At 38.1% G+C, this 141,960-nt stretch overlaps 3 protein-coding genes, 1 long non-coding RNA gene, 1 other non-coding gene and 1 pseudogene across 6 annotated transcripts; 3 read left to right on the plus strand and 3 right to left on the minus strand.

The window, feature by feature from the left end:
• Nucleotides 1–38,197: 38,197 nt before the first annotated feature.
• On the plus strand, nt 38,198–38,303 carry LOC118488601. Its single transcript, XR_004885145.1, has one exon. It is a non-coding gene; the product is annotated as a small nucleolar RNA R71 (small nucleolar RNA).
• A 12,146-nt stretch (nt 38,304–50,449) lies between these two features.
• LOC110916382 (glycerophosphodiester phosphodiesterase GDPD1, chloroplastic-like) lies at nt 50,450–67,491 on the minus strand. Of its 2 annotated transcripts, XM_035984948.1 has the most exons (7): nt 67,420–67,491; nt 67,317–67,337; nt 67,059–67,240; nt 53,206–53,265; nt 52,930–53,016; nt 50,590–50,786; nt 50,450–50,508 (listed from the first exon to the last, which is right to left on the minus strand). In XM_035984948.1, exons 3-7 carry the CDS (start codon nt 67,080–67,082, stop codon nt 50,481–50,483), a joined length of 396 nt encoding a protein of 131 aa, XP_035840841.1. In that variant the 5' UTR covers nt 67,083–67,240; nt 67,317–67,337; nt 67,420–67,491; the 3' UTR covers nt 50,450–50,480. The 2 variants fall into 2 exon arrangements, with proteins under 2 accessions (XP_035840841.1, XP_035840842.1); XM_035984949.1 differs by lacking the exons at nt 67,059–67,240; nt 67,317–67,337; nt 67,420–67,491 and adding an exon at nt 66,451–66,764.
• Nucleotides 67,492–68,706: 1,215 nt separating this feature from the next.
• On the minus strand, nt 68,707–69,654 carry LOC110918456. The gene is made up of 4 exons (XR_002581336.2): nt 69,439–69,654; nt 69,043–69,147; nt 68,869–68,962; nt 68,707–68,771 (listed from the first exon to the last, which is right to left on the minus strand). It is a non-coding gene; the product is annotated as an uncharacterized LOC110918456 (long non-coding RNA).
• Nucleotides 69,655–87,346: 17,692 nt separating this feature from the next.
• Nucleotides 87,347–88,097, plus strand: LOC110920126 (annotated as a pseudogene).
• Nucleotides 88,098–128,750: 40,653 nt separating this feature from the next.
• Nucleotides 128,751–130,699, plus strand: LOC110918418 (two-pore potassium channel 3). Its single transcript, XM_022162739.2, has 2 exons — nt 128,751–130,243; nt 130,323–130,699. Exons 1-2 carry the CDS (start codon nt 129,090–129,092, stop codon nt 130,501–130,503), a joined length of 1,335 nt encoding a protein of 444 aa, XP_022018431.1. The 5' UTR covers nt 128,751–129,089; the 3' UTR covers nt 130,504–130,699.
• A 160-nt stretch (nt 130,700–130,859) lies between these two features.
• LOC110920125 (light-harvesting complex I LH35 proteins) lies at nt 130,860–136,954 on the minus strand. The gene is made up of 2 exons (XM_035985681.1): nt 133,677–136,954; nt 130,860–131,797 (listed from the first exon to the last, which is right to left on the minus strand). The coding sequence occupies exons 1-2, from the start codon at nt 134,477–134,479 to the stop codon at nt 130,948–130,950; spliced, it is 1,653 nt and encodes a 550-aa protein (XP_035841574.1). The 5' UTR covers nt 134,480–136,954; the 3' UTR covers nt 130,860–130,947.
• Between the last annotated feature and the right edge of the window lie 5,006 nt (nt 136,955–141,960).

Raw genomic sequence — 141,960 nt, forward strand, 5'->3', positions numbered from 1 at the left:
ACGTCCATTATCACTCCTGAATATTATTTTACTATACACGTCCATTATCACTCCTGATACATGTGTATCAGTTTTCCACACAATAATATTCCGGCAAGTCCCTCAAGTATTATATTATCCTCAAGACCATGATCTCCCATGATTACTATTATAAAAATGATCATGGTCTTGATAAGGTCAGAAGTCGGTATCCCCAACACTTTCTTCACAAGATCCGAAATAGCTACATCTCCCATGATTACTATTTTAGAATATTAGAATTAGAAAAAGATCGATAGTGATGCAATAAGTTAAAGCTTGAAAACCAAAGCTAAAGTGAAGAAAAAGTGAAGACAATTCAACAACTGTAGTCCATATAATTGTCCATCCTTGAATTGTGGGTACGCATGCCTTTATAAAAAGCTGCAGACGCAAGAAAAGGCAGCAAGCCTCAAATATTGAAATGCCACTTGTCCATTTTCTATTGGGTTTCAGAGACACTCTGCAAAAGACGCATCAAGTACTTGAGGCGTCTGTATATGGATCCTTCAGGTGGATATTTTCCTAATTGGTGTGGGTCAATGGCTATTTTCGTAATTTCCCCAAAAACAAAATAACAACCCCAACCCACCCCCACCCCCACCCACCCCGTGGAATGAAGAAGATAAAGCCATTGTTGCATCTGTTCTGGGGTCAAAAGCATCTGATTACTTGACGTGATGTCGTGGGTCACGCAAATTTAATCCCCGAACAACTATAGATAGTGGTAGTAGGGTATCGAACTCAGGGAGTATGTGGAAGATGTGCTGATTGTATAGCTTTGTATTTAAACTAATATTAGACTAACTTGCAGAAATTAAAATTCGAGAGTTTGGTTTGTTGATTTGGAAAACTAAATTAAAAACTAATTCAAATCAAGATTGGTTGTAAAACAAATTAGGGGAGAACAATGATCACCTTAGGTTTCAGTTTCTTTAAACAATTGTGTGTAATTCCAACTAGAAAGAGTTACATAGACATAACTCGTGTATAAATGATTGAAGTGATAAAAGGGGACAAAGTACTCGGATTATATAAACGCGAGGTTGTTTCCCGATGACCAATTAATCAATAACCAACCCTAACCCTTCCCGTGATATCTCGGTTGCCAACGGCACCAAGAACGTACGATTAAGACTAGAAATTGCAATATTGATTAACAAACTACAAACAATCAAACATACACCATGACATTCAAGCAACGCAAGTTGTCATTCTAGAAATGCAGAAATTAAACACACAAAGGTTCAAGAAACATTCACCTAAGATGATCACCGAAGAGTTTAGCCGGACATGGCTCGGTGAATCATCATCAACATCAAACTATTGTTCATACGAATCAAAAGCACAAACCGAATGATTGAAATTGTTCAAAACCAAGCAAGTTCTCCAAAAATCGCCCCCACTGATGTCTAGAACCGTCCAATCATGAAAGATAGTGAAAAGACACTCTAAAACCGATTTAAAAGATGGCAGTTACACTTTGAATCGCAGACTCCACCGTAAATTACGGCTCCACCGAAATTTACGGTGGACATTATTCTTTTACGGCGCGAACAACCTGTGTTACGGTGGAGGAGAAAGTGAAAACCAGGTCCACCGTAAATTACGGCAGGACCGTAATTTACGGTGATCAGCTGCCTTGTCTTCTTTGTTGTTTCTTTTGTTCCACGCTCGACCCGTTCTTCACCAAAGCCTCCAAGGTTGCGTTTACTCCATCCTTTAGCTCCTAAACTGCACCTGAAACATAAGCACCGTAGTTATCTAATTCAAGATAATTACACGATTTAGTGGAGGATTATTTGTCTTTTAACATGCTTAAGGGTTGTCCAAAGGACCACCCGTCACATCCCCACACTTAACCGTTGCTTGTCCCAAGCAACTCATCCAAATGATTTTAAAACAAGTGATCAAGTCAAACCAAGCAAAGCATGCAATTTCTTTACCAACCCCTTTCTAACACCCAAGCAATGCACCCCTCTCAAATTCTCTTCTCTCGGCTACAAATGAAAACTAGCAAAGATAAGCTAGACACACATTAGGCAAACGGGTGGTTGCACAGTCATAAGCTTGTACCTGAATCGATCATTCTCCTAAAATGGGTCAAACATGAATGCAAATCAAAGGGACTTCAAGGTTGTAACGCGGCTAGGTGTATAGGTAGGAAATGGAATATATATGAAGTAGCGAAAATTCGACCCGGTCTTTTTATTACAAACAAAAACAAACTAACAAACAAACGCACTACTAAATACAAGACAATTAAGCCCCTTTTTTTTCTTTTCATTGCTTTTCCTTTTTTTTTTTCCTTCTCTGATTTTTTTTTCCAAACAAACAACCATAGGATAACGCATTAACCATATCTACTTCCAACTAGCAAAACTACTAATACTATCACTAACACTATCCGACCGGGTCAAATTTGGGTAAATTTTAAGGAAGTAGCTAGGGGAAACAAATGATAAGCTTCACAGGCACAAAATGGGCAACTAAATGTCCAAACCCCCGCCCCTCTCACTACCATGCTCATATATATACTTATGAGGTCCAACCCCCCAAGTCCCACACTCGCTCACACCATCGACGAGGCTACCTAATGCCCTTATCCTTTCTACATTCATGTTTAGCTAAGGATTCAAATCGCATTCAAGCACAAGTTCTAATGCACCCCCACCCGTAGCCACTCTCATCAAAGACAATTATTTATGTACAAGTGTGGCTACAACTCTCACCAAGAACGAAAAAGGTATCAAGGGTTGCCGGTGCATCAACTTGGGGTTAAGTTAGGGCGTTCAAAATCTCACATCATTTCGCTTGGCTCAAAATTTTTCAAAAACCTCAAAATTTCCCCCCATCCCCACACTTGGGATACATTGACCCCAATGTATGGTTTTGGGAGGCTTTGATCACTAAACTCAATCACCATCAACAAAAGCTTGTTTTCTCAAACCCCAAATTTCTTTTTGTATTTTTCTTTTTATATATTTTTTTTTGTTTTTCTTTTTTTTTAAACACGACACCACCAACAAACACCAACCCAACAATCAACCACATGATCAAACACCACCCATCCTCCCAACCATAACCAACATAAAATCAACAAATATGTACAAACTATACACAAGAGAGAATACCACCTGATTAATAGTAGCGCGGTCCCGGAGGTCCATGTCACACCCCAACCGATGGCGGAAACATCGAGATGAGACGTACAAACTGTTCAAAGACATCATAACCCTAGTTGTGACAATAATTAAAGTTTATTTCATTGATATTCATAAGTTTCATACAATACATGGAAATGAAAAAGTACATAACATAGATTGTAAATTTAAATAGTTGATGGGTTTCTAAGCCATCCTAGCCTTTTCTTGTTTTCTTGAATCCTCAGCCTGCAGTATGCATTTAAAATACAATCAACAAATAATTGCTGGCGAGTATACAGGTTTGAATATAGCATAATAGAGTTAAATAGTTTATCAAATCTAATCCATGTGAACAACTGATATTCAATTAACTGTCATACTCGTAACGATGAAATCCACATGTCCAAACCATAGTTACGCAATTAACATAGCCTAACCCTCGAAAGGGTGGTAATAGAGTTAATAGATTAAACCTAACAATACCCGTATATACGGGAGGGGCGTTACAACCTACAGCGCTGCCATTGATAGGGGAGGCTTGCAAAGTTAATGAACATGTAGCCATAGATGTTAACATCAGCACAACATAGATAATCAATGATCAAGTAGTTTCACAATAGTATGGATAGATTGTGCAATGAAAGTGTTTATCATTGTGTTTTTGATAAGGAAATGCATACTACACCCAAACGTGTAAAAAGAAAATGGGTCAAGTATACTCACCTTAGGTTGCGTTGCGTATATTGGAAAAAGATAATAGAATCAGGGATTTTCCAAGAAGATCGTGCACAAGAGAATTACCCTATTAATTTGAGGATTTGATTAATTATTTGGGAATTTATAGAATAATTTAGATAATAAGACATAAATAATACAAAATTCCTAAAGTGTTGGAACAATAAAATAAATAGGAATTTAAATAGATAAATAATTATTTTAACAATCTAAAATAATTACCACAACATTAGTTAATAATCTTATAAACAAATAACTTGTTTATAAAGTTTCTAGTTTATAAAACAAATAAATAAATCTGAAAATAAAATAAATAAAATTTCTAGATTTTTATTAAATAAACAATAATTCTGATTTAAAGAATATAAATCCTGAAATTAATAAATATGATCAAATAATAATTAAATAGTAATTCAGAATTAATTTATAATTTAAACAACATTTAAAATAAATATTCTGAATTAATAAAAACAATATATCTGATTTTTATGATAATAATTCTGAAATACATAAATAATTCTGATTTATAGATCCTGAAAATAAATAAATAACCTGATTTTAAAATATAATTCTGAAATAAAATTCTGATAAAAAATATACAAAAATATGATTTCTAAATATTATTAAATAATAATTCTGATTTGTAAATTCTGAAATAAATAAATAGATAAAATCTGATTTTATTAAATTTCAGAAATAAATTCCGAAATAAATAAATAAATAAAATCTTATTTTATTAAATTTCAGAAATAAATTCTGAAATAAATAAATAAATAAAATCTGATTTTATTAAATTTCAGAAATAAATTCTGAAATAAATAAATAAATAAAAACTGATTTTTAATAAATCTGATTTTATAAAACTGAAATATTTAAATAAAATTCCGAAATAATAAATATGTTTTAATAAATAGATAATAATTATAAATCTGATTATTTTAATAAATAAATCTGTTTTATTAAATTTCTGATTTTAAATAAATATTTCAGATTTAAAATAATTAAATATGTTTAGTAATAATTATATTAGTATATTTGTTTTCTAAATAGATATATTTGATGATTTTTTTTTATAAAAATTTTCAGTATTATATATTAATATTTATAATATATAAACCTGATTTTATGTATTTATATCTTATAATACTGAATTATATAATAATAATAATAATAATAATAATAATAATAATAATAATAATAATAATAATAATAATAATAGTAATATAACAGTTCATACAAACGATCGGAGAAAGAAAGAAACGGATCGGATACGTTACCGGCGTTTGGCGGTGGTTGAAGGTGGAGGTGCTCGGCGGTGAAGTTCCGGCGAGGAGATGGTTCCGGCGCGGCGACGAAGTAACGAGGACTCGGACTCGGTTCACGGTTTTACTTCGGTTTCGGGTGATCGAGTGAAAGGACGAAAGGTGTACGTTTAGACGATCTTATATAGGTGTGATTGTTGTCGGTTTCAGGAAACAAAAGGTCTCAACTGTTCCGGTAACTGATCAAGTCGACGAAGAAGATATACAGTCCTTGGCGGTTTCATTAGATTTAAATTCGCGCATTTATTACATATCAAATATAATACGGGTCAATATCCATCACATGTGGACATGCAGCCCAGTTGGTAAGTTAGTTGTTTCTTAAACAAGAGGTCACAGGTTCGACTCCCGTTCCACGCGCATGAAACCCATTTTTTTCTTTTTAGTTAACAGTTAACTGAACTAACTGGGGTTTCTAACCCAGTTAGTGATTCTTTAATACAAACTAACCTAGTTAACCATGACTAGGTTATCTACCATGTTTCAAAGGATGTGCTAACCTAATTAGTTAACATTAACTAGAATTCAAAAAATAAAAATTCAGAAAAATATTTATTTATTTAATTTAATTTGTTATTTTATTTATCTAAAATATTAATAAAATAATATAAAAATCATTTTAACCCAAATTTTGATATTTTTACCGAATTAACGTATAAATTCCCAATTTTTGTACGGTTTAGGGTAATCTCTTGGCAACGATGAATTAAAGAGTCGAAATTAAGATGGAATTCCTCTGTTTTTACGTGTTTAACATAGTTTCAACGTGTTTAACATAGTTTCAACGTGTTTAACATAGTTTCATAGTTTCAATGATTCATAGTATTCAAACACAAAATATGGATAAAATCATGCAATTTCATTATGATTTCAAGTCTCGAGTACAATTTTGGAATTTGAATCAAGTACAACAAAGGTACAACTTACAAAGGTAGAAAGTACAAGTAGACTTTCCAAAAATGGAAAGTTTGAAAATACGAAATGTTACAGTCTCCCCTACTTTAGGAGATTTCGTCCTCGAAATCTAAGAGGAAGACTGTTGAAAAGATGGCATCCAAGGATTCCACAGAGGGAATAGATGAAACTTGATTGTGAATGGGAGTCATATCAAAGACATGGAATAATAGAGAATAGTGGGAGTACGGAAGTGAACGATTGTCTCTAAGTGGATGCAAGTATAAGAATGGCATAAGTATTGGATATACAAAAGTTGCGTAGTAAGAATGGAGTTTCGTCTTGGATAATCGGACATAATGCGTTTGTAAGTTGTTTAAAGTTTGCATTAGGTCCAAAAAGGTGTGCAAAACACTGAATTTCTCATGGCACGTTTCACGAAAGTTTGGTAACGTGGTGAAAACACTTATATATAGGATGTACCAGCGGTGTATCCACCATGTTTTGACCATGTTACGTCCGTTTCGTTATTCGTGTCATGTTACGTTCCATGTCTTACCATACACAGTAGTACACTCTATGGTTCTCATGCGCTTATTACTATAATCCCGTGTGCACCCGCGATTATACCAATCGTCGCATGATCCGCATAGCTTGTACTAATTTGCGTATGAATCAAGGTATACATAAATTTGAAAATAAGATTGTGTGCGTATAAAAATGTAACATGTAAGCATGTTCGCGTTCCAAATAGTATAAGACTAACGTAAACGAATCCTTCGGGTTTCGCCCGTGTACATGTGCGAATGTATAAATTTTGAGTAAAAAGCATGAGCATAGTATAAGTTTAAATTTGAACACGCACGTGAGCATAAACATAAAACGCATGCCAGGAGTGTGAGCAAAAGTATAAGCATAACGTGTATTAAAATGAGCATAAATGTGAGCACAATTTGAGCACAAACGAATGACGTGAGTATGGACAAAATTCGTATAAATGAGAGTACAACAAAAGTACGTGTATAACATAAATCGTATAAATGAGAGTATGAACACAAGTATGAGTGTGAATACGAGTATAAATATGAGTATAAACATAAGATGTATGAGTATGGTTGTAAATGTGAAAATTAAGTGTAAAACATGAATGTTTAAGTACGAATGGAATGTATGAGTATATATATATATATATATATATATATATATATATATATATATGAGTGTAAACGTGATCGTATAAGTACAAGTACAAGTATGTTGTTGCGACTATGAGTATAAATATGAGTACAAGTGTAAGCATACGAACGTATTGTGGGGAGTACGTGTGTAAATATGAGTCAAAGTATAGACACGAAACGTGTCGTGGTAGTTATGAGTATATAAATACGAGGATCATAACAGACGTGAGAATGTGTCTGAATATAAATACAAGTATAAACATAGCGGTATAAGCATATACGCAAATTGCATACGTATGAATGTGTATATGATTATAAGTAAAACGAAGGTGTATGAATATGAATTTAAGTATCACGTAAATGTATAATTGTGAGTGTGTGTATAAACGTAAAACGTATGAGTTTTGAATCGTGAGTATAACATAAATGCGTAAGTGTGAACATAAGTGAAAGCATAAAATGTATAAGTATGGACGTAGGGATTAATGATTTTGTTTATAATATAAAATTAAAATACATGAGTTTATGCGCATAAAAGGTTTAAAGTTTTGAATATGAAAGGAAAAAAAAACGAGTGACACGCGTGAGATTGTTGTGAGATATTGACTAAAACGTGTAAAATGATATACATATATAGTTGTCTGTGCAAAACGTGAAGTTAAATTAGATTGAGTTGTCAGGAATGTAGAATCTAGTTTGTGAATTGTAAAGAGAATATAAAGGAAAACATCTTTTGATTATGCGAAAGGATACTTTGGAAGTGCTATTATGGTTTTAAAGAAAAAAAAAAAAATCCTTATAAAGTTTCCTTGCCCACGTGTTTTGAATTTAATTAACGTATCAAGCGAGGTTTTGAAAAGTTCTTCGAATTAAAAAGTTTGCATCGTTTTAAGAAGTTTTTTTTTTTTTTTTTTTTTTTTTTTTTTTGTATTACTAACTTCGAAGTTTACAGATTCTAGTGAAAAGGTGTATCCTTAGGAAAAGGAATTTTGGTATATGAACCTGGTGATCGTGAAAGGTGTCCTTAATAAAATGTTTTTGTTGATCTTGAAAAGAGTTTTGATAACTGATCGGATAATATTTGTAATATTCTGTATGAAAAGTTGGTTTGATTCTCAATTGGAAATTTAGAATTCTTTAGTATAGTGATGCGAGATGAGTGCGTTTTAGTAATTACGTGGAATACGAAATTTTGTGGGCAATAGATTTATTAAACTGATTAGGGTGACAGTAGTATTTTGTGAAATTTTTGAAATCGAGGAATACGCGTTCTTGGTAACATTGAAAATTTTTGTGTATGCGAGCGATGTGAAAATAGATTATAGAATAGGAGATACGTCTAAATAAATGAAGCATTTTGAAATACATGATAAATGATTTAGGTATAAACATGATCGTGTTTACGCAATATAATCTATTAAAGAAAGTATTGGTAACGATCACCTAGGTAAGGGAATCACCCCAAATCCGTTGGTGAGGTCGTTGTAAGATGAGAAAAGAAGCGAAGTTAATCGTCAAGGTAAGGAAATCACTCCTATCTCGATGATATGTCTTCACTCGTTGTTACGAAAGTGTAATTAAAATTAAGTGAAATTATGCATGCTAATGATGTATAATCGTATGATGTATGCGCAAAAGTGAAATCCTAAAAATGGTTCAAAATTGACAAGGAAGAGTTTCATCATAAAAGATCGAAGATAATAAAGTGTACATCTGATAAAAAAGGAACTTGGATTTTCTGGGAGAGTGAGAGTACCGACGAGATGATGACATCTAGAAATTCAAAACAAGAAATGGATGAGACTTTTAATCATAATGTTTTTGTTTAGGAAAATTGACTTCATGTATGCATCACATAGCACATAGTTTCTCACATGGATCACCAAATAGTTTCACATAGTTTAACATAGTATTACACATAGAATGATGTTTCACATAGAATAATGAAATCAATATAAATTTAGTTTGTTCACGAAAGAGAGTAGTTATTAATTGTTCTGGATTGCGATAGTAACGTGCTTCGTGTTCCCAAATTTGAATTGAAGATGACGATCAAATATAAATCACATGATAATTGAGATAGCATAAAAAGAGATTTTATCAATAAATATGGAGTGTCACGGAACGTAACATAGACTATTCCAAAGTGAATCGAAGTCCTTTTCGAATTAAGGAAACGTGTTTTGGCCTAATAGACAAACACTCTCATCGAGAAGCGACTAACGATGTTTGTCCTTCCAGTTACTACACGTCCTTAATCGATTGGGTAAATCGAAACTTTGGCGAGATCGAAAATCAAGGAATGGGACTAGTTAACAAGATGCGAGTTTCACCTCTAACTTGATAACATCGTACCCTAACGTGGTTAGTACTCATCCAAGGATGAGGGTCCACTAGATTAGGAAATGGAAAACTCCCAACAAGGTTTGGATATCACTCCTAACTTGAGGGTAGATTTCGTGCAAAAATCATAGTATAGCTGAGTGAAAATCATCACCAAGTGTGGGAATCACCCCTATCTTGATGAATCATTTCGATTGTGTTATAAGAGTGTCTTCAAAGCTTCCAAGTGTGTATTGTGTTAGCCTTAGGAAAGGCTTGTATATTAGAAGTCCAAAAGAATAGAGAGAAGCAAAGAAGAAAGCAAAGGATAATGTCTTTAACAGCAAGTAAATGAGAAAGCTCTTAAACTATAGACTAGGTAAAGCAAGGCAATCCTAATTCCCTATAGTTATGGCTCTGATACCAATCTGTCACACCCCAACCGATGGCGGAAACATCGAGATGAGACGTACAAACTGTTCAAAGACATCATAACCCTAGTTGTGACAATAATTAAAGTTTATTTCATTGATATTCATAAGTTTCATACAATACATGGAAATGAAAAAGTACATAACATAGATTGTAAATTTAAATAGTTGATGGGTTTCTAAGCCATCCTAGCCTTTTCTTGTTTTCTTGAATCCTCAGCCTGCAGTATGCATTTAAAATACAATCAACAAATAATTGCTGGCGAGTATACAGGTTTGAATATAGCATAATAGAGTTAAATAGTTTATCAAATCTAATCCATGTGAACAACTGATATTCAATTAACTGTCATACTCGTAACGATGAAATCCACATGTCCAAACCATAGTTACGCAATTAACATAGCCTAACCCTCGAAAGGGTGGTAATAGAGTTAATAGATTAAACCTAACAATACCCGTATATACGGGAGGGGCGTTACAACCTACAGCGCTGCCATTGATAGGGGAGGCTTGCAAAGTTAATGAACATGTAGCCATAGATGTTAACATCAGCACAACATAGATAATCAATGATCAAGTAGTTTCACAATAGTATGGATAGATTGTGCAATGAAAGTGTTTATCATTGTGTTTTTGATAAGGAAATGCATACTACACCCAAACGTGTAAAAAGAAAATGGGTCAAGTATACTCACCTTAGGTTGCGTTGCGTATATTGGAAAAAGATAATAGAATCAGGGATTTTCCAAGAAGATCGTGCACAAGAGAATTACCCTATTAATTTGAGGATTTGATTAATTATTTGGGAATTTATAGAATAATTTAGATAATAAGACATAAATAATACAAAATTCCTAAAGTGTTGGAACAATAAAATAAATAGGAATTTAAATAGATAAATAATTATTTTAACAATCTAAAATAATTACCACAACATTAGTTAATAATCTTATAAACAAATAACTTGTTTATAAAGTTTCTAGTTTATAAAACAAATAAATAAATCTGAAAATAAAATAAATAAAATTTCTAGATTTTTATTAAATAAACAATAATTCTGATTTAAAGAATATAAATCCTGAAATTAATAAATATGATCAAATAATAATTAAATAGTAATTCAGAATTAATTTATAATTTAAACAACATTTAAAATAAATATTCTGAATTAATAAAAACAATATATCTGATTTTTATGATAATAATTCTGAAATACATAAATAATTCTGATTTATAGATCCTGAAAATAAATAAATAACCTGATTTTAAAATATAATTCTGAAATAAAATTCTGATAAAAAATATACAAAAATATGATTTCTAAATATTATTAAATAATAATTCTGATTTGTAAATTCTGAAATAAATAAATAGATAAAATCTGATTTTATTAAATTTCAGAAATAAATTCCGAAATAAATAAATAAATAAAATCTTATTTTATTAAATTTCAGAAATAAATTCTGAAATAAATAAATAAATAAAATCTGATTTTATTAAATTTCAGAAATAAATTCTGAAATAAATAAATAAATAAAAACTGATTTTTAATAAATCTGATTTTATAAAACTGAAATATTTAAATAAAATTCCGAAATAATAAATATGTTTTAATAAATAGATAATAATTATAAATCTGATTATTTTAATAAATAAATCTGTTTTATTAAATTTCTGATTTTAAATAAATATTTCAGATTTAAAATAATTAAATATGTTTAGTAATAATTATATTAGTATATTTGTTTTCTAAATAGATATATTTGATGATTTTTTTTATAAAAATTTTCAGTATTATATATTAATATTTATAATATATAAACCTGATTTTATGTATTTATATCTTATAATACTGAATTATATAATAATAATAATAATAATAATAATAATAATAATAATAATAATAATAATAATAATAATAATAATAGTAATATAACAGTTCATACAAACGATCGGAGAAAGAAAGAAACGGATCGGATACGTTACCGGCGTTTGGCGGTGGTTGAAGGTGGAGGTGCTCGGCGGTGAAGTTCCGGCGAGGAGATGGTTCCGGCGCGGCGACGAAGTAACGAGGACTCGGACTCGGTTCACGGTTTTACTTCGGTTTCGGGTGATCGAGTGAAAGGACGAAAGGTGTACGTTTAGACGATCTTATATAGGTGTGATTGTTGTCGGTTTCAGGAAACAAACGGTCTCAACTGTTCCGGTAACTGATCAAGTCGACGAAGAAGATATACAGTCCTTGGCGGTTTCATTAGATTTAAATTCGCGCATTTATTACATATCAAATATAATACGGGTCAATATCCATCACATGTGGACATGCAGCCCAGTTGGTAAGTTAGTTGTTTCTTAAACAAGAGGTCACAGGTTCGACTCCCGTTCCACGCGCATGAAACCCATTTTTTTCTTTTTAGTTAACAGTTAACTGAACTAACTGGGGTTTCTAACCCAGTTAGTGATTCTTTAATACAAACTAACCTAGTTAACCATGACTAGGTTATCTACCATGTTTCAAAGGATGTGCTAACCTAATTAGTTAACATTAACTAGAATTCAAAAAATAAAAATTCAGAAAAATATTTATTTATTTAATTTAATTTGTTATTTTATTTATCTAAAATATTAATAAAATAATATAAAAATCATTTTAACCCAAATTTTGATATTTTTACCGAATTAACGTATAAATTCCCAATTTTTGTACGGTTTAGGGTAATCTCTTGGCAACGATGAATTAAAGAGTCGAAATTAAGATGGAATTCCTCTGTTTTTACGTGTTTAACATAGTTTCAACGTGTTTAACATAGTTTCAACGTGTTTAACATAGTTTCAACGTGTTTAACATAGTTTCATAGTTTCAATGATTCATAGTATTCAAACACAAAATATGGATAAAATCATGCAATTTCATTATGATTTCAAGTCTCGAGTACAATTTTGGAATTTGAATCAAGTACAACAAAGGTACAACTTACAAAGGTAGAAAGTACAAGTAGACTTTCCAAAAATGGAAAGTTTGAAAATACGAAATGTTACAGTCCAAAGATGGATGACATCATATCATTCCACTCTCCAAATCCGAATGCGCCGCTGCTACTCCCTGCTTGTTGTTGTGCTCCCTCCTGTTGCCTTGGGTCAAGCCATTGAGAATGGTGGAGTGGTGGAGTCGGATATGAAATGCTACCATCATAAGGCGGCAACGAGGCATAGTCCACATGTTGTGGATTTTCAACAACCGGCCTTCCGGCATGCCAATCCGCATGCATCCGCCTCATTTGATCATCATGATATCTATTATTAGTATCCACCTCTCGAGAGTATGCGTGGGTACGGTTCCATGCCTCATTGCGATCGAAGCTATGTTTTAACGACCGCTCTATGCTTGCACTATTCCTCGTGTTTTGATCATACAACGTCCTCTCCGGCCCCGACCATGTATCAAAAATAGATGCCGGCGGACGTTGACTTTCGATCACCTCTTGCATTGAACCACTATAAGCCCACCTCGGCTCATAAGGTTGTTGCGCATAGTCGTAGAACATACCACCGTGACCTCCACCAAAACCCCCTAAACCAACATTTGCACCACCATGCGGTTCGTCCGCATAATCCTCGTCCCCACTCGGAACCATTTCTACATCACTCTCCGGCTCATCCGGCTCTCCCGGTAACAACTCTCTTGCATTCAACTTTAATGCCCTCCACCTTTGACCTTCAGATTTCAACTTATGATAACGTTCCGACTGAGTGTACGTCCAAACATTCCCCAACCTATCCAATGTAAACGGCTGGTGCCTTTTCGTCAAACCTCGGTCTTCAGATGTTAACGCTTTCTGTTGTTTCATCAAACCCGTAATTATGCGACAGTACGGGACGATGTCTCTTCCATATTTGTTCCGGCATATCCATAAGTGGTGCATGATAAGGTAGCGTATCGGGAAGCGTGGGGACCCATGCATCAACGAATAAAGAACGGGTATTTCTGGATACCTCACCTGTTCTTTGTCTCCCCTTCTTGGAATTACATTGAGAAGGCAGATTGTATGCAGCAATTTAGCTTCAATCTTCAAGTTCTTCCGGTATAGAATACCACTGTATCTACCGGGCAAAAACAATGCTGCCAACATGTCGTTCCATCTCACATGCTTTTCTGGTTTAAGCAATAAGTCATCAAGTGTGGGCACCATGTATTCCCTAGATGGAAGACTGTCATACTTTCCAAGCTTCTTCAGTGTATCATACGACATCTCCACCGGTACCCCATGTACCATCCCGATCAACTTCATTTGTGATGGCTTGTTGAAATTGTGACATTTTAGCGTTGCCATCCACTCTTGTATCTCCGTCATGAACAGATTACTCTTGTCTTTGTCGAAGCATTTAAGCGCCCCCTCCCAACCTAAAGCGCGAAACTTAGCAAACACCCCGAACTGACCAAATTGGGGCTCATCAACTTCTTTCTCACAAATAAACGCGGCTGCCTTGTTTTTCAACTTATTCATGCAATCATTGTAAAGTGTTGGCTGCCAAATCTCGGGTTGATCATCCAAAGACCCCGAGTTCCATACCGGCTTTTCACTCGGGTCTAACTCCATCTCTTCTTCTTCGCCTTCACTTTCGCTTTCACTAACTCTACCCATATATTGCCTCTTTCTTGGTGGTTGCTCCTTTTGTTTTCCCTTGCCTTTTGATGAAGACGAACTTGAACCCGCTTGCTCCTTTGTCCTTGCCATTTCCTACACACATGAGGCAAGCAACAAAAACAAACACCAAATTAAACACTCTCTTCAAAATCCTCCCCACACTTGCTTGTTATCATGGTTGTAGATGTTAGTGAACCAAAAGTATATCAAGAATTTTTCAAAAATTGGGCATGGTGTCTCTACAATGTAGAACATCCCAAAAGTTCACTACTTAAACCACAAATCCTACATCTACAACCACAAACCATGTTCAATAATCAATTTCATAATCATATCTTAACAACAAGCAAGTGGGCAAGAACACATAACCTAAATCACCTTACTTTTCACAATGTAGCACCAAAATATAACAAAATAAGCGTTCATACCTTGTTTAAAGATGGAAGAGTGCTTGTGAAACCAAAAACCCCAAAACCCACAAATTATCTCAAACTAGGGTTTCGAATTTGGACCCCAAAATTGCGTTTTCTCTGAAATCTCTCCTCACAATCACAAAGCTTGTGAAAAATTAGTCAAGTTAGACCAAGATTCCACTTGATTTGGACAAAAATTGAAGGTTTTATGAAAGATGGAAGGTAGAAGAAGCTATGGAGGTTTGTGGGTCTTGAGAAGAAAGAGATGATGTAAAGTGAAAGAGAATGGGTGGATGGGGGAAATTTCACGTGACCAGGTTTGTTTTATTATATTTTTTATTTTTTTTTATTTATTACGGAACCCCAATCGACCGACACAACTTTTCTGCGTACCGTAATTTACGGTCTCACCGTAAATTACGGTGAGACCTGAACATCAATAATTTCACCGTAACACAGTAGAGTTGTACCATAAAGCCTCAAGCATTCCAACCTCCACCGTAAATTACGGTATTACCGTAATTTACGGTAAACACTGAACCTCACATTTTTCACCGTAACTCAGGAGACTTTCACCGTAAAACCCAACCCATTTGAACAACCACCGTAAATTACGGCTACACCGTAATTTACGGTGAACGCTGGGCATCTTTCCTTTGTCAAAAATTGAGGTTTTATGTGAAAAAAATTTTAGATTTTTAACTTTTTCAATTTTTTATGATTTTTAATTTTTTCAAAAACTTTGTAAAAATTACCCTACCCCCTCAAAAATCCCGTGTTGTCCTCAACACAATGTAAGAGCAATTCGTGAGCCGAACATCCCCACACTTGTTTCGAACACGGACTTCGATGAACTATGGCAATTGTGCAAATATACAAACAAAACAAAACAAAACTACTATGTACACTACCACCAAACCTGGGCCTCTCATGGTTGTTCCTCATCGATCGGGCGTAAGATGTAGCCCGCTTTGTCAAGCTCCAAGTTGTTGATGTCATTTCCCTCCAAGTACGGCTTCAAGCGGTGACCGTTCACCGTTTGTTGTTTCAATGTTTGCTCGTCTTGGATGTCTACGTCACCAAATCGCCCAACTCTTCGAATAACATACGGACCCATCCATTTGCTTTTAAGCTTGCCCGCGAACATCTTCAATCGTGAGTTGTACATCCACACTTTCTGCCCCACTTCGAACGTTTTCTTGCGCAATTTCGCATCATGCACTTTCTTTAGTTTATCCTTATAAGCCGATGCACATTCGTACGCCTCATCTCGAATCTCTTCTATCTCGCTCAATTGCAACTTCCTCAACTTACCCGCCTCATCGTAATCCGCGTTGACTGTCTTGATCGCCCAATGCGCCCGATGCGCCAACTCCATTGGCAAGTGACAACCCTTACCATACACCATCCGGTAAGGTGTTGTGCCAATCGGAGTCTTGTAGGCCGTACGGTACGCCCACAAAGCATCATCCAACTTGCTCGACCAATCCTTTCTATCCGTTCTTACCGTCTTCATGAGGATCTCCTTGATTTGACGGTTGGACACTTCGACTTGTCCACTCGTTTGCGGATGGTAAGGTGTGGCTACTCGGTGGTTCACACTATACCTCTTCAATAATTTTCCGAAGTTGAAGTTCTTGAAATGTGAACCACCATCACTTATAATAACCCGCGGGATTCCAAATCGAGAGAAGATATTGGATTGAACAAATTTACAAACAACCGAATGGTCGTTCGTTCGTGTTGCAATAGCCTCAATCCACTTCGAGACATAATCCACCGCCACAAGAATATAAAGGAAGCCATTCGAATTCGGAAACGGACCCATAAAATCTATTCCCCATACATCAAATATCTCTACAACCAAGATTGGTTGTAGTGGCATCTCATCCCTCTTCGATATGCTACCCATCTTTTGGCAGTTTATACAATTCCGGGCAAACTCAATTGCATCCTTGAAAATAGTGGGCCAATAAAACCCACAAGAAAGTACCCGATAGCCTGTTTTATGCCCACTAAAATGACCCCCGCAAGCGGACGAATGGGCATGAGTTAAGATTTCCAACACTTCCGTCTCGGGCACACACCTCCGTATAACTTGATCCGGTCCGATCTTGAAAAGATCCGGCTCATCCCAAATGTATTGCCTCACTTGGACCATGAATTGTTGTCGACGCTTTTTGGTCCAATGAGTTGGAATGGCACCCGTGGCTAAATAGTTGACGTAATGAGCGTACCACGGTGCAACGAAAGTAGAAACGGCTAACAACTGCTCATCGGGAAAACTTTCATTAATCTCACTTACATCGTCGGTCCCTTCCACCGGAATCCGAGACAAATGATCCGCTACTACATTCTCGCTTCCCTTCTTATCTCGGATCTCTAGATCAAACTCTTGTAATAATAAGACCCATCGAATCAATCGCGGCTTCGCATCCTTTTTCTCCATCAAATACCGAACTGCACGATGATCCGAATAAACCACTACCTTGCTTCCCCAAATATACGAGCGAAACTTATCCAAAGCATACACCACCGCTAGTAATTCCTTCTCGGTTGTGGTGTAGTTAAGTTGCGCTTCGGATAAAGTTTTGCTTGCATAGTAAATAACCACCGGTTTCTTGTCAACCCGTTGACCCAAAACTGCACCAATAGTGGTGTCGCTTGCATCACACATTATCTCGAACGGCTTTGACCAATCAGGTGGTTGCAAGATAGGCGCCTTGACCAAGTGTTCCTTCAAAACAGTGAAAGCTTGCATACATTCGTTAGTAAAATCAAACGGGACATCTTTTAATAACAAATTGCATAAGGGTTTGGTGATAACACTAAAACCCTTAATGAAACGTCGATAAAAACCCGCGTGTCCCAAGAATGACCTTACACCCTTAACATTTTTAGGAGGTGGCAAAGATGATATTACCCGTATCTTTGCCTTATCCACCTCCATCCCCCTTTCCGAAATCACGTGTCCCAACACAATGCCCTCTTGCACCATGAAATGACTTTTCTCCCAACTTAGCACTAAATTTTTCTCAACGCACCTTTTCAAAACCTTTTGCAATTCGTTGAGACAAGCATCAAAAGTAGTGCCAAAAATGGAGAAATCATCCATAAATACTTCGAGCGACTCTCCAACCATGTCCGAGAAAATACTCATCATACATCGTTGAAAAGTTGCCGGAGCATTACACAAACCAAATGGCATTCGCCTAAAGGCAAAGGTGCCATATGGACATGTGAAGGTGGTCTTGTGTTGGTCATCCGGGTGTATGGCAATTTGATTATAACCCGAATACCCATCTAAGAAGCAATAATATTTTTGACCCGACAATTTTTCAATAATTTGGTCAATGAAAGGTAGTGGGAAATGGTCCTTAGAAGTGGCGGCATTCAGTTTTCGGTAGTCAATACACACCCGCCACCCGGTAACCGGTCGGGTGGCAATTTGTTCACCACTTTCATCCTTGACTACTTGAATGCCGGCTTTCTTAGGCACAACTTGGGTCGGAGTCACCCAAGCGCTATCCGAAATCGGATAGATGATTCCCGCATCCAACCATTTAATTACCTCCTTTTTAACTACCTCCCTTAGGTTCAGGTTCAACCGCCTTTGAGCTTCTCGTGTCGGTTTGGCATCTTCGGTCGTGATGATTTTATGCATGACAATGGATGGACTAATTCCTTTGAGGTCGGCAATCGTCCATCCAATAGCACCCTTGTTCGCTTTTAAAACCTCCATCAATGCTTGCTCTTGTGCCAACTCCAAATTAGAGGCAATAATGACCGGTAAAGTGTCATTATCCCCTAAAAATACATACTTCAAATGGCTAGGCAAGTCCTTGAGCTCCAACTTTGGTGCTTCCTCCAATGATGGTTTTGTACCCGAATCGATCTCCACCGGTAAACCCTCGAATTGATGGGTCCATGGTGGTCTACCTTCTTTCATTGCCATAGCATCTTGTGCTTCCTCTTCAACCCGTAGTGCATAAGCATGTACCTGTTCAGAAAAGTCACACAGGCAAATATCCAAACCATCCTCCTCATACTCATGCGGGTTGCATCCATCTACTATGTCTGCCATGAAACACTCATCAACACCGTTAGCATTAGAATTGTTAGTAAAAACATTCAAACGCATTTTTCGATTTCCAAACGCCATATCAACTGTACCAAATCTACAATCAATAATAGCATGTGCGGTGCTTAAAAATGGCCGACCCAAAATTATATTTTGTTGTTGTTTAGGGTCCGCCGATGAGTAATCCAAAACTAAGAAGTCCACCGGGTAATAAAACTCATCAATTTTCACAATAACATTTTGAACCATACCCCGAGGCAACTTATGAGACAAATCGGCCAAAACAACCGTCGTCTCCACCCTTGCTAATGGACCAAAGTCATATTGGTCGTATAAGCCCCCCGGTAAAATGCTAACTCCGGCTCCGAGATCTAGCAACGCCTTAGCCATTTGAAAATTACCAACTTGTACATTAATCAATGGCGTGCCCGGATCTTGGAGCTTAGGAGGAAGCTCTCCATTCAACACCGACCTTACTTGCCCGGTCAAATCCACCCGCTTAGGCACTTTCTTTTTGTTTTGCCTTTTTTGTGTACATAATTCTTTTAAGAATTTTGCATAAGCGGGGACTTGTTTTATTGCATCGAGGAGTGGGAGATTTATTTTTACTTGTTTGAACATATCCCACATCTCCTCTTTTTGAGGACCTCTCGACACAATAAAATTTTTCTTTCCCGGGTCAAGTAGGGCCGATGGAAATGGAACTTGACTCGGTTCACCCTCAACTTTTTCATTCTTTTCACCTTCACCCAAACCCGGTTTTTTAATAATTATTTCTTTTGGTTTAACCGGTGAAAGTTCATCATCACTTTCAATTCCCGTGATATCCTCAACCACCCCCTCAACCAATTCGGGTGACAAATTGGCTTTAAATTCTTTCCCACTTCTTAAAACACTAACCTGATTAATATTAACATTACCTCGTGACGAACCATGTGAAGGGTTTACCTTAGTGTCGCTTGGAAGTTGACCCTTTCCTTTCTTCAATTCCGCCACATCGGTTGCTAATTGACCCATTTGGGTTGTTAGTGATTGGATGCTTTTATCACGAACCTCATCTTTTTGCATTCGCACTTTGTCTAGTTGGTTCCGTTTTTGCATCTCCATTTGCATGCTCTTCAACATCCCCGGCAATGGCGCCAAAATTTGACGTGATGTCGTGGGTCACGCAAATTTAATCCCCGAACAACTATAGATAGTGGTAGTAGGGTATCGAACTCAGGGAGTATGTGGAAGATGTGCTGATTGTATAGCTTTGTATTTAAACTAATATTAGACTAACTTGCAGAAATTAAAATTCGAGAGTTTGGTTTGTTGATTTGGAAAACTAAATTAAAAACTAATTCAAATCAAGATTGGTTGTAAAACAAATTAGGGGAGAACAATGATCACCTTAGGTTTCAGTTTCTTTAAACAATTGTGTGTAATTCCAACTAGAAAGAGTTACATAGACATAACTCGTGTATAAATGATTGAAGTGATAAAAGGGGACAAAGTACTCGGATTATATAAACGCGAGGTTGTTTCCCGATGACCAATTAATCAATAACCAACCCTAACCCTTCCCGTGATATCTCGGTTGCCAACGGCACCAAGAACGTACGATTAAGACTAGAAATTGCAATATTGATTAACAAACTACAAACAATCAAACATACACCATGACATTCAAGCAACGCAAGTTGTCATTCTAGAAATGCAGAAATTAAACACACAAAGGTTCAAGAAACATTCACCTAAGATGATCACCGAAGAGTTTAGCCGGACATGGCTCGGTGAATCATCATCAACATCAAACTATTGTTCATACGAATCAAAAGCACAAACCGAATGATTGAAATTGTTCAAAACCAAGCAAGTTCTCCAAAAATCGCCCCCACTGATGTCTAGAACCGTCCAATCATGAAAGATAGTGAAAAGACACTCTAAAACCGATTTAAAAGATGGCAGTTACACTTTGAATCGCAGACTCCACCGTAAATTACGGCTCCACCGAAATTTACGGTGGACATTATTCTTTTACGGCGCGAACAACCTGTGTTACTGTGGAGGAGAAAGTGAAAACCGGGTCCACCGTAAATTACGGCAGGACCGTAATTTACGGTGATCAGCTGCCTTGTCTTCTTTGTTGTTTCTTTTGTTCCACGCTCGACCCGTTCTTCACCAAAGCCTCCAAGGCTGCGTTTACTCCATCCTTTAGCTCCTAAACTGCACCTGAAACATAAGCACCGTAGTTATCTAATTCAAGATAATTACACGATTTAGTGGAGGATTATTTGTCTTTTAACATGCTTAAGGGTTGTCCAAAGGACCACCCGTCACATCCCCACACTTAACCGTTGCTTGTCCCAAGCAACTCATCCAAATGATTTTAAAACAAGTGATCAAGTCAAACCAAGCAAAGCATGCAATTTCTTTACCAACCCCTTTCTAACACCCAAGCAATGCACCCCTCTCAAATTCTCTTCTCTCGGCTACAAATGAAAACTAGCAAAGATAAGCTAGACACACATTAGGCAAACGGGTGGTTGCACAGTCATAAGCTTGTACCTGAATCGATCATTCTCCTAAAATGGGTCAAACATGAATGCAAATCAAAGGGACTTCAAGGTTGTAACGCGGCTAGGTGTATAGGTAGGAAATGGAATATATATGAAGTAGCGAAAATTCGACCCGGTCTTTTTATTACAAACAAAAACAAACTAACAAACAAACGCACTACTAAATACAAGACAATTAAGCCCCTTTTTTTTCTTTTCATTGCTTTTCCTTTTTTTTTCCTTTTCTGATTTTTTTTTTCAAACAAACAACCGTAGGATAACGCATTAACCATATCTACTTCCAACTAGCAAAACTACTAATACTATCACTAACACTATCCGACCGGGTCAAATTTGGGTAAATTTTAAGGAAGTAGCTAGGGGAAACAAATGATAAGCTTCACAGGCACAAAATGGGCAACTAAATGTCCAAACCCCCGCCCCTCTCACTACCATGCTCATATATATACTTATGAGGTCCAACCCCCCAAGTCCCACACTCGCTCACACCATCGACGAGGCTACCTAATGCCCTTATCCTTTCTACATTCATGTTTAGCTAAGGATTCAAATCGCATTCAAGCACAAGTTCTAATGCACCCCCACCCGTAGCCACTCTCATCAAAGACAATTATTTATGTACAAGTGTGGCTACAACTCTCACCAAGAACGAAAAAGGTATCAAGGGTTGCCGGTGCATCAACTTGGGGTTAAGTTAGGGCGTTCAAAATCTCACATCATTTCGCTTGGCTCAAAATTTTTCAAAAACCTCAAAATTTCCCCCCATCCCCACACTTGGGATACATTGACCCCAATGTATGGTTTTGGGAGGCTTTGATCACTAAAATCAATCACCATCAACAAAAGCTTGTTTTCTCAAACCCCAAATTTCTTTTTGTATTTTTCTTTTTATATATTTTTTTGTTTTTCTTTTTTTTTTTAAACACGACACCACCAACAAACACCAACCCAACAATCAACCACATGATCAAACACCACCCATCCTCCCAACCATAACCAACATAAAATCAACAAATATGTACAAACTATACACAAGAGAGAATACCACCTGATTAATAGTAGCGCGGTCCCGGAGGTCCAAAGATGGATGACATCATATCATTCCACTCTCCAAATCCGAATGCGCCGCTGCTACTCCCTGCTTGTTGTTGTGCTCCCTCCTATTGCCTTGGGTCAAGCCATTGAGAATGGTGGAGTGGTGGAGTCGGATATGAAATGCTACCATCATAAGGCGGCAACGAGGCATAGTCCACATGTTGTGGATCTTCAACAACCGGCCTTCTGGCATGCCAATCCCAGGTTGGTAATTGGGGAGTAGGAATCGGCATCTTTCTTGAGAAATTCACTTTGGTGATATTTCGTCTTTCAAAAGATAAATTAAGGACATTAAGTTGTACTTGATTCATCTTTCCTACAAGTGATAATTTGAAAAACAAGGTGATGAAACCCCGAGTTTATGAAATGACACACAAAACTAATTTTCTGGAAAAACTATTTTGATTAAAACAAACTTAAGTGTTTTGAAATCATAATGGGAAAATAGTTTGTTGTCAGGGGGAGTTCTGATTGTTTACGTCAAGTGGATGGCGAATTGAAGTGATTCGATATCATGTTGTCAACTTTGTATAGTTTGTTTCAAATTTTCCCAGAAAATCAAAATGGAAACATATTTTGATTTTAGGGGGAGAAAAATTTTAAAAAATTTTGAAAATTTGAAAAAATCAAAAACATTGAAAAATGCAAAAATGAGTTTTGTTGTGAAAAAAGAGGAAATGATAGTACATCAGTGGACTATCATAGCACGCTAAAGATATGGAATGTTAAATGTGATAAACAATTTTATTGTGGATTTGTTAGTAAATTTTTACACATTCAGTAGATTGTTTTCGGGATATAAACATAAAACGTCAAACTTGCTTATCTCGTGGGGAACATCTCTTGGATATATGGGTAACCCTCGAAATCTCGTTTGAAAGATTCTATAAGATGTCAAACTTTCTTAGATTGTGGGTAACATTTCACGGATATATGGGTAACCCCCGAAATCTCGTTTGAAAGGTTTCTCTTTCTGAAATACTAGGGTTGTTTATACTCAGTGATATCTGGGGTATTATCCCGGGACTTCTGCTGAATGGAAGTTCTGACCTAGTCCTCGGATAATACTTGCTGCAAATGCTTGAAACACAGCATAAGCCCTCAGCAAAATGAGACAATAAAATTGATCATTCTTGTTGATTGTAAAAAGATCCTCTAAAGGGGACACAAATCATGATCTCTCTGCTGAACGGTAGTTTTGACCTGAGCTCTCATGATTTCAAATCTAACCCTTTACAGATATCATCTTAGTATACTTACCTGTAATTCTAAATATTGATATCTGGATACGGGAGTATATTCTGAAATGGGACACTCAATTAAGTTTGTAAGATTGAATATTTGAATCTGGATACGGGAGTATATTCAAGTGACGGGACACTCAAATAAGTTTAAGTATCTAAAACATTAATCTCGTATCTCGAATCAGTTAAACTTTGTGTAAAAATATAACTGACAATCTAGGTAAATTGTTTAGAGCTTACAATGTTCAAAGCTTAATGGTGTTGGTGATTTGTCTCTAAAACTGATATGATCCTCTTACACAAACTCACAAAAATATGTTTGTACATATTTCATTTCTGCATTTAATTTCTGCTATTGCATTTATGTTTCGTAGTATGAAAAATCCAAAAAGATTTTCGACAACTGATGGTGAAAAGCTGATATTCAAAAGCTCAAAGGCTAAACATGATGAACAGAAAGGTTGGTTAAATGGTTTGAAATGTTTAAAATGATTCATTAAGTTGAATCAGAATTTGGAATGTTTCAAATTTTGTTAAATTTTAAATGTGAAAGATAATTCTCAAATGTTTAGTTGATTCATTTAGTTGAATCACAATATTGTTTGTTATAATTGTGTGTTTGAGATGTGTAGGTTTCTGATTCTGTTGCTACGGAAAGCCAGGCGTCGATCCTAAAAGCACGGAAGCTTGATGAAAGGGGGAGCCTGAAGAAAGAGTCTACCGAAAGGGGGAGCAACGGAAGCTCGAAGACAGATCCACGGGGATTCTGTTCGAGAAAGATAAAGACAAGATGTCACACCCCGACCACGAAGAACACACAAATCGTGGCGGAAACATCGGGGAGTGTTGTAACAGAATCAATTGTTTAAATCGATGGTAAATGAAGTTTCGTTTTATTAATCAACATGAAAAGTTTACATTGCTTTAAACAAGAACCAAAGAATACATAACATAATTTAACTAGTTCTTGTCTCGTTTTAAGTCACTAAGGCACAGGTCCGCCCTAGTATCGTGATCAACATCCTATGGAACAGCTCCTGAAAACACATGTGAAAGTAGGTACGTCAGCATAAAAATGTCTGTGAGATACATAGGTTTTGTGAAAATGGGATTCATGACTTGAGTTTAAAGAATGTTTAATAACAGTCAGTCATGAACCTTGTAATTTGTCTTGCTTTGTAAACCATTTGAAAAACGATAACATCAATTGATACGTATAGATAAGTGCAAGGTTAAACGAGTAACCAGGTAAAATGAGTTGAATGTAATAAGTTGTTTTGTAAGACAATGTTTTATGAAAAGTATGTTATTTGTATAAAATGTTATATGTCTAAACTGAAATGATTTAGATAACGCCAAGATATGTAATATTATGCAAACATTTATATATAGGAAGTACCAGCGGCGTATCCACCATGTTTGCATCATATTACATACTCCACGTTACTCAAACCATTTACCCAAACCAATCCACCATGTAAATTGTTCATGTATAAACCAAATGTCAAGTGTTATTGTGTAAACCATGTCAAATGTTTATGTTCAAATGTAAACCACCAATGTGTATGTCAATGTCAACGTGTTTATGTTCAATGTAAATTATGTAATGTGTATCCCAAAATGTATCATGTATGGTAAGCGAAATGTATCAACTTAAACCATATGTAAACTGCACAAAACAAGTCGTTGAAGTAACACGTGGTTTAAATCAACGTTATGTTCTGTGGAAAAATGCATGCTCTATTGATATTAACATTTATGCGGTATTGTAAACTATGCATACATCCAAGCCTTGAGACTGCGGCGATAAACCCTTAAACAAATTAAAGGTTTATCTAAGTTATGTATATCGAATTCGGTCACTCCTTCCAGTCCTATCAAACCCAGGACTTCAGGAATGGGAGTTGTCAATTCCTATGGTACCACTACCTACTAACGAACGGCGTAGCTAATGTTAATGAATGTATTGTCCCATGTTAAACAAACCAAATGTTGTACCAAAATGAAGGCATGTGATGTAAATAATTGTACTAAGTATGCTAAGTAAACATACGAAGCAGAAATGTTCATGTAAATCAATGTGCCCATATGCTGAGTAAACATATGCAGCAGAAATGTTCATGTAAATCAATGTGCCCATATGCTGAGTAAACATATGCAGCAGAAATGTTCATGTAAATCAATGTGTCCATATGCTGAGTAAACATATGCAACAGAAATGTAATGTAAATCAATGTACTAAGTACGCACACAATGGGCATACATAGCATAAAATGTAATGAAATCGTGTACTATAATGTACTAACAACATAGCAGGCATATGATGTGAAAACATGGAAAGCATGAATGTAACAGATAGGCACATGTGTTTCACCCCAAAACAGTTTGGAAAACAGTAAAAGATGGGGTTCTATGTACTCACCTGAGATTGCTTTGGAGTTCTTGTATAATAACCAGATAATGCTAAAGATCACGGGATATCAAACGGCACCTAATAGGTAGCTATGTTAATATACCGGACCAAATCGGAAGGATCGGATAGTACGCGGGTTCGTAAACCAAACGAGTATGGAGACTCGTGTAATATGGTTTAACAAAGCCAACATACTAAAATGAAACTTAACCTAAGTGCTTACGGTCCATCACGACCCGTTTAGGTAGCTTATGCTACCCTAACGCGTCGTTCGCGTAGAACGCGTCTGGAACGCCTAACATCGTGACTACAAGGTATAACCTCGGAAGGTTATAGCTATGGTCACCTAATGTGTTTGGTCGGATCATAATGATCGACCAAATGGGTCGGGTTCGAAAGTATAAGCGATGGTTTAGATCGCTTACCTTACGACCCTATATAAGCACTATACTAAAAGTGACGAGCTAAGCATGTTAGAACATGCTTAACTAAGTTTAGAAAACAGGTTTGGCATCAAAACAAACGACTTTGATGCTCGCGAGTAGTTTGGTTACAAAATACGCAAGAATGCGCATTTTGGCCGAAACTACGACTCGTCACTGAGCCTAGGTAACGTGGTGATCAGTAGGTATAGTCACTACGGGCTATAACCATCGTGATCACGCTCACGTTATGAAGTTCCATGAACTTCGCATCGACCATAAGCTGGTCAATGCAGAAAGTCAACAAAACATTGACTTTCGGACTCGAAAAGCGAATAAAAGAGCGAAAGAAGACTTACGGAGGGTCCCCGAGTGCTAATCTAGATCAAATAGCTCAGGTATGAAACAATGGTTCCAACTTAGAGCCTTAAGATCAGATTGTGTGGGTTTTTGGAACAAAGGGGGGTATTTATAGGAAAAGTGGAACCGTTAGGATCGTTTATCGAATATCGTGCCGTGATCTCGTGCGTACACTTGTCGAAATGTTGTGGTAAGTCAGAAAATGCCCCTTGGCTCTTGATTGGGTGAAAGGGCATTGCCTCTTGATCGAACGAAAGGCCAACTGCATTAAATGCATACATTGAATCTGTCTGACAGTCCCTCGCGCCCCGCGTGAAAGTGCAGGCCAAACTCACGCGGGCCGCCTGGCCCCGTCTGATCTGCACATAGTTTCAGAAATTACAGTTTTGGTCCCTGTTACGTGTTTAAGCCATTTCCGACACTTCTAAGGCCCGTAAAGCCAACTTTAAGGCCCTCAAATGATGCCTAAGCATTGTGCACATGAAACATGCTCAAAAATGTTCCGGATGTTGGTTTGTTTGGTCGTACGAACGCGATGTTCGCTTAATTACGACGGAATGTGCATAAGCGCGAAAAACGATCCAAATGACGCAACGAATGGATTTTTCTCATGCCAAACACTAAGGCATAATATTAGGATGCTTACATAAATTTTTGGATGTCCGGATGTATTCAGAACGTAAGTTATGCGCGAAGGTGCAAACTTGTGCACTTTTTGACACTTTTAGTCCCTGAATGACCCAAAAGTTTGTTTTAGCATACCAAACCCCTCAAAGCCTATTTCTAAGCTATATAAAGGATATTTATGGTATGTTTAACTTATGGACATGTTCCGGAATGTTCGTACAGTTCAAATTGGCATACTTTCGCAGTTTGTCAAGTTTAGTCCCTGTAAGCGAATTAACTTGTTTTTGCCATACCAAAGCCTTCACAACTTATTTCTAAGTTATGTAAAGGTTATTTAAGGTATATTAAGTATATGTTGATGTCCCGGAGTATTTGTCGCTTTAAACTGAGTACGTTTTCGCACCAGGTTGCGTATAATTCTCCAGAGAGCGATGTAAAGTTTGAAATTGAACTAGAATTGATATGTGCAATAGATACACATATTTATACAAGATCCCAAGTATGAAATATGATATTTCATCGGCTTGGTATTTGTTTGATGGTCGCGGTGACACAGGTGTCACAGTCTCCCCTACTTTAGGAAATTTCGTCCCGAAATTTATTCGTAGGAGTCTATTTGTGACTCTGCCAAATAACCATCAGCGATATGCAAAGTAATGTCCTGTTATTTCCTTAACGGTCATTCTTCAGAAACGAAATGAACAGACGGGGTCATTTTCAATGGTTGCTTCATCAGAAGTGGAAATGAAGGATTACACAACGGATATTCATTTCCCCAACGGATAAATCTTCAGAAACGAAAATGAACTAACGGAGTCATTTTCAACGGTTGCTTCATCAGAGTTGGAAATGAAGGATTACACAACGGATATTCATTTCCTCAACGGGTAAATCTTCAGAAACGAAAATGAACTAACGGAGTCATTTTCAACGGTTGCTTCCTCAGAGCTGGAAATGAAGGATTACACAACGGATATTCATTTCCCCAACGGATAAATCGTCAGAAACGAAAATGAATTAACGGAGTCATTTTCAACGGTTGCTTCCTCAGAGCTGGAAATGAAGGATTACACAACGGATATTCATTTCCCCAACGGATAAATCGTCAGAAACGAAAATGAATTAACGGAGTCATTTTCAACGGTTGCTTCCTCAGAGCTGGAAATGAAGGATTACACAACGGATATTCATTTCCCCAACGGATAAATCGTCAGAAACGAAAATGAATTAACGGAGTCATTTTCAACGGTTGCTTCCTCAGAGTTGGAAATGAAGGATTTCACAACGGATATTCATTTCCTCAACGGGTAAATCTTCAGAAACGAAAATGAACTAACGGAGTCATTTTCAACGGTTGCTTCCTCAGAGTTGGAAATGAATAGAGTTAACTTTAGACACATGACAGAACTTGCTGTGGTTTCTGTGCACTAAATTCCATAATTATGTATGCATCCATAATTACGTAATCCCTTGCACAGTCCACACAGTTTGTTTTGTAATGTTTTGGGGAAGGATATCAAACTTGTGTCGAGGGTGACTAGACTTCCATCGGTTCCTTTTAATTAGATTGACAGGGGATCCTCTTGGTTAGGCCACCAAGGAGTCCTTTCAGCTATATCATCACATGATATCCCTAACCAGATTTTTGGATGAATCTGTTTTAGCTAGACCACTCAAGGGGTCTAATTATGAAGTAGTACTTTATAATCCGAGGGACTTAACTATAACATAGAAGTCCATTGAGGATTTTAAGTAATACCTTTGGGCATCCTACTATGAATCTCTTGTACACGGATATGTAAGATTCTACGAAGATTTGGATAACATAATTTGGATCACACAACAACACATAAGGAAACACATAAGCACATAGTCACATAATTGTTTAACTTGATTATAATTTGTTATTAACTTGTTATTGATTGAATACGGATATGGAAACCAATCGACGGGTCTCAATGTTCACTGGAATTTATCTGAGAAGATAGAAAGATCTCCCAAAATTCGATTTTTGATTTCAAGGAATCACCACATTCGAATTAAGGTATACACAATTAAGGACTTACGGGAAATCCTTTGGTACCCTATTAAGGATTTATAGTGGTACTTTGGGTATTCGTCATGTGTTGTAACCTGCGCCTTGTACTTCGTTTCCTTAGAATAAACGGGTACTTAGGAATTTCGTGGAAGACACAAGCGAGTATAGAATGGGAGAATTTTTTTGGGGGGGGTAGTTTGTTCTTCAAGGAATACGGTATCTTGATTGTCGGTATTGTAAGGGATACGTCGTTTATACATGCAACTACAGCAATACGTTGCAATGTAAATAAAAGATTTTATTTATAAACAACGATAACAACTGTTTCTTGGATCTTGACAACAAAAGAAAATAATACATAAGACGTGATTATTTCTAAACGATGTTGTCTTCTAGTCAGTCAGATGCTTATCCCTGTGCTGGATTTGCATTAGCAAGCTTTGGGCAATTTCTTTGGAAATGACCCATCTCGCCACAGTTGAAACAAGAGCCTGGTAGAAAACGACCTTGAGCAGGATTGTTGCCAGCTTGGTTTGGCGCAGCTGCAGCTGGGCAGACTCTTGCTGTGTGGCCTATGAGTCCACAAGTTTGGCATTTGCGACACTGTACATTGGCGTGATGATGGAGGCTACATTGGTTGCACAAAGGTGCAGTTCCATTGTATGGTTTTCTAGCAGGGGGTTGAGCTGGTTGGTTGGGGACGGCTTGACCATTGTGAGCGACCACGGCGAAGTTCTGAGAAGCCTTTCGCTTCTTTGACTTCTTAGGAGATTCAGTCTGTTCATCCATGGTCTTTGATTCCTCGATTGGCTTCTTGTCACCCTTTCGAAAAAGTTTATGCTTTCTGATCTGCGATTCAGTCAAGGTTGTAGATAGCTCAATGGCCTGACGGAGTGTGGTAGGGTTGCTACCAGTGACAATGTCTTGTACCGAGTCAGGCAGGCCGTCGATGTACCTTTCGATAGCCTTGTCGAGTGGGGCGACCATAGTCGGGCAAAGTAGACTCAACTCCTCAAACCTATCAGTATATGCCCTGTGTTCGCCACTATCTTGTTTCAAATCATCAAACTCCTCCAACGCTCGTTGTTCATGACGAGGACAAAACTCTCTCATCATAAGAGCTCTCAGTTCAGCCCATGTTTGTGCTAGAGCAACATCTGCACCACGGTCTCTCATTACCCCGTTCCACCATGTAAGAGCCCTCTTCTGAAACACACTCGAAGAAAACTCGACCTTGCGATTTTCCGGACACTGCACGTGGCGAAAGGTATTTCGATGCTCTCGAACCATTGGAGAAGCCCAGTTGCTCCCTCAGAACCACTAAACTTGAGTGGTTTAGCCGAGTTAAAGTTCTTGAAATTGCATGTACCATTGTTGTTGTTGTTGGCTTGGTTCCATTGAGCAAAGAGATTTGGGAATTGAGCAGCCATCTGCTGCGCAATAATTTCTGCCAGCTCGGCAGTTGCTATCTGGTGTTCGCGTCGAGGAGGCATTCTAAAAGGGGAAAAACATGAAAGGAAACAAATAAAATGGTATTGGGTAAGACTAGGATGTTACAATCACTAACCATAATCACGGTTGATGGACATTTATTTGAATCATGAAGCAAACAAACAACACCAAGGCTGAATTAAAGCAAATAGATCCTCATAGTGTATCGCGAAGACATGCTCGCCTATAAGTGGACACTCACCCCAAGAGTTCCCAGGTAAGAGTGACTGGTCCGATTATGTGGATTTTTACGAACACTCTAACCTTAGACAGAAAACCCAGGGTACAGGCATTCACTCTTCCAGTTCGCACGTGTTCACCCTATTTAGGACCCAAAACTTTGACGGGAGTTTTGAAAATTCAAAGGGGTTCAAAACCTTATAACAGAGGGTTCAAAACCTAGTAATCAATCATACTAGGACAGATGATTGGTTTTCAAAGCGGTTTTGAAATTTATGTTCTTGTTGTGGTCGTCGCCTAAGGATAGGTGACGGTATTGTTTTATGGCTAAACGCAAGTGAACTCGCGTTAGGGTCCTAGGAAGGTTATAGACTAGGTCAAAGTATTACTAATAACCTAATTCCCTATAACCATTGGCTCTGATACCATCTTTTCTGTCACACCCCGACCACGAAGAACACACAAATCGTGGCGGAAACATCGGGGAGTGTTGTAACAGAATCAATTGTTCAAATCGATGGTAAATGAAGTTTCGTTTTATTAATCAACATGAAAGTTTACATTGCTTTAAACAAGAACCAAAGAATACATAACATAATTTAACTAGTTCTTGTCTCGTTTTAAGTCACTAAGGCACAGGTCCGCCCTAGTATCGTGATCAACATCCTATGGAACAGCTCCTGAAAACACATGTGAAAGTAGGTACGTCAGCATAAAAATGCCTGTGAGATACATAGGTTTTGTGAAAATGGGATTCATGACTTGAGTTTAAAGAATGTTTAATAACAGTCAGTCATGAACCTTGTAATTTGTCTTGCTTTGTAAACCATTTGAAAAACGATAACATCAATTGATACGTATAGATAAGTGCAAGGTTAAACGAGTAACCAGGTAAAATGAGTTGAATGTAATAAGTTGTTTTGTAAGACAATGTTTTATGAAAAGTATGTTATTTGTATAAAATGTTATATGTCTAAACTGAAATGATTTAGATAACGCCAAGATATGTAATATTATGCAAACATTTATATATAGGAAGTACCAGCGGCGTATCCACCATGTTTGCATCATATTACATACTCCACGTTACTCAAACCATTTACCCAAACCAATCCACCATGTAAATTGTTCATGTATAAACCAAATGTCAAGTGTTATTGTGTAAACCATGTCAAATGTTTATGTTCAAATGTAAACCACCAATGTGTATGTCAATGTCAACGTGTTTATGTTCAATGTAAATTATGTAATGTGTATCCCAAAATGTATCATGTATGGTAAGCGAAATGTATCAACTTAAACCATATGTAAACTGCACAAAACAAGTCGTTGAAGTAACACGTGGTTTAAATCAACGTTATGTTCTGTGGAAAAATGCATGCTCTATTGATATTAACATTTATGCGGTATTGTAAACTATGCATACATCCAAGCCTTGAGACTGCGGCGATAAACCCTTAAACAAATTAAAGGTTTATCTAAGTTATGTATATCGAATTCGGTCACTCCTTCCAGTCCTATCAAACCCAGGACTTCAGGAATGGGAGTTGTCAATTCCTATGGTACCACTACCTACTAACGAACGGCGTAGCTAATGTTAATGAATGTATTGTCCCATGTTAAACAAACCAAATGTTGTACCAAAATGAAGGCATGTGATGTAAATAATTGTACTAAGTATGCTAAGTAAACATACGAAGCAGAAATGTTCATGTAAATCAATGTGCCCATATGCTGAGTAAACATATGCAGCAGACACTACTAGAAAATTGAGTTTTTGCCACCGTATTTTCGGTCGCAAAACGGTAGCAATTGCTCTATTGCCACCATTTCGCAACCGAAATTGTGGTGACAAAAACACCCGTGTCAATTGCCCAATTGTCACCAAATAGTGACCACTTTTATATTTTGCTACCCCATTTTTGCCACCAAAAAGACGGTCAAAATTATTTGTGACCGCTCATTATTTGCTACGAGGTTGCCACGGGTCCCGTTTGCATCCGAGTTGTGACGATTTTTTGCCACCATTTTGGTATCATTTAGCCATCAATATTGCCACCATTTAGCCACCACTTTCATTTGTGACTATTTCTTTTGTCACCATTTTGGTACTATTTAGCTATTGATTTTCATTGAATTTGTCACCATACTGTTTTTTTTTTTTTTTTGTCAAAATTACAATTCAATAAAATTACAAAACTATATAAAACAATCCAACAAAATTACAAAATTACAAAATCCCAATATTATATAAAACATATGTATTTCAGTTTTTCCTGATTCAAAATATAAACATTCTAATAAAAATACAAACTAAATCATTATATACCAAAATTATCCTAATATTGAAACATTCAAAACTTAGTTTACAGCCGATCTTCGAAGCATAGCTGTTATCATAGCTTCAATTTATGACATCCTATTGACTATTGAGCATAACATCTTTATCCACCTTATCCTTTTCTTTTTAGCCAATGACCTCACAATTCCATTTAAGCTTTCTTTTTCTTCATCTTTTTCCTTAACAAGCTCCTTAATAACTAAGTTCAACTTTCAATCTACAAAACAACATATGCAGCAGAAATGTTCATGTAAATCAATGTGTCCATATGCTGAGTAAACATATGCAACAGAAATGTAATGTAAATCAATGTACTAAGTACGCACACAATGGGCATACATAGCATAAAATGTAATGAAATCGTGTACTATAATGTACTAACAACATAGCAGGCATATGATGTGAAAACATGGAAAGCATGAATGTAACAGATAGGCACATGTGTTTCACCCCAAAACAGTTTGGAAAACAGTAAAAGATGGGGTTCTATGTACTCACCTGAGATTGCTTTGGAGTTCTTGTATAATAACCAGATAATGCTAAAGATCACAGGATATCAAACGGCACCTAATAGGTAGCTATGTTAATATACCGGACCAAATCGGAAGGATCGGATAGTACGCGGGTTCGTAAACCAAACGAGTATGGAGACTCGTGTAATATGGTTTAACAAAGCCTACATACTAAAATGAAACTTAACCTAAGTGCTTACGGTCCATCACGACCCGTTTAGGTAGCTTATGCTACCCTAACGCGTCGTTCGCGTAGAACGCGTCTGGAACGCCTAACATCGTGACTACAAGGTATAACCTCGGAAGGTTATAGCTATGGTCACCTAATGTGTTTGGTCGGATCATAATGATCGACCAAATGGGTCGGGTTCGAAAGTATAAGCGATGGTTTAGATCGCTTACCTTACGACCCTATATAAGCACTATACTAAAAGTGACGAGCTAAGCATGTTAGAACATGCTTAACTAAGTTTAGAAAACAGGTTTGGCATCAAAACAAACGGCTTTGATGCTCGCGAGTAGTTTGGTTACAAAATACGCAAGAATGCGCATTTTGGCCGAAACTACGACTCGTCACTGAGCCTAGGTAACGTGGTGATCAGTAGGTATAGTCACTACGGGCTATAACCATCGTGATCACGCTCACGTTATGATGTTCCATGAACTTCGCATCGACCATAAGCTGGTCAATGCAGAAAGTCAACAAAACGTTGACTTTCGGACTCGAAAAGCGAATAAAAGAGCGAAAGAAGACTTACGGAGGGTCCCCGAGTGCTAATCTAGATCAAATAGCTCAGGTATGAAACAATGGTTCCAACTTAGAGCCTTAAGATCAGATTGTGTGGGTTTTTGGAACAAAGGGGGGGTATTTATAGGAAAAGTGGAACCGTTAGGATCGTTTATCGAATATCGTGCCGCGATCTCGTGCGTACACTTGTCGAAATGTTGTGGTAAGTCAGAAAATGCCCCTTGGCTCTTGATTGGGTGAAAGGGCATTGCCTCTTGATCGAACGAAAGGCCAACTACATTAAATGCATACATTGAATCTGTCTGACAGTCCCTCCCGCCCCGCGTGAAAGTGCAGGCCAAACTCACGCGGGCCGCCTGGCCCCGTCTGATCTGCACATAGTTTCAGAAATTACAGTTTTGGTCCCTGTTGCGTGTTTAAGCCATTTCCGACACTTCTAAGGCCCGTAAAGCCAACTTTAAGGCCCTAAAATGATGCCTAAGCATTGTGGACATGAAACATGCTCAAAAATGTTCCGGATGTTGGTTTGTTTGGTCGTACGAACGCGATGTTCGCTTAATTACGACGGAATGTGCATAAGCGCGAAAAACGATCCAAATGACGCAACGAATGGATTTTTCTCATGCCAAACACTAAGGCATAATATTAGGATGCTTACATAAATTTTTGGATGTCCGGATGTATTCAGAACGTAAGTTATGCGCGAAGGTGCAAACTTGTGCACTTTTTGACACTTTTAGTCCCTGAATGACCCAAAAGTTTGTTTTAGCATACCAAACCCCTCAAAGCCTATTTCTAAGCTATATAAAGGATATTTATGGTATGTTTAACTTATGGACATGTTCCGGAATGTTCGTTACAGTTCAAATTGGCATACTTTCGCAGTTTGTCAAGTTTAGTCCCTGTAAGCGAATTAACTTGTTTTTGCCATACCAAAGCCTTCACAACTTATTTCTAAGTTATATAAAGGTTATTTAAGGTATGTTAAGTATATTTTGATGTCCCGGAGTATTTGTCGCATTAAACTGAGTACGTTTTCGCACCAGGTTGCGTATAATTCTCCAGAGAGCGATGTAAAGTTTGAAATGGAACTAGAATTGATATGTGCAATAGATACACATATTTATACAAGATCCCAAGTATGAAATATGATATTTCATCGGCTTGGTATTTGTTTGATGGTCGCGGTGACACAGGTGTCACACAAGATGCTACGAGATTGACTGCGGCAATATCCAAGGGGGAGATTGTTAGTGCATAAATGTCTATCGCCTTCGTCAATCCGAGCCGTAGCGAGAAACCGAAGAAATCAAGTCTTTATAGTGTCATATCTAGTTAAAAGGCAAGGTGGCAATCTTGTAATTAATGAAAAGTTTCATTAAAGCCTTGACCTATAAATAGGTTAGTTATGACATAAGTTGAAGACTTTTGGCTCCATTTGTAATTTTGGTGATTCAAGTCTAGAGAGAGAAAGTATACTCTCCACGTGATTTTTGCTTGTACACGTCATCTTCATCAATAAAATCACGGTTCTAGTACGTTATTGTGTGTTCGGTCACGCACGTTCACGGATTCCGCACGTCGAACGTTCGTTACGCAATCGAACGGTGTCAAAACCGGTCCTACAAATAACGCCCTTCCAGTTTGAAAATTTCCCACTTGAATGTTTATAAGAGGCGTTCCCGGATCTTGTAGCTTAGGAGGAAGATCTCCTTTCAAAACCGCGCTTACCCGCTCCGTCAAGTCAACCAATTTAGGCACTTTTTGTTGCCTCTTTTGGGTACACAATTCTTTTAAAAACTTGGTGTAAGCGGGTACCTGTTTGATTACTTCAAGTAAAGGAAGATTAATTTTAACCTGTTTAAAAACTTCCCACATTTCTTCTTTTTGAGGGCCCCGTGAAATGAAATTTTTCTTACCAGGATCTAATAAAGCCGAGGGAAATGGTTTTTGACTAGATCCCTCATCCTCATTTTTCTTTTCTTTTTCTTTATTAATTTCAGGTTTTTCAAAATTGGGTTTTTTAGAAGAAATAATGGGTGTTTCATTTTCTTCCTCACTTTCTTGACCCGTTATGTCTTCAACCACCCCATCAACCAAATCCGGTGAAGGATTGGTTTTGTACTCTTTCCCACTTCTCAAAACACTTACATGATGAATATTAACATTGTTACCTCTAGAAGTATTATGAGACGGTTTTACCTTAGTGTCGCTTGGTAATTGACCTTTATTTTTCTTCAAGTCCGCCACTTCGGTTACGAGTTAACCCATTTGGGTTGTCAAAGTTTGAATTGCTTTGTCTCGGGCCTCATCCTTTTGTATGTGTGCATCATCCATTTGATTTTCCTTTGCATCTCCGCTTGCATGCTTTTTAACATTTCCATCATCTCGTTTCCACCCGAAGACCCCCCTTGCTCTTGACCCGTTTGGTATTTCCTTTGGTACCCTTGATTATTCCCACCTCTATATCCAATTTGATTGTTGTAAGGTTTACGCGTACCAAAGTTACCTTGACTTCCTTGAAAATTCGGGTTCGCTTGATTTGAAGGGTTCCCGTACTGAAAATTTGGGTGGTTTCTCAACCCGGGGTGGTAAGTGTTGGAATTCATATTGTAGTTTCTACCACCCCCTCCTTGACCTTGCACCGCATGAACTTCTTCATATTGCCCTTCCACTCCTTGGCAATTTTCAGCCGCATGCCCTATTTCATTGCAAATAGCACAAACATTATAAATTTGGTTAGAGGTTTGTACATTACCATCGTCGACCGCATGCATTTGAGTTCGGGTAACGACCGGTCGTGCTCTCCTCGATGCTTGATCTTTTCTCTTTGAAGTAATTGCCATTTGCTCCAAAAACTCCCAATTGTCATGCTCGTAACTTGTGCCAAAAGTCCCATTTGTGATGGACATTAAATCGCGAGCATCTTCGGCACTTAACCCCTCGTGGAAAGCATTCATTAATTCCCAAAGTTCAATTCCATGGTGAGGGCAATTCTTGCTCGTCATATTGAAACGCTCAAAGGCCTCATGAAACATTTCACCTTGTTGTTGTTGAAAACTCCTCAATCCCTTCCTAGCATCATTGGTCTTTTGAGCGGTATAAAATTCATCTAGAAATATTTGTTGCATCTCCGCCCAAGTGTAAATAGATGCTGAAGGTAAAGTGTAGAACCACTTCTATGCCTTGTCCTCCAAAGAAAATTGAAACAAGACTAACTTAACATCATCGGCCGAAAATCCTTGACTCCCAAGAGTATTGCAAATCGAGTCATAGGCCTCCAAATGAAAGTAAGGTTCCTCCGTTGCTAGACCCTTATATTTCGGAAAACTTTGCAATGAATTGGTTCTCGTTTCAAAAGTTCTTCCTTGATTGTTGTGAGGAATAACTACCGGTGAAGGATTGTGAGTAATTACCGGCCTAAAATGCGCTTCAATGCCCCTCGCATGTTCTCTAAGATGCCTTCTTGGTACACCCAACCGACCCCTTGGACGAATAGGACCCATTGGCCTTTGCATAGGCCCTTGTGGTACATGAGGTTGAAGTTGTTATGGTGGCATCGGTGGGTGTTGAATCGGCCTTTGGAATTGAGGTTGTACGTTTTGTGGACGAACTTGTTTCAATGGTATAGGACGTTGCAATTGTGGTCCTTGTGGCCTTGGCCGAATATGTTGTGGTATAAGTTGTTATTGAGGCATTCCACCAACACTTGGCATTCCTTGAGTTTGGCCTTGTATGTAAGCAAATTCCCCTTGATCTTCATCACCCCCATATGCATAACCATCTTCATCATAACCCTTAAAATCTTCATAACCCTCATCATATCCATCTCCCCCTATACCCGAAGATTGCCCAAATGGAAAAGTCGAATACTAAAAACCCGACTGGTTCGATGGTCTAAAAGTGGAAGTAGTATGGATAGTGGTTGAGTTTGGTGCAATTGAATAGGTTGAAGATGATTGACCTGCACCTGGGAAGAAATGGGAAAATGGTGGAATTGTAGTAGAAGGGTTAAAAGTGAGTGTAGGTTCTTCTTGAGTGGTAATGGGTTATGTGGTGTTGGTTGGTGTAACATCATGAGGTGAAATAGGGTTGGTAGTGATGTTTAGCATGGTAGTGTTTAGTGAAGGTTGAGTGGATGATGGTATAAAAGGTGGTATAAGTTCATCCGTAGTGGGTGGTGGTGGTGGATCCATGTATCGAATTGGTGTGATTGGTGTAGTTGGTGTTGTTGGTGAACCGCTGATTCTGTTTTCTCTTAGCAAAATTATGTTTCCTCTTAGAGTTTGCTCAATTTTCGGATCAAATGCCAATGGTGAAAGCTTGTGAGAGCTCCTAGTATGCATGCACCTGTAAATACCTGCACACTAACACACCCAGCGTAAACCAGAAAAATAACAAACATAAAAAGAGCAAAAATAACACACGTTGCGCACTACTCCCCGGCAACGGCGCCAAAATTTGACGTGTTGTCGTGGTCACAATCAAATTTAATCCAAATACTACTAATAGATAGTGGTAAGTGGGTATCGAACACAGGGAGTTTGTGGAATGTGTGTTATTTAGAAGTTTATATAAGTTAACTAAAATTAAACTGATTGCAAGTAAAATAAAATTCAAGAGTTGATTTGAGTGAATTGGTTTTAGAACTAAATTTAACTAATTAAATTGCAAAGATGAAAGTTTTGGTTGTAAGAAAATCAGAGACAAATGACCATCCTAGATTTCCGGTTTCAATTGACATTCATGTTATCATTCCACTAGAAAGAACTACATAGACATAGCTCATGTGTGACTACTTGCAGTGATGAAAGGGAACTAAGTACTCAGATTCCTAGAACGTGAGGTTGTTACCCGATGATCAATCAACCCTTACCCAAGCCTAACTATACCCATGATATCTCGATTGCCAACGGCACCAAGAACGTATGGTTTCTAATTAGTTCACGTAAGAATTAACAAGTTACTAACAAACAATCACACACCATAACAAACAAACCATAAAGATAAAAATTGTTATTCTAGAAATTAGGAAATCAAACATGAAATGTCTCAAGCAAACCTTCAATCCAGGATAATCACAAAGTGTTTAGCCACTCATGGCTCGAATCAGCATTACCATACTAGTTTCAATGTTCATGAAAATCAAACACAATAAAACTAAGATTCACCAATGTTCTTCAAGCCCAAAATGTCTCCAAGTGCTCTCCAATTCGAGTTCCAACTAGTATGTAACCGAATCATATGATAAGACACCATAAATCCCCTCAAAATGACAATTAAATGCGTGAGTTACACATTGAGGACAGTCGGCGCCGTAAGCTACGGTGCCACCGTAGCTTACGGCGGTCAGCAAGTCAACGAGGGTCAAAATATCGTCATAAGCTACGGCGCTTGCCGTAGCTTACGGCAAGCAGCAGTTCCTTACGGCATCTCTCTACTATCTTACGGCGGTGTCAGTTTTGAAAGTTTTGGGCCGTAACCTACAGCAGAAGCCGTAGGCTACGGCGGCAGCTGATCCTTTTTCCTCTTGTTGACTTTTTCACTACTTGACTGCTCCATCTTGTTTCCCCAAGCTTCCAACTTTCATCTAAACTCCATAAAAGCCTCCTTTATGCATTTTAACACCTGCAACATCAAATTATATAGTGATTACCAAGTTCAAACAATTAAACGTGTAAAGCATGGGATTTTAATCTTTTTAAGGCACTTAAGGGTTGTCCTACGGACCACCCGTCAATATACATATATGTATAATTGACAATATACATATATGTATAGTTAAAAGATTAACAATATACACATGTGTATAAATCCAAGACAATTTTTTTTTAAAAAAATAAAAAATTAAATCCTTAAAGAAAAAGCTGCGATTTTTCAAAAAAAAATTGCATCTTTTTTTTTTTTTTGCATATTTTTGCTTAGAGAAAATGTGTGGTCCAAAATGCTTCTCAAGTTTCTCAATTAGCCTACTACTTCTCACATGATCCTTATCCTATATATATATATATATATATATATATATATATATATATATATATATATATATATATATATAGGGCCAGGATCATTTCAGAACCATAAATATTTACAAAACTCGCAGAACTTCTGATAAACAATCTTTTTATTTATATATTTTTATGTCTAGGAAAATTTTATCATTTATTATGTGTATTTTTACGAGTACATACATGTTAAGAGTAATTTTATCATTTTTTATATGTAATTTTATAATTACACATATGTAAACTAGTTTTTTTACATATATGTAATTAGTTATGACACATATATATAATTTTGGCGATTAAACATATGTAAACTGCTTTTAACATGTATGTAATCAAAGAAATACATATAATAGATGATAAAAAGGATCCTAAATACAAAAACTTAGATATAAAATGTTTGTTTTTTAGGAGTTCTGAAAGTTCTGTAATTATTTAGAGTTCTGAAATGAACACAACCCTATATATATATATATATATATATATACTAGTCATTTACATGCGCGATGCGGCGGGAAACATATCACTTAGGTTGGTGAGTTTAGGGCTATGTACGGGGATGTAGTTTCCGATGTGGCATGCGGCGACGATGGTGGCAGTGTAGCAGAACGTGAGGGTCGGTTGCGGCCTTCTTCAGCGGCGGAGAATCAACGGTGTGCGGCGATTGGTGGTTTCGTGATGGCGTTTGGTGGTTATTGTGTGACGGCTGGTTACCGGTTTCAGGAGAAAACAAAGAAAATTGTGGGATTCTAGTTATGTTATGTGAGGTTTTAAAGATGTGGGTAAATCAACGGTTTTGAATGATGAATCATATCATCGGTTACAATGAGGCCTTCGGCAGTGGTGAAGCTTGATGTTTTCGACGTGGGGTAACTATGTAAATAACATTTAAATAAAGAAAACACTGACATCTGCGCTATGCGGCGAGAGTGGCGATTTACAATAGGATACTCATTTACCGTAAGTTTATCAATCGTCTTGTGATATTACAGTATTGATGTGGTACCAACAATCAGTATAGAAATCCAAAAAAAATAGCATGGAAAAGTTTAAAATACACGAATCTCGTGTCAATATGGTCAAACTTTTGCTACTATGGGGCTAGCCTAACCTAGGGAGCGAATTAATTTGAATTTATCGATATAAGGAGGAGTTACATGTAGTAAAAATATGGTCAATGCTAATATTAGTGAAAAGGCTATTTTTCTGAAAATGGTTGGTCAAAATGACCCGAACCCAATGTACAAACAATCAATGCTGAATCACATGTGAAATCAAATTCAACAAAAATGACAGTTCAATCTTATATGTCTTCTGTTTCCCCTGCAATCCTCCTTCCAATCCGGTTTTTAAACCTGCAACAGCACTTGTAATTTCTTCTACTAAATCAACAATCACAACCAACTGGGGTGTCCCAGTTGGCCAGTCCCACCCTTTCTCTATCCAGAGACCCGGGTTCGACTCCAGGGAAGGTCACCAGCCTCCCACCTCTTCCATGGGAAAACGGATCGACTCGGTATAGGGTATTGTAGGATCGTATGCAGACCCGAACGAGTCGTTCAGAGGTGTTTTCGTCAAGTACAGGTGCGGAAAACATGTAAATGACGTAGGAATAGCTTGTATATCACTTTAAACTCCTTTTCTTATTGATTTGACGATGAGTACAACCTGTTTTCGATCCGGCAGCACTTCGGTACGAAAATCAGGAACCGTTACAATTGAGATCGCTCTAAGGGTATTTATAGGCGACTGGAACCGCTTATTGGACAGGCCCAATAAGCGGTCCATATACATGTCATAAAAGCGGTCCACATGTTGACACATGAGCGGTCCACATCCTTGACACATAAGCGGCCCACTATCACCATGTACCTATGAGTGGTCCAAACCCTATAAACCTATACAATCTCACTATTTCTCGTATATTGTGCCCAGATCTAACATTTAAGACTAATGACTCGATACAAGACGTAATCAGCAGATGTAGTGCACCAACAGACTCCCCCTCAGATGTTGATGGAGTCTACTATCGAGTCACACCATGCTGTATCTTCACATCTTCAGTCTTGATCAGTCTTCGAGCTTTTCTTTCTCTATCTACAGACTCCCCCTCTCGATTTACTGGTATTCACATCTTCAGTAACATCTTCAGGATCGTTGTCTGATCTACACAGGCCTTCAGATTCAAATAACCTAGCTTCTAAAAACACTTTAATTCTCTTGATCAGATCTCTTGATTCCTGCACAATCTTAACCCAGAAATAAATTTCCTAGATTTATCACATATCAACAACCTGTGCATCAACACATGACTCTCTCTCACCAATCTATGATGAACCACTTGAAGAAGGTTAAAATTAACCAAAACAGTTAGATTTACACCAACACTCCCCCTCAAATGCTGCTCATCATGTTTAGCACACGGAATTTTGAAAATTAGTTTTCCAATATCAGTTGTCGAAAATCTTTTTGACTTTTTCAAAATTTATGCTAAAACACACTAAAATCTTTTTGGATTTTTCAATATGAGAAAATAAAATGTAGAAATAAACTATTTACAATCAATATTTTTGTGAGCTCGTGCAAGAGGATCATATCAGTTTATGAGACAGATCAACAACACCATTAAGCTTGATTTCATTTTTAGTTTTAAACAATTTACCTAGATTGTCAGTATGTTTGTCCTCTTAAATTCTCAACACAAATTTCAATCGATTCGAGATACGATATTAATGTTTTAGAAACTTAAACTTAATTGTGTATCACTCCACTTGAATATACTCCTGTATCCAGATCCCAAATATTCAATCTTACAGGTGAATATACCACAGCTGATATCTGTAAAGGGGTTAGGTGCGAAACCGTGAGAGCTCAGGTCAGAACTTCCGTTCAGCAGAGAGATGACGGCTCGACTTTTGGTGGGTCCCCTTTAGAGGATCTTTTTGCATTTCAACAGCAGCGACTATCAATTTTATTGTTTCATCAGCATGCTGAGGGCGAAGCTTATGTTTCAAAGCTTTTAGCATAAAGTATTATCCGGGGACTAGGTCAGTATTTCCATACAGCAGAAGTCCCGGGATAATACCCCAGATATCACTGAGTATAAAGACCTAGTATCTCAGAATATGGGACCTTTCAAACAAGATTTCGGGGGTTACCCATATATTCAAGAATAGTTACCCACGAATTAAGCAAGTTTGTTTTAAGTTTATATCTCGTTTCAATTTACTAAATGTGCGAAAATCTACTGACACATCCGCAGTAAGATTATTTAACACTTTTTAGACTTTACATTTCTTTAGCGTGCCGTGTTAGTCCACTGATGTACTATCATTTCCTCTTTTTCGCAACAAAACTCATTTTTGAATTTTATCATGTTTTTGGCTTTTTCAAATTTTCAAATGTTTTTGAATTTTCTGAAATTTCCCTACTCCCCCTAAAATGCAAACACATTTTAAAGAAAAATTTGAAAACTTCTAGACTTTTGACCTACTAGAAACATAAAAAGTAAAACAAACTATACAAAAACTTGACAACTGACACTGAATCACATCAAATCGCCATTCACTCGGCATAAACAATCTGAACTCCCCCTATCACAAATCATTTTCTCATTTAGATTTCAAAACACTTAAGTTTGTTTTAATCAAAATGATTTTTCCGGAAAATGAATTTGTGTTGATACCAACCACTTGTAGGTCTATCAATTTTAAAAACGGGGATGTGGTTCATCATCTTGTCTGTCTTTTGTCATAAATATAGTAAATCAAGTACAATTTAATGTCCCTGATTTACCATTTGCCTTTAAGAACCTTCTGTACCACTTGTAAATATACTTCAAAGAATACACTTCAAAATTTAACCACAAATACCACTTGTGAGATCAAGACTAGCACTTGTAGATACAATAGTTACCACTTGTAGGAATGTGACCTCTACATTATCATTTTTCAACCGAAATGCCGATTCCTGCTTCGCAATTACCCACCTGGAAGCTCCGGCGTAGTCCTTCAACCTGTAAACAAAACATTCAAGCATTAAACATAATCATTCAAACTTCTCAAATACTAGAAAAAATGCCGATTCATGATCCACGATATAAACTTGGGATCTCCGGCGTAGTCCTTTGACTATTCTGGGAAGCAAACTTCCCTCCAAGTCTTCTCAGACTTGAGGACTTTCAACTCTTCAGCTGTAGGGTTGTATGTCGCCTTTTTAGTTGCGTAAAAATCTTTCACCCCTTTAGCTTTTCCACTCAACATTTTCTCAAATATCTTCTTAACATTCCCGTTGAATGTTTTCTCAACATCAAATTCCGTTTCATCATCATAAAATTGATTTGAAATTTCAATTTTTCCAATTTCCTTCATAACCTCCTCAAACTTCAATGATGGAAGAACATCATCATTTTCTGAACTTTTCTCCATAACTTGTGGCTCTTCTGGCTTTGTGGAACCAGATTCATTGCCGAATTTCACTTCACCTTTCTTCGCAACCCACACTTGGTTGTCATTTCCTTGTCTTTTGTAAAATGTTGTCTTTTTCTTTTTCTTTGAGCATTCTCCAACTTCATTTTTCGAATTCTTAAACATTTTGGATTTCTCAGCTTTTTCTTCAACTTTGTCTTTCATCTTCTGAGAAGCTCCCTGTTTTGCTTTGATATCTTTTGAACAATCCGATGCAATGTGACCAGCTTCATTGCATTTCAAACAAGTTTGAGCATTTCTCGGATGAAATACTCCAGTTCCATTCTTTCTCTTTTCAGCAAGAAACTCTTTGTTAGTTTGTCTCCAAAATGGTTTCTGCTGTTCATCTTCCGAGCTTCCACCTGTCACAAATTCAGATTTCTTTTTAGAATTTTTCATATTTTTATCATCTTCTGGTGGAATAAAGCCTAAACCTTTCTTTTTGTAGCTACGATTTTGGTTGGTTTTCTTAGGAAATCCAGAACCAGAATTGTAACTCTTTTTCTTGTTTAAACGTTGTTGAACTCTGGAAGTATACTTTTTAGGTTTTTCAAAATTTTTAAAACTTTTAACTCAGTAATATTAACCTCTATTAGTTTAAAAGTTTTGTTGATTAGATCCGTTTTAACACTTAAAATTGGAAACTCTTTGTTGTAATATAATTTGTCAGAACCATTTAAAGTATAAACAACTTCGAATGCTTCATCATTTAAATCAGCTTTTGATAACAAAAACTCTTTACTATAAGACTGTCTAACCGACGAATTTTGACTGTTGACTGACGACTTTGACCCTCCAGACTCAGATTTTGACTCTGTCTCCTCATCAGTATCCAACACCTGATCAACCACCTTTTTGATTAGAACAGACTCATGATCAGTATCGGACGAGGTAAACGTCACATCAATATTTTCTGGTAAAACGTCAGTTGTGTCGGTTTTAAGCTGTATATTGACTGCTTTTGCAAGTTGTTCCTCATTTGGTTTCCTAGGTGAATACCCATCCCAAATTGGAGGCGGACACTTGTTATAGCTAACGGTCGGTTTCTTACCACAATCTTTCTTTTCTTTCGGCTTCTCTGCTTGAAAAGCTTCCATACCTGCAACAGTTGGGTAAACACGATCAATAACATAATCAGAGGTAGAATAGCTCAACAATAACCTCCTAATCCTCTCATTTTCAATCTTTTCTTTCTCCAACTCTTGCTTCCATTTGGCACTTTCTTCAATGTAGAAATTTATAGCTTTTTGCTTCGACATTAAAGTTGCATTCATCATTGTCAGCGCCTGTTCTCTTTCTGTGTTCGTCTTTTGGAGGCCAGTTACTGTTTTGTTTAACACGTCGTACGATTCCTTCACATAATTGAGATTGAACAATAACTGTTCTTTCTTTTTCTCGTACTCAGCTATGATGTCATCTTTTGCTGCACACTCTTTGCAAGCTTCTAGACACTTCTCACAGGGCTTGATGACTTCAACAATTTTTTCAACTTCGACTGTTTTCACAACTTCTACCACTCTCTCGACTTCGATCACCTTTTCCACTTCGATCACCTTTTCTTCTTTCACAGTTTCAGTAATCTTCTCAACAACACTTTCAACATTCTGAAATTCACCTTCAGATTCAGATTGTTTATCTTTTACAGCTCGTTCCTCCGCTAGTTTCTCCATTTTTTTGCAAAATAGAAATGAAAACTATTAGGTGACAATTGAGATTTTGCAATATTTATATGTTTCTCTTCCTCATCATCACTGCTGCTTAAATCAGGTGATTGATCAAAATGTACAGACTTATCAGAATCACCATCTGATACATCAGAATCCGATGGTGTTTTGTCAAATACAACATCCTGTTCTTGAACAGTTTCATCTGAATTATCTGAAATATCCCCAGAGTGTTCTGAAATTCCATCAGTACTATCTGAACTATCATCAGACGACACAGATTTTTCATCTCCACTTGACACATTCTCTCCAATAGATCTCATCCAAGTAGCAAACAAATTTGGCTCTCGGACGATCTTTGCAATGAAAGCTTTAAAACCTCCCTTTTCATCTACGAACATATCCCAACTGAAACCCTCTGGTAGTTTCTCATCATCTTGATCGATAACTCGTTCTGCTGTGGCTTCAGATGATATGTAGTCACTCCAGCTGAAATCTACAACACATGCTCTTTTGGAATCTTCAATTTTTCTTCCGTGAGCTGTCTGAGGTTCCTGGGATTGACCAACTTGCTGATAGATAGCTTTGCGGTAATAGTCATCTTTCCCGAATGGATTCTGTGCTCCGCTAGCTTCTCTTCCTTTGCACTCCCGTTTGAAATGGCCCTTCTCCCTGCAACGAAAACAAGTAACTTTAGATTTATCAAAACCTAAAGTAGAAACATGTGCATCAAGAAAGTCATTTCTCCCGGTAATGGTTTTGAACTTCTCAGCTCGTCGAAGAACACTGGCAAGACACCATTTGATATCCATGAGTTCCATCTCTTCGGCGTCTATTTGATCGTAATCCTCTTTGGTGAGCATAGGATTTCCGATCCTACCAGCAACTAGACCTTCATAAGATAACAGAACTGAACCCAGAAGTGCCATGTGGTCTTTAGCAGTGTCTTCAGAAAAGCTTTGACCTTCTGGAAGATTGAGAGCTATGTTACACTGAATTATATATCCATTTCCGGTTTTTGTACTCTGAGATTGAAAGCTTGTGTTAGTCTCTTTCGGATTCACACTCGGAAACGATGAAAACCCGCTGCTACTCTTGTTCGAACTCTGATCAGCTTTCTCCGATGAATCACCAGCACTGAAAGCGGTTTGAATTTTCGGACTTCTTTCATTTTCAAAAACTGGAATACTACCTTTATAGTACATTTTAACATCTTGTTGACCACTAGGATTATTCATCCTCGCGATCTTTTGCTGTTCAAGATCCTGACTCTCAATTTTCTCAATAAACTGACCAATTGTAAGTTTGTCATAAACACCCGTATTTTTCAGTATCATCAAATACGTTCCCCACTCTTTCTGAGGTAACGCGTCAGCCAATTTATCAACCCATTCCTCCCGACCTTTTTCAACTCCCAACATCGATAACGAACGCACTAAATGGCAGTATCTCTCAATTAGCTTTTTAGTATCCTCTCCCGGCAAACTGCTAAACAAATCAAATTCCTTTTTAAGCAATGCCTTCTTGCTTTTGATCATACTTTCACTACCCTCGAATTTCACTTTAAGAGCATCCCAAATTGACTTTGCAGTTTTGTCGTGTTGTAGCAGAATGAATATATCTTCTTTAATCGCCTGCTGTAACAAACTGATCATCATTTTCTCTGCTCTGTACATTGCACGTTCTTGTTCTGAAAATTCAGATATCTGTTTAATGACTTGCAATTCTGTTCGAGGCAATGTGTACTTTTCCAATATGCATTCCCACGATCTGAGATGATTTGCCTGAACCCAGTTTTCAAAGCGATCTTTCCACCCGTAGTATTCTTCAATACTCATCAGTTTCGGTGGTTTCTGGGTGGTTCCCGTCTCATTTTCCAGATTCATAGCTTGAGCAATCGCGGCTGGAGTAGTCGATGTAGCAAAAGCGTTGTAAAACTCAGAATTCATGATGACTTAACACGTTTTCAAGATAACAGTCAGAAAAGCGGTCCAAAGAATGTCTTAAAAGCGATCCAAGTGAGATTTGATCACAAATGCGGTCCAAGAAATGTCGTTCGAGCGGTTCACAAGTTTACTGTTCGAGCGATTCAAAAGTGTGTTGTTCGAGCGGTTCAAGAAATATTCCGATGGTCCAAATAGGCGATCCAGGTAATTGTTCGTATGAGCAGTTCAGAAAGTGTATGAATAAGCGGTTCACACTTGTTTTTGGAACGGTCCAAGTCACTCGACCGAATAAGCGGTTCTAAACACGTACGGATAAGCGGTTCACAATAGGTCCAATAAGCGATCCAGAGTAATTCCCGAAAAACGATCCAACTTCGAACAACAATTTGACCCACAATTTCTTCGAATTTCAACCCCAAACTTTCAAGGGTTTGTCTTTATACCATCGCGCACAATCCCTGAGATTTTGAACAAGTTTCGACCGTAAAAAGTATCTGAAACTGAAAAAGAATGAGTAGAAGTCAGAATTTTCAACAATTTCCAGCTATTTCCTGTAGAACTCCTCCTCCTGAAGCTCTGATACCACTTGTAGGATCGTATGCAGACCCGAACGAGTCGTTCAGAGGTGTTTTCGTCAAGTACAGGTGCGGAAAACAAGTAAATGACGTAGGAATAGCTTGTATATCACTTTAAACTCATTTTCTTATTGATTTGACGATGAGTACAACCTGTTTTCGATCCGGCAGCACTTCGGTACGAAAATCAGGAACCGTTACAATTGAGATCGCTCTAAGGGTATTTATAGGCGACTGGAACCGCTTATTGGACAGGCCCAATAAGCGGTCCATATACATGTCATAAAAGCGGTCCACATGTTGACACATGAGCGGTCCACATCCTTGACACATAAGCGGCCCACTATCACCATGTACCTATGAGCGGTCCAAACCCTATAAACCTATACAATCTCACTATTTCTCGTATATTGTGCCCAGATCTAACATTTAAGACTAATGACTCGATACAAGACGTAATCAGCAGATGTAGTGCACCAACAGGTATTAACCCCCAGGTGGCTATGGGACTAAGCTAACTTGCGGAGTGTCACACTCCGGCGGTTGGGAGGACCGTGGAATATCCCCCCCCCCAACAATCACACCCTCTACACCCATAAGATACTAAACATGAACAGCTTCAGGGACATTACTGCATAAACAACAATGATTAATATAACTGTATCCTTAAAATGGGAAATGAACGTGGATAAAAGACGGAAAGAAAACTCACTTTTGTTTTCCATAAGTTAGGAGGGATAGATTTGATTCTTTAATTTCTCTTACTACCGAAGGGTTTCTAAATATACCCTTTACTTCTAAAACAACGCCATCTAATCCTCCCGATATGGCCAGATTCTTTGCTTCTTCTAACGAATTCATTCGAACATCGTCGTACGTCTCGTTTCCTCCGTTTGTCAAGAAGTTCACCTGTCCATTCATTTTTAGTTACAACTGTTTATGAATTTGATACGTGGTATAAGTGGAGTTACGGGCCCATAAGCAACAGATGGAAAGGTCTCAAGGAGCCTGATCATGTAACAAACTAATATTCGCTAATTTACACATATTTTAGTCCCCCGTTTTACCCCTATTTTATGCGTTTTCGGCCGTAAAACCGTCATTCGGATACTTAATTATCTACATTTTTGTTTACAGGCCTAAAACAGCATACCATACAAGATGATAGCAAAAACGAGGACTTTCCGGATAAAACGACGAAGCTGCGCAACTTCTGTTACAAAACTGACCTGGGCGTCTGGAACGGTCGTGCGACCTGATGCACGACCGTGCATATCCGACTAACCAAGAAAGGCCCGGCAATGAACGATGGTGCAACTCCGCGTGCAAGGCATTGAAGGCCAACCCGGGAACGCACGGTCGTTCCATATCTTGCACCCCGTGCGGATCCGACGATCCAACAAGATCTCGGAACTGAACGACCAAAGGACCAGGCGTGCAAGCAGACCTCGGAAAGGAACAGCCGTGCCAATTGAAGAACGGCCGTGCGTGTCCGAAGACCAGTCAACGATCTGTGACGTCACGCAGTATGGTGGACCACCACCAATAATTGCTTAAAGTGCACGGTCGTGCGATCGGAGAACGACCGTGCGACATCGAAAAAGCATAAAAACAGAACAGAACCATTCTATAGAAACTCTGGAATTTTGGAGAGCTCCACAGGCGATTTTCAGGCTCCGGAAGCATCAGCTTTAGCCCGGATTCAAGCCACATTGCCCGGTTTTGCTCGTTTACTATCCGGATTCTTAATCTTGTGCTTGTTTATGGTTTGGATTTCTAATCTTTCCAGAATTTTGTTAATGTTTCAAGCATTTAGATTAATATTTATGTATTATTGTAGCCTTTGGGCAAAAACACAACAATCCCTTGCTTGATTATAACCATTAGTATGTTAATCTATGTTTGTAATGAAATTTGGAAGTGTTTTCTATGATTATCTTTGATGATTAGTTTGCAACCTTGTTATTGATATTGATTTCTTGATTATAAGTAATTGTGTTGGATGATTGGTGCTTGGTTAGGTAAGATAGTTGAAAAATGAAGCTTATTTAATCATGTATTAGTAAACTTTTAATTTGGTTAACTAGCTTAACTTGGTTAAAATGTGGGCACCATGATACTCTAACGGGTTAGTGGTTTAATAAAATGTAATTATTGTTAATCAAGAAAGCTTGCCTTCACGGAAGGACTCTAACGGGTTAGATGGTGTTGTTATGAATTCTTGCCATGATTTGTTAGCTTAGTTAGTAGTTTCGGCCAAAATTGCTATCTTGGTGAATTTATGTGCAAGATTTGTAAAATGAACTCGGTTGTGATTTAATCTAGTTTATGCTTGTCTCGGTGGTTGCATTGTGTTTATCGGTGTTGCTTTCCTTGATTAAGTGAGGTTAGAAAACTCCTAACGGATGACTAACTTATTTTTAGGAGATTTTTGTAGACATTAATCAATCGCACGTTAAAGAACAATTTTAGGTGGTTAAAGTGTGTTTATCGTTTTAACTTTCCGAATGATTGTCACGTTAGGATTCCCGAAAGGGATACTAACTGTCTTAAATTGGAAAATTGACCGAATGCTTCTAGTGCCAAAACCGACTTAGTTGACATGCTTTGGTTGTGTATTAAGCAAGGCTATTTATATATAATTTACTATGTTTTATAAATATTTATTTATGCTTACTTTAGATTAATTAAAACCAAAACAAATTATGTTTTTACCGGTAATTTAGTGGCAAAGGTCTAGTATTATTTCTCCGCCCATTTCCGTGGATCGATACTTGGTACTGACCGATACTTTACTACATATATGACGGGGTACACTTGCCTCTTTCGTGTGTGTTTTGATGTAAAAGTAATAATCACTTTTATAAATTTAAAACCAATTCGTGTGTAATTTCATTGTAAAAATATGTATAGTCGCGCACGTACCACAAACCCAATTGTCAGCAAGGCTAGCTTGCCCCTATTTTAGTGATTTCTAGATCTGTTCTTTTTTAGTGTAAAACTCGTAAATCATTGATACCACTAATAAAACATAAAATCGTCAAATACTAACCGGGTATTGATGCTGAAGTTTCTTCATCAGCAAGGCTACATCAGGCTGGAAGCTAGAGAAAAGTACAGGTCTTTCAACTACATTGCCCTGAAATACCCAATTAATACATTAATTTCAAAGATAAAAAACACATCAAATATGATTATATGATTAAAAGAATTCAAAAGAACTAAAAAACTATATCTTTGAAAATATTTTGTGTTTTGCATATGAAAAGAACAAATAATAATAACTATAATAGATAATAAACTCGTGTAAAACATTAAACAAACTTACATTCTCTTCAGAGATGATGAAATTATCGTGGAAGATAATCGGCGTGTCATCTTTCATCACCTACAAAACGATCAGAGTTCTTGTAACCTTGTTTCACATCCAAATGCATTTTGTTTTCTAGATTATTACCATAACAAAGATCATATAGACATTATCAGGTCAAATCTGTCACACCCTGACTTTTGCGGAAGCGTGGGTTTATTTGGTGTGACTTCTTAATACCATAGCAACAATCACAACATGCTATATGATAAAATATTTGATGTTCATCCATTAAAATAATTGAAAATGCATAACATATTGTTTTGAAACAACATCAACCACATGATACGTTTACAAACATGACTTGTAAAAAAAATGAGTTCATAAGACTCGACGAAAAGCTACCAACGACACAAGGACTTGAGACAATGCAACTCGTCCAGGAAAGAGTTACACTTCCCAAACCTACGACTCCGGATGACATCCTTATTTAGTACGCAGCTAATCATGCATCACTTGCCAGATCCAACTTAATTTCCTGAAATACATGTAGTTTAAAAAGTCAACAAAAAGTTGAGCGAGTTCATGAGTAAGTCTTGTGTATATAAAACCGTTTAGTATGTCTGTAAGTAAAATTTGCCCCTGGTATGTAGCAATAAGGAAAAAGAGATCACCAATGGGTTGCAAAGCCACCGGTATGTGTGAAAAGGTGCAGGGAAACTCAAACCTAGCAAATTTGTTACCGGGCTTCCGGCTGGAAGACACAGTCACCACTATGGGCCGCCCCGGCCTCACGGGTGTGGGCTCGCTACACCCAAATAGATCTATCACTCTTGTGTCCCTTGGTCCTATAACGAGGATTAATGGCCTCAAGTGTTGTGCCCACCCTTCACATGATCTGGTAGTGTAAAACCCTCCCTAAGCTAACCATACCATGTATATAAAAGTCTGAAATAATTTGTAAACATGTATTCCACCCCCGAAGTATAAAACCGAAAACAGTAAAGGAATAGGGGGTCATGAACTCACCTTAGTGCGTCTTGACTCGAACTTAAACTCTTTCCGCTACACGACAACCTACAACGTACTAATGTCTATTAGACGAACGGGCCGTGCCTTGGCTTAGAGTTTAGTGTTTTGATTTGCGTTACTTAGGTATTATTTTGTTAAAACAATAATAATTATTTTAACTTAACTACCGTTATTAGAAAAATAGTTAGACAACTATTTCGTATCTATTTTCGCGAATATTTTACTAAGTGTTCGGATTTTCGGAAAATTTCGGCAGAGTCTCCTCTGTAAATAGAGGTGTCCATGCTTAAATAGCATATTATTTTCTTTTATATATATCCAATAGTTCATTTTCAATAACCAAACCAACATATAGACATACAAAACTTTACATACTTCATTTCAGCTTTATTACTCGAAACAGGACTGTTTTCGAGGATTTTTATAAAATAGTTACCCTTTTCTAAAAATTCTCAAATTTTTACAGAATGTTACATATGTTCCAAAGTTTACTGTGTAAAAATATCAAAGCCTAATTCGTTACCCATATTTTATAAAAAATCATTTTCTTGACTGCAATCAGATTTGTTACCTTCTGATCGCAGTTTACGGAAATATTCACTAAAAATCAACCGTAAGTCCGTTTGACGAAATTCCAGTTGGAGAGTCGTCCTGATAATGGTGTCTATCTACTGTAAAAATTTCATGAGTTGATTTTATTCAGGTTTTAGGTTATGACTCCGAAAGTAACCCACTTTTTCTGCAGTAAAAATGCAGCTTGAGCTGCTGTCCAAAAACAAGCTTTTAAAAATAGTAAACGGTCTCAAAAAATTATGATTCCAGTGCCATTTGTTTAGTTATTCCAAAACACTCATTTTAGGCTTTAGAAAATCCGTTTTTCGACTTAAAATGATCCCGTTACAGCCTGTTGAAGTTGGCTGGAAATCCAACTCAGCAAGCTGTTTAAGCTTTTGTGTGTGAAGAACAATCAACAATCGAACAAGAACCGAAGTGAGACAAGAGTATGAATGGACTTACTACTAGCACAAGGCTAGGGTTGTAATCTTAGGATGAGATGACAAGAAATGATGGTGAGAAAAGCTTGAACAAAGCTTCTTGAGAGCACTTCCTCTTGCACTTCTATGGATCAATCTTGGAGCTTGGAATGGAGTTTACTAGTGAAGGAGATGAAGATGGTGAGGGAAAATGAAGATGGAAATCAGTTGTGATGAGAGGGGGGGGGGTATGTGGGCCGATTTTTAGAGGGAGGAGAGAGAGGAGTAGTAAATCTTGAGGAATGATGATGATTTCTTGGAAAATAAAGAGCCACCCTACCCTAGGTTATGATTGGAATCCTTCTTGGCCAATCCATAATTAGGGAGATAATCACAAAATCAAAACAAAATATATTTGAAATGATGGGGCTGAATTCGGTTGGGGGGGGGGTAATATGAAAAATTTTGCTAATTAGAAGGTAGTGGGTTAGAAGGGTAAGGGTATTTACAAGCATAGTGGGTGTATGTCATGTTTGCATGGTGCATGGGGGTTTTTGTGACCATGATTAATTTAAAATAATAAAATAATATTTCTAACAATATTTTCATGTCCCGGGTAATGTCTGGTTGTTCGGTTTCGCATCGTTCCGTTAAAGCGTTTAATTGACCCGTAAAGCGTCTTTTGTGCATCTTTTTGTAACGAAATTAATTCCAACACTTAGGAAAGTGTCCAGGACCATTTAGTCAATACTCTGTATAATATGAGTGTGTCACGAACTGAATTGTTATTAAAAATGTGGAATTCTGTAATTAAATTGCGTTTTAGGCACTTTCCGACACTCAAACTATCACCTAGTGCCATAGTCTTATATTTCTCACTTCCCTACACTCCATACTGGTGTAGTGATTTATCTCTGGCCCATACTGGCCTAAAAATAGTATCTGTCTAAGTGCTGGCATTGTCAGCATGTGTCTGAGTTATCCGCTTACGGTGCTAACTGTGCTTTGTGCATCCGGTTTGTCACTAAGAGTCTGTATGAAATAATTGGAGTGACTGTATGTAAAGAATGCACATGTATGTATATAACATAAATCAGTAAGTAGTTTAAAGTGTCAGATGTAGTCAAGCACAGTCATTAAGCACATAATTAGGGTTAATTAATTTGTACAGTACCTGAAATTTTGCGGGTTGTCACATTCTCCCCCTGTTAAGAACATTTCGTCCCGAAATTTTATGTCCTACTCCTAGTTGCAGGGGTCTTGGGGAATAAATGTGGGTACTTGGCCTTCATACGATCCTCACGCTCCCACGTGAATTCTGGGCCGTGTCGTGCATTCCATCGAACTTTGACTAGCTTGACACTGCTCCGACGTGTCTTATTAATCTTCCAATCCGTAACTTCAACCGGTTCCTCCACAAAGTGGAGTGTGTCGTCAATATGAACCTCGTCAGCAGGAATGACAACTGTCTCTTGAGTCGGACTCTTCTTCAAATTTGATACATGGAATGTATCGTGAACACCATTGAGTTCAGCAGGTAGGTCCAACTTGTAGGCTACATGCCCAATCCTTTGCAAGATTCTAAAAGGACCAATGTAACGCGGATTCAACTTCCCATGCTTTCCAAAGCGTGCCACACCCTTCCAGGGTGAAACCTTTAACAAAACCATATCCCCAACTTGGAATTCCAGGGGCTTCCTCTTTGGATCCGCATAGGCTTTTTGTCTGTCGCGAGCTGCCTCGATGCGTTTTCGAATCTGAAAGATCTTGTCGGTTGTTTCCTGAACCATTTCGGGGCCAACCAGCTGTCTATCACCCGCATCAGCCCAGCATAGCGGTGATCGACACTTGCGCCCATAAAGAGCTTCAAACGGTGCTGCTCCAATGCTGGTGTGGTAGCTATTGTTGTATGAAAATTCGACCAAGGGTAAGTGTTTGTCCCAGCTACCACCCAGGTCCATTACACATGCTCTCAGCATATCTTCCAATGTTTGAATCGTTCGTTCACTCTGGCCGTCCGTTTGTGGGTGAAATGCTGTACTCAGATTCAATTGGGAACCAAAAGCTTCTTGGAAGGACTGCCAAATCCTTGATATGAAGCGTCCATCTCTATCAGAGATAATCGAGAGAGGCACTCCATGACGTGCAACAATCTCCCTCATGTATATTTCAGCAAGTTTACTTGTGTTGTCCTTTTCCCTGATCGGCAAGAAGTGCGCAGATTTTGTCAGTCGATCTACAATTACCCAAATTGTATCGTGGCCCTTTGGGGTCTTTGGCAATTTCGTTATGAAGTCCATGGAAATCTGTTCCCATTTCCATTGGGGTATTACAGGTTGTTGCAGGAGACCTGAAGGCTTCTGGTACTCGGCTTTAACCTTGGCGCACGTTAAACATCTGCCAACATATACTGCAACATCGCCTTTCATCCTAGGCCACCAATAGAAATCCTTAAGATCTTGGTACATTTTATCCGCTCCTGGATGAATCGAGTACCGTGACTTGTGAGCCTCATCGAATATAATCTTCCTCAATCCTCCAAACAGAGGAACCCAAATTCGTCTCATAAAACACAAGGTTCCTTCATTGTTTGGCACTAATTGTTTCTCCATTCCATGGAGATACTCATCCTCAATATTGCTTTCTTTCAAAGCTTCTCTCTGCGCGGCACGAATGCGCAACGAGAGATCTGTCTGGACAATCATCTCTAAAGCCCTAACCCTTATGGGCTTAATCCTTTCTTTTCGACTTAGGGCGTCAGCAACTACATTCGCCTTTCCTGGGTGATACTTGATCTCACAGTCGTAGTCGTTCAACAGTTCAACCCAGCGTCTCTGTCTCATATTAAGTTCCTTTTGATCGAAGATGTGCTGTAGACTCTTATGATCGGTGAAGATTGTACATCTTGTTCCATACAGATAGTGTCGCCAGATCTTTAATGCGAACACTACAGCGCCTAACTCCAAGTCATGCATGGTATAGTTCTTCTCGTGAACTTTCAGCTGGCGCGAAGCATAAGCTATAACCTTCTGTCGCTGCATCAACACGCAGCCTAAACCCTGACGCGAGGCGTCACAATATACCACGAAGTCGTCCGTGCCTTCGGGTAGGGATAAAAGTCGCAAAGCTTGTTCTTCAACAATTGAAACGCTTCTTCTTGCTTGTCGCTCCAATCAAACTTCTTGTCTTTCTGAGTAAGTGCGGTCAGAGGTTGAGCGATCTTAGAAAAATCCTCAATGAATCTACGATAATACCCAGCCAAACCTAAGAATTGCCGAATCTCGGTTGGCGTTTTCGGTGACTCCCAATTCTTGATTGCCTCGATCTTTGCGGGATCCACATGGATTCCACTTCCATTAACCATATGTCCAAGAAACTGGACTTCGCGTAACCAAAACTCACATTTCGAGAACTTAGCGTACAACTTCTCCTTCTTAAGCAGCTCTAGAATAGCTCTCAAGTGTTACTCGTGCTCTTCCTTCGTCTTCGAGTAGATCAAAATATCGTCAATGAATACGATTACAAACTTGTCGAGGTACGGCTTGCAGACTCTGTTCATCAAGTCCATGAAAACTGCTGGAGCGTTTGTCAACCCAAACGGCATAACCAGAAACTCGTAGTGTCCATATCGAGTTCTAAAAGCAGTTTTGGGAATACTTTCCTCTTGTATTCTCAACTGGTGATAACCTGATCTTAGATCGATCTTTGAGTAGAAACTTGAACCTTGAAGTTGATCGAACAGGTCATCGATCCTTGGCAAAGGATATCTGTTCTTGACAATCAACTTGTTGAGTTCGCGGTAGTCTATACACATGCGAAAACTACCATCCTTCTTCTTAACGAACAAAACTGGAGCTCCCCAAGGTGAGAAGCTTGATCTGATGAATCCTTTATCTAACAGCTCTTGGAGTTGCGTTGACAGTTCTTGCATCTCTGAAGGTGCAAGTCGATAGGGTGCCTTGGCAACAGGCGTGGCGCCTGGAACTAAGTCAATGTGGAACTCGACTTGTCTTGGAGGCGGCAATCCTGGCAAGTCTTCTGGAAAGACTTCGGGATATTCCCTTACGACAGGGATGTCTTCGATCTTTGGCTCAGCGGCCTCCTTATCAACGATATGTGCCAAGAAGGCAACACATCCTTTCTTCAAACACTTCCTAGCTTTCAAGCAGCTAATGATCCTTAATGGCGTATCGCGCTTCTCTCCATGAACTACTATCGTCTCTCCATCGACCATTGGAATGCGGATGGTCTTTTCGTGACAAACCACTTCGGCTTTGTTGCTAGACAGCCAATCCATCCCTATTACCACGTCGAAGCTTCCCAACACGACGGGCAGTAGATCTAGCGTAAATTCGTGTCCTCCCAGTTCTATCATGCATCACTTAATAACTTCACCCGTTTCCACTAGTTTTCCATTCGCCAATTCAATAGAGTACGGAACGTCTAACTTACTAGCAGTTAACCCTAGCATGTTCTTAAAGTCTAACGATACGAAACTATAATCGGCACCAGTATCAAAAAGCACAGATGCATAGCGTTGATTTATAGGGAACGTACCAGTGACAACATTCGGATCCTGGCGCGCTTCCCTCGCACCAATGTTAAAAACTCGGCCTTGAGCTTGATTTATCTTTGGGCATTCCCTTTTGAAGTGCCCAACGTCCCCGCAGTTGAAGCATCCTGGCCCTCGGCCATTCCCATTTCCATTTCCGTTTCGATTTCCGTTTGTTCCCCGATTACCAGCTTGATTCGGGGCATTCCCACGATTTCCGTTTCCCCCATTATTTCCTTGCGGTCTGTTTCCATTACCGCGGTTGTTGTTATTGTAACCCCTTTGGCCACCTTGGCCTAATCCAACCCAACACGTCTCCTTTGAATGACCTGTCTTCCCGCAAGATTCGCACTTTCTGAGTCGGCACGGGCCGGGATGATGGAACTGACATGTACCACACTTGGGCAGAGTGCCCATGTATCCTCTTCCTCTGTTTTCGGCACCAGTTCCAGCCCTGGCTGGTGCACTTCCTTCTTCCCTCTTGCTAACACTGCTGGTGCCCTTTTTGAAATTTGAGAACTTCCTCTTGTTCTCACTTGGCGACGATTCAACATGTGTTTCCTTCTTTTTCGGTTCAGAGATTGAAAATTTGTCCAATCTGATGGCTTCCTCTGTAAGTGCCACACTGAGATCAATGGCTTCGGTAATCGTTGGGGGTTTGGACGTCGTTACCATGCTCATGATTTGGGGTGCCAATCCCCAGATGAAACGCTCAATACGTTTAAACTCAGGCTCAACCATATACGGCACAACGCGTGACAAGTCGTGAAACCTTTGCACATATTCAGCAATCTTTGGGCCGTCCATCTTGAGGTGCCAGAACTCAGTCTCCAGTTTCTGTATCTCGGCCCGAGAACAGTATTTCTTCCTCATGAGCTCCTTCAGCTCAGTCCATGTCATAGCATACGCCGCTGCTTCCCCCAGAGTCTGTACTTGAAGGTTCCACCAAGATAGGGCACCGTCAAGAAAGAGCCCTGAGATGTACGTAACTTGGTGCTCGAGAGCACACTTGCTCATCCTTATAACAGAATCCGTCTTCTCCGTCCACCTAACGAAAGCAACAGCACCCCCAGTGCCGTCGTAGTTCAAGGGTTTACAATCCAGGAATTGCTTGTAGGTACAACCGTTGGGAGGGTTGTTGTTGCCGTTCGGAATGTTGCCGCTTGTTTCTCCTTGAGAAGCAGCATACTGCGCAATAGCGGCAGCGATGATTCCTTGTAGTTCTGACTGGTTAGTCGGCATGCGTGCGTCACGTCGAGGAGGCATTTTCTAGAGGATGTTCCATATTGGTCAGGTCATAGTAAGTATAGTAATTATACGTATACATTGTAACATTCATCATCCACATAACATCTCATGTTATAACCATAACAAATAATCAACAATGCATAAAATTAAAAGACTTGCGGTTAATGTTTCATAAACAAACCATCAATAGAGTTTCACAATTTTACCATGTGCCAAAATATATGTCTGAGTACAATAACAAATAAACCAAAAATCAAAATCGTGGTCTTCAAAAAAAAGTCTTCGTAATCATGGCTCTAGCACTGTCTTCCCACTAAGAGTAGCTGGTCTGTCGATGGTCTGAAATCCCTGTTGCCGAGTATACCCCTAAGCTGACGGTGGAGGAGGAGGTGGAAAATGAGAGAAAATCAATCGGCGCAACTGCACCAAATCCTCCTCAAGTGCGTAGGCAAAACGTAACACGAAAGCAACCTGTCGATCGAGAGGGAGGAAATGAACGTCTGAATCCTGAAACGATGGAAAGGAAGTGTGCGATGCTGAAAACTGTGTCTGACAGGGACAGTGAGGATGTGGAGCTCTCTCCAACCGCTGGACACACTGCCTCAAGGCGTCCCGCCGTAACTGCAGTGACGTGAGCGTGTCCTCCACAGAGAATCCGTCATAGAATGGATAATAAGGGTCAGCTGCAGGCATGACCTGGGGTGCTGACCATAGGGATGGTTCACCCATCGGGGCTGAAACCGGAAGTGTAATGTGTGGGGTAAATACAAACTGTGAAGTAACATGGGGTAACTGGGTCTCGAAAGGTGCAGAAAGTGACACTGGTGGAACAAAATCTAAATAAGGGACCTGCGGTAAAAACTGGCTAACCTTTGGCATGAATGGGGTGTGCCCGAAAAGCTGACTCGACGATCCCTCCCCAGGTTGGGGCGGAGGAATGTCCTGAAGGAAAGTGATAAGAAGGTCGGTACGATGGGTATCGGATGTGGACGGAGGAAACAAGGGAGCATCGAAGGGTACAGCGATAGGTGCAGGAGGGGGAGTGACTGGGACTACGTACGAAGGGTAGTCATCATCCTTAATCCATCCATTGCTGGAGTTGGCGTACCTCGGGTCCATGGGTGTAGCAATTGGTGCAAGATCGTCAAAAATCGACACGGGGTCGGGTATGGGTGCTAAATCGGGGATCTCAACAGCTGGTGGTGCAACAACGGGTGCATCAGTGACAGGAACAGGGTCAACGGCAAGAACGGGCTCGGAAGTGACTGGAGCGGGCTGATAATCAACAAGCATGGCAGGAATCGGATCATCTGGATGAGCAGGAGCCTCAGCAGGCTGCTCCATCTCCATCTCCTCATCAGCGTCCATGCGAGGAATGTAACCTAATCCCAATGGTGGGATATGAGAAGCTACAGACTCAAAAGAATCAGAAGCGGACGAATCGGACTGAACCTCCATACCAGGAAGCTCGACCATAGGAACAATAGGATCAACAACTGGGATATCAACAGGTGGAACACCGTCCTCCATCAGGGCCCCACCATCCTGGTCTCCCTCCGGGGGACCCTCGATGAGTAGGTCGATGTCATCATTAGGTAAAGCGTCGATAGGTTGTTCCTCAAAAGGAACTGCAGCGAAAGGGAGAGGGGCAGGGATGGGAACAAGAGGTAGGTCCTCTCCAGGTGGGCCGTCAGCTAAAGGTACATCATCTCCGAAGATCGGTAGGGCAAAAGGCTGAAAGTCATCTTCATCAGTGCTCGTGTAGTCTGAGGTGTAAACTCCCGAATCGGTAGCCATCTCGTCGTCAGAGGTAATAGTCCTCGGGTCACTCGCATCGGATACTCCGCTACCGGATGATGCCATGGTGTCTGTAACACATCCACAACATATGCACACAAATAAGATAAGCATGTAAACAAATAATAATGAAGTCATGTATGCATCCTAGTCTTCCCAGACTATCCCACCCAATCTCTAAGACTGAATTCCCTAGTCTCTCAGACTAACTCCCTGGCCTCTAAGACCAACCTCCCCGTCTCTAAGACTCGAATTTTCCCCAGCCTCTAAGGCTAAACATCCCAATCTCTAAGATTGAATCCCTCAGTCTCTAAGACTGAACTCCCTTAGTCTCTAAGACTGATACGAAAATTTTGAAAAGTGTATTTGTGACCTTTTTGTTCGTAAAAAGTTTGTGCCCTGGATCTGGACTTTTAGTGTATGCAAATGTAAAATCGTTTGAAAACATTTTCGTGAGAGCCCTAGTGATCATAGTCTAGACTCGAGAATGAATCCTAGTTCGCTATGATCGAGGCTCTGATACCAAGCTGTCACACCCTGACTTTTGCGGAAGCGTGGGTTTATTTGGTGTGACTTCTTAATACCATAGCAACAATCACAACATGCTATATGATAAAATATTTGATGTTCATCCATTAAAATAATTGAAAATGCATAACATATTGTTTTGAAACAACATCAACCACATGATACGTTTACAAACATGACTTGTAAAAAAAATGAGTTCATAAGACTCGACGAAAAGCTACCAACGACACAAGGACTTGAGACAATGCAACTCGTCCAGGAAAGAGTTACACTTCCCAAACCTACGACTCCGGATGACATCCTTATTTAGTACGCAGCTAATCATGCATCACTTGCCAGATCCAACTTAATTTCCTGAAATACATGTAGTTTAAAAAGTCAACAAAAAGTTGAGCGAGTTCATGAGTAAGTCTTGTGTATATAAAACCGTTTAGTATGTCTGTAAGTAAAATTTGCCCCTGGTATGTAGCAATAAGGAAAAAGAGATCACCAATGGGTTGCAAAGCCACCGGTATGTGTGAAAAGGTGCAGGGAAACTCAAACCTAGCAAATTTGTTACCGGGCTTCCGGCTGGAAGACACAGTCACCACTATGGGCCGCCCCGGCCTCACGGGTGTGGGCTCGCTACACCCAAATAGATCTATCACTCTTGTGTCCCTTGGTCCTATAACGAGGATTAATGGCCTCAAGTGTTGTGCCCACCCTTCACATGATCTAGTAGTGTAAAACCCTCCCTAAGCTAACCATACCATGTATATAAAAGTCTGAAATAATTTGTAAACATGTATTCCACCCCCGAAGTATAAAATCGAAAACAGTAAAGGAATAGGGGGTCATGAACTCACCTTAGTGCGTCTTGACTCGAACTTAAACTCTTTCCGCTACACGACAACCTACAACGTACTAATGTCTATTAGACGAACGGGCCGTGCCTTGGCTTAGAGTTTAGTGTTTAGTGTTTTGATTTGCGTTACTTAGGTATTATTTTGTTAAAACAATAATAATTATTTTAACTTAACTACCGTTATTAGAAAAATAGTTAGACAACTATTTCGTATCTATTTTCGCGAATATTTTACTAAGTGTTCGGATTTTCGGAAAATTTCGGCAGAGTCTCCTCTGTAAATAGAGGTGTCCATGCTTAAATAGCATATTATTTTCTTTTATATATATCCAATAGTTCATTTTCAATAACCAAACCAACATATAGACATACAAAACTTTACATACTTCATTTCAGCTTTATTACTCGAAACAGGACTGTTTTCGAGGATTTTTATAAAATAGTTACCCTTTTCTAAAAATTCTCAAATTTTTACAGAATGTCACATATGTTCCAAAGTTTATTGTGTAAAAATATCAAAGCCTAATTCGTTACCCATATTTTAAAAAAATCATTTTCTCGACTGCAATCAGATTTGTTACCTTCTGATCGCAGTTTACGGAAATATTCACTAAAAATCAACCGTAAGTCCGTTTGACGAAATTCCAGTTGGAGAGTCGTCCTGACAATGGTGTCTATCTACTGTAAAAATTTTATGAGTTGATTTTATTCAGGTTTTAGGTTATGACTCCGAAAGTAACCCACTTTTTCTGCAGTAAAAATGCAGCTTGAGCTGCTGTCCAAAAACAACCTTTTAAAAATAGTAAACGGTCTCGAAAAATTATGATTCCAGTGCCATTTGTTTAGTTATTCCAAAACACTCATTTTAGGCTTTAGAAAATCCGTTTTTCGACTTAAAATGATCCCGTTACAGCCTGTTGAAGTTGGCTGGAAATCCAACTCAGCAAGCTGTTTAAGCTTTTGTGTGTGAAGAACAATCAACAATCGAACAAGAATCGAAGTGAGACAAGAGTATGAATGGACTTACTACTAGCACAAGGCTAGGGTTGTAATCTTAGGATGAGATGACAAGAAATGATGGTGAGAAAAGCTTGAACAAAGCTTCTTGAGAGCACTTCCTCTTGCACTTCTATGGATCAATCTTGGAGCTTGGAATGGAGTTTACTAGTGAAGGAGATGAAGATGGTGAGGGAAAATGAAGATGGAAATCAGTTGTGATGAGAGGGGGGGGGTATGTGGGCCGATTTTTAGAGGGAGGAGAGAGAGGAGTAGTAAATCTTGAGGAATGATGATGATTTCTTGGAAAATAAAGAGCCACCCTACCCTAGGTTATGATTGGAATCCTTCTTGGCCAATCCATAATTAGGGAGATAATCACAAAATCAAAACAAAATATATTTGAAATGATGGGGCTGAATTCGGTTGGGGGGGGGGGGTAATATGAAAAATTTTGCTAATTAGAAGGTAGTGGGTTAGAAGGGTAAGGGTATTTACAAGCATAGTGGGTGTATGTCATGTTTGCATGGTGCATGGGGGTTTTTGTGACCATGATTAATTTAAAATAATAAAATAATATTTCTAACAATATTTTCATGTCCCGGGTAATGTCTGGTTGTTCGGTTTCGCATCGTTCCGTTAAAGCGTTTAATTGACCCGTAAAGCGTCTTTTGTGCATCTTTTTGTAACGAAATTAATTCCAACACTTAGGAAAGTGTCCAGGACCATTTAGTCAATACTCTGTATAATATGAGTGTGTCACGAACTGAATTGTTATTAAAAATGTGGAATTCTGTAATTAAATTGCGTTTTAGGCACTTTCCGACACTCAAACTATCACCTAGTGACATAGTCTTATATTTCTCACTTCCCTACACTCCATACTGGTGTAGTGATTTATCTCTGGCCCATACTGGCCTAAAAATAGTATCTGTCTAAGTGCTGGCATTGTCAGCATGTGTCTGAGTTATCCGCTTACGGTGCTAACTGTGCTTTGTGCATCCGGTTTGTCACTAAGAGTCTGTATGAAATAATTGGAGTGACTGTATGTAAAGAATGCACATGTATGTATATAACATAAATCAGTAAGTAGTTTAAAGTGTCAGATGTAGTCAAGCACAGTCATTAAGCACATAATTAGGGTTAATTAATTTGTACAGTACCTGAAATTTTGCGGGTTGTCACAAAATCTTGCATTTAATCAAACTCAAAATTAAAAAAAAATCAAAAATCAAAAAGTCATACGCGGCGAACATAAAACGAAAACACAACACATGTCTAAAAAAAGGTACCTGAATGTCAAATTCAATGAAATCAGGTGGATGATCAGCAACTTTATTGAACGAAAGAATTGAATTCTCTTAAAAGTTTTCATTTTGTTATCCGTTGACTGCAAGATGTTCATCTCATGACCCCGGTGACCGACCACCGTGAATTTTGGTAAACCTTTCAGTATATTACTCACATCTACTCCTGTACAATTCCAGCATAGACAACCCTGATAGTCCCAGCTCTCATTGCTCACACAGCATAAAAGATCCAAGAACATCATGAGCACAATTTCAAGACGCACCGTAGTGTAAAACCAACACAGAATTATCTGCCAATTATCAACAGAGAAATTCCCCATTTTACCCCTGTCGACAACTGAAAGATTCAGTTGTTTCGGGTTGTTCCATCAATCCTGTCTTCGAATAAAGTACCAATATTGACGCAACCTGCTCTTATAGGTCCCTTTGTTGTACATAGGCCACCTCATAAGAGCAAGATACATCAACTTATGCGGCTTCCTCCAATTCCAACCAAGGTGGACCGAGTCAATAAATGTGCACCAGAGGCTGTCCTAACCCACAACCCAACCCATCCTGCAAAATAGATATGCGTAAAGGCATAAATTTACCTGAATAATTGAACTGCCATCCATGGAAACTGAATCAATCGGCTCTACATAAATAAATCCACGTGTGTCGGCTATTGCACTTCCCGTAACCTCCAAGTGTGTTTACAGTGGCTGTACACACATGCTTTAGAACCCTTTTCATCTGATCTGGCCTTGCTGAGTAGAGAGGAACCACACTATCACTTTTTAAATTTAAACATAGATTTTATTAGTTAAAAGATAGTAATCTATGAGAGCTAATGTTTGAGTTAACTATACCATGGCAGAAGGGACTTTAGCCTGTCAAACAATAAAAGATTCGTCAACAATAATTTAAGAAACATCCAAACAAAGTTCACCAAAAGATGCACTCATAGTTTACCTGATCAAACAATAAGAAAGCCAATCCTTCAAGACTATCAGTTAACTCCCTTTTATTTGCCATTGAAACAATACAAATTGGACTCAATAATATATAGAAACCTCCCATGTACAGCAGCCCCAATGGTAGAGATCATCTAACAAATGTCCAGTTGATACCTTTTCAGAATTAAGTGCCAACTGTCATTCAAAAAAACAATTCTTTATTAGAGCAAAATTATGTATAAACTAAAGTAAAATTACTTTTTAGTTACCTGAAACAGTACAAGTACTCTTAACTCGCATCCTTTAATCGCTAGTAGCAACTTGTCAAGAACTTGCAGTTTGCCACTGATACTGATTTCAGCAGCCAGTAGATCATCAATCAAATAGATAGCCTTCATCGATCTCTGAACCTAATATGTCCGAAAAATTTTCGTTCATCGATAATTTGAGTTCTGAAGTGGAAGAGCATCTTAAATAAAACTCAACACAGCTAGTAGACGCATATTTTAATTACAACGCGATAAACCCCGTGTGAAACCCTTATACACAGCGTGTGTTTGTATTTTAGTGTGTGTTGTGTTTGATGCGTATTTGAGGAGGATGGGGGAGTATGGAACATATGCTCAGCAACCCAACCCCAATATAGAGCGCTAATGCCTAAGCGCAGCGTATAGGTTTCGGGTCATTTGGTTATGAACTCCCATGTTTCATGTTATACTCAGCAACTCACCACGTATACGCAGTGCTAAGGCCTAAGCACAGCGTATAGGTATAATATTTTTTTAAAAAAATCAGTTTTTAACTGTAGTTAATTCTCAAATTATTTACCCCGTAACTGCTAGCTCTCTTTATAACAAATAGCTTTTGAAATCAAATCTAATACCCCTAATAGCTAGCTCTCTTTACAATATAGTAACCTCAGTCAATCCCTAACCCCAAAAAAAGATTCAAAAAGATTCAGAACACAAATATATAACAGAATCATCTCCAACTGAAAAACCAAAACTTTAAAAGATACCTTTGATGTCCCACTTCTATCATAATTTATAGAATACTTATCCAGATCACCAACCTCCAAATAAAGCTCCTGCACGGATTCCATTATGTTTATTCATGTAAGAATAACCAAAAAAACTTCTATGATTTTCAACTTTCAAGACATTAACAGCTGCTAAAAACCAGTTCAAGCACTATGAAGTGTCAAATTAAAGGCCAAACCAGGTTCCAAAGGCAGAGTAGCTTTATAACTTATCAGCCATTTTAAACACTTACACATAAAAAAAAGTACACTATTATCCTTACGTTATCCAGGTTCTGTATTTGTTTCGTTGCTCCATCTGGGCCCTCACCACTGGACTTATCATATGTCTGCATATCAAGATGCGACAATTTAACAGATTAATGAATGAGATACATATGATATTATCATTACAGAAAAACTGTAATTTCATGAATATGATGTTACCTTAAGCTGATTTGTAGTTAATCCCACGTAATGGTGCTCCAACAGGAAAACAAAATCAAGTTCTGCGGTGATTTGTAGTTCCTAGATCTTCATCCTGTAATAACACAAATCATCACTTTACATATCTGAAAAATACGAAGAAACCCTAGATCTACAAAAATACAAGATACATACAGGGGTGATATGAGTTCTACAAACATATAGGATACCGGATCTACTTGTTCTTTACTCCCAAAAACGAAAAGAGGGTCACTGAAACCGGATCTGGTGATATGAGTTCTACAAAAACGAATTGAGTTAAAAAAACGAAAAGAGAGAAAGGGGTAAGAACATAAAAAAATTATGTTATCATGTTAAACTCTTCCTGCATAAAAAAATTATGGTATGGAATCAATGAAAAACTAACAAAAACCCTAAATTTATGTTAAGCTCTTCCTGCATAATAAAATCAACCAAAAAGTAACAGAAACCCTAACTGAAAATTATGTTATCATGTTAGCAATCAAACTGTAACAGAAACCCTAAACCGAATCGAAACCAAATTAACATAATATGTAAATTAGGTAATACCTCGTTATCAAGAGTGCAATCCATACCAACAGAAGTTCGAATATCCCACTCCTCATTGCTGTGATCTTCCGGTTTAGATAGTTGCGACTTCCGGTTCTCATCATCATCTTCTTCGTTGTCATGAAGCTCTTGAATATCAGACTCTAGGTCTCGATTGGAAGCGTGGGGTTCTGAAACAAGGCCTTGAAGAAAGGGGGAATATGGTTTAGGGTTGTGGAGACGGTGAATGAGTTCATTGTGACAACCGGTAATTAACGCCTCTTAATTTCGCCATTAACAAACGTTTAATGCGATAATAAATAGCGTTTAAGGCACAAATTAACTTAACTAGGCTTTTGAGATGACTAGGAACGCCCATCTAACTTTACAGTGCGCCTATGAGGATCTACGGGGAATCTGCTGAGTGTTAAACGATAACGAACTGATGCCGTACAAAATACTGCCAACGCCGACAAATACGAATTTATACGTATAATTTAAACCTATGGATTTTGTTTTGCGAAAAAAATTATGCTTTTAAACAACCCAAACCGCAAACGCGACCGAAAAACGCGGAAACAGTAACGCACCGACAATCAACGACGAAACGGAAGCACCAGACTCAAATTTCGTCTCGATATTAATATATTTTGATATATTTAGCTTCGCTTTCGAATTTTAATGTTCGCAGTTGAGAAACGGATTTAAAAACGACAAACTACGTTGCTTACGCGATTTTAACGCGACGACGATCATACGCGTCAAATATCGATATCCAATGTAAATTTTTAGGCGTTTCATCTCTTATATTATATTTTATGATGTTTTACGATAATCGAGTTCAAAAACGGGCTTTGGATTTTTATTGGGCCGCTCAAAACACGTTAACGGGCCCTGGGCCCAACCCACTTCTTAACCTAAGTATATAAGGCCCCTTATATCTCATTTCTTCACTTCTGTGGAACCCTAGACACTCATCTGCGCACACAATTCCAGCCGACACCACATCCACACTCCCACTCCCTCTGATTCGATCCGGCAGTCGGAGCATCTCCGACCGGTCGTCGCTCGTGTCTCCGGCAAGCGAGCCACACCCCCCACACGCACCCACGACACCACCTAACTCCATCATTTCTTTCTTTTTCTGCTGAGATTGTCCAACCACCACAACAGAACCACATCTTTACCCCCTACCTACATGTGAAGCAGATCAGATTCGAAGAGAAACTCGAGAGAGAGAGAACTGAGAAAATGAAGAAAGAACGACGAACGGCGAAAATCGCCGTTTTCCGGCGACGGTCCGCCGTTAGCGGCGGCGGTGGCGGTGATGACTGATGATGATGGGGGGCGATGATGGTGACGTGCCGACGACGGCGGATGGAGTGACGACAGCCGCGATTCAGCGGTGGCGGCCGCACTTCAGCGGCAGGCCACAGTTCCCCGTGGTGGTTCAGTTCAGTCCGAGTTCGGGTGATTCGGGTCAGATATGTTCAACACCGGGTAAGATGTTCGCAGATTGTTTTATGTTCGTCTTAGTGAAATCCATTTCAATCGGGTTTTAGATCTGATATTCTGTTTTCGTTAGAAGTTGTGGATAGTTCGTGTTCACAGTGGCTCGAATCAGTCAACGGGTTAATGACAGTCAACAGATTCGGTTCAGGTTCGGATTTCACACGGTTCGGGTTTCAGTTTTGGTCAACCACAGTCCACATTAGCTCCGGTTCAGTTTCGAGATGTTTGGTGCAAAATAATCACAGTGAACGGTTCGGGTTAAGGGTTGGTTCAACTCGGTTTGACTCGGTCAAACCGAGTCAACTCAGTCAACAGAAGTCAACGAAAGACCCGGTAACAAAGTTAATCGAAGCGAGTTAGTATACGTTAGTTAGATTTTATTAGTTTACGCGAACCGAGCTCGACCCGACTAACTAACGGTTTTTCATTTAGTGATTTGATTTCATATTTTGACGTTTTGATATATTCGACGTAAACTTTATATATAATGTTTGTTGAATTGTTGAGTTTTGACAAAATACGACAACTTTTTATTGTCGGGTTATTCCAAAAACAGAGGAAACTCTGTCCGATTTTCGTTAAAAAAAAAAACCCGAAATACAAACACATTTATCTCATAAAAACGATACTTACCGGAAATTAGAGTATTTCTTTAAAGAAATATAAGTTGTATTATTATTTATTTTGACGACGAGTTACGGTTAACCAAACGAAGTATCATGTTCAATAAAAACGAGTTATAAGGAAACAAAAATCTATACTTGTATAAATAAATACAGTTATTTATATATATTCCAAATTTCGATAAATCGCATAACTTCGAATACTCATCTAAAGTAAATATAATGTTTATACTTATTCTGAACGTAGGGAATTCCAAACTTTTATTTTTTTTATATATAACGGTTTATACTTATTTTAAAATGTCGACTTTAAGCTTTCTTACGAACTAAATATAGTTTTTACGTTTATTTCAAACGTTTAATATTCGGAAATATTATGAAGTAAATATAATTATTTATATTACTTTCAATTATTTAGAGTCTGAATATTATTATAAAACGACTACAAATGTTTGAATTTATTTCAAACATCAAGCTTTCGATATACAAATACATATGTATATATGTTCATTTATTTCCTTCTTACGACTACTACGACGACACGTACCACTATTCACCTACGCTTTCTATTCGCGACGATTAACCCGACTTAGCAAATATATTTATAACTATATATATTATTTCCTAAATCACTCGGAAACCAAGTCGTTCCCAAGACTTAGTTTTTATCCCGATTATAAACGGGATCAAATAACCACAGATTGGTTATTCTAAATCAAAACAATAACACCTTTATAGAATCGTTTAGTTAACGATTCGGTAGAGCTCGGACACGTAGTTTAGCTATGTTTAAACTAGAAACTGACAAGTTATTCCCTGTTAGGAATACTATAGATGCACGCTAGCGAGTTCACATTATTGGAATGACATCACGGAATCACGTTAAGCTAGCTTTGCACAGGAATGTCAAGGTGAGTTCATAACCCCCATTTTTTTTTACTGTTTTACATTTTTATAAATGTTTTCGGGGGTGGAAAGACATGCTAGTTTTTGCAAAAGAAAACACTATTTCGATTAACGAAAACACATATTTATATACCATGTTGCAAATGATTTTCAACGAACTTGAATGGTTTACGAACGATTTATACTAAACATACCGGTTTTACAAAACATGCATGATTTTCATGACTAGTGACGAGAATGTCCTAGTTACAACAACGGGACTGGGTTGGCCTGCGTACGAAAAACGAGACAACTCAGTGAGACCATGTCCCCCTTTTCTTTCAACGTTTCGGTTAACAACTTTCAGGGGGAAATACATGTCAAACTTAGGTATGATTAAGTTATGGAATGAACTCTTAGATCATGTGAGCATAGGCTGTAACTGAGGTGCCATTAATCCTTTTGAGGACCAAGGAACAAAGGTTAGATCTAATGGGTACGGGCGAGCCCCACTCACGGTCCATGGGTGACCACTTAGAGTGCTGTTGTGTCCAGCGTCGAGAGTTCGACACTTAAATTGCCTACGTGGGTTGAGTACCTCCTATGTCGTCGCATATATTAATGTCCTCGTGAAACATTAATGATCAACATGTTCATAGACGCTTTACATACCAACATACAACACTATAACGTTCATATGTTTTTAATATTCATTTGACGCAAACCCATACTACATGGATTTACAAACTTGGGTAACGTTTTCAACTTATGTACAAGTAAGAGGACGTGTTGGTCCTGCTTATAAAGATTTTTTTTTGGACACGGTCCATTCTCTCTCGTGCAATGCACAAAGATTTTCGTGGGCCAGACTCACCATTTTCATATGATATATCGAGAAAAATGATTCTATTATGTTTTCTCCACAACTTTTAAACCGGTTATCAAAAAGATTTATTTTAAATCTTTTTAAAACAAACTATGAACTCGCTCAACTTTATGTTGACTTTTTCGCATGTTCTTTCTCAGGTTGCATTTTTCAAAACTACGGAACGGTTGGAATAGGAGAACCCACGGGATTTCGAGTACTTAGCGGCGTTCAATTTCTAGAAGTCTTAGCTTATTTGCTTCCGCTGTGCAATGAAGATACCGGTCCAGTCACGCCAGCTCTGATATTTCGGGGTGTGACAGATTGGTATCAGAGCTATAGGTTTCAGCGAATTAGGTTTCTGTAGAGATACCTAGGCTCTAACCTCACTTTCCTCTGGGGAATTAGATTATTAAGACTCGAACACATACAGAACGCCTAGGACTCGAATATGGGTTCCAACCGTTGCCGAAAACAATGAGTCAACAATTTTGGTTTTAAACATACAGAAGTGTTGTGCTGATACACGGTACACGAAACCATTACACACAAAAATTAAAACTTTGAGAGTTTTGGATAACACACACTTAGGATCTTTGGAGAAACTTATGTTGAAACTCATTAAAGGTCCTCGCTTAGAAACCGTGACTAACAACTCGGGCAAACGCCATTATATTATATTGTCTATGCTATTTTAATTACCCGAGCAGGTAACCTACGTGGAACGAAACGCTATTGCGCAACTATACGTGAAACTTAAACTAAACGTCAGCGGACGTCGGAGTACATCACACATGACTTTCGAGGCAAGGCCTTGGGGAAACCACAAATGGTCACGACAACAATGATGCTAATCCCGTCAGCGGGAGAAACAACAACAAAAATGCGGTACTTTGCCACGTGATCCTGCAAATGACACGAGTCACGCTAAGGTACGTTAAAACAAGATTTCACAACAGTCGATACCTAGTCTGAAGAGACTTACAATGGTTGGCGCTGCAAAAGAAGTCACATGTCTTCGCATTCCCCCTACTTCATTCATGGCGATTATACTACGTACAGCATTATATGGTAATGTCAACTAACATACGGTTATCACGCGAAATTCCAGGTAAAGTCCATAAATCTCTTTTGTTGAAATTCTGACTTTTGCATACAGTGAGTAGATTTTCGTATTTCTACTCCCCCTAATGATCATTGCATCACGGAAATTTTCTTTCATGATAGCGAATACTCATTTTTTTGTTTCTTCACAAGTTCGTATGTTACACATGCATTGTTTGTTGCGCATGTGGTTTCACTCCAAATTGTTATTTTATCAAAGCTCAAATATTGTTTCGCTATACTTGATCTTTGCATTGTGATCTAGATGACCCGCCTTATTGCAAGGTGTTGACCCTTTGATATCGAGTCAACAAACTCTCATTTCTGTTGAGTTACGTTACATGATTTGTTCATTGTAATCATGTCGAAGTTCTCTTGTCAACACATGCATTCATTGTTGGAATGTGACTAAACCAAGTTCAATTGTTTGAACTTGCTCATAGTATATATTCGATTCAAGATTCCATATGATGGATTGAGGCCATCATATTCGAAATATTCCCAACAAGCACTTCATTTGCTTTGAACCATAACATGCTTGTTTGGTCTTCGACTTCATTGAATCGTTTCTTTGATTACGATCACCTTGTGGTGGCGTTTTTCACAAGTTTGCAGCTTGCGCTAATCTCATTACTCACCTCATGTACGGATTTAATTATTTATTTATTTATTGATATTAAATCTGCTTTGCTGGTTTATCAAGTTGAATCAGTCTTAATACAATCGTGTATTAAGATGATGGTACACAAATTCATGTCATATTTCGGTGTACCTCTTAACGATTCTTTCAGTATCGATCGAACATCTTGTGATATTCATTGCTTTCATTCTTCAATCGGAAAACGTTATTCCTCTGTTTCATTTTCAATTGAAAATCCTATGAGATTTTTTTGAAACAAATCTTCAGATTCACTTCGTTGAACTTCGCTTCTGATTCAAAACACGGTGAACTTGTTCTGTCACCACTATAATTGAATTATTTCAATCACTACGACACCTTGTGGCATCGGTATAAACTTGTAGCTTGTGCTAATCACGATCAATCGTTTCATGCGAAACTACATATGCTTTTTGTTGACAAATCGTTTAATTAACCTTAATGCAACTATGTATTAAGACAATGATAAACCTCTTTCGGTTGTATTACATTTCGGTGTATCCTTGCAACTCAATATTGTCAACACGATTTTATTCATTTAATGGTTCGATAGTTGACAAATCATTTTTATGACTCTATTTATTTGAGCTTGTTAAATTCAATTTTCAATCATACAACAACCAAAGCCAGTTCCTGTTGGTATTGTTTCAAAAATTGAATTGCATATTGTGAACGTTCATTTGGAATTCTATTGGTCGAAATTCCTCTTTTGTTGGACCTCATAAACTTGGTCGCATTGGTGATAATATCACTACGCTTCGTTCACTTGACCTCGATTTCTAGAACAAACTCAGTTGAACCGTTGGGTTCTTATTGATGAAAAATGTCCTTACATTCACGTAATCTGAATAAGTCTTGATTCGATTACACGGTCATTCACTTTGGTATTATTCGGACTTACCTAGGAACGACACAACTCTGAGAAGATAACATAGTTTAAATTTCGAGGACGAAATTTCTGCAACAGGGGGAGAATGTGACAACCGGTAATTAACGCCTCTTAATTTCGCCATTAACAAACGTTTAATGCGATAATAAATAGCGTTTAAGGCACAAATTAACTTAACTAGGCTTTTGAGATGACTAGGAACGCCCATCTAACTTTACAGTGCGCCTATGAGGATCTACGGGGAATCTGCTGAGCGTTAAACGATAACGAACTGATGCCGTACAAAATACTGCCAACGCCGACAAATACGAATTTATACGTATAATTTAAACCTATGGATTTTGTTTTGCGAAAAAAATTATGCTTTTAAACAACCCAAACCGCAAACGCGAACGAAAAACGCGGAAACAGTAACGCACCGACAATCAACGACGAAACGGAAGCACCAGACTCAAATTTCGTCTCGATATTAATATATTTTGATATATTTAGCTTCGCTTTCGAATTTTAATGTTCGCAGTTGAGAAACGGATTTAAAAACGACAAACTACGTTGCTTACGCGATTTTAACGCGACGACGATCATACGCGTCAAATATCGATATCCGATGTAAATTTTTAGGCGTTTCATCTCTTATATTATATTTTATGATGTTTTACGATAATCGAGTTCAAAAACGGGCTTTGGATTTTTATTGGGCCGCTCAAAACACGTTAACGGGCCCTGGGCCCAACCCACTTCTTAACCTAAGTATATAAGGCCCCTTATATCTCATTTCTTCACTTCTGTGGAACCCTAGACACTCATCTGCGCACACAATTCCAGCCGACACCACATCCACACTCCCACTCCCTCTGATTCGATCCGGCAGTCGAAGCATCTCCGACCGGTCGTCGCTCGTGTCTCCGGCAAGCGAGCCACACCCCCCACACGCACCCACGACACCACCTAACTCCATCATTTCTTTCTTTCTCTGCTGAGATTGTCCAACCACCACAACAGAACCACATCTTTACCCCCTACCTACATGTGAAGCAGATCAGATTCGAAGAGAAACTCGAGAGAGAGAGAACTGAGAAAATGAAGAAAGAACGACGAACGGAGAAGATCGCCGTTTTCCGGCGACGGTCCGCCGTTAGCGGCGGCGGTGGCGGTGATGACTGATGATGATGGGGGGCGATGATGGTGACGTGCCGACGACGGCGGATGGAGTGACGACAGCCGCGATTCAGCGGTGGCGGCCGCACTTCAGCGGCAGGCCACAGTTCCCCGTGGTGGTTCAGTTCAGTCCGAGTTCGGGTGATTCGGGTCAGATATGTTCAACACCGGGTAAGATGTTCGCAGATTGTTTTATGTTCGTCTTAGTGAAATCCATTTCAATCGGGTTTTAGATCTGATATTCTGTTTTCGTTAGAAGTTGTGGATAGTTCGTGTTCACAGTGGCTCGAATCAGTCAACGGGTTAATGACAGTCAACAGATTCGGTTCAGGTTCGGATTTCACACGGTTCGGGTTTCAGTTTTGGTCAACCACAGTCCACATTAGCTCCGGTTCAGTTTCGAGATGTTTGGTGCAAAATAATCACAGTGAACGGTTCGGGTTAAGGGTTGGTTCAACTCGGTTTGACTCGGTCAAACCGAGTCAACTCAGTCAACAGAAGTCAACGAAAGACCCGGTAACAAAGTTAATCGAAGCGAGTTAGTATACGTTAGTTAGATTTTATTAGTTTACGCGAACCGAGCTCGACCCGACTAACTAACGGTTTTTCATTTAGTGATTTGATTTCATATTTTGACGTTTTGATATATTCGACGTAAACTTTATATATAATGTTTGTTGAATTGTTGAGTTTTGACAAAATACGACAACTTTTTATTGTCGGGTTATTCCAAAAACAGAGGAAACTCTGTCCGATTTTCGTTAAAAAAAAAAAACCCGAAATACAAACACATTTATCTCATAAAAACGATACTTACCGGAAATTAGAGTATTTCTTTAAAGAAATATAAGGTGTATTATTATTTATTTTGACGACGAGTTACGGTTAACCAAACGAAGTATCATGTTCAATAAAAACGAGTTATAAGGAAACAAAAATCTATACTTGTATAAATAAATACAGTTATTTATATATATTCCAAATTTCGATAAATCGCATAACTTCGAATACTCATCTAAAGTAAATATAATGTTTATACTTATTTTGAACGTAGGGAATTCCAAACTTTTATTTTTTTTTATATATAACGGTTTATACTTATTTTAAAATGTCGACTTTAAGCTTTCTTACGAACTAAATATAGTTTTTACGTTTATTTCAAACGTTTAATATTCGGAAATATTATGAAGTAAATATAATTATTTATATTACTTTCAATTATTTAGAGTCTGAATATTATTATAAAACGACTACAAATGTTTGAATTTATTTCAAACATCAAGCTTTCGATATACAAATACATATGTATATATGTTCATTTATTTCCTTCTTACGACTACTACGACGACACGTACCACTATTCACCTACGCTTTCTATTCGCGACGATTAACCCGACTTAGCAAATATATTTATAACTATATATATTATTTCCTAAATCACTCGGAAACCAAGTCGTTCCCAAGACTTAGTTTTTATCCCGATTATAAACGGGATCAAATAACCACAGATTGGTTATTCTAAATCAAAACAATAACACCTTTATAGAATCGTTTAGTTAACGATTCGGTAGAGCTCGGACACGTAGTTTAGCTATGTTTAAACTAGAAACTGACAAGTTATTCCCTGTTAGGAATACTATAGATGCACGCTAGCGAGTTCACATTATTGGAATGACATCACGGAATCACGTTAAGCTAGCTTTGCACAGGAATGTCAAGGTGAGTTCATAACCCCCATTTTTTTTTACTGTTTTACATTTTTATAAATGTTTTCGGGGGTGGAAAGACATGCTAGTTTTTGCAAAAGAAAACACTATTTCGATTAACGAAAACACATATTTATATACCATGTTGCAAATGATTTTCAACGAACTTGAATGGTTTACGAACGATTTATACTAAACATACCGGTTTTACAAAACATGCATGATTTTCATGACTAGTGACGAGAATGTCCTAGTTACAACAACGGGACTGGGTTGGCCTGCGTACGAAAAACGAGACAACTCAGTGAGACCATGTCCCCCTTTTCTTTCAACGTTTCGGTTAACAACTTTCAGGGGGAAATACATGTCAAACTTAGGTATGATTAAGTTATGGAATGAACTCTTAGATCATGTGAGCATAGGCTGTAACTGAGGTGCCATTAATCCTTTTGAGGACCAAGGAACAAAGGTTAGATCTAATGGGTACGGGCGAGCCCCACTCACGGTCCATGGGTGACCACTTAGAGTGCTGTTGTGTCCAGCGTCGAGAGTTCGACACTTAAATTGCCTACGTGGGTTGAGTACCTCCTATGTCGTCGCATATATTAATGTCCTCGCGAAACATTAATGATCAACATGTTCATAGACGCTTTACATACCAACATACAACACTATAACGTTCATATGTTTTTAATATTCATTTGACGCAAACCCATACTACATGGATTTACAAACTTGGGTAACGTTTTCAACTTATGTACAAGTAAGAGGACGTGTTGGTCCTGCTTATAAAGATTTTTTTTTTGGACACGGTCCATTCTCTCTCGTGCAATGCACAAAGATTTTCGTGGGCTAGACTCACCATTTTCATATGATATATCGAGAAAAATGATTCTATTATGTTTTCTCCACAACTTTTAAACCGGTTATCAAAAAGATTTATTTTAAATCTTTTTAAAACAAACTATGAACTCGCTCAACTTTATGTTGACTTTTTCGCATGTTCTTTCTCAAGTTGCATTTTTCAAAACTACGGAACGGTTGGAATAGGAGAACCCACGGGATTTCGAGTACTTAGCGGCGTTCAATTTCTAGAAGTCTTAGCTTATTTGCTTCCGTTGTGCAATGAAGATACCGGTCCAGTCACGCCAGCTCTGATATTTCGGGGTGTGACATTCATCGGTGTCTTTTTGGAGATGGTTGTGAGGTTTGTGTTTTAGGGTTTCTCTAGGAAGAAGAAACAATAGGAACAGATCTTCTGGCGAATAATAAAAGTTTCTTGGGATGGGGATGAGTGAAGGGATTCAAAATTTGAATCCAGATCTGGCCGCCCAAAGTTTGTTTTGCCGCCCAGCTTTAGATTTTCAACACTTTGTGCTTAAATGATTGTACAATGGGCTTCAAATGGTTGTACAATGGCAAATGACCATTCTTGCCCTTCCTATATGCTTATTAAAGTAGTATATATATATATATATATATATATATATATATATATATATATATATATATATAGGGAAGGGCTAAGTGGAAAACCCCATCTTTTTTAGAAAACTATGAAAACCCAATATCAACCATTGATTATGTTTCATCTAAGTAGATCAATGGTTCTCCTATTTTTAGGTAAATATTAGTTTTTAAATAATTCTTATATTACTTTCTAGTACAACTAAAGGGCAAATTGGGTAATGAAAAAGGTACTTTTTGTGCTTTTGAACATTGAAAGTGACTTTCCAGAACCATCAAATCACCAACTCTTTCTCTTTCTCTTTCCTCCCCCACCCCACAAACGTGAAGAAGAACAAGAAGAAGATGATCTCATTTCAAAATTCAAATATCCAAGATCTGAAAGTGATCTCAACAAACACTAATCCCAGATCTTTTAGAGAGAGAATGATGGCAGGACAAAAGTTTTAGAGAGATGAATTTTTTGTTTTAGAGAGAGAAACAACAATCTTCATCATCTTCATCTATAACACCAAGAACACACATACAAGTGTGTGAGAGAGAAGAAGTTTGAAGTATGTTGTTTTAGAGAGAGAACGATGACAAGATGAATGTTTTTAGAGAGAGAAAGTTGATGTTTTAGATAGAGAAATAACAATCTTTATCACAAAGACACACGCACGAGTGTGTGTGTGAGAAGAAGGTTTGAAGATCTTCTTCGTGTTCATCGGACGGGTCTAGATCCGGAAAGTGTTCTTGAATAAATCAAAAAACTTTAGGATGACATTTTGAACGAGTTTTTTTTATTGGTTTGGTTGCTTGTTAGGGGCTTTCGATCTTAACAGTAACTGTTTTTTTGTTGGTTTGGGTTGCTTGTTTGGGTTTTTGATCTGAACAGTAAGTGTTTTTTTTTTTTTTGGGTTGCTTGATTCACAGACTCAGACCCATAACATGTGTTAAGCCCCCTGTTAGAATGTTATATAACGTGTGTTGATTTACAGAAACAGATCCATAAAAGATATTCAATTGACAAGCTGGATGGATGTAGGTGACGTTAATGCGGGGACATTGAATAAGTCACATCCTTTGGGAAAGAAATGTTCGTTCATTTATAACATGTGTTAGTGGTTCATGCTGTAACAGAACACCATGATGTAACCTGACATGTGTTCATGTATAACATGTGTTAAGCCCATGTTAGAATGATATATAACGTGTGTTAACCTTTTGTTAATTAAAAAAACAAGTAATATCTATTTTATTTTTGTTGATGTTTAAAATATCTGATAATGTGGATACTGAGCGTAAAATTTGTAAAAGTAATAAATGTACAAGTTAGTATGTAACGTGTAATATGAAACGAGCCATTTATGGTAACACATGTACCGGTAATTTTGGAATATATAATATGAAACGCGTCATTTGTTTTGCACATTTTGGAATGTATAACATGTGTTAAGCCTCTGTTAGAATCTTTTTGTAACATGACATGTATTCATGTATAAGCTAGTGGTTTACAAAACACCATGATGTGTATATACTGATCTAACATGTGTTACAATTTGTCTGTTTGGAACATGTAATTTCTTAACATCTGACAAGGGTGAAAACAGTCGACGGGGGCGATGAGTTTAATGGTGAGCTTAGTTAATATCGTAATCTTGTTGTAACCCCACTTGTATACATATGATAACATGTAAGCATCCATTATAACCCGACTAGTATTCATGTATATGAAAGTGGTTTGCAAAACACCATGATGTGCATATACTGATCGTAGCACGTGTACAAGTTAATATGGAATTATAATCTTGGTTTAACCCAACATGGTGTCATGTATAAGCTAGTGGTTTCCAAAACACCATGATTTATATATACATACTGTAACATGTGTTACACGTCTGACATGTATAACGTGTGTTAAGCCTCTATTATAACGTGTGTTAAGACTTCCAGAATGGATGCATAAACTCCAATAGTAACTTAATAACAACATAGTATACCTGATATAACGTGTGTTAAGCCTCTTTTATAACGTGTGTTAAGACTTCCAGAATGTGTTAAGTCCATACCGTTTTAACATCATGTACTAGACAAAACAATAAGAGTCTCACATTACATATTAATAGTAAACGAAAATGCATAGCACTAAGAAAATGGTGGAGCTTCCTTTGACAGTCTGCCTTAGCTTTTCAGCGGCTACCTTAGTTGCCTTAACTTTTCAGCGGCTACCTTTGATGCCTTAGCTTTTCAGCGGCTACCCTTGCTTTATTATTTGGGTCGGTCTTGAAACGATTTGTAAACATGTGGGTGTGCGTATGCCAGGGAAGTTATAAAAATGTGTTTTCATGTCACACGTAACACGTGTTACGTTGTACATGGGTTTCATGTCATGATCCTTGAGCATCTGATCCACGTTTGACGAAACCAACGGTCTCGAGAATTGGATCTTATTTCCGTTGTATCCATCACCGTCCTAATAACAAAAAGATAAGATAACCGTTAAGTCGTTAACCAGACATAAATATTAACACATTCATAGCCAGAAAATCTTTTTTTCTCAAATAACATCACAAAAACAGTTACTATTCAGATCAAAAGCCCCAAACAAAGCAACCAAACCAACAAAAAACAGTTACTATTTAGATCAAAAGCCTAAACAAGCAACCAAACCAAGCATAACTTTTTAACACAAAAATAAAAACCTGCAAATTACATAAACATTTACCCCTTTTAAGAACCATTTTAACAAAAAAAAAAATCATGTTTCATCTCTAAAACAGACATTACACAAAAACCTATTAACAACCAGGTTTTATGAATAATTTTTCGATATTTTAAGTGTAAAAAATGGAGCCAGACGTTTAATATCATCTTATAAAGTCCATACCTATATCATTTTTAAATTCAATATTTTATTGGTTCAATATTTAACTGTAAATAATAGAACTGTAAATGATAATCATCTTTCAAAAGTTCATACCTACATGCTCAAGTTATCAACTAACATAAACTCCACAAAATCAGAAAAATCCATACGAAATATCCAGAATCAAACATATATGAAAACATATGTTGCATAAAGCTAAAAGAGTGTAAAAAACTCACAAATATCAAGATCTGAAACAACATATACAAATCATATTTTATATAAACTAAAAAAGTGTAAAAAACTCACAAATATCCAGATCTATAACAACATTATGAAACATGTGGACAAACGAGATCTAAACGGGAATGGAACAAGATCTGGAAGGGGTTTTCACGTGGATCTGACTTCATATATTAACATCTTCATCATAAAACCACGTTCTTCATCAGGGATTAATCGATCTGACATCTTGTGTTGATTCTCGTGGAATAAGTAGTGGGAGTGACGCTCCATGGTTCTTTAATGGTGGACCTCGTACATGAAGATATTAAGAAGATGCAGGACATTAATGGAGATCTTATTTAAAAAGGTAAAGGAAAGAGAAATGGAGTTAGAAAGGTATTGGGAAGATAAGTGTGTAATAAATGTTGTCAAGTCATAGAAGACAAAAGGTGAAGAGATCTTTTGACTTTGGAAGGATAATGTTAATTTACCATTATGCCCTCAAAAGCAAAAAAAAAAAATATGAAGATGGCTGGGACACGTGGCCAATTGTAGGCCTTGTGATGGGTTTCCCAAGTTTTCTAAAAATATAGAGTTTTCTATGGAGCATTACCCTATATATATATATATATATATATATATATATATATATATATATATATATATATATATGAATATGAAAATGTGGCTTATCTATTAATCATGTACCGGCATATGATTTTCGGTCCTCGACTGTATTAACAGACATGTAAAACTGGTAATAAGAGATATAGTTTGTCCATGTTATTTGAAAATGATATACCACATGATATCAAATAAGTTTTGATTTTTTTTTTCAAAAAGAGTTGGTTAATTGTATTTACCAGTAAAATCTGAAGTATTTTCAAAAGACTAAGCACATCTTAATTGCAAATATGGAATAGGTTGGAGCGGGCTTGGTCTTAGATATTGGAATTTGCAACTCCACGAAAAAAACCCTATTAGTCTCAAGTGGCTTTTATTTTCGATCCACTTGTGTATATTTTCACGTACAACTTGTATAAATTTTTATTTATTAAATTCAAGGTTTTACGTTTATTACTTTACTTTTATTTCATCTTCCGCTGTCTATTGTGATAACTGATATAAATTGTCACGCATAAACCCAAGTCTGGGCCCACTAGGAAATGAGGGTGTGACAACGGGTTTGCCATAGTTTTGTGAATGTGAAAGATGGAAAAGGTTTTGTCAATGTGAATATAAAATGGAGAGAATTTTGTAGTTTGGTTATGTGGTATGGATGATTTTAAATAGAGAATGGAATAAATTTGAGTTGGATATATATATAAGTGACCAAACGGTCAAAACAAATGCCAACGGTTAAAAATTCCTCAATTAACGCGAATGTCAAGCAGGTTTGGGAGTTGGCCCCTTCAAGCCAACTCGTATGGGTGACGGTGGTGTGATGACCCGGGTTGCAACCCGTGGAAGGGTACCCGTAAGGTGCCCGACCTCCCTGATGTTGAGTGAAGAGGTATGGTCCTAAATCCTGCACCGACTATACGAGTTAGCCTCAGGTCGCGCGCGAGAACATACCCAAATTAAACCAAATTGATAACTTTCCCGACCTCGCACCGACTAAACAGATCTGTTCGAAGTCGCGCGCGAGGTCAGGGCCAAGACAAAATTCAGTTTTGACACTTATCTCCTATGGAAAAAGACTTGTATTCCTTGACCTCGCGCCAATTGCTGAAATTATACCTGGAGTCGTGCAAATATAAGAACCGTAGGTAAACATCGGACAAGTACAACGGTACAGATGGCAGAGCACTGGGCCAATAAGCTTCCAAAAGGCTATACCTGATCGTGCCTCACGATGGACAATCGTACAAGAGACAAAAAGGTACACAAGGGCGTATACGTGACACCAATCAGAGTGTGCCGACCACTGCTCCATGATCTCCACTTAGCTGCTGATGACTGTCCAGAAAACAAGGACAATCGTCAGGACACGTGGATCCATTCAGCGTGCGCCAGATACCCTCTTGCCAAGAATCACTAACGGTCGTAGCAGAGGGGACAAAGTAGATATTCCTTGTTATCGTCTGTAGGCCCAAGGCCCATCAGCCCATCTCATTCACAAACCACCTCGACTATTAGGGGCGAAGTATAGAAGGGGCCGGGGGGCGCCCGACCCCCCCCCCCCCCCCCCCGAACTTTTCGCTCATTAGTGTTATATATGTAGTTTTCGTATAGAAATTTTTTGGTATATACGTTTTCGACCCCCCCGGTTCTATAGAAATTTTTGGGTATATATGTTTTCGATCCACCCGTCATTCAGGTCAAGCTTCGCCATTGTCGGCTATAAATAGAGAACTTCACCTCCAGGTTTAAGGATCGCTCTCCTAATCTCTCACTTTATACACACACTATTATCCTCAAAACCGATACTTATTCTCACGCCGGAGGGTGGTTACAAGGAGAACCCCCCTATTCTCCTCCTAGTAACGAGCTTACGGTGTGTTGATTGTTTTGCAGGATCTCCATAGCTGTTTAGGCGAGACGAAAGAAAATTAACCTTTATTTGTCAAGGCACAAACCACAAACTAATCACCAGATTAGTTTGGTGTTTCTTCATTGAGTTTTCACCATTATTAAGGGATCCATTTTCTATGTTGATATTGACAAATGATAGATGTTTCAACCGGTAATTTTAATGTCCTATGACAAAATATTCTACGTTTAACTTATATATACTAAAGATGGGTTTTTATTATTCAAAAGAGTTAAATGCCCAGATAGTCCCTGTGGTTTGCCCCCTTTTCACCTTTAGTCCCCAACTTTCTAAAATTACAGCTATAGTCCCTAACTTTTGAAATTTCATTCTCGGATAGTCCTTAGGCCTAACATCAGTTAGTTTTATCAGTTAAGAGGATGTATCCTTACTATAAAACAAAATAACTTAACCTATTTAATAGATTTATTTATTTGTGGGACCCATTCCTTTATAAAAAATAAAGGGGAATTTACGAAAAAATGGCCAAGAATCATGTTGATTTACCAAATTGGCCACCTCATGCGTCGGAGGAGCGGCGCATCACGCGCAGGATGCGTCCTCCAAGCACGGGATGCGTCTTTTGAGCGAAAACCAATAAACAATGGACACGTGGCCACGAGATGCGTCCTTCAAGCATGGGACGCGTCCTTCTAGCACGGGATGCGTCTTTGGAGCAAAACCCAATAAAAATGGACATGTGGCCACAGGATGCATCCTTGGAGCAAGGCATCATGCACGGGATGCGTCGGGCAAGTTTCCGGTGATGTTTTCCAGCGAGTTGCAGGTTTCTGCCAAGTTTTCTGGCGAGTTTTCCTGAATATTATTTTCCGGCAAGTTTTCACTAATACACGTCCATTATCACTCCTGAATATTATTTTACTATACACGTCCATTATCACTCCTGATACATGTGTATCAGTTTTCCACACAATAATATTCCGGCAAGTCCCTCAAGTATTATATTATCCTCAAGACCATGATCTCCCATGATTACTATTATAAAAATGATCATGGTCTTGATAAGGTCAGAAGTCGGTATCCCCAACACTTTCTTCACAAGATCCGAAACAGCTACATCTCCCATGATTACTATTTTAGAATATTAGAATTAGAAAAAGATCGATAGTGATGCAATAAGTTAAAGCTTGAAAACCAAAGCTAAAGTGAAGAAAAAGTGAAGACAATTCAACAACTGTAGTCCATATAATTGTCCATCCTTGAATTGTGGGTACGCATGCCTTTATAAAAAGCTGCAGACGCAAGAAAAGGCAGCAAGCCTCAAATATTGAAATGCCACTTGTCCATTTTCTATTGGGTTTCAGAGACACTCTGCAAAGACGCATCAAGTACTTGAGGCGTCTGTATATGGATCCTTCAGGTGGATATTTTCGTAATTGGTGTGGGTCAATGGCTATTTTCGTAATTTCCCCAAAAACAAAATAACAACCCCAACCCACCCCCACCCCCACCCACCCCGTGGAATGAAGAAGATAAAGCCATTGTTGCATCTGTTCTGGGGTCAAAAGCATCTGATTACTTGATCTCTACATCAGTTTCTAACCAAAGTTTATCAACTTTAGTAACTAACGACGAGAATCTACAACAAAAACTTTCAGATCTTGTAGATAACCCAATATACGGCAAATTCAGTTGGAACTTTGCTATCTTTTGGCAAACTTTAAAGTCCAAAACAGGGGATTTGGTTCTTGGTTGGGGAGATGGATCTTTTAAAGAACTGAAAGAAGACGAAGAATTCGAAATCACTCGAAATCTTAGCTTACGGTTGAATGATCAACACCAACAAATGATTAAAAAAAAGAGTTCTTCAGAAAATCCACATTTTGTTTGGTGGATTGGATGAGGATAATTATGCTTTTGGATTAGATAGCGTGACCGATACCGAAATGTTCTCGTCCGGACGCCATTTTTGGATGTCCAAAAACTTGAATTTGACAACTGATTATTGTTTCCGGTCTCATTTGGCTAATTCCACAGGGATTCGGACCTTTGTTATGGGCCCGGTTGACGGTGGTGTGGTTGTGGTTGTGGTTAAGGTTGGCCTAACATCCGGCGCCACCATGGTCTCTTTTCTCGCCGCCACCGTGGTCGCTTCAACTAGATCTTCATCATGTTTTGCAGGTGGAATGAGAAGATATGGATGTCACACCCTGACCGATGGCGGAAACATCGGGGCGTGGCACTAGGCGAACTAGGTTGCTCAAGATATCCATAACAACTAAATGTTACTAATATTTTAAGGTCAATTGTCCCATACCAATCAACAAATATTCGACAAGTAATTATTACAAATATTCAGCGCCACCATGCTCGCATCCTAGACGCTTGTTACATACGTTAATATAAGGTCAATACACATAGTGTAAAGGTGAGTACACAAGTTTAACAGCATATAGTATAGCGAAAGCGATTTACGCATAACCAACATGTAATGTCGCAACCCCCGTCCCCTAACAACCCAAGAACGAGCGGTCGCGACCAGTTTCGTGGTATCTGTTGTTTTATCAATTTTGGCAGCGGAAATTATATCAGGACCGTAGTTAGGAAATATTTTATCAGAGTAAATACCACACTTTTATAATATCAAACACATGGGATAAAACCCAAGTTTTAAGTACACACATTTTCATAGGAATAAATCCTATTTTTATTTAATAAAAACATCTATTTATTTTAGGTAACTTTATTGCCACTTTTCCAAGCCTTTAGTGCTATCCAGCTGGCTTCTATTTGGCTTTCATATTTTGTTACCTGAAACGCGTTTAAAAACATTTTGTCAGTGGGAAATACTGGTGAGTGAATCCCAGTTTAATCAAGTTTTAATAAAAACCATTGTACAGTATTGAGGGCGGTCTCCTAATTATATTTGTTTCCAAGTCATATCAATTACCACCCACGGTACTGTCAGACCCGACTTGTGGAAATGTTACTCCTCGCAAGGCAGTAACAAATTTTGTATACAAAACCCCAACATACCGATGATAATTGAATCCTTACAGAGACTCAATAACTGCTTAATATATAATTAATCGTGTGAGGTTTTGTAAAAACAATTTGCAAAAAGGAGATTACTCACATTGTTGTCTTAGGTTTTCAGTAAGGATTTCCTGGGAATAATCTATACATTACACAATGCACACGTGTTAGTATAATAACCCATTTTAACATTAGTAATACCCTCCCCGAGACGGCATTCCAACGACTACGTCGGGCAGAACCACGACAGCCGTTACGGAACCCTAGATCAATCGGGCAGAGTATCTAATACGTATCCAGGGGTTATGATACTTACAACGGAGCAGAACTTCGTTATTTAGGGGGGTATTATGCCCGATTATAGTGCCTACTATAAGAAATTTTTAGAGAGAAAGTCGAATTTTGAACAATCAGACTGAAGGCCCGAGCTCCAGCTTTATAGGGGTTGATTCTAGGTTTGTCGCGCCCCGTGTAGCCCACAGCCAGGGCCTTCGCGGCCCGCGACTAGGTGCGTAGGGCCTAGCTCTGATTCGTCACCCTGTATAGCTTCGCCACGTGGCGGCTTCCGGAGGAGGGCGGGTGGCCAGCCCCGTCGCGGCCCGCGCCGACTAAAGACAGGGGGCGTCGCGGCCCGCGACAACCCAATTATTTTTGTTTTTATTTTATTGTTAATGTTAAATCATATTTTGGGCTCGGTTTTCACATACAGGGTGTATTCAGAGACATATAGGGATATTCTAATATATTTTAGAGAAATGTCGAAAATATATCGAGGGTGTTGGTTTAATTTAGGGTTGTTATATCCTCCCCACCTTGTTTTAGAGCTCGTCCTCGAGGTCTACTGGAACAAGTGTGGATATTTCTTTGCATTTCTGATTCAAGCTCCCATGTGTATTCTGGTCCTCTTTTGGAGTCCCACTTCACTTTGACCAGAACTAATCTCTTATGCTTGAGGTTCTTGACTTTCCTGTCTTCAATTTGTAGAGGCCTCTCTACAAATTTAAGTCGTTCATTTACCTCTATATCTTTAAGAGGTACTACCAGTGATTCGTCAGCGAAGCACTTTTTGAGATTAGATACATGAAATACATCATGTATTCATGCCATTTCCTCTGGCAATTGTAGCTGATAGGCTACAGGTCCTATTCTTCTATTAATCTTAAAAGGTCCAACATACCTGGGACTTAGCTTTCCTCTTTTGATGAATCTTACCACTCCTTTCCAAGGAGAGACTTTTAACAATACTTTATCTCCTACTTGAAATTCCAACGGTTTGCCTCGGTTATCAGCATAGCTCTTCTGTCGATCACGTGCTGCTTTCAGTCGTTCCTTGACTTGAATAATCTTGTCAGTTGTTTCTTGTACTATCTCAGGTCCAGATAGTTTCTTTTCCCCAATTTCTGCCCAACAGACTGGGGTTCGGCACTTTCGTCCATAGAGTGCTTCGAATGGTGTGGCATTGATACTTGTGTGATAACTGTTATTGTAAGAAAATTCTATTAAAGGTAAGTGATCGTCCCAATTACCTCCGAAATCAATTACACAAGCTCTAAGCATACCCTCCATTGTCTGAATTGTCCTTTCGATTTGTCCGTCCGTTTGAGGGTGATAAGCGGTTCTTAGATTCAACTTGGTTCCCATTGCCTTTTGGAAACTTGTCAAAAAATGAGAGGTAAAACGACTATCTCTGTCAGAAACAATTGATAGAGGAATTCCATGTAATGAAACTAGTTCATTTACATATAATTGAGCTAACTGTTCCATGCTGAAAGTTTCCTTCATCGGTAGAAAATGAGCTGATTTAGTTAGCCTATCTACAATCATCCAGATTGTATCATTACCTTTCCTTGTTTTGGGTAATTTGGTAACAAAATCCGTTGTTATCAATTCCCATTTCCATACTAGCATTTCTAACTGTTGCAGCAATCCTGAGGGTTTCTGATGTTCAGCTTTGACTTGTGAACAAGTTAAACACTTAGAAACATAAGCAGCTATATCCTTTTTCATTCCTATCCACCATAAATTCTTTCTTAAATCCTGATACATCTTATCACTTCCAGGATGCATCGTATATTTGGACTTATGGGCTTCTTCTAATATACGATGACGTAGATTTCCTAATTTAGGCATCCACATTCTTTTCTTATGGAATCTCCAAATTCTATCTGTTCCTTGTTCTAATTCCTTAATCATCCCTTTTAATTTTTCAGTATCATCCTTGATTACTGATTCTTGTGCTTTTCTAATTTGATCATTTAAATCTACTTGTAGATTTAATTTAAGAGAACGTACCCTTTTTGGCTTTTCATGATACTTTTGGCTTAAAGCATCAGCCACTACATTTGCCTTACTGGATATTACAATCATAATCACTAAGTATCTCCATCCAACGTCTTTGTCTCATATTTAACTCTTTTTGCCCGAAAACATACCTTAAACTTTTATGATCAGTGAATATGGTAAACTTACTACCATAAAGGTAATGTCTCCAAATCTTAAGGGCAAAAATTATGGCTCCTAATTCCAAATCAAGGGTTGAATAATTCTCTTCATGATTCTTAAGCTGTCTAGATGCGTAAGCTATAACCTTTTGGCGTTGCATCAATACACACCCATAACCTAACTTAGAAGCGTCACAATAGACTACAAAGTCTTCAGTTCCTTCTGGTAATGCTAATATAGGTGCATGGGTTAGTCTTTGCTTAAGAATTCTAAATGCTTCTTCTTGTTTTGGTCCCTATTCATATTTACAGGTTAGCTTAGTTAAGGGAATGGCTATTCTAGAAAAATCTCGAATAAATCTTCTATAATAACCGGCCAATCCTAAGAAACTTCTAACCTCGGTTGGTGATTCAGGGGTTTTCCATTTGGTAATTGCCTCGATCTTAGTTGGATCTACATGAATTCCTTCATGGTTAACTAAGTGTCCAAGAAACTGTACATGTTCTAACCAAAATTCGCACTTTGAAAATTTAGCATAAAGCTTTTCCTTTCTTAATAAACTTAGAAGTGCGTGCAAATGCTTTGCATGATCCACTTTACTTTTAGAGTAAATGAGAATATCATCTATAAAGACAATTATGAATTTATCCAAATATGGCTTACATATTCGGTTCATCATGTCGATAAATGCGGCTGGGGCATTGGTTAAACCAAATGGCATGACAGTAAATTCATAATGGCCGTACCTTGTTCTGAATGCGGTCTTAGGAATGTCCTCTTTCTGTACCTTTAATTGATGATATCTTGATCTTAAATCGATTTTTGAGAAAAATCGAGCTTGTTGAAGTTGATCGAACAGATCATCGATCCTTGGTAATGGGTACCGATTCTTAATCATGACCTTGTTCAATTCACGGTAGTCAATGCACATACGCGTCAATCCGTCCTTCTTTTTAACGAATAAAATCGGTGCTCCCCATAGCGATGAGCTTGGCTATATGAATCCTTTGTCTAACAATTCGTCTAACTGTTTCTTCAGTTCTTGCATTTCTGCGGGTGCCAAACGGTAAGGTGCTTTGGCAATTGGTGTTGTTCCTGGTAGTAGGTGAATTCTGAATTCAACTTCCCTTGGTAGTTCTTCTGGAAAGATATCTGAAAACCGAGACACTACTGGAATGTCTTTTAGTTCTTTTTCTTTAGTGTTAGTGATTATAGAAATCAAATACACTAATGATCCTTTTCTTATATAGCTTGCAGCTTTCATCACAGAGAAGAATTTCGTGGATCTAGATGGTTTATATCCTTTAATTGTAATCTTTTCACCCCTTGGTGAATTTACTTGGATTGACTTTTGATCACATAAAATACTAGTTTTATTGGCTATTAACCAATCCATTCCTAATACAATATCATATCCTACCAGATTCATTGGGTAAAGATTTGCAATAAACTTTTGATTTAAAAATCCTATTCTTACTCTCTGCAAGATTTCAGAAATCCTAACCATTTCTCCATTTGTTGTCTCTACTAGACATTCTTGTGGAAGTTTAGTTAATGATTGATTTAGAAGTTTGCAAAATGAAGTATTAATAGAACTTTGGTTCGCACCAGAGTCAAATAATACTTTAGCAAAAATATCATTAACTAAAAACGTACCGGCTATGACATCTGGAATCATTTTGGCTTCCTCTGCCGTCAGAACAAATGCTCTAGCATTTTTAGTGTTCTTGTTTCCCATGGCTGGAACTAGTTTCGGACAGTTGGGCTTGATGTGACCTTTTTCTCCACAGTTGAAGCACAGTCCATTACTGGATTTCCTCCTACAATCTTCTTCCTTATGTCCTGGCATCTTGCAGAAATTGCAGTGAGTGGAGCATTTTCCTGAATGCTTCTTCTTGCAGGCTTTGCAGTATGGTACAGAGGTAGAACCTACATTCCTACGGTTGGAATTCCCAGAACGGAATTCTTGGGTAAGACTTTGAGCTAGGTTTCTCCTCTGGTCTTCTTCTCTAGTACGGATTAATTCATCTGTCAAGGTATTTGCTAGTTCTACAGCTTCTTCTATGGTTTGAGGTCTAGCTGCCTTGACTACATGCCTAATCTCCCCGATTAATCCCCCAGATGTATCGGGAGATTAATACCGGTTCAGGTGATGCAAGGGTTAGTACTATTCTAGCATATTCAAAGAATGTGGTAGTATAACCCTTACTATCTACCCCGGTCATTCTAAGGTTCAGAAACTTATTCGCTATCTGTTCCTTTTCATTAGGAGGGAAAATTTTCCTTTCTACCATATTTTTAAATTCATCTCATTCCATGTTGTATACCATATCACTTCCAGACTGGAGGATAGTGTTCCACTATTCTAAGGCAGAGTTTTTGAATAGATTAGAAGCAAACATTATCTTATCTTCTTCAGCACACTTGCTTATCTTTAAAACAGCCTCAGTCTTTTATATCCAGCGTAGAGCTGCAACGGGTCCTTCATTGCCCGAGAATTCTATTGGTTTGCAGGACCAGAATTCTTTATAAGAACAACCATAAGGCATGATTCTTCTTCTTTTGGGAATGGGCACTTGAAGTACGGGTCCATTGTTTACGCTGTGTTCTGGTTCAGTTGGTTGCTTACTGCTATGCTTACTTTTATTATCCGCTTCCTTAACAGTTTGAATAATAAATGGTATTGCATCTATGATTCCTTGTGCCATTATGCGTTGGATGGCACTATTATCCACTTGGTTTCCATTGTTATTGTTGTTCGGATTCTCATTATTCAGATTATCGTTATTTGAGTGGTTATCACTCTGGTTTTCATTGTTCAGGTTTTCCTAGTTCACTTCGTTGTCCATCTGAATTTTAAACATTTACCACGCATTAATAATCACAAAATAATATTTAATATAGCCAATCACATGACACGCACTTTGGTCAAAAGCGTCGATCATTGCGACTTTACTCTATTTTTATATAATATGCATCTACTACAAACCAGCACTGAAATTAAAATTACAATACCGACTGAAATTTAAAATTACATTACTAGTAGTAGGCATCCGTAATTTTTTTTTCATACACATACACACATATTTTATTATTATATTATATTATTATTATAACCTTCTCCACCATCACTTCTATGGATATGGAGTCATCCAAAAATCCATATTGCGCTCGTCGTACTTCTAGACGAGTCGCTCTCCCACCTGTCTCATCCTTTCACTATTCTCTAAAATTTCCTCACCAAATGTCCTAAGTTCTTGTATGTTTTCTGCACTCATTGGGGGTGCAGGTTCTAGGACTGGGTTCGAAATCTGGGGTGCGGGATCCTGGTATGGAGGTATAGGGGCCTGGTATGGGTAAGGATTTTCTAGAATCTCCCTAATGAATACATCATTATCGTAATAGGGATCTAGAGGGTCCAACCCTGGGTAGGCTCCTAGGTTTAGCATGGGCATGTCTTCGTGTATCGGGTAACGTTGCACATAGTCCCTATTGTCATCCCACCACGGGTCATAATTTGGGTCTAAGGGGTTAGGTGTTGGTACCCTAGGTATCTCCTCCGGGTTAAAATCATGCATTTCTACTTGATTTTAAGGGTTTTCTATTTCCATTGGTTGGTCAGGAATTAGTGGTTGTGGTTGGGGTGCTAACATTTGCTCCAGGTTAGGGTCAGCTGCAGTGGTTGCTAAGATATGGAAATTAGCTAAACTCCTATTAATCATGTCCTGGGCATGGGCATCGGTTTCTCTTTTGGTTGCTGCCAGCACTTTCTGTTCTTGTAACTTTTTCATACGCTTCTTACGCTCATGTGCTCCCCGACTGAACCATCCTCTCTTTTTCTGAGGGAATGGCTCTTCAGACTGAGCCTTAAACACGAATATTCCTTCTTCCGTATCAGTAGAGTACCCTGAGAGGGCAGGCTGAGAAGAGGCACCTTCGCTTCTAGGCGAACCAGACAATTGACAGTACGCGTCAGATGGTCCTTGGTCGCTCATACTGTAAACTAACAAATAGTCAAGTAACACATAACAATAAAATACAATTATGCACGTATTCCCGTAATTTATTTCCTAACAAATTTACTTTTGGTGTTAGCAGAACACTTCTGTGGCTGAATCAGTGGCTTAGCTCTGATACCACCTTCTGTCGCAACCCCCGTCCCCTAACAACCCGGGAACGGGCAGCCGCGGCCAGTTTCGGTGGTATCTGTTGTTTTATCAATTTTGGCAGCGGAAATTACATCAGGACCATAGTTAGGAAATATTTTATCAGAGTAAATACCACACTTTTATAATACCAAACACATGGGATAAAACCCAAGTTTTAAGTACACACATTTTCATAAGAATAAATCCTTTTTTATTTAATAAAAACATCTATTTATTTTAGGTAATTTTATTGCCACTTTTCCAAGCCTTCAATGCTGTCCAGCTGGCTTCTATTTGGCTTTCACATTTTGTTACCTGAAACGCGTTTAAAAACATTTTGTCAGTGGGAAATACTGGTGAGTGAATCCCAGTTTAATCAAGTTTTAATAAAAACCATTGTACAGTATTGAGGGCCGTCTCGCAATTATATTTGTTTCCAAGTCATATCAATTACCACCCACGGTACTGTCAGACCCGACTTGTGGAAATGTTACCCCTCGCAAGGCAGTAACAAATCTTGTATACAAAACCCCAACATACCGACGGTAATTGTATCCTTACAAATACTCAATAACTGCTTAATATATAATTAATCGTGTGAGGTTTTGTAAAAACAATTTGCAAAAAGGATATTACTCACATTGTTGTCTTAGGTTTTCAGTAAGGATGTCCTGGGAATAATCTATACATTACACAATGCACATATGTTAGTATAATAACCCATTTTAACATTAGTAATACCTTCCCCGAGACGGCATTCCAACGACTACGTCGGGCAAAACCACGACAGCCGTTACGGAACCCAAGATCAATCGGGCAGAGTATCTAATACGTATCCAGGGGTTATGATACTTACAACGGAGCAGAACTTCGTTATTTAGGGGGGTATTATGCCCGAGTATAGTGCCTATGTCACGGCCCCCGACCCGGTTTTACCCGGTCCGGGAGCCGCGGGACAGAAACCCGTGGTATTGTTTATTATGGCAGCGAAAGTTTTAACAAGATCTTTTAAAACTTGAAATGCCCAATTATTTTATTTCACAATTCGGATAAAACCCATAATTTACAACAAGGTAATTTCACCGAGAAACTCCTGGTTTACAAAACATGTTTATTTATTTTATTAAGCCACTACTTCAAGCTTGCTAGTGCTCCACAGCACTTTTTCCTTAATTCACAGCAGATCACCTGAAACATGTTTTTAAAAGGTTTTATCAGCAAGAAATACTGGCGAGTCATTCAAGTTGCACAAAACGACACATTGTTATAATCTACAGTATTAAGGGAGATTACAATGCTTTTATCAATCAATTACCCCAAATCGGTATTTGTCACTCGACTGTATCTGTGACTATGGTCAGATCACCCATTGGCTAACTCGTTGTCCAATGGTGACTGGCATCGAGTAATGTATACAAAACCCCACATACCGGAAGTAATTGAAGATTATAAAAACTTAATCCCTGTAATTATAACTGGAGAATATTTAGGTTTTTATAAAACACTTCGATAAAAGTAAATGACTCACATTGCAAGTTTATACGGATAGAGGTTTACCTACTGATAAGCCTGATAACCTAATTTAAACAACAATGCACACGAACTAGGTTAGTAACTAATACAACATTTACGATAACTCACGAGATACAACCCTCACAACGAATGACAAAGTGCAATACTAAACATCCATCGAATTCACGACGAATGACAAAGTATAACCCATGTGGGTAGCACTTAAACATCCATTGGATAGTTTCAATCGATCGGACATTAAATCGTAATAGCGATCGAGTAATTACCCTGTTGGTGCGGCAGCGTTTCGTGTTCGTGTGTGTTTTGAAGTAAACAGTGTATAACTCAGTATACGAAGCGAGTTTTAACGTCGAAACAGGCAAACAGTTCAAGTCCCAAGCCCTGGCATTTATACCCGAAATTGGAGCCTCCCGCGTGTCGCGACAGGTTTTCCCGTCCCTGTCGCGTATCGCGGGGCAAACCAAAGTAGGGTAGGGTAGGGTAGGCTTGTCACTTGTATAGGCCTGATGAGTCGACGTAAATCAAAACTACGCGTTCTACAACCGTTTTTGGAAGATACTTTCAATTAGGGAATACCCCCTTGAGTTTTAGGGGCCCTGATCCTAATTCCAATGGTTCTGAAAATTTTAGGGGTTACGCAGAATTACTTGGGGGTCTCAATTAGGGTTTCCTATTGGACAAATAAAATAATAACTTAATAGTTTTGGTGAGAGTTGTTACATCCTCCCCACCTTAATAAAAATCTCGTCCTCGAGATTTACTGGAATAGATGAGGATATTTCCGCTTCATTTCTGATTCTAGTTCCCAAGTGTACTCCGGTCCTCTCTTCGAATCCAACTTAACTTTGACTAGCACTAGTCGTTTGTGTTTGAGAAATTTGACCTTTCTATCTTCTATTTGCAGTGGTTTCTCCACAAATTTTAACTTTTCATTTACCTCTATATCTTGAAGAGGTACTACCAGGGATTCGTCAGATAGACATTTCTTGAGATTGGATACATGAAACACATTATGTACTCCAGCTAACTCTTCTGGTAGTTGTAAACGATAAGCAACTGGCCCTATTCGTTGGATTACTGGGAATGGTCCTACATACCTTGGACTCAGCTTTCCCTTCTTACCGAATCGAACTATTCCTTTCCAAGGAGAAACTTTTAAGAGTACTTTGTCACCAACTTGGAATTCTAGGGGCTTACGTCGATTGTCTGCATAACTTTTCTGGCGATTTCGAGCCGTCTTTAGTCTTGATCTGTGTTATCTTGTCAGTAGTTTCTTGTACTATTTCAGGACCTGATAACTGACTCTCTCCTATTTCTGCCCAACAGACTGGAGTTCTGCACTTTCGTCCATACAGTGCTTCGAATGGGGCAGCTTCAATGCTTGCATGATAACTATTGTTATAGGAGAATTCAATTAAGGGTAGATGATCATCCCAGTTTCCACCAAAATCTATTACACATGCCCTGAGCATGTCTTCCAGGGTTTGAATTGTTCTTTCACTTTGTCCGTCTGTCTGGGGATGATAAGCTGTACTTAAATTTAATTGAGTACCCATGGCTTCTTGGAAACTTGTCCAGAGATGGGAAGTGAAACGACTATCCCTATCTGATACAATGGAGAGTTGAACTCCATGTAAGGATACTACTTCGTCTATGTATAATTTGGCTAATCTTTCCATGCTGAAAGTTTCTTTCATGGGTAGAAAATGAGCTGACTTGGTTAATCGATCCATAATTACCCAAATCGCATCATTACCTTTTCTGGTTTTGGGCAACTTAGGAACAAAATCCATTGTTATTAGTTCCCATTTCCAAACAGGCATTTCTAATTGTTGAAGTAACCCTGAAGGTTTCTGGTGTTATGCCTTAACTTGTGAACAAGTAAGACACTTAGATACATAACTAGCTATATCCTTTTTCATTCCTATCCACCAGAAATTATTTCTTAAATCTTGGTACATCTTATTATTTCTAGGGTGCATGGTATACCTACATTTATGAGCTTCTTCTAAAATCTTATTTCTTAATTCTCCTTGCTTAGGTACCCAAATTCTTTTCTTATGGAATCTCCAAATTCCATCAGCTCCTTGCTCCAATTCTTTTATTCTTCCTCATCTCCTCAGCATCATCTTTGATTGCTGTTGTTTGAACATTTTTCAGTTGTTCTATTAAATCTAATTGTAGATTTAATCTAAGAGCACGAACTCGCTTTTGCTTTTCATGATACTTACGACTTAAGGCATCTGCGACTACATTTGCTTTTCCTTCGCGATACTGAATATCACAGTCGTAATCGCTTAAAATTTCCATCCATCTTCTTTGCCTCATGTTTAGTTCTTTTTGCCCAAATATGTACCTTAAGCTTTTATGATCTGTATAGACAGTAAACTTACTTCCATACAGATAATGCCTCCAAATCTTAAGGGCAAAAATTATCGCTCCTAATTCTAAGTCGTGAGTTGTATCATTTTCTTCGTGCTTTTTCAATTGCCTTGAGGCATACGCAATTACCGTTTTGCGTTGCATTAACACACATCCTAATCCTTTCTTAGAAGCATCGCAGCAGACTTCAAAATCTTCTGATCCTTCGGGTAATGCTAAGATTGGGGCGTTTGTTAACTTTTGCTTTAAAATCTTAAAAGCCTCCTCCTGTTTGGGTCCCCATTCAAATTTTACGGTTTTACAGGTTAGCTTGGTTAATGGTACGGCTATCTTAGAAAAATCTTTAATAAATCGTCTATAGTATTCAGCTAATCCTAGAAAACTTCTAACTTCCATAGCCGATTGCGGGGCTTTCCATTTGGTGATCGCTTTGATTTTTAAGGGATCTACGTGAATACCTTTGTGATTCACCATATGACCTAAAAATTGCACCTCCTGCAGCCAAAATTCACACTTCGAGAATTTGGCGTAAAGCTTTTCCCTTCTTATCAAAGTTAAGAGTGCATGCAGGTGCTCACAATGTTCCTCCTGACTTTTGGAGTAAATAAGTATATCGTCGATGAAAACGATTACAAATTTATCCAAATACGATTTACAGATTCTATTCATCATGTCCATGAATGCTGCTGGAGCATTTGTTAGTCCGAAGGGCATGACGGTAAACTCGTAATGTCCATACCTAGTTCTGAAAGCAGTTTTAGGTATGTCTTCTTCTTGCACCTTCAGTTGATGATATTCGGAGCGCAAATCTATCTTAGAAAAATATCTAGCTCCCTGAAGTTGATCGAAAAGATCATCAATCCTAGGTAATGGGTATCTGTTCTTAATTGTAACCTTATTTAATTCCCTATAATCGATACATTCTCATTGATTCGTCTTTCTTTTTCACAAACAACACTGGTGCTCCCCAAGGGGATGAACTAGGTTGTATGAATCCCTTACTGAGCAATTCATCTAATTGCTTTTTCAGTTCTAACATCTCAGTGGGTGTTAATCGATAAGGTGCTTTAGCTACAGGTGTAGTTCCTGGAATCACATGAATTCTAAATTCTACCTCCCTATCTGGTGGTAATCCTGGTAATTCTTATGGGAATACATCGGGGTATTCTGAGATTACGGGAATTTCCTTAAATTCCTTACCCTTAGTGCTAATGATTACCGAAATCATATACACTATTCCTTGCTTCCGTTCATAATTAGCAACTTTCATTACTGAAATGGACTTCATGGGTTTTCATGGTTTATCTCCTGTAACCATAATTACTTCTCCGGTGAGCATCCGAATTTCTATAGAGTTTTTATCACAAAGGATTCTAGCATGGTTGGCTACTAACCAATCCATTCCTAACACAATATCGAATCCGGCTAAATTCATAGGTAGGAGGTTTGCAGAAAATTTATGACCTAAAAGTTCTATGTTTACTTCCTGCAAAACCATATCTATGTTAACGGAATTTCCGTCTGCCGTTTCTACTGTAAAAACTTGCCTACTTTTGGTTAAAGGTAGCTTAATAGCTTGGCAGAATGAAGTATTTATAAAACTTTGGTTCGCACCAGAGTCAAATAATACTTTGGCATACACATTGTGAACTAAGAACGTACCCGCTATGACGTCAGGAATCAGTTCGGCTTCCTGCGTGGTCAATTGAAAGGCTCTTGCGTTCTTCTTGGTATTTCCTTCTGCAGGTTTAGCCTTGTTGTCTGCTGGTTTGACCAATTTAGGGCATTCTGGTCTGAAATGCCCAGCTTCTCCACAGTTGAAGCAGACTTTTGTTTTCTTCCTGCAATTTTCTTCACGATGTCCTACAGCTTTGCAAAAGTTGCAGGTTTTGTTACACCTTCCAAAGTGCTTCTTCTTACAGTTCCTGCAAAGTGGCGGAATGGAAGATTGTCCAGTTCATCTTTTCTTGAAATTACTATTATTACCCACACGAAACCCTTGGGTAATTTTCTGAGCCAATTCCTTCTTCCTATTTTACTTCCGCGTACGTACTAGCCCGTCAGTCAGAGTGTTAGCTAGTTCTACTGCATCATCGATCATGCAGGGTCTCGCAGCCTTGACAATATCACGAATTTCGCTAATTAAACCCCAAATGTAGCGAGAGATAAGTACCGGTTCTGGCGAAGCCAGAGTAGGTACAATTCGAGCATACTCAAAGAATTTCGCAGTATACCCTCGACAGTCAACATCCACCATCCGATGGTTCAGAAACTTATTCGCCATCTGCTCTTTTTCGTATTCAGGGCAGAATTTCCTTTCCACCAGACGCTTAAATTCCTCCTAACTCATGGCATAGGCCATGTCACTTCCCTTAGCTTGCAATACCGTATTCCACCATTCTAATGCTTCTTCCTTGAAAAGGTGAGAAGCGTACATGACTTTATCTTCCTCGGCACATTTACTTATTTTGATTACTGCCTCGGTTTTCTCTAACCAACGCAGTGCCATAGTCGCCCCTTCATTGCCTGCGAACTCTACAGGTTTACAGGCAAGGAACTCTTTATAAGTGCAACCAGGTGTTGCAGCTTTCATTCTTTTGTATGTTGGGGCTTGCATCCCATTATTATTGTTACCTCCTCCATTAAAACTATTACTGGAGGTATCGTCGCGCGTGTGTTTACTAGGGTGAGCTTGTGAAGGCTCAGCAGGACTTTTTACCGCAGCGACGATGGCTGGAATAGCATTAACTATTCCCTGAGCCACGATGTTTTCTATGTCTTGCCGGTTTAGGAAGTGATCCTCGTTATTGTGTTCCGATTGATTAACTTCATTAACTGGTTCATTAACAGCGTGTTCCATCTGAATGTGTATCAATCACAAACTATTATTTAGTACCAATATTTTAGTACAATGTACAACCAGACTTTATTTAAAATAGCAAACACAACAACCTTATATATCTATTACAACTTACAACTGAAATACCGTTATCTAATTTGGCTATGACGATTATGCTCCGCATTTATTTTATTGCCTCGTATTTATTTATATAATTTCCATGGTTGATCTAGGTTTGACAGTTTATCTTAATTAAGGATCAAGATTTACTGCTGTAGTGGCTAACATATAGAGATCTGACCATTTTTCATCTATTTCGTCTTCCCACGGCAGGTTTTTGCCTGTTTCCTGAGTTTCCTTATTAACTATCACTTCTTTGGAATTGGACGTCCCTATTTCTCGTGGCTTTTTCTAATAATCCGATTTCTTTTCTTGGTAGTAAGTGGGTTCTCATACTGTGCCTTTCGAATAAATATTCCTTCATTAGTATTTACTGAATATCTTGAGGAATTTGATTGAGATAGGGTTCCCTTATCCTTTTGGGTATTATCTAGTTGACGATAAATATCCGAAAGCTTTTGCTTACCGATTCTGTAAATTAACAAGTAGTTAAATAACACGAAAAGACCAACAGAGAAACACGTAATCACACAAACATGTACAGCCAAAACTGTCGACCTTGCGACTACCCGATTTTATATATTTTTAGTAGTATGCATCTGTACACCCTGATTATCTTACAAAGTTTTATTTTTAAGCTACTTTACAGGATTTATATTTTACTATTATTATTATTATTATTATTATTATTATTATTATTATTATTATTATTATTATTATTATTATTATTATACAACTACAACCACACCACCCCCTACTATTCCGGTTAGCTGGCATCTCAGAAACGACGTTCCCTCTCGTCGTACTTCCAGGAGATCTGCTCTCCTACCTCCCGAATTCTATTTCCGGCATCCACCAGCTCCTCGCCATAGTGGCGGAGTTCAGCTAAGTTTTCATTGCTCATTGGTGGGTTCGGTGCAGGTTCCGGGTCAAACTGAGGGAAGAAAGTATTAGGGTTATTCATTAGACTCTGAAATTGCCAGTCGGCAGTCCACTATTCTTCCAGTGCTCCTGGTAGAGGTCTAGGGTGAATAATAGGGACTGGAATGGCAGGTTCTAGGTTAACAGGAAGTAGGGCTTCAGCTGGGTAGTTAAAGAGAGTTTCATCGGCAGGTTCGATGATGTCGCCAAGTGCCAATTTACGGTCCAACTCTTCTTCCCAAGACAGCATTTCCTGGTTTTGCCTGGAACTCTCCCCAGTCTCTATTCCCTTTCCCTTATACATTGGGTCTTCCTTTTTCATAGTTTTCTGTGTCGCTGGCTTTTTCCTGCGTACACGCCTCCAACCTACCCACCTATGCCTCTTTTTCACTACTTTTGGTTTATCATGTGGTTGGGCTTTGAACACCATAGGCTCCTCGACATCTGCCTGGTATCCGGTGACAGTGCCTGTGGTATCCATATCTGTGCTATCGATAGAGAAATTTTGAAGGGCTTCTGATAGTTCATTCATGCTGTTAGCACACACGAAGACGCACACAATCCTAAGTTAAAATTTTGTAAACTAAAAATTTCACAAAATCACAGAATGGCAATTAGATAATTAAGTATTTCTAAATACTTAATTGGCTTAAACTAGTGGCTCTGATACCACATTTTTCTGTCACGGCCCCGACCCGGTTTTACCCGGTCCAGGAGCCGCGGGACAGAAACCCGTGGTATTGTTTATTATGGCAGCGGAAATTTTAACAAGATCTTTTAAAACTTGAAATGCCCGATTATTTTATTTCACAATTCGGGATAAAACCCATAATTTACAATAAGGGAATTTCACCGAGAAACTCCTGGTTTACAAAACATGTTTATTTATTTTATTAAGCCACTACTTCAAGCTTGCTAGTGCTCCACAGCACTTTTTCCTTAATTCACAACAGATCACCTGAAACATGTTTTAAAAAGGTTTTATCAGCAAGAAATACTGGCGAGTCATTCAAGTTGCACAAAACGACACATTGTTATAATCTACAGTATTAAGGGAGATTACAATGCTTTTATCAACCAATTACCCCAAATCGGTATTTGTCACTCGACTGTATCTGTGACTATGGTCAGATCACCCATTGGCTAACTCGTTGTCCGATGGTGACGGGTATCAAGTAATGTATACAAAACCCCACATACCGGCAGTAGTTGAAGATTACAAAAACTTAATCCCTGTAATTATAACTAGAGAATATTTAGGTTTTTATAAAACACATCGATAAAAGTAAATGACTCACATTGCAAGTTTATACGGACAGAGGTTTGCCTACTGATAAGCCTGATAACCTAATTTAAACAACAATGCACACGAACTAGGTTAGTAACTAATACAGCATTTATGATAACTCACGAGATACAACCCTCACAACGAATGACAAAGTGCAATACTAAACATCCATCGAATTCACGACGAATGACAAAGTATAACCCTAATGTGGGTAGCACTTAAACATCCATTGGATAGTTTCAATCGATCGGACATTAAATCGTAATAGCAATCGAGTTATTACCCTGTTGGTGCGGCAGCATTTCGTGTTCGTGTGTGTTTTGAAGTAAACAGTGTATAACTCAGTATACGAAGCGAGTTTTAACGTCGAAACAGGCAAACAGTTCAAGTCCCAAGCCCCTGCATTTATACCCGAAGTTGGAGCCTCCCGCGTGTCGCGACAGGTTCACCCGTCCCTGTCGCGTATCGCGGGGCAAACCAAAGTAGGGTAGGGTAGGCTTGTCACTTGTATAGGCCTGATGAGTCGATGTAAATCGAAACTACGCGTTCTACAGCTGTTTTTTGAAGATAATTTCAATTAGGGAATACCTCCCTTGAGTTTAAGGGGCCCTGATCCTAATTCCAATGGTTCTGAAAATTTTAGGGGTTACGCAGAATTACTTGGGGGTCTCAATTAGGGTTTCCTATTGGACAAATAAAATAATAACTTATTAGTTTTGGTGAGAGTTGTTACAGCCTACTATAAGAAATTTTGAGAGAGAAAGTCGAATTTTGAACGATCAGACTGAAAGCCCGAGCTCCAGCTTTATAAAGGCTGATTCTGGGTTCGTCGCACCCCGCGTAGCCCACAGCCAGGGCCTTCGTGGCCCGCGACTAGGTGCGTAAGGCCTAGCTCTGATTCGTCACCCTGTATAGCTTCGCCACGTGTCGCCACGTGGCGGCTTCCTGAGGAGGGCGGGTGGCCAGCCCCGTCGCAGCCCGCGTCGACTAAAGACAAGGGGCGTCGCGCCCCGCGACGACCCAATTATTTTTGTTTTTATTTTATTTTTAATGTTAAATCATATTTTGGGCTCGGTTTTCACATACGGGGTGTATTTAGAGACATATAGGGATATTCTAATATATTTTAGAAGTGTCAAAAATATTTCAAGGGTGTTGGTTTAATTTAGGGTTGTTATATGTAACTCGTAGAAATGTGAAGCAAGTAAGCTATCGACAATGAAATATGCAACCGACATGACTGCGAATGTAGAGTGTGCAACACATTATCACCACTATGACCATGTGAAGTAAAACCCTTAACAACCCCTGTCCACGACAGGTGCTGAGTCCTAACTATAGTACTATCGTTGCTAAGGTGTCAGGCAACAATCACTGTGTAAACATAACATACAAGCATTCATCGAAAACACGTATAACATGCAGAGCGGTTAGCATTTAAATGTGTTTGCGTTGTGTGTCGATGTGATTTGATATAGGTAACGTATGTAACACCCAAAAGTGCGTTAAGCAAAAAGGGATCGAGTATACTCACAGTGTGTGTTTAGTAAATAAACACAATCTTGGATTGAAGGGAATGCGTGGGAGATTAGCGTGATCACATAACGATAGCGTAAGTGTTGATCAGCGTGTAAACAGTGCGTCGAGTGAGATGAGCGATCGGATGGTGGTTTGATCGGATGACCATCCGGACGGATGACCATTCAGTTGGTTGGTCATTCGATTGAGGAAGTGTATTGTAAACGGTTTGAACTTTTGAAGTTTTCGTTGTAGTATAAATAAAGTCATTTGACCGGATGGTCATCCGGACGGATGGTCGTTCAATCGGATGGCTATTGGATTGAAAAGTTGATATTCTTTGAAGTTTTGCAAAATTGACTAAGTGTTGAACTTACAGGTCACCTGGTCGAATAGTCATTCGATAGGATGGTCATCCGATCAGTCCGATCGAATGACTATTCGATCGGCGAGCTGATGTTTTGCAAATTTTGTAAAATCAGCTAAGTTGAAAAGTTTTGTGGTTTAACCGAGACGGTGTGACGACGTATTAAGCAATGAAAACCACACCAAGTCCAACTCAGTCGATCGGGTGGGAATCACCCCATTCGATCAGAATTAACTGTTCTTAACGGAGTTTCATGTTCAACCCGAGAATCTGTCGTCTCTTCGGTAGGAATCCGTTCTCAGACCGGCTCTTCACTAGAGAATGAGTAGAGAGCGCGAACGAGTCCAGATTCTAATGGTTTTGAGTGAAAAGTGAAAGATGTTGAAGAAAGGTTTGAATTAGTTGTTAAATGTTTAGATTTTGTCGAAATCAGTGTAATAACATGTAGAAATCCTTTAGATCCGAACCGTTCTTGATGAGACGGGGTCACACTTCAGTGTTCATAAGAACCCGAGGTGACGTCACCCTAGAACAGCCCAAATTAGGTGATTTCACGGTGAAAATGTAAGATTTGATGGAGAAGATGATGAGAAAGTGTGTGCTGATGATAGAAGTACAAGATTTAGAGCGAAAACTTACAAGAATCGCGAGGAATCGAGAGACTAGAGCTTGAAAGCATGCTGGTCGGATAAGGCTGTCACATAAATGAACAGTTGATGTAATAGGAGGGGTATTTATAGGTGGGAGAGAGAAACGCGGTGTAGGTTATGTGGGTCGGACGGCCGTTCGATCGAATGGTCGTTCGATCGATTGGCTAGTGCGAGTTGGTTTTCCGACTTTCGTTTCGTGCGTTGAGCGTTGCGTTTAAGCGAGTTGCGAGTAAGCGATGCGATAGTATTAAACAATAGTTGCACAAATAACATAACTAACACATAACAACATAAAAGTAAGTAAATTTGCGTTTAGAGTTTGCAATGAGATTGCGATGCGATAGAGTTGCGATTGCGTTTGCGAATAACATCCCAAAACATATACAAGGCACACACAAGTAAAGCACATAATAATACACACTCATAAAACAATACCAACAGCTGCGATTCGAGATGCGATGTGGTAGCGATGTGATAGAGTTTAGTAGAATAGCGTTTAGTTGCGTTTATCGCATTATTATTTCACATAATAATAAATCATAAACTAAAATAGCGTTAACTAACATAACATTTGTCGAATCCCAAGAGTACAAGCAATAATTAAGCAAGAAAGATAGATCTGAATAACAACCTGTAGGATCGTGCTCCGACCCGAACGAGTCGTTCAGAGGAGTTTTGATCAGATACAGGTGCGGAAAACAAGTATCTGATTTAGAAACAGCTAGCAAATCACTTTTAACACCTTTTTGTATTGATATCTGACAGATTACAGCCAAATCTCACACCGGCAGCACCTCGGTATGGAATTGCACAACTGATACATGATTTCGCTTATGAGCACCTATATATAGTGCTTGAGATTTCGCTCCAATGTACACTACCATATGAGCGAAATCACATAAGTACATTCGGGCGAAACCCCATCTAATACCCTATGAGCGAAATCAGCTTTCTAACTATATACACTCTCTTATTCTCTCGTAAAACGTGCCCTAATCTATACATTTCAATGTAAGACTCGATACAAGACGAAGTCGACAGATGTAGTGCACCAACAAACTCCCCCTCAGATGTTGACGACTCGTTCATCGAGTCTTTGACAATATCATGTCTGCACTTTTTCAGTCTTGATCAGTCTCTGGGCTTCTTTCTCTCTATCTTCATCTCTTTCTCTTTTATCACCAACAAACTTCTTCTCTTAGATATTGACATCTATAAATTCATCATCATCAACATGCACTCCCCCTCAAATATTAACTCATCCTGCATAAACTTCTATCACAAACATAAAATTTTATGATAAACATTTAAGCATATAGACACCATTTGAAGATCCTATCACAAACTAATCAAACAATTAGATACTGATGAACCACTTGGAACTATATCATTTTTCTTATCAAAATAACACACCCTCTCAAACCATTTGTTCATCATGTTTAGCACTTGGAATTTTGAAAATCAGCTTTTCAATATCAGTCGTCGAAAATTTTTTGAATTTTTTCAAAATTTATGCTAAAACACACCAAAAATCTTTTTGGATTTTTGTGAAATAACCAAAAATAAAATGCAGTAAAGAGATATTTACAGACAATATTTTTGTGAGTTTGTGTAAGAGGATCATATCAGTTTATGAGACAAATCACCAACACCGTTAAGCTTCATTTCATTTTAAGTTTTAAACAATTCACCTAGATTGTCAGTATACTAATCCACTTAAATTTTCACACAAAGTTCAATTGTTCCGAGATACTATGTTAATGTTTTAGATACTTAAACTTATCCGTGTGTCCCACTACTTGAATATACTCTCGTATCCAGATCCTAATATTCAGTCTTACAGGTGAATATACCACAGATGATATCTGTTCAGGGGTTAGGTGCGAGGGCCGTGAGAGCTCATGTCGATACTTCCGTATACGCAAAGAGATGATGGCTTCGACTTTTCGGTATGTCCCCTTTAGAGGATCTTTTAATTTCAACAGCAGCGATTATCAATTTTATTATTTCATCAGCTTGCTAAGGGCGATGCTATGTTTCAAGCATTTGCGAAAAGCATTATCCGGGGACTAGGTCAGTACTTCCATACAGCAGAAGTCCCGGGATAATACCCCAGATATCACTGAGCATAAAGACCTAGTATCTCAGAATAAGGGACCTTTCAAACAAGATTTCAGGGGTTACCTATATATCCAAGCAGTTTTGTTAACCCACAGAATAAGCAAGTTTGATTTTTAGGCTTATATCTCGTCACAATTTACTAAATGTGTAAAAACCTACCGACACATCCGCAGTGAGATTGTTTATCACATTTTATCTTTACATTTCTTTAGCATGTTGTGATAGTCTACTGATGTACTATCATTTCCTCTTTTCACAACAAAACTCATTTTTGATTTTATCATGTTTTTGGCTTTTTTTCAAATTTTCAAATGTTTTTGGATTTTCAGAAAATTTCTACTCCCCTAAAATGCAAACACATTAACTAAAATTGAAAAACAAACTGTACAGAACTATGACAACCGATATCAAATCGCATTAATTCGCCATTCACTTGGCATAAACAATCAGAACTCCCCCCATCAGCAAACTATTTTCCCATTTAGATTTTTCAAAATGATTTTTTCGGAAAATAAGTTTGGATGATTTTACCGCTTGCGGGTATATCAATAATAGGTTCGGGGATGTGGTTCATCATATTGTCTTTCAACCACTTGTAGGAAAATGCAAGTACAAATTAATGTCCTTGATTTACCATATGCAAGCATGCACAATCAAATCTTCTTACCAGTTGTAAAATAAACACAAACAACCTTTTTACCGTTTATATGATTGACATTACCGTATCCAATTCCTCAAGAAAGATGCCGATACCTACTCCTCGCTTACCAACTGGGAGCTCCGGCAAGTCAGGTTTTTAGTTGAAGAAAATATCCACCCAAGCCTGACCAGCCTTGGGTGTCGCCGAGTCACCATCACTCGGTTTCTTACCTCCTCTCTTCTTCTCATAAAATTCTTTAACCCCTTTGACTTTTCGGTCAATCATCTTTCCAAAGATATGTTTTACCTTGGGGTTAAAGACCTTCTCAGCATCAAAATCCTGTTTGTCATTATAAAATTGGTTAGAAATTTCAACTTTACCAATTTTCTTCTTATAATTTTCAGCCCGAAGTGATGGAAAATCCTCATCATTCACAGTCGGAACTGATCTTTCATCTTTTAAACTAGCTTCACTTTTTGAAACAACCTGTGGCTCATCTGACTTTGTGGAATCAGTTTCATCGCCAGAAGATAGTTCTTTTGATTTTGACCTATCTGAATCATCGCTAGAGCTTTCAGCAGCTTTCTTAACAACCCATTTCTGGTTGTCAGATTCAGCTCTCTTCTTGTAAAACTTGTTTGAACATTCACCAATTTCAAATGTAGAATTTTTAAACAATTTTGTCTATCAATTGGTGGTTCAAACTCAACCACTTTTTCTTTGAGTTTACGAGATACCCCCTGTTTTGATTGTATTGCCTTAGAACAATCTCTAGCAATATGTCCAGCAATGTTGCATTGGAAACAGGTTCTCGTATCATTCTTCTGCTCAGCCATCTTCTTCATTTCATCTTGCTTCTTTGCAAGGAACTCATTGTTTGACTGCCTCCAAAAATCTTTCTTTTCTTCTTCATCTGCTGACGTTCCTGAAACAAATGTCATTTTGGATTTAAAATCACGAACATATTTTTCATTTTTCTGTTTTTCTGTTGGAGTAAAACCAAGACCTTTCTTTTTGAAATTACCGTTATGGTTAGATTTCTTTTGAAAACCTGAACCAGAACTGTAACCCTTTTTCTTGTTTAATCTTTGTTGTACTCTTGAGGTGTGTTTTTTAGGTTTTTCAATAAGATGTAAATCTTTTATTTCAGAAATATTAATTTCTGTGAGTTTGAAAACCTTGTTTATCAGTTCAATTTTGACACCTCTTATTGGAAATTCCTCATCAGAATATAATTTGTCAGAATCATTCAAAGTGTAAGCAACTTTAAACAGTTCATCATCCAAATTAGATTTTGATAACAGGAATTTTCTATCATACACTATTTTATCCTGTTTTTCTGTTTGACCCGAAGTGCTTGACTCAGACTTTGACTCTTCTATCTCATCGTTATCTAACACATGATCCATGACTTTCTTCATCAATTGAGACTGTTGATCAGTGTCAGACGATGTATAAACGACATCAATACTTTCTGGTAGATTGACTGACGACTCTGACTCCCATTGTAAGTTTGTTGCCTTTTTGACTCTTTCATCATTTGGATTTCTAGCCAAATATCCATATTCCAGAGGGGGTGGACACTTGTTGTAACTGACACCTTGTTTCTTACCAGATGTCGTCTCTACAGTGCCTTTCTTCTTTTTAGTCTTTTTCACTGGAGTCTTTTCTTCAATCTTTTCTTCTGAAACTTTCTTTTCTGCAGTTACATCATTGTCCTCAAATGCTTTCAAGCTTTCAGCTGTCGGATAGATCCTGTCAATAACATAAGATGAACATGAGTAACTTTTTAATAAACGGTTAACTCTTTCAGTTTCAATTCTTTGAAGTTCATGTTTCTGTTCGAGATCAGCACACTTCTCGATATAGTTGTTTACAACTTTTTGCTTGACCATGAAAGCTCCCTGAAGTGTTTTCATTGCTGTAGTCTGCTCTTCACTTGTGTTGTTGTACATATTCATTGCCCTTTTCAACACATCATATGATTCTTTCAATCTGTTCATGTTGTGGATCAATGAACTGTTCTGTTTCTTTACAGCTTCACAATTTTCACAAGTTATTGGACTCTTCTTTGCAATTACTTCTTCATTAATCTCGAACTTTGGAACTTCTTTCACTTTTCTTCTCACCACCGATACTGTTTCATCGTCAATACTAACCGGTGTCTTTACCTTTTTCTTTTTCTTCTTTGCCTTCTCATCCTCACTATCGCTTTCTGCCATCATCTTCAAATGTTTTGCCATCTGTTTAGCATAGTATTCAGTACCATCATCATCACTATCTTCTTCAATTCTGGCAACAAAAGCTGTGTAAGCTGTAGCTTGATCAGGAATATAGTTATCCCAAGTGAAATTCTCCCAGCTAAAACCCTCGGGTTGCTTTTCATCATCTTGATCAATTAAACAAGCTTTTCCATCAGCTGAGACATATTTATCCCAGTTGAATGACTTCTTTTCATCCTGATTAACCACACATGCTCTCTTTCCAGAATCTTCAATTATACTTCTTCCATGTGCAGTTTGTGCTTGATGTTGATGCTGTTGAGATGGTTGTTGAGCAACTTGATGGTAGATGGCTTTTCGATAGTAATTATTGTTATTGTTGAAAGGATTCTGAGCTCCACTTGCTTCGCGGTTGGTGCACTCCCTCTTGAAGTGACCTTTCTCCCTGCAACGAAAACAAGTGACTTTAGATTTGTCAAAACCTAAAGTAGAAACATTAGCCTCACGAAGATCATCTCTCCCTGTGATCTGCTTGAATTTCTCAGCTCTCCTTAACACGCTTGCTAAACACCATTTTATGTCCATCAGTTCCATCTCTTCAGCATCTATCTGGTTGTAATCTTCCTTTGTTAGCATTGGATTCCCAATACGACCTGCAACAAAACAACTGTAAGATTCTAAAACCATTCCCAATAGAGACATGTGGTTTTTAGCAACTTCTTTAGAATAATCTTGATCATTTTCAAGATTTAAAACAATATTGCACTGAAGTTTTCTCCCATTTTTTGTTGCTGAGATGTTCGGATCAAAAGATGGAAATGATGTGAAACTTGTTTTGCTGTTTGATCCTGATGATGAACTTCCAGAAGAATTCTTGGCGTTGTAAGCAGTTTCTGTTTTTGGAGATAGACTTGTAGACTTCTCATTCACCCCTGCTTTGTAATACAACCCAATATCCTGTTCACCATCGAAATCTTTCATTCGAACAATCTTTCTTTGTTCCATTTCCTGAGCTTCCAATTTCTCAATGAATTTGCTCAAAGTTAACATGCTAAAACACTTTTTGTTCCTGAGCATCATCAGATATGTTCCCCAAGTTTCATGTGGTAACGTATCTGCAAGTTTTTCAATCAACTCTTCATTGTCTTTGTTGATGCTTAACCTCTTCATGTTCACCAACAAGTTGCAATATCTTTCAATGATCTGCTTTGTACTCTCGTTCTTCGGTCCTCTAAACAAATCAAACTCCTTTTTCAAAAGTGATTTCTTGTTCTTGACCATCTCCTGACTTCCAACAAACTTTGAACGCAATGCTTTCCAAATTGAATACGAACTCCCGTTGTGTTGCAGCAAGACCATAATATCTTCCTTCATAGCTTGTTGTAGCAGACTTAACATCATCTTCTCATTCTTATATTTCTTTTTGTCATCGGCACTCATATCTTTGATCGCAACTTCCTCTTCATCATCATTTAATGGTCTCACATATTTAGTTTCAACACACTCCCAAGCGTCTAGGTAGTTAGCTTGTACCCAGTTCTCAAAACGACCTTCCCAGCCCTTATATTCTTCTATGTTCATGAGTTTGGGTGGTTTTTGCATTGTTCCTGTTTCATTTTCGAGCATTGTGTTTTGTGCAATAGTGATCGGGGTAACCGGAGTAGCGAATGCGTTGTAAAATTCCTCGTCCATTTTTCAGATTTTTAACAAATTTCACAACTGTCCTTATGAGTGAAATGACCACTTTCCACAGGAGCGAAATCAGTATTAAACCTTTGGAGCGAAATAACAATGTTCACAACAGCGAAATCACTAATAATGTTCACAAGAGCGAAATCAAATGTCTGCAGGAGCGAAATCACTTAGACACTTGACACTGGAGCGAAATCATCCTGACACATGAGCGAAATCACTGAATAATGATTCCCAGGAGCGAAATCAGATGTACCAATAAGCGAAATCAGACTGTTATAAGCGAAATCAGAAATTGTCCGTATGAGCGAAATCTGATCGGAGGTTAATTTGGTCCATTTTTAGTCCGAATTTTAGTGTCAAACTTTCAGGGATTAGTCTATGTCCAATTCTCTACAGTCTGTAAAAATTTGAGCAGATTTTGACCGTTAAAACTCGTTCTGGTGAAGAAAGAAGGTGTAGAAGTACGAAAACTTGATGAATTCCAGCTAATCTCTGCAGAACTCCTCCTTCTGAAGCTCTGATACCACTTGTAGGATCGTGTTCCGACCCGAACGAGTCGTTCAGAGGAGTTTTGATCAGATACAGGTGCGGAAAACAAGTATCTGATTTAGAAACAGCTAGCAAATCACTTTTAACACCTTTTTGTATTGATATCTGACAGATTACAGCCAAATCTCACACCGGCAGCACTCGGTATGGAATTGCACAACTGATACATGATTTCGCTTATGAGCACCTATATATAGTGCTTGAGATTTCGCTCCAATGTACACTACCATATGAGCGAAATCACATAAGTACATTCGGGCGAAACCCCATCTAATACCCTATGAGCGAAATCAGCTTTCTAACTATATACACTCTTTTATTCTCTCGTAAAACGTGCCCTAATCTATACATTTCAATGTAAGGCTCGATACAAGACGAAGTCGACAGATGTAGTGCACCAACACAACCTGAGTTTTGCTTTGACTTTGACTTTGACTTGTACTTTGAATTTCTGAAAAGTCGGGTTGTTACAAGGGAGAAGAAAGAGAGAGGAAGGTGGGGTGGGCGTGGGGTTGTTATTTTGTTTTTTTATAAAGGAGTGGGTCCCACAAATAAATAAATATATTTAATAGGTTAAGTTATTTTGTTTTATAGTAAGGGTATTTTTTGTCATTCCATATCCTTTTAACTGAGAAAACTAACTGATGTTAGGCCTAGGGATAATCCGGGAACGAAATTGCAAAAGTTGGGGACTATAGCTGTAATTTTAGAAAGTTAGGGACTAAAGGTGAAGAAGGGCAAACCACAGGGACTATCCGAGCATTTAACTCTATTCAAAATGTAAAACATGCAAAACTGGAAACTAAACATGCTTAAAGGTAAGATCAAAATTTAGATCCTTAAATATGATTTGTAAAAACCTTCCTATCGAGTCATATGAGGATTTGCAGGTTGAGTTTATAAATGTTTTTATATTTAAATTTTCGGGTTAGTTCGTATGTTTTGTGTGTGCCAAAATACAACATAAGTCATGTTTTAACTTTTGTATGAACCTTATTATCGTGTTGACAAAATCCATGCACAAATATTTCTTACACCTCTTTACTAACGTCAAAACCTACTTATATCCGCAAGAAGCACGGGCTAAATTGCTAGTTGTTAATTACATTAAAAAAACTAGTAGAAATAACTAGGTACCAGGAAAATAAGTAATGTGATTGAATTGTAAAGTTGACTTTAAAATTATGAGAGATGAATTATGAATTCTAATTAATTGCTATATATGCATTTTCTATCTGAAATAAATAGTATTTACAACAACTAATGTATAATGTGAGTACACATTTTCCCTCTGAAACAAATAGTATTTACGTATTTATAAGATGGGTCAGGATATACTAGGAAGTTTATTTGGGTAGGAAGGTTAGGAAGTAATCTTGATCATCTATTAAATAATCAATGGCTAAGATTAAATGGATGAAATTAAACAAAAAAGAGGCGTGTGAGTTAGTTTGATGGTATTCTAGTCCATCCAATTCAATAGTTTCTGTTTCTTCCAATTCCCCATCGTTTTTAAAACGTTAATAACTTTTTCATACGACAATATTTTATAATAAAAAATGCAACATAAAAACGAGTGTTTTTTATCTTTAAAACGAGCACAATATTGCTATACTTTTGATTTTTTTCGAAAACATAGATGCGTAAAACGCAATGGATAGAATAACACACTATAACCCAGGTTCTAAAACGCAATGGGTTTCACATGGTGATGTTTCTCTTTTAACATGGTCATGCCTTTGTTTTAACATGGTCATGTTTCTGTTTTAACATGGCCATGCCTTTGTTTTAACATGGTCATGCCTTTATTCCAACATCCAGGTTCTAAAACGCAATGGATCTAAAACATAATGGGTTTCACATGGCGATGTTTCTCTTTTAACATGGCCATGCCTTTATTTTAACGTGGTCATGCCTTTGTTCCAACATCCAAGTTCTAAAACGCAATGGGGCTAAAACGTAACGGGTTTCACATGGTGATGTTTCTCCTTTAACATGGCCATGCCTTTGTTTTAACATAGTCATATTTCTGTTTTAACACGGCCATGCCTTTGTTTTAACATGGTCTCTGTTCCAACATCCAAGTTCTAAAATGCAATGAGTTTTAACATGGTCATGTTTATGTTTTAACATGGTCATGTCTTTGTTCCAACATGATCATGTTTCCCTTTTAACATGATCATGTTCTTTGATGTTCTTTTACACTCCAATTTTAAAACACAATGAAACGCAAAATCAAGATTTTACACTACAAATTCTAAAAAGCAATGGAGTTTTAACATGGCCATGTTTATGTTTTAACATGGTCATGCTTTTGCTCCAACATGACCATGCTTCTATTTGAGCATGATCATGTTCTTTGCACTACATGTTGTAAAACACAATGAAACACAAAATCAATATTTTGCATTGTAGGATTAAAAAGGAGTTTTAACATGGCTATGTTTATGTATTAACATGGTCATGTTTTGTTCCAACATGACCATGCTTCTATTTTAACATGATCATGTTCTTTGCTTGTAAAACACAATGAAACCAAAAATCAATATTTTGCACTGTAGGTTCTATGTTCTAAAAAGCAATGAAGTTTTAACATGGCCATGTTAATGTTTTAACATGGTTATGCTTTTGTTCCAACATGACCATGCTTTTATTTTAGCATGATCATGTTCTTTACACTTCAGGTTATAAGACGCAATGAAACCTAAAATCAATATTTTGCACTGCAGGTTCTAAAAAGCAATGGAGTTTTAACATAGGTTCTAAAAACAATGTAGTTTTATCATGGGTATGCCTTAGTTCCAACATGATCATGCCTCTGTCTTAAGCATGATCATGTTTTTTGCACTGCAAGTTCTAAAATGCAATGGTTATAATGTGGTCATGCATTTGTTCCAACATGATTATGCTTCTATTTTAGCATAGTCATGCCTCTGCTTTAACATCCAGAAGAACATAAATGAAAAGAACTCTAACAAAAACATAACGAGGTGAAAAATGCAATTGAGGTTTGATAACCTAAAAAGCAATGAAAATAAAAAATAACACAACTTACAAAAGAACTCCGATACACCGTGGGGAAACTTATTGCGGTGGTAGTGGGTGGTGGAGCGGTGACGGTGGATGGTGGAATGATGGTTTCGGATCTAAAAACCCAACAAGTGGTTGAAGATCGTGGTGGTGGTTTCAGATCTAGTTTCTGGCAAGATGGTGGCGATTGTAGGTGGTGGTGGAGATGGTGTTGGTTGTGATGTGGTAGTTTATGGTTTTGAAAATGGTGGATTTGAGTATACGGGGGAGAGAAATGAGTTGCAGATGCTAGGTTTTTTGAAGATGGTGAGTTTTGACTAAAATGCCCCTCCCTAAGTTTTTTTATCTTTGCCACGTGACATACTATTATTGTTTCCTATCCTTCCTACCAAAACTAAACTTCCTATTTGATTTTTTCTCCTTACAGCATAATGAATAGTATTTACAACAACTAATGTATAATGTATAACTAGGTGTTGCTCCGCCCGCGTTGCGGGGCGATAGCCGAATAATTCTTAACCAATTAAAAAAACAGTACCATAGTTTTGCTAGAAATGAAAAATTAAAAAGAGTGTTAGGCAACTCCTTAACACGATTTTAGCTTGGGGCAAAGTCATATTTTTATTTTTACTTGGGAGAAAAATCCATTTTTTCCCGAGGGTAAAATCCTAATTTTTAGCTAGGGAAAACCATATTTTTATTTTGCACTGGGGGCAAAAAAACGTAATTTTGAATTGAGGGTGATATCGTAATTTTGAACCGAGGGAAAAATCGTAAATTTTAGCTGGGGGCAAAAGCATAATTTTACTTTGAGTTGGGGGCAAAGACGTAATTTTACACTGGGGAAAACCCGTAAATTTAAAGTGGGTGTAAAATAATAAACTAAAGTAAAATCGTAATTTTGAGCCGGGGGAAAACAAATTTTATTTTGAACTGGGGCGAAAACGTAATTTTGGCTGAGGGTAAAAGCGTAATTTTTTTACCGAGGGTGAAATCGTATTTTCGGTTTAGCTGAGTGTAAAGTTATATTTTAATTTTGAACTGGGGAAAATCATAATTTTGAACCGAGGGTAAAATCATAAATTTGAGGTAGGGGAAAACCATAATTTTATTTTTAGCTGGGGGCAAAAAAGTAATTTTAAACTGAGAGTGAAATCGTAATTTTGAACCGAGAGAAAAATCGTAATTTTGAGCTGGGGGTAAAAGTGTAATTTTATTTTGAGCTAGGGGCGAAGACGTAATTTTAAATTGGGGGCAAAACCGTAATTTTAAAACGGGTGTAAAATAAAAAGCTGAGGGTAAAATCGTAATTTTTGAACCGATAGTAAAATCGTAATTTTAGCTGCTGGCAAAAGGGTTATTAGATTTTTTAGTTGGGAGAAAAGCGTAACTTTAAACTGGGGGTAAAACCGTAAATTTAAAGTGGATATAAAATAATAAAATAGTTGGTCCAATAGATGAGTGGCGGCCGCCCATTTCGACCAATGGCAGGGAAACACTATTCCCTGCGGTTGTCTTTGTATATGTTGAATAATGTAGAATAATGTGAGTACAAATATTCCAAAGTGGTTACATATGTTTGTTTTTTTATTATTTTATTTTTATATTTTTTATAATTAATTACTCTATATACATTTTCCATTTGTAATGAACATCATGCAATAATATGATGAGAGTAAAAGTGTTCTAAGTAGGTTATATATGTGTGTTTTATTTTATTTTTTTGTTTTTTTATTTATTTTATATTTATATTATTACTAATACTCTTAAAAGTCAAAGTCGGTGGAAATTCCACTGGCTTTGCTTCCCCATCTCCCCATACTTTCACAATCTTGTAATTTTAGCTTCTTGGCTTTGGTACCTTCAAAGTTTCATAAATTGGCAAATTTATTCCCTAAACTGCTACTCCATTTTACAAATAATTTGCTTTTGACAACTCAACTTTGTGGTAGTTTCCTTTCCAGCCCCAACTTTGTTATAGTTTCCTTTTTACCCCAAAACTTTATATAATTTTATCTTTACCCTTCTTAGCCCTTAAGTTTAGGAAATACAATTTTTAACCACTTAACTGTTTATAAACTTTGTAAATGCCACTTTTACCCCTTCGAGAGTTTTTAGCTTGATGATATAAATTCGAGTTAGTCGGGTCGCGTATAATACGTTATGATTGTACGATATAAATTCGATTTATTGTACGTTTTGATCCAATCGCAATAAAACTATAGTATACATTGAATTCAATCAGATACGTCAAAACGTGCGTTTTCATATCGTTAACACATCACATAACGCTTGGACTAATCCGTTCGATATTTACGAAGAACTCGCACTGCAACGAGCGCGGGTCTTATTACTAGTTATATATCTTAAAAGGGAGTGTCGGTGGCTTTTCCACACCACTTCCTCAAGTTCTAACACATTACATTTTGGGCCCAAAAATATAATCTACATTTTGGCCCTCTCGTTTTTACATTTTGCAATTCTTACGAACACTTTTATAAATTATATTTTTTTGCCCTTGCTTTTGTAATTCATATTTTGGCCCATAAACTTTTTTCTTTTTCTTACCCCTTATTTACATATTTGCATATACTTTTCGGATTTAAAATTTTGGCCAATATGCTTTATATATATCGGCTTTTTATGTATCGTGTTTTACGAATCGTGTGTAGTAAATTCTGTTTTTACGTATTGTTGTTTACGCTTTGTGTCTTGCTACACGTTTCCACCTGTCATGCGCCGCCACAATGCGTGGCGGGACTGTTACTCTTACTTTAAAAATTGCAATTTTAACCCTTAGACTACTACTTCTAGTTTTGCAAATGCCAATGCATCGTGTTTTACATTTCGTATCTACCTTTGTGTTTTACACTTTTTTTGTAATTTTCTTTTACAAATTGTGTTTTACACTTTTTTATAACTTTCTTTTACACATTGCCTTTTACAAATCAAGTGATATCATACTAGACGTTTCCACCGGTCGTGCGTCGCCGCAACACGCGACGGGCAAAATACTAGTTGAATTTGGAAAATATATTGTTTTACATTAGTAGCTTTTAAGATAAGATCAAATTTTGAGCATCTAGTTACGACATGTTTATTTTTATCTATGTTTTCATATAATATTTTTTTTGAAACCGAGTTGTTACTAGTAATGCACAAGTAATCGAAACACAAGTATACATGTTATCAAGAATATCTCACATTAAGTTAATTTTTTTAATGAAGTGACCCCTTTTATCTTTTTGATATTCTAATAATATAATTTAATGTTTTACGCCATTGCAACTTGCTTATCTTGTTATCTATGTTTCAATAAAAATTTTATTCAAAATCGAATGAGTCAAATATAATTGGTTTTTTTTTTTATTCTTTACCGAATGAGTCAAATATAATTGGTTTTTTTATTCTTTACCATGACGAAACGAAACGAACCGAACCGATATTATCCGGACAACTTTGGTAGCGGCACCTCGTTTGTATGGTTTCTGTATAAACTTCATTGAAACCGAAGTTTTATTTGCAATAAAGTGTGTTTTCTATATCGTAATATATAGCGTGTGTCCGTATCGTACTGGTACCGTGACGACATGAACTGATACCGTTCAAACAATATCGGTACCACGTTGATTCCGAACGAATAACATTGATACCAATATTGGTACTATCGAAAGCATCACAAGTATTTGTTTTATGATTTTTGATTTATCGATATCCTTTTGAGCATATTACGACTTTAATTTTTTAAGTTTTATCTTTCGGTTAACACAAAGTGTCTCTATTGCACCAACACCGTAACAAGCCAACTATTATTTACTGAATTCCTGATGCAACTCGCGAGAAAAGTCAACTAGTTAGTTACAAAAGAAAGTTTGCATATCAGAAGGTTAAAAAGCTCAAGGAAGTAATGTATCCGGTTGTAAGAAAAAAGTGATGTTATATTGAACACATCTATTTATTTTTATCAACATTTTTTTTCTCGTTCGTTTATCTTTTCGTTTTCTTTTAGTTGCTGAAAAAAAATTAACTAGAAATCAACCCATTAATTAAATGGTAATGATTTTTACCTCAACATACTCTGGAAAAAAAATATCTGATTTGTTTGTTATTCAGGATCTTAAGAATACACGGTGTGGAAAGGTTTGATGGAAGGGTGTGGAGCGACACGTGACAAATACATCAACATGGTAACGTGGAGAAAAAAAACACGGGGTAGGAAAGTGGCGTGGAAGAGAATAAAAATATTAAGAGAAAATAACATCAACCAATCAAAACAAAACTAAACTACGTCCACCAATCAAGAGCCTCCACATCACTCACACATTTCCCCCACACTAGTGGAAATTCTTAAGCCCCAAGTACAACGCTAGGCACGGGGTGGTTTTGTGGGCGTGGATTGGTAACAACGTCGTGTTTCGCCGCCCACACCGTGTGGTCTAACGTAAGAGGTTAACATAATAAAGTGTAAATTGCAATTTACGTCCTTTAAGTTTAAGCTTAAGTGCAGACATTGTTCTTTAACAAACGAGATTGCATTGGATGTACTTTATGTTATTGTTTTCTTTTTGCCCATAACTCGGTTAATTTTTTTGTTAACTTTTAACATGTGCCACTTACATGTGGGCACAATGGTCATTATGCCCTAATGTGAGTGGCACATGTTAAGAGTTAACAGAAAACATTAGTTGGTTTAGGGAAAAGTACATCGTCTAATTAGAAACAATAACATAAAAGATATCGAGTGTAATCTCGTTAGTTAAAGGATAATACCAGTAATTTGGCTCAAACTTAAAGAACGCGCAAAGCTTAAGTGCAGACATTGTTCTTAAACAAACGAGATTGCATTTGATGTCCTTTATGTTATTGTTTTCTTTTTGCTAATAACTCGGTTAATTTTTTTGTTAACTTTTTACATGTGCCACTTACATAAGGGCACAATGATCATTATGCCCTCATGTGAGTGGCACGTGTTAAGAGTTAACAGAAAACATTAGTTGGTTTAGGGAAAAGTACACCGTCTGATTAGAAACAATAACATAAAAGATATCTAGTGTAATCTCGTTAGTTAAAGGATAATACCATTAATTGGGCTTTACTTTAACAAAGTAAAATTAAAAAAAGTTTAATGTCTTTTAGACTTCCTAAATCCTTTTTTTTTGAACGTCCAACATAAGAATCGCCGGGTACTCCGTACGCGGCACCCATTGGCCGAAAGGTAGCCCGCGGCAGCCCAACCTGCACGCACGGAGCCCCTAGCCCACCATGCCACCAGTTCCGGGGAAAACCCGACCCTGCACCCGCCCGAGGGCACGACAATGCAGAACCGGTAAAACCCGGGTGGATCAGGAATCGAACTTGAGACCTTTCGGTCAAAAGTCTTCCCTCATTTCCATAACCACTAAGCTATAAGCCCAGGGTTAGACTTCCTAAATCCTAATAGTTAGCATCGCCCACAAGGCTCACAAACAACCCCTTCTTTCCTCTTGAAGCTGCACGCCCCTATTTGCACGGTTTTCTCCCCCTACCGATGCGTATGAATCCATTTACCATAACACATCAACGTTAGTGGCGAAGCTTGAAAATTTCCACCTGGGGGTCGAAAGTCACCGGACCTAAAAATTCCATATAGGTACAAAAAAAAAATTATAAAACCCGGGGGTCGAAAACGTATATACCTAAAAAAATTCTATACGAAACGTACACACATAACACTACTGAGCGAAAAGTTCGGAGGGTCGGGCGCTCCTCCGGACCCCTTGAAAGCTACGCCCCTGGTCAACGCTTTGTTGAACTATACACATCGTGTAAAAACATAGCGAACTCCTTATACATGTTTGGATCACAAGTTTATATTTCCATGCCCAAAGTTTCTAATATCTAGTACCATTTTAGTGAATAACAACTAGACAAGCTTTTAAACTATTTCGTTTCATATCTAAAAAATGAACTATTAGTTGATTCACGGCATGTTTACGGATACATGCTATAATTTTATCCCGTTGTTGAATGAATATTCATCACTTCGTATATGAAGAGGTCCATGTGTGTATGATTATGCGGATAATAAGTAGTGTATTAGTGTGTGTCACGTGTACATATGACACGAAGATCTAATGTAAAAATACCTTAATGATTAATTTGGAATAATAAATTAATACCACCTAATTGGTTCCGTGCATCCATCCACCTCCAAAATAACCTTTTTTCTCCGGTGTCGCCAAATTTTTGTACTATAAATTCTTAATAATATTCATTTCGAAGGTTTAAAAAATAAGAAGAGGCTTAATTTATAATTTACTACCTTATAACCCCGTGTATTACATGGGGTTGAATAAATATAATTTTATATATTAAATAATAAAAAGCTATATTTTTATGAATCTCGTATATTATACGGGTTAAATAAATATACTTTTATATATCAAATAATAAAAAAAGTTATATCTCTAAAAACCATGTGTATTACACAGATTAAATAAATGTAATTTTTTTATAGTAAATACTAAAAATGCCGTATCTTTAAAAAAAACCGTGTATAATCGGGTTGAATAAATCTACCAAATAATAAAAAAATTACATCCTTAAAAACCCCGTATGTTACACGTGTTGAATGGATCTAAAAAAGAGTTATATCTTTAAAATCCTAGGTAGTCTTAGTATTATTGGAATTTCCATTTGATTCATGGTTTCTGTTAGTTACTTCGAATTTCCTTGTTTATTTTCTGTCTGAGGTATGCATGTATCCCAAAAACGTGAAAGGCTGAAACCGGTAACCATATCATTTAGCTGCAGTGTGATGACAGTTTAAACCCATTTAGCTTCTTTTTTTTTGTTTATGATCTACCCAACTGTAATATGAGTTCAGCTAATATGTTTAGTTTAATTTATTTCATTACGTACAGGTCGACACATAAAAGGTTTCGTTGAAGGGCATATAGTGATGGGTACTGGTCGATACATCTTAGTTTTATATCTATTTATGAGCATTACACGGTGGAGGTGAGTAACGGTGTGAGTGGTAGTTGATGGTTTGTTTTTAAGGTTGTTTACAGAGAAAGCAGAGGGTGATGGTTTTAAGTTTAAAAAGAAATTACATTTCAGGCACTGTACTTGTGAAATTTCAAAAAAAAAAAAAAAAAAAACCCTCATCAAACGATTGGTTCTAACCCAGTTAGGAATTTGGATGAAAATGGCAAAAAGTTACAAACGTGGGGGCTATTTGGTACAAAAAAGTCATTTTTGACGAAAATGGCAAACATGCCCAAACCTCAGGGACGATTTTGACAATTAACTCTAATAATTATCCATAAGATATTAAATTAATAATATTTAGTAAGAGGATTATCTATAATATAAAATATTAAACTAAATAATATTTAGTAGGAGAGTTATCAATAATTAATTAGAAGAGATTAAACTAAAATTATAATTATCTATAAAAGATGGTCTAATATGATGACAAGTGTCTCAAAAGTGGTCTCATTTATTATATAGTATAGATTTGAAAAGTTTAAATAACCAACATTTTCATCCATGTGGCCATTGTTTCCCACCACGGAGGCACCCATCATTAATTTTAAAGTTAGCCACTCCTTCAAATCGATATTTGGAATACGAATATACGGTGTGGGCGTGGATTTGTGGTGTTTATGTCTTTTCACGTCACACCGTCATCGGTGTTTTACACGATGTTGTGGATTGGGCTTGAACATTTCTACCGGCGTTGAGTTCATTGCTTTGTCGACGTGGCGTTCTTGAGGGAGTTCAATTTTCTTTAATTGAAAATTCGGCCGTTGGCCCCAACGGCTAGTAAAAAAAATGGTATTTTTCAACTATCATTTCATTTTACATGTTAAACACCCTCTCAAAAAACCATTCGAAATGCCGGTGATTCCTTGGGTCGTACAAGAGGACACCGCGTTATGCGAATCGTGGGTCGCGGTGGTGACCAACCACGGGGCTACGTTACAAACGTCTCCGTTTTAGGATCGAGTTTACCATGAATTTTGTTTACGTAGGGGTAAGGCCATCCGAAGTGTGGATGCACTTTATTCACGTTTCCGGATGATTTATAGGGATTGTACGAGATTTGAGGTTATAGTCAACAGTGTGGACAATGACGACGGTGAGCTAAACGAAGACGACATCATCCAAATCGCTTGTATCGAGTACCATAACATGTACGGTCGTGACTTCAGACACTACGAGGCGTGGCAAATAATGCGTTTTTTAGGTTAATATTTAGTCTAAGTTATGTAATGTTTTTAATTTTTTATGTTATGTTAATGTTTTAAATATTTAAGTTATGTAATCTTTTAATTAGTATTAATTGGGGTTTATTTAAATCTAATAGATTTTATATAATTTATAAATATAAATAATAATAAAAAATGTGTGCCAAATGTTGAATAACGCCTCTCTTCCGCACCCCTTCCCCACACACCCTCTTTATTTTTCCACCACACCACTATTCTAACACACGCTGACGTGGTGTCGACATGTCGAATAACGCCCATTCTTCATGGTCCTCCACACTTTATGATCTAATAGATATTTAAGAATTTAATAAAACTAAATATGGGTTTGTTTTTATTGTTTAAACCCTACAATTACGAGTGAAAAAGGAAAGAAGTTGCCAACCGTTAGTTTTACTTCAATTTGTGTGATCTCTTTTAATACATGGGCTTATTTTTCAAGTGTGATATCAATCAAAAATAGTTTCGTGGGTGGTCGTTGAACATTTAAACCTTTACTAATAGTCATTGTAACGATGATGTTTCGTAAATTACAATCAAAAGCTAAAAATAAAAATAAAACTTTGAAGTACACTTTATATAAAATGGATATAAACACAGCATAAGTTCATTAAAACTTTTCCAACCATATGTTTTACAAAATGTACATGCTATTACGACCTTTAAAACAATAATTAGGTAATTTACTATACTATTTCCGATATATAAGGTTTGTCATGGGCGGCTCTTTAGGTGTGCGGGGAGGACTTTCGCACAAGGCTCGATTTTTCGAGGGGCACGGGGTTTTAAAACAAAAAAATCGATATATATATGTTATTTAAGAAAAATTGTACACACATAACAAATCCAATATAGAGGCCCATTATCAAAAGATTTGTATTTTTTATAATTTACCCAACTTAACAATAGGTTTATTGGGCCCAATCCAATACTAAATGATTAAAAAAAAAAAAAGAAATACGCGGCAGGAAACTGGACTGACGAACGGCATATGAGCCCATTTTTCGAGCTCGAACAGGGTACGTGAATTCTCAGAGACGCCACTGAGGTTTGTTATAAGTCTATCACTAATCTCAAACTAATATGCACAACTTGAGATAATGTCACATCAAAGAAACATAGAACGCCTGTAGATTGAATGTTTGACAAGGTTATTTCCAAATAGGCATAGGTTATATGATAAATTAAGCCGAATGCAACTCAATTCAAACGTGGCATGTTTTTACAACTCATGCTTATTTTCGTATATGAACCCAAACAAAGATATATAAAAATTGTGCTATATTTAAACATGCTGCTATTAACCAATGTATATGAAGAAACAAAGATCGGTTTCAACCCAAAGCTTCCATATGAGTAATTTTCTCTCTATAACAACTCTTCGGCGTAAGAGTAAGTATCGTTTGATTGGAAAAATCAAGTTTAGAGAGAGAGAGAGAAAGAGAGAGAGAGAGAGAGAGAGAGAGTAGGGAGCAAGTTTAGAGAGAGAGATGCTCTTCACGAATATCAATTACTCTACAATAGAATATTTACTCACATCTTGTTCTGTATTTAGTAAGAAACCATCCTTGTATGCATCCAGCTGTGCATCCGGATGCCGACTCTGACGGTTCGTGAGTTGATGATTAGTTTGATTATGTATTTTATGTAGTGTTTCTAATTTTAATTTATGTGATGTTTTTTTTATTTATAAATTTGTTTTTTTGTTTATATTATTTTTAATTTATATATTTGTTTTTTCATATGTTATTTTTAATTTATATATTAATATTATTGATATTAAACAACTAGTGTTTAGGACCCGCGCGTTGCGACGGGATCATTAACCAAACGAAAAGTAGACGGAAAAACGTTAAACCACGCACGCCTGTTGCGGTGTGTTAACATGCGAAAATTAGACCGAAACGTAAATCATAGAAAAAAACTAAGTCGGCCTAGTACTTGCACGTTGCGACGGGACAGTTTGAGAAAAAAATAGTTTCTACCAAACACACGTGGTGCAACATTTTAATTCGCAAAATTTAGACGGAAATGTAAAACAAAAAATTTGTAAATATGAAAAGTATATGAGATTAAAGTTGAAAGTGAAAAAGTATTGGAGTAAAAAATGAAAAATGCGTTGTGATAAATTTATAAAAGATAAAGTATAGGAGGTTAAAGTAAATAACCAATATGAAAGTTTAATAAAGAGAAAAACAATACTGCATTATGTGGTCAAAACTATTTTGAATAAATTATATGATTTAAATAAAATATTTAATATTTAATAATAGTAAAAGTTGCATAAATCAATTGTAATATATGCATTAGATTAGATTGTGCACAAAATTGAATAGTAAAAGATACACACATTAGGCTACAGGGTGTGGTCATGACCATCATTACCCTCCATGTTAGTGCCATGTAATTCATCTTTAATCCATCATCCAAAACCACTATCCTAAGGGTATGGTCATGACCCAAACCATTAGCCCCTTATTTATTATCTTTGTCTAAACAAAAAGGAAATGATTTGTTGAAAAATGGAAAGGAGGACCATGGTTGCCATGGTTTAATCCATGCAAACCATGGTGGATCAATCAAGGGGGTGAGGTAGCCTTCCATTCATGTTCCTAGGTGGCAAATCATGTCCCAACCATGATCCCCACACCCTATAGCCTTAGAAACTTGATAAATTATAGTGGTGGGGATAATTGTAAGTTTTTTTTTATTATAAATTAAAATAAATGAGTTTCTTTTTTTAATTCTAAAGTGGTTTAAAAATTAATGGAGCTCACCACATCAGTTCTGGACGTGTCCTGTAGAACAAATCAGACGGCTCCACATCATCTCCTCCAACGGTTGGGTAACTTGGGTTGGTTTTTCTGTGGTTTTGGTTTCCGGGCAAGCATCTAGAACCCTCGTTGAAGATGTTCTAACGAATTCCTGATGGTTGAGTCTCCATACAAAAAGTGAAGCCATTCCGCATCTACAATGGTCGGGTCACTCGGGTTCGATTTAAAAGGACTCAAAACCCAATCCGACTTTAACCAGATTTCGATCCATATCCCTTCAGTATATAAAATTTAAAATCATGGGAGAGAGAGTGTAAATCAACAAATACTACAAGGACTAAACATGTAAACCACTTATAACAAAGAGAGAACTTCACGTAGCACTTGGTTGGCGGTTCAATTTACAGTCTGTTTCTCCCCGTGATATCATCGTGTCCCAGCATTCGTAGGGGCCCGAAAACATCACAACAAATAATATTATGACTCGATCAACACAAAAACATTAATCCTCCCTCCCTTCCTCTTTCTCCCTCATCATTTCCGATCACCCCAACAAAATTCATCAATATCTCCTCTGCATCAATCTGCATGCACCGTAAGCCCAATTCATTCTAACAATCTCATATTCATATTCATGTTCGTTTAGGTTAATATTCATATGTGACAACTTATTCATTTATTTAATTAAAACGGTTAATTAATATTCCGATGGAGAAAGAACCGCTTCTTCCGTCGTATCCCAAAGCACCCAGGTCACCGGCGCAGCTCGGTGTCTTACCGGAACAAAATGAGATAACAATTCCGGCGACTCTTACTCCGATGGAGTTTAAAGATATGCTCATATTTGGTTCTCCTAGAGAATCACCATCATCAACTTCACTTATAGTTGATGCCCTAACCCTAAGTGTGAGTATCGATAATCCCAATGATTCACCCAAACCATCACTCTCCGCTTCGTGTTCTGATTCGAACGTAGGTTCGCTATCGAAACAAAATTCTGTTGTGATTCCAGACATGCAGATTCCATGTCCCCAAACTTACAAGGTTAGGAGAGCTTGTTTGCATCGCTCGAAAACCGCGCCTGCAATTTGTACTATCAATGATTTGGAACGGATTTCGAAGCCGAAACCGCCTCAGTTAGGGTCCCCGTCGATTGTTCGACAATCGGCTGTGTTGTTGGTTACGTATTTGTCACTTGGTGTGGTTATATATTGGTATAATAATGATCATTTTGTGGGTACTGAGACTTATGTGGTTGTTGATGCTTTGTATTTTTGTATTGTGACAATGTGTACAATTGGGTATGGTGATATACTTCCGAATAGTCCGGTGACTAAGCTGTTTTCGATCATGTTTGTGTTGGTTGGGTTCGGGTTTATTGACATCTTGCTTAGTTCGATGGTGAGTTATGTTCTCGATTTGCAAGAGAATTACTTGTTGAGTCATTTGACGAACGAGAAGAAACGATATCATCCTTCTTATATAATCGATTTCAAGAAAGGGAGGATGAGGATAAGGACGAAAGTCGGGTTGGCGTTAGGGGTGGTGGTTCTTTGTATCGGTTTGGGTGTTGCTGTTTTGCATTTTGTGGAGAATCTTGGTTGGCTTGATTGTTTTTATCTTTCTGTTATGTCTGTGACTACAGTTGGATACGGTGATATCGCGTTTTCGTCAGCCAGTGGACGGGTTTTTGCTTGTGTTTGGTTGCTTGTTTCTACTCTTGCAGTTGCTCGGGCCTTTTTGTATTTGGCCGAAGCTCGGGTTGATAAGAGGCATCGGAGGATGGTCAAATGGGTTCTCGGTCAAGATCTCACTGTTGCACAGTTTCTTGCCGCTGACATTGATAACAATGGTTCTGTAAGGTAATTCCATAATTATCTGCTTATGTTTAATGAACGCGTACAAAATGCTGCTAATTACTTATTACAACTGTGATTTCAGTAAAGCCGAGTATGTGATATACAAGTTGAAAGAGATGGGAAAGGTTACGGATAAAGATATATTACAAATATGCACAATATTTGATCGGCTCGACACAGGGAACTCTGGAAAGATATCACTTGCCGACCTTATGCAGAGCCGAATCGACAGAGAAGGTGAACCACGTACACATGTGCGGTGATTAACGTATCCCAGATCAACAGTCATACAGAAATTTTTGCGGGTTAACTCATACATACTTATGCGAGACGGTCAAGAGGCCCGGTTTACATGGCAGGATGAAGCTCCCCTGTTTTATTGGTGTATCAATTGCTTTACATCCATAATGACATAAAGATATTGGGTTGGAAACTTATAAGAGGAATCATTATACTGCTTTTTTTGTGACACGAGATGAAATGTGACCCAACCCGTTTATAATAAATACAAGTGTTTATACGGTTCTGATAGCTCTATGTTAAAATTGGTTCAGTATTAAACGTCGTATATTTGTTAGCTTAAATCAATTTGAAAAAGTAAAGCTAGATAAACACAAAATGCCCAAAATTAAACCATATATTACTAATTAATAATTCACAAACATTTTGACATCAATCAAATTTCAAATCACACACTCAATTCAAGCTCACTTTCCGGGAACAAAGTTTGTAGCGTATGACCACGCGTTGTTTGCAACGGGGTCAGCAAGGTGGTCAGCCAAGTTCTCCAACGGTCCCTTTCCGGTCACAATGGCTTGAACAAAGAACCCGAACATGGAAAACATGGCTAGTCTACCGTTCTTAATCTCCTTCACCTTCAATTCAGCAAAAGCCTCTGGGTCATCAGCCAAGCCCAATGGGTCAAAGCTGCCACCTGGGTAAAGTGGGTCAACCACCTCACCTAATGGGCCACCAGCAATTCTGTAACCCTCAACCGCACCCATCAAAATAACTTGGGTAGCCCAGATGGCTAGAATGCTTTGTGCATGGATCAAACTTGGGTTACCCAAGTAGTCAAGACCACCCTCACTAAAGATTTGGGCTCCAGCTTTGAACCATACGGCCTCACCGAATTTGACCCCGTTACGGGCCAAGAGCTCGGGGAACACGCACCCGAGGGCTCCAAGCATGGCCCATCTGCAGTGGATGACCTCGAGCTCACGGTTCTTAGCGAAGGTCTCTGGGTCGGCGGAGAGCCCAGCGGTGTCCCAACCGTAGTCACCGGGGAATTCTCCGGTGAGGTACGATGGGGCTTCACCGGAGAATGGGCCGAGGTACTTAACACGGTCGGGACCGTACCATGGGCTCCCTGATGGTGTAACCTTCTTGGGTGCTGTGGTTTTCCTCATGGAAACCCGACCGTTTCCAGTTATTTCGGAACCGGATGGTGCGGTTTTCACCGCTTGACCGACGAAAGAAGAGGATAGAGCCATTGTGGAAGCTGCCATTGTTGTGGGTTTGGTTGTAGGAGGGTATGAGTTATGAATGTGGGTTGGGCTAGAAGTTGATTTATAATATGTTTATGGGTTAGATTGGTGATCAAATGCTTATCTTGATACAATCTTTTACTAAAATGTGATTGGCTAGCAAGAGATGCTTATCTTGATACAATCTTTTACTCTATTGTGATTGGCTAGTAAGATTCTGGTGTTATCTATTGAACCACTAGAATATTAAGTTTGTGGTCCGCCAGAGATATTTGTGATGCTTTGATTACTGGCCACGCAAATTAAGTGGCTGTTGTTTATTTGAGTGAATGAAAATGAATTTTACAGATAAAGATATATTACAAATATGCACAGTAGTATTTGATCGGCTCAACACAGGAAACTCCGGAAAGATATCACTTGCTGACCAGCCAATCGATAGAGAAGGTGAACCACATACACATGTACGGTAATTAACAAATACTTGATCAACAAAAATACAGGTTTTTTGAGGGTTAACGGGTATGCAAGACGGTGAAGAGGCCCGGTTTACATGGCAGGAGAAGCTCCCATATTTTCATGGGCGTCTTAGAGGGTGTGCACTGAGCAGGGGTGCAAACGAGCCAAGCGGCTCGCGCACCACTCGAAATCGGCTCGAGAAAAAGCTCGAAACGAGCCGAGCCTCATCGAGCCCGAGCATGACATGTGAAGCTCATCAGACTCGTCGAGCCTAATCGAGCCTTAGTGTAATATTAGTTTTTGTTAATATTATCGAACCCGAACCTAAAAATATGCTTGTTTATTAAACGAGCCCGAGCTTTATTTATCAAGCTCACGGGCCCAAACGAGTCAATTATTTGCTCGAGCTTTGGGAACAAATTTCGAACCGAGCCGAGCTCGAGCTCTCATAAGTCAATCAAGCTCGAGCTAGAGCCTGGTCGAACTCGGGCTCGGGTCGGCTCGGCTTGTTTGCACCCCTAGTAGTGAGTGTGTCATCGAACATGGCTCAAAATTTTTGAGGGCCAAATTTTGTTTTCTTTCCTGATATTTACTTATATTATATTTATAGTCTCAAATGAAACATTAACATTGTTATTTGTTATTGTTCTAGGTCTAATGATTAGGTTCTTACTTGTCATTATAGTTATACAATAGAGGGCCTCTTGTTCATGGCAATACATATATAGATATTCTCATTTGTAAGTTTTTTTTATTTGAATTGTTTTTACTACTTTTAATTGTTTTATCTATATTGAAATGTTTATTTAAGTTATTTTTTTGTTTATATAAAATTATTTAATCGTTTGTTTATGTTAATTCTTATTATTTTTATTAAATTTAACAAGTAACACTTAGAAATACAGGGGCTCATTTTTTTTTTCATATAGGGCCCTCGAGCTCTCGGGGACAGCCCTACCTGTTTCTTGGATTATTGATGTATTAATTTCTTTATATCCCCCTAATGACATAAAGATCTTGGGTTGGAATCTTATGAGAGAAATCATTATACCGTTTTTTTTTTGACACAAGATGAAATGTAACATAATCAATACAAGTGTTTGTAACATCCTGTAAATATTATTTTGTGATCTATAATCAATTTAGTCAGGTAACATATATAGCAAACTATAAAGCCAAACAAGCACAAAATTAAACCATATATTACAAATTAATTCACAAACATTTTTACATCAATCAAGTTTCATTGGAGATCATTATTGTAGGATGCCTTAGGGAACAAGGCTAGGATAAGTAACATAAACGTAGGTTATAATAACATATAATAATAATAATAATAATAATAATAATAATAATAATAATAATAATAATAATAATAATAATAATAATAATAATAATAATAATAATAATAATAATAATAATAATAATAATAATATAACACACTCATATGCTAACACAAATGAAATCACACACGCTCATTTCTTCAAGCTCACTTTCCAGGTACAAAGTTTGTAGCATATGACCATGCATTGTTTGCCATAGGGTCAGCAAGGTGGTCAGCCAAGTTCTCAAGTGGTCCCTTTCCGGTCACAATGGCTTGAACAAAGAACCCAAACATGGAAAACATGGCTAGTCTACCATTCTTAATCTCCTTCACCTTCAAATGAGCAAAATCCTCTGGGTCATTAGCCAGGCCCAATGGGTCAAAGTGGCCACCAGGGTAAAGTGGGTCAACCACCTCACCTAATGGGCCACCTCCAATTCTGTAACCCTCAACCGCACCCATCAAGATAACTTGGGTAGCCCAGATAGCTAGAATGCTTTGTGCATGGACCAAACCTGGGTTCCCCAAGTAGTCAAGACCACCCTCACTAAAGATCTGGGCTCCAGCCTTGAACCATACAGCCTCACCGAATTTAACTCCGTTACGGGCCAAGAGCTCGGGGAACACGCACCCGAGGGCTCCAAGCATGGCCCATCTGCAATGGATGACCTCGAGCTCACGGTTCTTAGCGAAGGTCTCTGGGTCAGCAGAGAGCCCAGCAGTGTCCCAACCGTAGTCACCCGGGAATTCTCCGGTGAGGTATGATGGGGCCTCACCAGAGAATGGGCCAAGGAACTTAACACGGTCAGGACCGTACCATTGTTTCCCTGATGGTGCAACCTTTCGGTGACCTCCTGCTGTTTTCCTCATGGAAACCTGACCATTTCCGGTTATTTCAGAACCGGATGGTGCGGTTTTCACCGCTTGACCGATGAAAGATGAGGATAGAACCATTGTGGAAGCTGCCATTGTTGTGTGTTTGGTTAGAAGATGTGGTTGTAGGAGGGTATGAGTTATGAATGTGGGCTGGGCTGGGTTAGAAGTTGATTTATAATATGATTTTGGGTTAGATTGGTGATCAAATGCTTATCTTGATACAATCTTTTACGCGATTGTGACTGGCTTGCAAGATTCTAGTATCAAGTTTATGGTCCACCAGAGATATGAATCAATGATAATGGCCACGCATATTAAATAATTATATCACTAATAAACTATAATACATTTTTTTTATTAAACATATCAAAAATGTTAACAATTTTTTAGGTATGATTTTTAAAGATAGTTTACACTTATTTAAAGCGGAAAAGGAGGTTATATTTCGATTGAAAGCTTAAACTCGCAACTATAAGTTTAGCTTTTATTTAAAGGTGAAACCGGACACGTTATATTTATATAAAGGTCCGTTTTTGATAAAACATAAAATAATATAGAGATTAATTGTTATCACTAGAAAATATTAGATAATTATCATTATCATTATCATTATCATTATCAATCTATTAAAAAATGAACATTATGAACAGTTTATTGTGTGTGTGCCACATGCACTCCATAGACACGCGTCCTTCCACTTCCAGGCATTCAGGCTTTCCATGTGGATGTTGGTCTTCCTTCCAGTTTTCTCTGCTAAGAGACCACAACACCGGAGAAAGAGCCAGATCGGGAACCGGTAGCAAGTTTCTGGTCCCTCACCCTTGCCCGTCTCTGTCTGATGACCCTGTAACAGACGCATTGGAGACGGTCTCGTGAACCTGTCGATGGAAAAGAAGGATATCCGGCTCCGATGCAACTGTTTCACGAACCCGTCGAAGGAAAAGGACAAAAATATATGATAAATTTGACTAAGAAAGTTTGTATACCTTAAATATGTTACAAGTAAACTTCCTAGACTCCTAGTGACATGTCAAAACCTGCTGACATGGAGACATGATGTGAATAAAAGAAGCTGATGTAGCAGGTGCTATTAACTAATATATATATATATATATATATATATAAAACTTATAATACTAAAAATGATACACTAGTTAATAATACTGATTAACAACTATGGTTATATGTAATGCGTTAATGTTTTCGTGCCAAATCAGTAAGAGGGGTGTTAAACACACAGCCTCCTCTGGTTATTGAGGGGTGTCAATGACTAGAAACCCCTTTGGGCGTTAGCACGTTAATTGGGAAGGAGCTCAAGTATTTGGCACCACTACCTTCTTTAACCAATCAAATCTTTTCTATTTTTTTCTTTTATTTAAAATTTTGTTAATTTACTGCACCTGGTTATTGTGTAGTTTAGTTATTAACCACTGTTAGATGGTAGTGACATACAACCTTTTAGTTTTATAAATACTAGTGAAAATTACACCTCTATTTTACATTTTTACACACTTTCTCTCATCTAAAGTAAATGGGATGAAACCACACCCTCATATCACCTAAGATTTTATCCTTGTTTCATGTCGCCACCCCTACTTTTTTGGGTGTGAAATGAAACCACACCCTTGTATTACCTTAGATTTTAACCTTGTTTCAAGTTCTTTGCACCACGCCACTCCTATTTTTTGAGTGTGAAAGTGAATCGGTGTTAGTGGGCTAATGCACAAGTTTCAAGTCCTTTGCACCACGCCACTCCTATTTTTTGGGTGTGAAAGTGAATTGGTGTTAGTGGGCTAATGCACAAAGCAAAGGTAGTTTTGCTCTCGAGAGGGAATTTTTTTTTTTTGAATGACAAATTTCTTACTCCTGTTGTCTGTGGGACTTGAACCCAAGACCTCCCCTCCCAAGGTGTTTAAAGGTTTTATCTTTAACAATGGACCTCCACCCCATTGGTGCTCTCGAGAGGGAATTAATCGGCGTTAGTGGCCAATGTCCCTATCACCCAATCAAATGTTTACACCTCATTCATGTTCTTTTTTTTTAACTTTTTAATTTATAAAATTTAATTATTAGTTGTTAGTGAAAAGAGAATGAATCCAAAATAGGGTGTACTGAAAAAAATGAGTGAAAGCTCATGTCTACGTAATAATGACGTAAGGTGAAAAAAATATAAAAACAGAACACATAGCCTAACCCATAATCCATTCCCCTCTCTCTTTTATTGTTTCATTTGCTAGACACTACTTTTTTTGAACGGTAAGGAACGACGTGTTAACCACCGTGACACCGAACGCTGTGATCAAGGTTGACTACTTGACCGCCACCAAACCCTGGCTCTCCCAGATGCGCGAAAACCCGACCTCCACCCGTCCGAAGGCACCACAGTGGAATAATCAATAAACCTCACCACCCGTATTCGCCCTTCACCTGGATAAGGAGGCATCTGAGATTGACACGTGTCAAAAAAAGATTTTCTTTATTAGTATAGAAACATGTGTATTACACGTGGTAGAATCAATGAAAATTAGATAATTATTAATAAGCGAAAAAAATAAAAGAAATAATAAATAAATAAAAGAGATCCGTGAAGTTTGTGATTTGATATTATTTTCTTATTTTTGTTTCCTATTAACTATTAAATAATAATAATAATATTGAAAAAAATAATTTGACTAAATCTGTCACACCCCAACCGATGGCGGAATCATCGGGGCGCGGCACTGAGCGAAACAGATTGTCCAGAAGTTTCCACAACAACTATTATTACAAATTCAGTTAAGTGATACGTCCCATACCGTATCCCAAATAAATAAACAAGTTATCATAGAATACAACTAAACAAACAGTACTGTTTCGACAACTCAGATTCAATTTATTACAGACCAAATGTTTAAAAGTACTGCCCAGAGTCATTAAGACTCATCCGGACAAGATCTACAGACAACAAATGCCATAGATGCTTGATCGAACAACTCCAACGGCTCCATGGCTAGAGTTTATTCGCTTCTAGAGACCCCTAGGTAGGCTACGACCTACAACTGCTAGATGGGCTCTAAAGCTTTATTATTGCCTCGCTTTCCTAGCAAGCTAACACCTTAAACACCTGTCACATACGTTAAAATAAAGTCAATACATAAAATGTAAAGGTGAGCACACAAGTTTCGTAATAGCATATAGAGTTCGAATAGTTTACGCATAACCAGGCACGTACACAGAGGAAAATGATGCATGTTAATTATCGACATGGGACCATCGATACCAACGACTGCGGGTTGACCGTCCGAGACGGTTTGCAATACATGATTACCACCGTAATCCATGCAAGTATTTGTCCTTAACAACCCCCGTGTGGACGGGTGCTGAGTCCAAACTATAGTACTATGTTGCTAAGGCAGGTAGATAGCATTCCACGTGTAAACATAATAAACAGCATACATTTAGTCAAGTAGCACATGCAAATGGTCAGCGTTCAAATAGTTTGTGTTTGATTGTGATTTGATAGGTAACGTATGTAACACCCAAAAGTGCTAAAAGCAAAAAGGGATCGAGTATACTCACAGTGATTGTTTGTGTATTGAAGGGAGCGCTGAGAGTAAGATTAGCCTGAATAGTTCGATAGCATAACGATAAGTAACGCGGAAAAGTAAACAAGTATGGATGGATCGAATGGGCTGGTGGATCGAACGACAAGTTCGATCGGACGGCCTGTTCGATCGGCTGGTATATCCGATTGGACAGTCCTGTTCGATCGGCCGGTTGGCTCGATCGGCTGGACCATTCGAGTGGATTGTTTCTTCCTCTAGTGTGTTTGTGTTAGAGGATTTGAACTTTGGAAGTTTTTGTTGCAGTATTTGAGAACACTGAAGTGTTCCTACCTTTCAAGTCGGTCGATCGAGCGGTTCGCTCGATCGGCTAGCTCACTCGATCGGCTAGCTCACTCGATCGGCTAGGAGTTTCAGGATTAGTCCTCAACTGAATGTCACTCGATCGAATAGTCTGTTCGATCGGCTGGCATTCCCTACTACGAACAAGTTGTGAAAACGATTAAGTGTTGAAGCATAGTATCTCATGATCCGAACAGTAATGTTTACCCATCGAGTGACCCATTCGATTGAACATTACTTCGTCAATACTATTCTTCAAAAGTTTGGAAGTGTGAGACCATGTGCTAACCGATCGGCTGGCCCGGTCGATCGGCTGGCATGTCCGATCGGCTGGGCTGTTCGACAGCCTAGCCATTCGGCCAGCATTTCTGACCTGGTCGGCCTTTCGTCTAACACTTGGTTGTTTGTTTGTTTGTTTATTTGTCATTCTTTCAAGGTATCTTGACAACGTGTTGAACTATGATAACCTTCGTTCCTACCCGTTCCCTTGGCTCGAACAGGAATCACCCAAGTCCGGCCGGTTGAACGGTTCGGAATGTCGGTTTAGAGTTTAACTCGAAATCGGTGAACCTTGTTCATAGAACCCGAATCTTGAACCTTTTAATCCATTTGAATGATTGGTTAGCCGGTTCAAGCTCCGTTTCTACCGGTTTGAAAACATTGAGTGTAAAAGAGTTGAAAGAAAGTTGGAAATTCCTTCTTTCAATCCTTCACAACTTGTGGATGTTTAGATCTTTGATAGATCTTAACTTGTTTATGTGGAAATCGGTTAGATCTAAGCTAATCATAGTGGAATGAGGCCAAAACATGATGTTCTTCAAGAACACCATGATGACATCACCCAAGAACACTTAGATCTTAGTGATTTCACGGTTAGAATCCAAGTTTTGAAAGATAGAAAGGTGTAGAATCAAGTAATGACTACGAACGTACAAGAATTAGAGTAAGAACTTACCGGATTGAGAGAAATCTGAGAAAAGGTGAAGAAGATAGCTGGTTCGGTCAAAGCTTTCCAAAAATGGAAAGTATGATAGTGACAGCCCTATTTATAGGCTTTCAAAAGAGGAAAGTGGCAGCCGATCGGCTGGGAGATCCGATCGAGTGGGATGCTCGATCGGCTGGCAAGGTACTAGCCGATCGGCTGGCCTGTTCGATCAGGATGCTTCCTGTTCGATCCGCCACGCACTTCGAGTATTTTGCGACGATTTTCGACGTTTCGATTCCGATGTACGATGATACGATTTCGATAGAGTTCCTAGTCAAATTACTTTTAATCCCAACCACTATATCTAACATACAATCTTCGTTAAGTCACATGTCGATGTCGGTTTCGATTGAGTTCGATTGCTTTTCGAGTTTCGATTCGATTTTTCGATTGATTTGCTTGAATACCACACCAAACATAAAGTAAGCACGCACAAGTAACACATAAGGCACACACACACGTATAACAATACCACAATTCAATAATTCGAGTCTCGAGTTTGATTGATTGTTAGATCGGTTTGATTACTGATTAGGTTAACTTTATCGCATTGTTACTTCCTATCATTCACAGTCGTAGATCGGTTCGCATTAAAACACGTTCGATTACTTCAATTCTTGCTGATTACAACACTTACTCCACATAATACAACTAAAACACAAAATCGACTATCTACAGTCAAAGAAAGTCAAAGTTGACTTGGACTTTGACTTTGACTTTGACATTCGAAAACACGGGGTGTTACAGCCTCCCCTTGTTTAGGGAATTTCGTCCCGAAATTAGGCTCGAAGGCTACACGACACCGTGATTTACAAATTTGATGCTTCAGATCTATTTATTTAAACAACTGCGGGTACTTGGCCTTCATGTCGCTTTCGAGTTCCCAAGTGAACTCAGCACCTCGTTTGCCTTCCCATCGGACTTTCACGATCGGGATGCGAGAGCGCCTGAGCTGCTTGGTTTGGCGATCCATGATTTCTACAGGCCTTTCCACGAAGTGTAACGTTTCGTTGACCTGAAGATCGTCGAGTGGTACGATTAGATCATGATCAGCAAGGCATTTTCGGAGGTTCGAGACGTGGAAAGTCGGGTGGACGTTACTGAGTTCCTCCGGTAATTCGAGTCTGTAGGCGACTTTTCCGATTCTTTCCAGAATCCTAAAAGGTCCTACATATCGAGGCGCGAGTTTCCCTTTCTTGCCGAATCGGACTACACCCTTCCAAGGTGATACCTTTAGGAGTACGTAGTCACCAACTTCAAATTCAAGGGGCTTGCGTCTTTTATCGGCATAACTTTTCTGTCTGTTCCGAGCTTTTACCAAGTTGTCTCTTATCTGGTGGATTTTGTCAGTCGTTTCTTGTAGAATCTCGGGACTGGTTAGTTGCGAGTGACCGATCTCGTGCCACACAATAGGCGATCGACATCTTCTACCATACAAGGCCTCGAAAGGTGCCATTTGGATGCTGGCATGATAGCTGTTATTGTACGAGAATTCCACCAATGGCAGGTGTTTGTTCCAACTACCACCAAAATCTATAACACACGCTCGGAGCATGTCTTCAAGAGTACGGATCGTTCTTTCAGTCTGTCCATCGGTTTGAGGGTGGAATGCAGTACTCAGATTAAGCGACGTACCAAGGGCCGCTTGAAACGTTTCCCACAATCGCGAAGTGAACCGAGCGTCGCGGTCTGAAATGATGTCACGAGGCGTACCATGATTACGAATGATCTCGTCGGTGTAGATTTGGGCTAGTCGTTCCACCTTGTAGTCCTCTCGTATAGGCAAAAAGTGGGCTGACTTCGTTAGACGATCAACTATGACCCAAATACTGTCGTGACCTGATGGCGTGGGCGGAAGTTTCGTTATGAAATCCATAGCTATACTCTCCCACTTCCAAATAGGTATCGGCGGTTGTTCGAGTAAGCCAGAAGGTCTTTGATGTTCAGCCTTGACTCTTGCACAAGTTAAACAGCTTCCAACGTACAGAGCGATATCCCTTTCATACCCGGCCACCAGTACTTATAACGCAGGTCCTGGTACATCTTATCTGCACCGAGATGAATAGAATACCGGGATTTGTGGGCTTCGTTCATGATAATCTTTCGCAAATCGGTCCGCTTAGGGATCCAGATTCGGTCTAGATAATAGAATATCCCATCTGGTTTGCTTACTAACTGAGCTCCATCGTGATAGATCCTTTCTCTCTTCAATGTACGCTCGTTAAAACAAGCATGTTGAGCTTCTCGGATGAGGGTTTCGAGGTTGTGCCGTGCTTGGATGTTTCGAGTACTGAGCACGTAACTCTTTCTGCTGAGAGCGTCAGCAACCACATTCGCCTTGCCTGGGTGATAACGAATCTCACAGTCGTAATCATTGAGAAGTTCTACCCATCGGCGTTGACGCATATTAAGCTCTCTCTGATTAAAGATGTGTTGTAAACTCCTGTGATCAGTGTAGATTGTACACTTAGTGCCATACAGGTAGTGTCGCCAAATCTTCAATGCAAAGACAACCGCGCCTAGCTCGAGGTCTTGGGTTGTATAGTTCTTCTCGTGGATCTTGAGCTGACGAGATGCGTAGGCTATAAGCTTGTCTCGCTGCATGAGAACACAGCCGAGACCGAGGTTAGAAGCATCACAGTAGACAATGAAGTTGTCACTTCCGTCGGGCAGTGTAAGAATCGGTGCGTTGCACAGCATATGTT

Source organism: Helianthus annuus, chromosome 16 (genome assembly GCF_002127325.2).
Source record: "Helianthus annuus cultivar XRQ/B chromosome 16, HanXRQr2.0-SUNRISE, whole genome shotgun sequence".
Lineage (NCBI taxonomy): Eukaryota > Viridiplantae > Streptophyta > Magnoliopsida > Asterales > Asteraceae > Helianthus > Helianthus annuus.

Coding starts and splice junctions, on each gene's coding strand:
- LOC110916382 (XM_035984948.1), bottom strand. CDS start 67,082: ATGGATGGCAGTTCAATTATTCAG. Junction 50,787..52,929: donor AACTTCAGCATCAATACCCG/GTTAGTATTTGA, acceptor ATGAATGGACAG/GTGAACTTCTTGACAAACGG. Junction 50,509..50,589: donor CTAACTTATGGAAAACAAAA/GTGAGTTTTCTT, acceptor TTGTTTATGCAG/TAATGTCCCTGAAGCTGTTC.
- LOC110918418 (XM_022162739.2), top strand. CDS start 129,090: ATGGAGAAAGAACCGCTTCTTCCGTCGTATCCCAAAGCACCCAGGTCA. Junction 130,244..130,322: donor GATAACAATGGTTCTGTAAG/GTAATTCCATAA, acceptor CTGTGATTTCAG/TAAAGCCGAGTATGTGATAT.
- LOC110920125 (XM_035985681.1), bottom strand. CDS start 134,479: ATGGCAGCTTCCACAATGGTTCTATCCTCATCTTTCATCGGTCAAGCG. Junction 131,798..133,676: donor AACTTTGTACCTGGAAAGTG/AGCTTGAAGAAA, acceptor ATCAACTTCTAG/CCCAACCCACATTCATAACT.